A 144,179-nucleotide genomic window follows, 5' to 3' on the forward strand; every position below is an offset into this window, starting at 1 on the left:
ATAAGTAACTGTAGATGGAATGTCAGGCTTCTTGAAAAGTCATTATGGAAAAATAAACGCCTATGAAGCAACTGATAGCAGCTATTTGACTATAAATTACGGTAACTATCAACAGTGTCCATCATGTATTAGGACTGGAAAGGAATTACTTACTAATGTTGAAAGGTCCCTGTTCGGTTCCTTTCACGTTAATTTCTTAAATCTGTTGTCATTTACGGCATATATTCCACTTCTAAATTTACTGTGGTGTTTCTGACTCTATCTGGGAGGAGACTGAGCAGTGGAACGTGTTACTTTTACACATAATCAAGAACGATCTGTCACACTACTACACTTTAAAACACAGTTTATATGTAATTAATGTCACACAGTCTCATACGGAACCTACACCCACTTTCTTTTATATACTGTATATGATAAGATACTGTCATTCCCCTTCCCTTCTGTGTGAAAGGATGAATGAGCAAATGTATTTCTAGTTGCATGCTTGATGGCAGCAGACAAGCCTGTGTGCTAGACAACAGTAGGACCAACGTAGGAACAGGTAGCTACGCTTTCTAAAAGCAAAGAGGTTTCTATTCTTAGTATGGTCCTGTCTGTCCCTTGTCATGTTGGTATAGGAAGCTGCCTCTCTGGTCACTTCCGTTTGTATCTGTGAAGCACCCTCGGTAGGGGCCCAGGCCAGTCTGTCCGCAGCAAGCGTCTGAAGTGCTAAGATCTCCGGCTAAGTGCGTCTCTGCTAAGTCCGTAGGACAATGGATTTCTTAAGTTCAGCCTACCTGAAAATTTAATCACCATCATTTCAGGTTTAGATCTAAAATATCTTATGTTATCTTAAATTGCAGCGCAGTGTAATTCGAGTGTGAAGTTCAGAATATCTTCCAGTAGTTGCTTTGTCACTACTTTGTGGCCGGCCGCGGTGGCCGTGCGGTTCTACGCGCTTCAGTCCGGAACCGCGGGACCGCTACGGTCTCAGGTTCGAATCCTGCCTCAGGCATGGATGTGTGTTAGTATGGTTTAAGTTGTTCTAAGTTCTAGGGGACTAATGACCTAAGATGTTAAGTCTCATAGTGCTGAGAGCCATTTTGAACTACTTTGTGAGTAAAGTGGAACCACGTGTTGATGATCCGTAACTCTAAGATCATCAATCTTAAATGCGAACGTTCGTGAGATTATAACGTCTTGTCTTGACAATATTTTTCAATATAGCAACTTTTCTTTATGTTCAACCCACGTGAGGTGTACTTTGTGAGACCAGTACCACGTGCTTATACAATTGTTTGACCCATCAGGTTAATAGTAAGACTATAGTAACCAGTTCGAGGTTTTTCTTTTGTAAATTGCGTTTCGATGTAATTTATTTTAACTATCAAAATTATTGTGGAGTTACACTCTTTGTGTAAACCAAGTTGACCACGTGAAGCATGTGGTATAATCATAAAAGTAGCCCTCAGCTATTCTTTTCGGGAAGATTTCACGGAGAGTTAGTATGAATTTAGTATAGGAGTGTGTGGTAATTTCATGACGGACAGGATTCCGCTACGAACGTAACTTCTTTGGGTGAAAGTTGAATCGGTTGGTTGTGGTTAATTTCCTCTTGTATATATTTCAACGTTCTTCGTGTGTTATTTTATGAATGCAGTGTTGTATGCAATCTCCCAATCTTGGCTCCATATTTGATGTGTTCCATAAGATTACAAACTCACATTTTCACAATCCTAAATAAGGCACCACTTTAGTTATGAATCAAGTTTAATATGCTTAAATTTTATCGAAACAATGATCAATGTTAAAATATATGTCCAAATATAAACTGATTTATTTCTGAAACTTCCTGGCAGATTAAAACTGTGTGCCCAACCGAGACTCGAACTCTTCTTTTTTTTTTTTTTTGTTACCAAGGACCCCTCGTTCCGCAGCTGCTCACGCTAACCACGGGACCTTTTTTTATTATTTATTTTTTTTGTTTATTTTTTCATTTTTTGTTCTTTTTTAATTATACTGGTTTCTCCTTCCAGTAAACAAAAATGAGTCTCCTTCGCCTTGTTGGCGAAGAAGCAATCTTTTGGAACAAAAAAAAGTTTCTCAAAGCCAAACTCAAATTTCTTTTTCCTTTAAGAACAAATTGTGAGGAATAAATAAGGAAAAGTTTTTTTTTTTTTTTTTTTTTTTTTTGCCAAAGAAAACAAAGACGCCAATTAAACTGGTTTCTCCTTCCAGTAAACAAAAATGAGTCTCCTTCGTCTTGTTGGCGAAGAAGCAATCTTTTGGAACAAAAAAAAGTTTCTCAAAGCCAAAATCAAATTTCTTTTTCCTTTAAGAACAAACTATGAGGAATAAATAAGGAAAAGCTTTTTAAGTCATCGTGCGACTTGTAGCTAAAGTCCAGTTCTTACAGGAGCTCTTGAAGTGTATCCGCCTACAGCATGCCAGCTCGTCCAAACGTGTCTTCTCATGGCGTAGGCGTGGGTTCTGGGTAGCAGATCTATTCAGGTCGGTTCGTTTTATACAGTTTTCAGCTTCTCAGGGCTTGGACGTTCCAGCTACTAGGTGGGTCATCGAAAGTGCTCCGTAAGAAATTGGAAAAATATTGTTTATAGCGTGGGTTGCGTATCAGGACGCAGTGTCGTTCGTTGAGATAAGTCCAATATCCTAGCGTAGATTTGTCGCCAGAAGTAAAAAGATAGCGGATCGTGTGGCCACAGATCCAATTCACAGAGTTAGTTTTGGCGGAGGTGTAGAAAGTCTTATCGGGGTACAATAGCATGTGGACGTCGATCTGAGCCGGTGTCTGGCGAGTAAGAAACGCCAAAATTCGCCGCGCAAGTGTCCAGACGTCTAGCGCTGTGCCACAGTGAAACCGGTGGACATCCGTGTCATCCACTCCACAGTGGGTGCAGAGGGATGAATCGGCGAGATGGATGCGGTGCAGACGATCTCGGTTAACTTGTTTGCCATTCACGGTGATGTACCACGCTGATTGAATGTCTGATTCGAGAAAACGCGCATGGATCGCCTTCCATATGTGTCGCCACACGTACTGTGGATACTTACGTTCGATGGGGTTGGACGGGCGGCACTGTTGTAACAATTCGGAGACTGTTTTCGTGAGGTACAAACGTGGAAGTGGTAAGGACCGGTAGATATAACTGAACTCCAGGAAAAATCGTTGGATGTAATAAAAGGGGGTTGGAATGGTCGATACCAGTACTGGGGCGGACAAGGAGGCCGGTGCAAAGTTGTGAAGCAGGAGGCTAGTAAGGCTCTGCGGGCAACGATGCCAAAGTTTTAGTTGGGAGCTGACGTATAGTGCCTTGACACGAGTCGGCACGTGGATGAGTCCCACCCCGCCACGATCTCGTGGCAGTGCAAGGGATTCATACTGCACCTTGAATAACATCCCCGAGCTGACGAAGGAGCCGAAAGCCATCAACAGTCGTCGCGCCAGGAGATTTGGGACTGGTAGTGCTTGAGCCATTTGTGGTATACGGGAAGCATGATACATGTTCACGTATTGCGCGCGTTGGATAACGTCGAGAGCTCGTAGCCGGTGATCTGCGAGATTTGCTCTGATTGTCTGTAGCAAGCGTCTACCATTGATAGTCGCTGAGCGGCGCAGATCTGCTGTGAAATCAAGTCCAAGACACCGTATGGTGGCGGCGACACTAAGGGGGGCAGCGCATCTCTCCGGCAAGCCCTCACCAATGAGCAGGACCTTGGATTTTGACACGTTGAGGCAGCTCCCCGACGCTTCGCCGTAAGTCGCCACCCATGTCAGTGCTGCTCGTACTTCATCTTCACTGCGCAGATATAGTACTATGTCGTCTGCGTAGGCTGTACAACAAAAACGGTGGCCTTGCACAACCATGCCTTTCAAACGTTGGCGCATGCCCTGGAGCAAGGGTTCCAAGGCGAAAGCATACAAAATCGTGGAAAGAGGGCATCCTTGACGTACAGATCGTGCGATGACCAGGGACGGTGTAAGACGACCATTGTACATGATTTGAGAGGTTGCACTACTCAACAGGCGCATAATCACCGTTACAATATCGCCAGGAAAACCCATATGCTGAAGAACAGTCCGTAAATAGAAGTGGTCAACACGGTCGAAAGCCTGGCTAAAGTCCAGTGAAGCCAAGGCGCCAGGGAGACGCTGATGATGCGCTAATGCTATCATGTCTCTGTAACGGCAAAGGGCCGTACGGATGTTGTTGTCGCCTCCTAGGGAAGTCTGGTCGCAGGATGTGACGTAACAGGCGACCTTCTTGAGTCGCGATGCCAGTAGCCGTGTGAATATTTTCATGTCGCTGTTGAGCAAAGTAATTGGTCGATAGTCCTGGACCCTCGATAACCCGCGCGGTTTATGTACGGGGATAATAATTCCTTCTAGAAAGGCGCTCGGGACCACTGTCATCGGTGACATCAGCTCTTGTGCGATTGCCGTCCACGTGGAAGCCAACAAATAGCGAAAACTTTTATAAAATTCGATGGGGATACCGTCAGGTCCAGGAGATCTGTTATCGGAACCCGCCTTGATAGCGTCTAGCACTTCATCGGTGGTTACGTCGTCTTGGAGGTCATGCACTGCATCCTCTGGAAGAGTGTTCGTAGTAAGCTGAGCGACTTCTGTGATCAGTGCTGCAGAATGCGGTACGGCTGCGTATAGCCCGGCAAAATGAGCATGGAGAGCACGACCGATGCTTTGTTGGGTGTCGTGCCGGCGCCCTTCCACATCAGTGAGGACTTGGATCAGAGCTCGTCGTCGTCGTTGTCTTTCCTGAAGGAAGTGGTACATCGACGGACGTTCTTGAGGGATTCGATTAGAAGCTCGAGAACGGACTACAGTGCCTTCCAAGTTACGCCGCATGATCAAGGAGATCTGCGCCTTCGTGCGATGGACCATCGACTGCCGGGCTGGCGAGATAGGCATCGTCGTACAGTCTCGTAGAATGGTGTAGTAGAAGTGCAGGGTATTAGTTTGCCAAGCCTTTAAGTCCTTCCCATAACTCATCAGCGTCTTCCGGAGGGTCGGCTTTGCACAGGAGAGCCACCATGATAAGGTGGAGTCATAGGCTTCTCGTCGATGGTGGCAGCGTGCCCACGCTTCTTCGACCATACGGCGACAGTCTGAGGAGGTCAGGTGAGCGACATTGAGTTTCCACAGACCACGACTATGCCACACTTGCTGTCGGGCGAGAGTGATGTCACAGAGGTACGCATCATGGTCTGAAAAGGCCAAGGGCCAGACTTCCGCATGACGTGTGCCATCAGCAAGGGAGCGGGTAACGTAGATGCGATCTATGCGGCTTGACGAGTGAGAGGTGTAGAATGTATAGCCCGGTTGAATTCCGTGGAGCTTCTTCCATGTGTCAACAAGTCGGAGACGGTCGATGACCACTGAGAGAGATGCACAAGGGGAATGTCGCGGGAGTTGGTCCGCGGGCTCTTGTGTCGAGTTAAAATCCCCACCGAGTACCAAATCGTCCTGCGGACCGGTGAAGAGGGGTGTGACGCTTCCGGCAAAAAAAGTTTGTCGGTCATGTCGGCGGCCAGTGCCGGACGGAGCGTAGATATTAATAATACGCACGCCGAACAGTGTGAGGGCCATACCTCGCGCAGTGGGGAGGTAGATGACGTCCTCTGCAGGGAGTCCGTCGCGTAGCAGGATGGCGGCGCTGCTACCGGTATCGGATGCGGGGGAAACATGAGCGTTGTATCCGGTGGGAACTAGGAAGTCAGCCACAAACACCTCTTGTAAGAGGGCTATATCCACATCCGCAGAGTAAATAGTGTCTCTGAACATGGCCAGTTTATGGGGGGCACGAATGGTGGCAAGATTCATCGTGGCGATACGATATCGCTGTGTGCGGCCATCCTCAGTATTTGCAGAACGTGCGGTAGAAGTAGCCGGCAGGTGGAGACCCGCCGGTGGTCCCGCCGTGGTGATAATTACTGGCGGGGCGCCAGCCCCAGTGTCGCCGATGTGGACTCCTGTGCAGACACGCTGGCAGTCTGTTCCGCTTCTTCTTCAACGTCATCGGCCCAGGAAGCTGACGACGTGGACATGTGACGGTCATGTACTTCCGGAACGGGTGGTGTGGATTCCGCAACATGAGTGGCAGGGGGACCGCCGGCATCATTCGTGGACAACGGCGAGGACACGTCCCTGGCTGGGAGAGTAGGCGTGACTGGACGCAATGTGGGAGATCACCGTCAGACATCAGGTCTACATCTCGTGGGGCCGTCTGAGAAAGGGCGTCATCGGAAGGCGTTCGTCGTCGTTTCCTGTGTTTGCGAGGCGACCGATGTTTTCTGATGTGGCCTTCTGAATCAGAATGTGGTCGCCCGTCGTCTGATGCCGAACCCGTCTGGACAAAGGCAGACGTCGGCACGACACCGAGGTCGACGTCCATGGTTCCTACACGAACATCGGTTTCGGTCTGCAAACCGGACGGTCCTGAAGCGAGCACTGGAGGCGACGCCGTGCTTGTGTCCTCGGCGCTTTGTGCTGCGGCGGGTGGCGTTGACGAAGCTGCTGACGCAATCGAGATTGGTACGACGGGGTCCTGTGCAACCTTGGCGTAGGTGATGGGTAAGGACGTGACCGTCGAAGCCTGGGTCTCTTCACGTAACGGCGTCTGTATTAAACGGCGGTGTAAGCATTCGGAACGTACATGTCCCTCCTGGCCACATCCTGCGCACGTTCGTGGCTGTCCATCATACATGACGATGGCCCTCACACCGCCAATCAGCAGGTACGATGGGACATGTTTCGTCAGCTCAATTTTTATTTGCCGGACGCCATTTAATACGGGGTAGGTGGTAAATGTTTGCCACTTCTCCGCGACGTGACCCAAGACGGTGCCATATAGTTGGAAAGCGGCAATGACCACATCCTGAGGCACCTCGAACGGGAGCTCAAACACCCGCAATGTCCGGAGACCGAATCCAGCTCTGGCGACTGTCACAGCACCCATATGTCCATCAGAGTGTTTAAATTTGAGTCCAGTGGCATGACGGTGAATGATGTCATTGCAAAGTTCCTCCGTCGACATCTTGATGTAGACAACACTTCCAGTGATGGAAAAATGTATGCCTAGTACGTCCTGGGGGTTCAAACGTAGATCCTCACGTATAAACTGTTCGACTTCGAATGCTCTGGGTCTTGGATGTTCGGCCTGAAACGTTACTTTGATCGTTGCACGGCGGTACGAGTGCGCCATGGTGTACGTTAGTACTGGACTCGATAGACACAAACACCGCGACGCGGAAGTAAACACCGCCGAGAGCGGAACGTCGGAAGGCGCGCGGAGCAGCTCCGCACGCTAACACGGCTGCGAGCCGACTGAACTCGGGACCTTTGCCTTTCGCGGGCAAGTGCTCTCCCATCTGAGCAACCGAAGCACGACTCACGCCCTGTCCTCACAGCTTTACTTCTGCCAGTACCTCGTCTCCTACCTTCCAAACTCTACAGAAGTTCTCCTGCGAACCATGCAGAACTAGCACTCCTGAAAGAAAGGATATTGCGGAGACACGGCTTAGCCACAGCCTGGGGGAAAGGCAAAGGTCCCGAGTTCGAGTCTCGGTCGGGCACACAGTTTTAATCTGCCAGAAAGTTTCATATCAGCGCACACTCCGCTGCAGAGTGAAAATCTCATTCTGATTTATTTCTTTTTATTTAAATTCTTTTTATATCTATATCACCGATTGTTGTAAGATGACTATTAAAAGATTATAATTAATGTTAGTCTGGTTGGGAATTTGGTAAGCTAGACTGGATACCTGGTGAAACAGATGCTCAGTAATGCAAGGTTAACTTCCCCAGATAGCTCACAGCTTTTAACCCGCTTTTATTGTCTTGAGTATCAGCACCGCTTTCAGAACAACTTAATGCATCAACATTACAAAGTTAGTACGAGAAAGAACAACGAAACGAAATATGGCATATAGACGGTCCCACTAAACAAGCAATTAAGAGTAATTTTGCAATTTTAGGCTACAGACAGGTAATTGGAGAGTTTGAAATTCAGTATGTTAATGTCCTAAAAAGCTGTTAGATACCTTTTTCAAAATATTTGTTCAAGGTACTTCTGATGACTAATCGATTAGGCTTGGGTTGTTTCTGTAAACTAAGCCATCATTTCTCTGTTCATTTTAAAACGTTTGAAAGTCTCAGTCGATTGGACTAAATCAAATTTAGTAACCAAAACTTTCACTGGTATGCGCTCACGAGCTCCAAACGAGCGTCGTCGGAAATTTCCAAAAATGCGTCCTGAACCGAGTACCGGTTGCGCACCCGTGTTGTAGATTGTGTATTCAGACATCAAGCGGGTATCGCCTGTGTAGAAGTTGATGGAGGACGGATTGAGGCTGTTTGATGAGCTAATGGCACTAATGAGATAGCGTCGGCTAGTCGGCTAGAGAGAGAGAGAGAGAGAGAGAGAGAAGGGGATAGAGAGAGAGAGGAGGGGGCACCTCGCAGTACGCTGATGATGCTGCTCCACATGCGTGTTGCCCGCGCCGCCCCAGTTGACCTTTAGGCGCTGTGAGGCGTCCGCCGTGGCATTCGCTTTGCAAGCGGCGCGCTGGCGCACTTCCCGCCGGCAGCGGGGAAAGCAGTGCCACACACCGGCAGGTCACCAGTCGCTTCCTCCCACGTCACGTCGTGCCTACGGGCGCACCAGGAGGTGGATTACTCGCACTGACACTTCGAATATACCGGGTGATCAAAAAGTCAGTATTAATTCGAAAATTTAATAAACCACGGAATAATGTAGATAGAGAGGTAAAAATTGACACACATGCTTGGAATGACATGGGGTTTTATTAGAACCAAAAAAATATAAACTGTCCGACAGATGGCGCTGGACAGCAAAACGTCAGTGACTCCGCATGGCAATCGTGTATAAAAGGAGCTGTAATGAGAGAGAGAATCAGATGGGCCAGCAGGCGCAGCATGTTGACGTTATTTGAAACAGCGCTTTTAATGAAGCTGTATTATCAGAATGGGGAATGTGCAAGTTCAGCGTTACGATTCTAGCGCCATAGGAAGGCGATGCGAACGGGTAAAAGTCCGTTGACAAATGCAGCTGTGGCGAGAAAGATTTCGAACATCGAAGCCACGGGTTGTTTAGACGATAGACCACGTAGTGGCCGACCGAGCACAAGGCGTAATGCTGCTGAGACAGTTCAGGAAGAAATGGAGACTGTAGCGGGTTGGTCTGTGCACGGGGAAGTCAGCGCTCGTGTACTCGCATGCCGCACCGGCATTCCATACACTACTGTTTGGTTGGCACTGAGGCGTACCCTCCGATGCTATCCGTACAAAATCCATCGGCATCACGAACTGTTACCTAGCGATTTAGTGAAGCAGAGGGCATTTGCGGTGTGGGCGTTTCAAAAGATGGTGGAAGATGACGATTGGTTGAGTAACGTGTTGTGGACCGACGAAGCTCATTTCACGCTCCGAGGGTCTATCAACGCCCACAACTGCAGAATTTGGGCTACCGAAAATCCTAGAACTGTCGTGGAAACTCCATTGCACGACGAGAAAGTCACGGTATGGTTTGGATTTACCACATCTACCGTTATCGGGTCTTTTCTCTTCGAGGAAATGCGTGATTCTGGTTTTCTACCTGCTACCGTGATAGCTGAGAGGTACGCCGATATGTTGCAGAATCGCATCATCCCCAACCTGGCTGATAAACACCTGCTGGAACGTACGATGTTTAGGTAGGATGGCGCTCTACCTCATATTGCTAGACCCGTGAAAGATCTCTTGCGCGCATCCTTTGGTGATGATCGTGTGCTCAGCCGCCACTTTCGTCATGCTTGGCCTCCCAGGTCCGCAGACCTCAGTCCGTGCGATTATTGGCTTTGGGGTTACCTGAAGTCGCAAGTGTATCGTGATCGACCGACATCTCTAGGGATGTTGAAAGTCAACATCCGACGCCAATGCTTCACCACAACTCCGGACATGCTTTACAGTGCCGTTCACAACATTATTCCTCGACTACAGCTATTGTTGAGGAATGATGGTGGACATATTGAGCATTTCCTGTAAAGAACATCATCTTTTCTTTGTCTTACTTTGTTATGCTAATTATTGTTATTCTGATCAGATGAAGCGCCATCAATCGGACATTTTTTTGAACTTTTGGTTCTAATAATTCCAAGCATGTGTGTGAATTTGTATCTCTCTATCTACATTATTATGTGATTTATTCAGTTTCCCAAATTTATACTGACTTTTTGATCACCCGGTATTTTTCCCTCGAAAGCAGATCGTAGTATCGTGATATCTCAGTAGATGTTAACTTCTGGTAAGGATGGGCCTTATCTTTTTGTAAAACGCCGCAGTGATGTTGAATGGCATATTTGTCGCAACTTGATAAGTGAGTTTCTTTGACCCAAACTGGAGTAGATTTACTACGAATACAAGTGGTTCCAGCAGGATAGCGCCACCTGCTATACGGCGCCAAACCACGTGCATTGTTGCAGGAGAAACTTGCGAGTGCCACTTGATGCTCAGTCGGGTTACGGGCGTTGTTCCTGCCTGAGGTCGGAGCTCTTATGTACTGAACTCCGGACCCCATATTCCCCAAGCCACTTATAAATTTAATTTTATATCCTTCCCACTACCCGAGGAGCTATCAAAAAAATAGTGAATGAATATTTTTAGCAACAACAGCAGACGCTACGACCATTTGATGTAATTTGCCCGACAGCCTGATCTGTCAAGTTAGACAGTTTCTGACTTGTCAGAGTTCAGTGACGCTAGACTGAGGTTGTGTTCATCGTGTCTGCCCCGCATCTTGTATTTCGAATAACACGTGAGCATTTAGTTGAGTTTCAAGTTAAAAAGTGACAAAGAAATTCATGAAATGCTGATATTAGTGTATGACGATAATGATGTAATTCTTAAGAGTTTTTACGAATCGTATGACCAATTTAAAAGCGGAAATGAGCTAGTAGAAGCGGAGTAACGTTCGGGACATATCGTCACTTGAAAAACAGAAGGAAACGTGCAAAAAATAGCAAAAATTGTTTGTCCAAACAAGCGAAGAGCTATTCGAGAGCTTACCGAAGAACTTAACATCTCTTACGTGTCTGTGCAAAGCATTCTAAATGACAATTTGCAAATGAGTGAGGGATAAATTTGTTCCCAGATTTTTGAGTGATGAATAGAAGGAAAATCGTGCATCAGTTTTTAAGATGATGGATCGTCTTCATTTATATCCGGACTTCATATCCGGACTGCAGATGAAACTTGGGTCCTTGGGTACGACCTTGAGACGAGAATTGAGAGTTCTCAATCAAAAACCAAACAATCTCCTCACCCTAAAAAGTGACGTCATCAAAATCGAATATCAAAGTCATGTTCGTTGTTTTTCGACATTCGTTCCAAGGGGAGCAACTGTAACACCCGAATTTTACAAGGACCTACTGAAACAGTTTCGAAAGAATAAGGGGACCAGATAAATTACCAATAGCTTCCTTCTTCATCACGACAAGGCACCGTGCCACATGTCACTATTGATTCGCGAGTGTTTGGCCGGAAAGTGTGTTCCTGACTGTCCACATCCACCTTACTCATCAGATTTAGCACAATGCGACTTCTGGCTCTTGCCAGAAATTAAAACCGTGCCGAAAGTAAAACGTATTGATAGCATTTCCAATCCCGAATGGGCTACGAGATAGAGGCTGACCGCCCTTCCAAAAGAAGTCTTCACGCTGGGATAAGCGTATCGCCAATCAGCGACGCTATTCTGAAGGGGATTAAGTCAGACTCCACGTAAGCTTATTGCTTTCTTTCTAATAAATGTATTCACCCTGTTTTTTGATCATACTTTGTACATGAAAGACAACTACAGTTTAGTTTTTTGCTAACCTGCCTGATGTTGTAGTTTTAATGACTAGCAGTGTAAAAACTATCTGGTAGGTAACGCTGGAAGTTTCATTAGACTGAAGTTAGATAACAGTGTTGTTTGTACGACAGACGCAAAGCCAGAAATATGAGTGCAGAAGGACTTGGATAGGATAGATGCTCTGCAAAAGGTTTGATATTTGACTCTCAGCACTAACCGATCAGCTTTCGATTACAGCACTAGCTATGTGTGACTTAAATCAGTGATAAACGTAAAGTACCTTGATACCACGACCGGAACCTTCTGTGTCGGAACAATCACATAAAATTAATCGTAGGGTAGGCAATGCCAGAATGGTTCATTGGAAGAATCCCAAGGAAATGTAATTCATCCACGAATGAGGTGACCTGTCATTCAATATATTCTTGAGTATCTCTCCTACCAGATACGATTAACAGAGGAAAAGTAGGGAAGGAAGATTAGGCTTTAAAGTCCTGCCGACGTCGATGGCCTAAAAGACGAAGCAAAGACTCATAAATGTTTGAGCATGGGGAAGAGAATTGGCCGTGTCCTTTCGAAGGAACCATCCCGCAATTTGCCTGGAGCGATTTAGAGAAATCACGGGAAACGTGAATGTGGATGGCCGGACGCTGATTCGAGCTGTCGTCCAACCGACTGCGAGTCCTGTGCGCTAACCACTGCGCCACCGCGCGACCTGATTAACAAAGGAGGTGCATAAACGATTAGAAGAAGAGCTGAACGTTTCGTTTCAGCTTCAGTTAGCGCGAGGCGGTCATAGTGTTGACCTCTCATCGGACACCACTGACAGACGCTGCGAGAGAGGCGAGGCTTGGCTCGCTGTTGGCTTTCCCAGAACGCACCTTCTCTGGGAAGTGAAGCAATGTTTTACCTCTTTCCATATAACCCCGAAGATGACGATGACGGTAAAATAAGCTGAACTCAGACTTTTACCGGGGCAGACCAACAGCTGTTGCTGCGAACCATTTCACAAAAATGGAACGTAAGAAACAGAGGAATTTATAGTGTTACAAGAAATTCCGCTACGCACAGCAAGGTGGATTGCGGAAAAGTAAATGTAAAGGTTCAGCTTCACTCCAGTTCATTACGGGAAACGTACAGGTTTCTTCTGCTCTGTCAGGAAGGACAGAAGTCGGATCCTATTTTTCGTCTTGACAAATTAAGAGCACGGATTACCTTCATCTTCGTCTCACTTCGCGCTACGTAACGCCAGAATGAGCTTCCTATCTACGTTTCCCAAACCAACTTACTTGAAAAGAAAGAAAATATCCTGCGTAAAAAAGAGTTTAACTTTTATTTCTGTACCTTATATGGGTACTTTGTTATCAGAGCTTCCTTTGTGTTTATTTCGTGATATACTCTACGATAGAAAAAAAAGGCCCATCACCCAGCAATTACCCGAATTGGACGGAAATTCTGACCTCACAGATCAGCAAGTTAATGTTTGCCGCACACATGAACAGTTTCTACTTTTCATCTTCGTGCTTACCAAACCCTACCTTGGCCAGCAGGGTCACCGGATATCACCTCAATTGAGAACATTTGGGGCATTATTGGCAGAGCCTTCCAAGCATCTTGGAATTTTCACGAGGACATTCTGCAAGTTTATCAGTCAATGCCGTGCCAGAGGTGGGCCAAAAGGTTCTTGACTTGCTCAGTTTGTGAAGTTCTCTTGAATAAATCATTCAATTTTTCTGAAATTGTAATCATTTGTTTATCTGTACATGTATATCACATTTACCGTCCCATTCGGATAATTCCTTCGTGGTGCGTCGTACTTTTTTTCTGCCTCAGAGTGTTTTTGTGTGACTGGAGATAGGTCATTGGGCAGTAAGCGTATCGTGGTGAGGAGAAACGGAACTTTGTTTAGCAATTTACATTCGTCTGTCCCCATACGGGAATGACAGGCTTCAAATGATCCTCTTGACTGGCGACAATAAGCAGGCAGTCGCTGCATCAATGGACGAAGCAGCGAGTCACCCGCGACGCGCCGGCGCCCTCTGCTGTCTGCAGTCTGCTGTCGCCCGTGGCCTGGCCTGCTGTAGGCCGTTCAACGATTTAGTGCCCCGCCACAGCTGCTTATTGTCTACAGTCACTATGGTCCATCGTAACTTCGTTGGTGGACTCGTCTGTAAAGTGCACATAGTGTGAGACGATGCAAAGGTCTGCAAACACTAAGTTTGTACGTTTTTTGACAGTAAGCCAATGCTGCAACGTAAAATGTCGACGAATCTGCCAGTAGCTTTGGATGAGCAACGTAGCTGCTCAGGAAACGCTCGAACCAGGTTCCCATTTGTCTCTATGCTCCCCAAAAGCAATTCCGGTCACTTCCATAGACTGTGGTACAGTAATTTCTGTAGCCAATTACTGCTTTATCAATGCCGCTAGTAATAGTGTACTTTACAGATAAGAACTCAATTTTGATGTGTGTGTGCATTACGTCTGTCTGTTACATCTGCCTTCTAGAACAGGTCAGTGTTTTATACGCTCAGTCAGAATTACTCATTGGTTCTCAGTGTGAAGACTTCTCGGTATGTCGAATGACAGATTAAGTTCCTATCATCTAGTCATAATCACGAGATAAGATTTAATTTACGTGAGATCCTTCCTCGCCCATCCACAAAACGATATAGCAATTAGGCAGTGTCACTCTTATCCTCAAAAACTCCACTTCCTACACTCCACCCCCCTCCCCCTCTGACCTCCGCCCCGCCCACGGCCCCGAAGCAAAACCAAAAACATCTCAGTATACAACAAAATGGCATAGCGAACGTACTCTTCATTCGGAAAAGTATCACTCGTGTACTCTGCTTCCCATCGCTTCGTGACATATATAGCACAACTTCATTAAGTCCTTCTACCTCCACCCGTCCTATACATTCCTCGACGTCGATCGCTGGCACGGCCGACATGCTAAGCGTATCTTTCTGTAAATTATCTCTGCCATTCAACTCTTCACAGACAAATACAGTCAGTGGTCAGTGAAGTTTTCTGTTATAACTAATACCATTTAACTACTTCTGTTATTAGGCCTATTATTACTGATATTTACATACGAGGGGCGTTCAATGGGTAATGCGCTCATTTCTTTCCTGCCTTCAATGCTACGGACTTACACGCCTAACTGGGAGAGCCTGTATGTCCACATGGTACCACTCTACTGGTCGATGTGTGACCCAACGTCTTTCTGCGTCAATAGCCTCTCCATCATCAAAATACTGCTTCTAGCGAGTACATTCTTCATAGGGCGAAACACATGGATATCGAAAGGTGCGACATCCGGACTCTAGGAAGAATAACTAGTTATATCAATTCACTCTATACCGTCACATTCCAGCCTGAACTAACTGTATTAACACAGGCATCTCTGCAGCAGATGCAGCGGCATCTCTCTCAATAAGGAATTAGTTAAAATGATTAGATGGCAAGAGAAGAGTATGTGTGGGAATTTGATCGTTTTGGAAAAAAAAATAACGATAGTGATCGCAAAGGATTAAGAATAATAACCATAAAAACTGCGCTCACAGGCAAACCCGCTACAGGACGGTTAAAAGAGCAATGTGGCTTCCAGTCCTGATCTTTACGTAACTTTAACGCAACTTCTTCACGCAATTCTCGGATCATTTGAAAGTAAAGTTATTACTATCAACGCGAAAGCAAATATTTATCAGTTAAGTCCATTATACCAACGAGTTATCCACTCGCCACGTGGTCTCAGGATCATGCACAAAGCAGCGATATTCTGCCTCCAAAAAATTAAATAATTAGTCGCTCGGAAATATTCATGTAGCACACTAATTACAGAAAGGGGTGGAGGGGGGCGAATGGGGAGGGACAAAACTAGTCAACGTAAGTGAGAAAGGCGTTACTTAGCGTGTGTACCCAGTGGATCCACGTGTATGAGAACAGAATAACTGACAAGGCACAAACACAAAATCCAAAGGGGCTCAAAACTAAGTGAATTTCAAACACAATAAGTAGAAAAATACGCAAATAATCTACAGGGGAACGAGAAAGTGCTGATGCTTTCAAGTTTACTGCTTTCCTAACTCAAACACATCGCGACTCAATCTTATTCTGCGTCCACCAGGAACACACGTGCTTACCGACCAAAGGCTGGAACACCACTTCTCGAAAGAAAGTCACCCTCCTTCCGTTGTTCAGAGCTGAGGCCTAAGTTTTTAGGAGAGGGAGGTGGGGCCCGCTCCACTGGCCAATGAGGATGGGCAGAAAGGCCGCTAGAGCTAATTATTGTTTTCGCAGGAGACCCGAACGACGCAGGAAGTCCAGTGATTCGTTAAAGGCGGTTCAGGGAGACCTCATCACAAAACCATAAATATGTGAAAAGCGAAATTCTGATAGTTGGTACTGCTACTTAGGAGAAGGGTCTGTCGTGGCTTTAACAAAGCATACAAGCCAATCACCCATGCTGTCAAACTATACAGTCACGGCGGGAAAAACCATAATAGCTACTTGAGGGAGTCTGCGTTTTAGGAAAAATAAAGTAAAATGCCTTGCTCCAGCAAAATCATGCCATCGTAATATTACATATGACATAAATTATGAACTGAGTGCGAAACAAACGCACGTCTTTCAGTAGGACTCATTTTAATAAACTGGGGAGTAATTACCATGTACATCTACATCTTCATCTACATGGATACTCTGGAAATAGCGCGCGGAAAGAATGAATACCTATATTTTTCCTTACGAGTCTGATTCCCCTTATTTTATTGTGGTGATCGTTCCTCCCTATGTAGGTCGGTATCAACAAAATATTTTCGCATTCGGAGGAGAAAGTTGGTGATTGGAATTTCGTGAGAAGATTCCATCACAACGAAAAACGCCTTTCTTTTAATGATGTCCAGCCCAAATCCTGTATCATTTCTGTGTCTCCTTAGTACGTATGTTACGTTTTCTAAGTGTCCTGCCAATAAAACGCAGTCTTTGGTTAGCCTTCCCCACAACATTTTCTGTGAGTTCCTTCCAATTTAAATTGTTCGTAATTGTAATACGTAGGTATTTAGTTGAATTTACGGCTTTTAGATTAGACTGATTTATCGTGTAACCGAAGTTTAACAAGTTCTTTTTAGCACTCATGTGGATGACCTCACACTTTTCGTTATTTAGGGTCAACTTCCACTTTTCGCACCATTCAGATATCTTTTCAAAATCGTTTTGCACTTTGTTTTGATCTTCTAATGACTTTATTAGTCGATAAACGACAGCGTCATCTGCAAACAACCGAAGAAGGAACTATAGGGGCGAAAATTCTAGGTGAAGAGAGAGACTGCAATATATCCAACAAATGACCTACTACGTTATGTGTAAGCAGTGCCCTAATACGAAGAGATTGGCACAAGAAAGGAATTTGTGACAGGACACATCAAAACAGACACATGACTGATGATCAACAAAAAAATCTGTGCATAAATGTACGAAACTCGAGGTTGTATGCACAAGCCACCTGATGTCCACTGCTGAACAAAAGCCTTCCCTAGACTTTTTCATGCATTACAGTCATGAACTGTACGCAGCCATACTGAGCATGCATGCTACCCACTTACCTTCCATTAGGCTGTCAGCTCCGCCTAATTGTATCTCTTGGTATCCAGCAAATACCAAACATTCCCTTAGTCGCAAGTACCGCCCTGCTCCATTCCATCATCATGACGGTACTGGTTACATCTTTCAACCAAGTATGTTCCCTGATCATTCCCAACAAGCAACTTAAACAAGTTTCCGTGCAGTCCGGCCTGTTTCATAAATCCATATTGTGCCACACATTGAATATTTCGGCACAGTCATCTTCCCATCCGTGAAGCTCGCCACGACAGCGCCGCTGTGCCACTGGGAATCTAGCCAGAGGGCGTTCCTGGTGGCATGTGAACAGCAGCGGAACTGCTCCGAGCATTCCAGAGGCGGCCCGACATAGAAAGGTGAACTCTGCTGTACGGTCAAGAACCAACCATCATCAGATGGCTAACGCCGGCTTCAGTATGGAGGTGGCTGCAATCCAATGGCCCTGCTCTAGGGGCCAAGGTTGTCTTTATCGTCAAGCTGGCACGTGATGCGCTATAGTCAGAAGATGAGTCTGCTGTACGGAAAGCTACCAACTACTTCATCTGAGGCCAGCATTAGGGGCATTGTGGAAATTTCAAAGCTTGTGGCATATACAAGGCGGCTGAGTATTGGCATGACAGCCAACAGTGTCTGGGACATCAGTAGGCTGGCTAAGGAAGTGCCAGAACTGGAAAAGTGGTCTGCTGTATGGAGTGCTACCAGCTACGTCATCAGAGGACAGCACCAGGGCCAGTATGGGAGGAATAGAAGGTCCTGTGACTCCACGCCAGGGGCCCAGCGTACGTAAGGTGAACATAGTTCTCTGTATCAGCCTAGTCCAGGATATGCTGGAGTAAGAAGAGAGCTACGCACCAGGGCCACTGTGCAACTGGCTGACACTTCTGCAGTGCGTCACCAGGGGCCAGGTATTGACATAATGGCAGAGGCTACATGGGGCGTGTGGGCTAGGCCAGGATGTGCAGAGGACCACTGTGTATGCAACTGACGTCCTGAGTAGTGTCGCTGGGGGCCAGGCATTGATACGACATCGAGACCGTCTGGTGCATCAGTGGCTAGTCCAGGATATTGCGGAGGCTGAAGCCAGTTGAGCTATAAGGAGGGTTGGCGGCTACATCATCTGAGACCAGAACTAGGGTCACAGTCCATCTCTGAGGGACAGCTACAGGCATGTTGGCCGAGGTCGTCTCAGGCACTAGTGGGCTGGTCCTAGATGTGCTGTAGCCGAAAGGGTGTCTTCTGTATGGAGAGCTACCAGTTACATAGCCTGTAACCAGCACTGGGGCTACTGACGATCCTGCATCGCGTCACCAGGAACAGGACATGGCCACGTTGGTCGAGGATGTCTGTGGCACTGGTGGCTAGTCCAGGATGTGCAAGAATCGGAAGAGTAGTATGCTGTATGGAGAGCTACCATTTACATCGTCTGAAGCCAACACTGAAGCCCCTTTGAAGTGGCTGACAATTCTGTGGTGTGTCGTCAGATCCAGGCAATGGGACAGTGGCTGAGGATGGCTGGGGCATCGTAGTACTGGCCCAGGATGTGACGGAGTCTTCTGTACTAGGCCAAGCAGGCGAGATCGACTTGGTCAGTGCCACTGGTCGTTATGGTAATGACTCAGAACAAGTTACAAATACAAACAAGCCGTTATAGCCTTTAATGATGGCTGCAGCATTGGGAGGAGAAACGTAAGACGGAGAAATGGATCACGTTCTAATGCCCATAAAATAAACTCACTAAGGATCCAAATGCCTGCATGCATTATTTACAGAACTTTGCCACAAAAAAATTCTCAGTGATAAAAGTTGTCGTTAAAAATATTTCCACTTGTTGAATGAATTTAAAAATGCTGGAGGAATGAAGAATAGTTTATGACGTATGGTGTGCTGGATATGTTTTTCCACAAATCAGCGAGACGTCGGGAGAACCAGCCGAAATCGTCGCAGCATTCTTCATCATTTTTGAGGTCCCAACATCACTGGCTGAGAAGGAGCTGCATTATAAAGGATACTTTAGAAGAAATGCTGACTAGGAAGAGGAGTAAAGGATGATTAAATTACTAGGTAAGTAACGACTTCAAGATTAACGCCTTATCTATGAAAAGGATGGCGGAAACCTTGCACGACTGGAGCATGCTCAGTTTGCAGTGATGGGCATGTCTTATGGACGTAGTACATCATCAACACCATCGTTCTCAACATGAACATCAAAGTGGAAGAAGAATTTTTCCAGAACACATTTCACAAAGCGTGCAAAAGTGTATACATTTTAAAGTGATATTTTGAGAAACAATAAAAAGACATGTGCAGAAACAATATCTTTCTTTCATTGTTTCTGTAAAAACTTAAAACATGACTCTCAATTGCAGAGTTACCACAAAGCATTCGGCTTTGTAACTCTCTATTCATTCGTCACCTTTCCTGGATACTTATTTTGAATTTGAGGCTCCTGTTTTCTTCTTCAGCGTCCTTGAAAATCGGAATTTTTTTTTTCCGAGACTCCTTGTACGTGTAGTCCACCTTCAGGTTTCCACTGACAGGGTGGTTACTGTAGCCGCTAGACCAGTTCGATAACCCCAGCACAACTAATTTGATCGCGACGTTGTTCGATGAAACTTTCCACTACAGCCTAAGGCGCTTCAGAAAAACACTGCAAATACAGAACGTCCATAAATTATCTTTACAACTTAAGACTTTAATAACCTAACTGCATGTTTGGCCTGGTTCATACAGACAACGTCCGATACCCAAAGACAGCTACCGTCCCGACCAAATATTTGGGCTTGGCATTTATCATTTATGGAAACGGGTAGTGATGTCCATAAGAAGGTGGTGGGTCACCCATGTGTTGCAGACGCCAATGTGGACAATGTACGGAAGGCACTTGCAAGGAATCAGAATCTGTGCGTACATCGGACAGAGAGTTGGAAATGAGACGATCAACAGTGCACAATGTCTAACAAAGCCCACTGATAAAACATCAGCCAGAACGGTTTGCAGTGGATATGCTACACAAGACTGACACTTTTTGGAGAGAATTTGTTTCCCCGATGAGACGAGGTTTCATGTACCTTGCAAAGTGATTCGTCATGACGTATGTTTATGGGATTCACAGCTTTCTCTGCATCACTGGTCCACTCTTTTTCATCGAGTCTGTCGTCGGTAGCAGTGTTTACCTAGACATGTTACAATAGTCTGCTGTGCCACAATCTGAACGCCTGCAACCTGATGTCATACTGCAGCATGATGGGGCACCAACCCACTGGTCTCAATATGTCTGTCACTTTCTAGATGAAAAGTTTCGGGATGGGTGGACTGGACGAGATGGTCCAGTTTTATGGCCGCCACGATGCCCTTACCTCGCGCTACTACACTTCTTCCTGCTTTGGAAAGGATCTGGTGAACCAAACCAAGGTCAGTTAACTACACGATCTGAAGGCACGCATTCGCAATTCATTTGAACATGACACTGTGGAGATCTTGAATTGTACGCGGAGAGCAATGAAATTCCGACTAGATATTATGCATACCACTAAGGAGGCACACATTTATGTGTATCAATGGGGAAACAAAATTGTATGAGGTGAACTCATTTGAAGAAAAAAAGACCACCCTGAACGACTAGAGATAGGACGTTCATATTCACAGAACATTAGGATGTTATGCAAAAATGATTACCATTTCAGTCACCTCAGGTCAGGATGTATTGCCGGCCTCTGTGGTCGAGTGGTTCTAGGCGCTTCAGTCAGGAGGCGCACTGCTGCTATGGTCGCAGGTTCGAATCCTGCCTCGGGTATAGATGTCTGTGTTTTCCTTAGGTTAGTCAGGTTTAAGTAGTTCTAAGTCTAGGGGACTAATGACCTCAGATGTTAAAAGTCCCATAGTGCTTAGAGCCATTTGAACCATTTTTTATCAGCATGTGTCCTGTTACCTACTGGGAAAAAGAACCGTCTACATCTACATCTACATTTATACTCCGCAAGCCACCCAACGGTGTGTGGCGGAGGGCACTTTACGTGCCACTGTCATTACCTCCCTTTCCTGTTCCAGTCGCGTATGGTTCGCGGGAAGAACGACTGTCTGAAAGCCTCCGTGCGCGCTCTAATCTCTCTACTTTTACATTCGTGATCTCCTCGGGAGGTATAAGTAGGGGGAAGCAATATATTCGATACCTCATCCAGAAACGCACCCTCTCGAAACCTGGCGAGCAAGCTACACCGCGATGCAGAGCGCCTCTCTTGCAGAGACTGCCACTTGAGTTTATTAAACATCTCCGTAACGCTATCACGGTTACCAAATAACCCTGTGACGAAACGCGCCGCTCTTCTTTGGATCTTCTCTATCTCCTCCGTCAAACCGATCTGGTACGGATCCCACACTGATGAGCAATACTCAAGTATAGGTCGAACGAGTGTTTTGTAAGCCACCTCCTTTGTTGATGGACTTCATTTTCTAAGCACTCTCCCAATGAATCTCAACCTGGTACCCACCTTACCAACAATTAATTTTATATGATCATTCCACTTCAAATCGTTCCGCACGCATACTCCCAGATATTTTACAGAAGTAACTGCTACCAGTGTTTGTTCCGCTATCATATAATCATACAATAAAGGTATTCGCAATACATTACATTTGTCTATGTTAAGGGACAGTTGCCAATCTCTGCACCAAGTGCCTATCCGCTGCAGATCTTCCTGCATTTCGCTACAATTTTCTAATGCTGCAACTTCTCTGTATACTACAGCATCATCCGCGAAAAGCCGCATGGAACTTCCGACACTATCTACTAGGTCATTTATATATATTGTGAAAAGCAATGGTCCCACAACACTCCCCTGTGGCACGCCAGAGGTTACTTTAACGTCTGTAGACGTCTCTCCATTGATAACAACATGCTGTGTTCTGTTTGCTAAAAACTCTTCAATCCAGCCACACAGCTGGTCTGATATTCCGTAGGCTCTTACTTTGTTTATCAGGCGACAGTGCGGAACTGTATCGAACGCCTTCCGGAAGTCAAGAAAAACAGCATCTACCTGGGAGCCTCTATCTAATATTTTCTGGGTCTCATGAACAAATGAAGCGAGTTGGGTCTCACACGATCGCTGTTTCCGGAATCCATGTTGATTCCTACTGAGTAGATTCTGGGTTTCCAAAAACGACATGATACTCGAGCAAAAAACATGTTCTAAAATTCTACAACAGAACGACGTCAGAGATATAGGTCTATAGTTTTGCGCATCTGCTCGACGACCCTTCTTGAAGACTGGGACTACCTGTGCTCTTTTCCAATCATTTGGAACCCTCCGTTCGTCTAGAGACTTGCGGTACACGGCTGTTAGAAGGGGGGCAAGTTCTTTCGCGTACTCTGTGTAGAATCGAACTGGTATCCCGTCAGGTCCAGTGGACTTTCCTCTGTTGAGTGATTCCAGTTGCTTTTCTATTCCTTGGACACTTATTTCGATGTCAGCCATTTTTTCGTTTGTGCGAGGATTTAGAGAAGGAACTGCAGTGCGGTCTTCCTCTGTGAAACAGCTTTGTAAAAAAGGTGATTAGTATTTCAGCTTTACGCGTGTCATCCTCCGTTTCAATGCCATCATCATCCCGGAGTGTCTGGATATGCTGTTTCGAGCCACTTACTGATTTAACGTAAGACCAGAACTTCCTAGGATTTTCTGTCAAGTCGGTACATAGAATTTTACTTTCGAATTCACTGAACGCTTCACGCATAGTCTTCCTTACGCTAACTTTGACATCGTTTAGCTTCTGTTTGTCTGAGAGGTTTGGGCTGCGTTTAAACTTGGAGTGAAGCTCTCTTTGCTTTCCCAGTAGTTTCCTAACTTGTTGTTGTACCACGGTGGGTTTTTCCCGTCCCTCACAGTTTTACTCGGTACGTACCTGTCTAAAACGCATTTTACGATTGCCTTGAACTTTTTCCACAAACACTCAACATTGTCAGTGTCGGAACAGAAATTTTCGTTTTGATCTGTTAGGTAGTCTGAAATCGGCCTTCTATTACTCTTGCTAAACAGATAAACCTTCCTCCCTTTTCTTGTATTCCTATGAACTTCCATATTCAGGGATGCTGCGACGGCCTTATGATCACTGATTCCCTGTTCTGCACATACAGAGTCGAAAAGTTCGGGTCTGCTTGTTATCAGTAGGTCCAAGATGTTATCTCCACGAGTCGGTTCTCTGTTTAATTGCTCGAGGTAATTTTCGGATAGTGCACTCAGTATAATGTCACTCGATGCTCTGTCCCTACCACCCGTCCTAAACATGTGAGTGTCCCAGTCTATATCTGGTAAATTGAAATCTCCACCTAAGACTATAACATGCTGAGAAAATTTATGTGAAATGTATTCCAAATTTTCTCTCAGTTGTTCTGCCACTAATGCTGCTGAGTCGGGAGGTCGGTAAAAGGAGCCAATTATTAACCTAGCTTGGTTGTTGAGTGTAACCTCCACCCATAATAATTCACAGGAACTATCCACTTCTACTTCACTACAGGATAAACTACTACTAACAGCGACGAACACTCCACCACCGGTTGCATGCAATCTATCCTTTCTAAACACCGTCTGTACCTTTGTAAAAATTTCGGCAGAATTTATCTCTGGCTTCAGCCAGCTTTCTGTACCTATAACGATTTCAGCTTCGGTGCTTTCTATCAGCGCTTGAAGTTCCGGTAATTTACCAACGTAGCTTCGACAGTTGACAATTACAACACCGATTGCTGCTTGGTTCCCGCATGTCCTGACTTTGCCCCGCACCCGTTGAGGCTGTTGCCCTTTCTGTACTTGCCCAAGGCCATCTAACCTAAAAAAACGCCAAACAACCCCTGCTACCCGTGTAGCCGCTTGCTGCGTGTAGTGGACTCCTGACCTATCCAGTGGAACCCGAAACCCCACCACCCTATGGCGCAAGTCGTGGAATCTGCAGCCCACACGGTCGCAGAACCGTCTCAGCCTCTGATTCAGACCCTCCACTCGGCTCTGTACCAAAGGTCCGCAGTCAGTCCTGTCGACGATGCTGCAGATGGTGAGTTCTGATTTCATCCCGCTAGCGAGACTGGCAGTCTTCACCAAATCAGATAGCCGCCGGAAGCCAGAGAGGATTTCCTCCGATCCATAGCGACACACATCATTGGTGCCGACATGAGCGACCACCTGCAGATGGGTGCACCCTGTACCCTTCATGGCATCCAGAAGGACCCTTTCCACATCTGGAATGACTCCCCCGGTATGCACACGGAGTGCACATTGGTTTTCTTTCCCTCTCTTGCTGCCATTTCCCTAAGGGGCCCCATTACGCGCCTGACGTTGGAGCTCCCAACTACCAGTAAGCCCACCCTCTGCGACCGCCCGGATCTTGCAGACTGAGGGGCAACCTCTGGAACAGGACAAGCAGCCATGTCAGGCCGAAGATCAGTATCAGCCCGAGACAGAGCCTGAGACCGGTTCGTCAGACAAACTGGAGAGGTCTTCCGTTCAGCCCTCCGGAATGTTTTTCGCCCCCTGCCACACCTCGAGACGACCTCCCACTCTACCACAGGTGAGGGATCAGCCTCAATGCGGGCAGTATCCCGGGAAACCACAGTCGTAGTCCGATCGGGGGATGCGCGGGACGAGCTGGCCGTCCCCTACAAACCCCCATCCGGACCCCCACAGTGATGCCCATTGGCAACAGCCTCAAGCTGTGTGACGGAAGCCAACACTGCCTGAAGCTGGGAGCGAAGGGATGCCAACTCAGCCTGCATCCGAACACAGCAGTTGCAGTCCCTATCCATGCTAAAAACTGTTGTGCAAAGAACGTCTGAGCTAATCTACAGAGAGCACAAACAAATCGACACAAAATTTAAACGGTTATTAAAATACAAGATTGCCTAGTAAAGGCAGTAATGCTGCTACTTGCGCACTGCTGACACACTGCTCGGCGGCGGAAGGAGACTACGCGATTTTACACTATTCAGGTACTAAAACTCGATGCTACAACTCTCAAATACTATAATACGCCCGAAATTTATGAATTAAACAATGCAAGTACCAAAACCACGCAAAGAAATTAAGAATTAAACTATGTAACAAATGAGTGAGCTAGGAGTATACGACTTGCTGCTGCAGCTGCTTATCCAACGGCGGCAGGGAGCACACCGTCCCGTGGTATAGCCATCCATGCTGCATTCACCTGGTTCCAAAGTTCATCTTGGGTAGTCGGCATTGCCTCACAGCGCTGCACACGTCGTTTCTCCATATCCCACACATTTTCGATTGGCATCAAGTCCGGTGATCTGGCGGGCCTGGGCAAAAGGTTGTCATACTCTAACAACAAGGAGGCGAATGTTCGTGAAGTAACATGTCTTGCTGAAAAATAGCACCTGGAGAGTTGTGCGGAAAGTGTACGGCTACGGGTCACGGAGTGTCATTCACATAGGAACCAATGCTCACTGTGTCCTCGACACAATCCAACTGTGATTTGTGTTTGTAACCAATAGCACCCCGCACTATAAGACCTTAACATGGCATTATACACTACTGGCCATTAAAATTGCTACACCAAGAAGAAAAGCAGATGATAAATGGGTATTCACTGGACAAATATATTATACTAGAACTCACACGTGATTACATTTTCACGCAATTTGAGTGCATAGATCCTGAGAAATCAGTGCCCAGAACAACAACCTCTGGCCGTAATAACGGCCTTGATACGCCTGGGCATTGAGTCAGAGCTTGGATGGCGTGCACAGGTACAGCTGCCCATGCAGCTTCAGCACGATACCACAGTTCATCAAGAGTAGTGACTGACATATTCTGACGAGCCAGTTGCTCGGCCACCATTGACCAGACGTTTTCAATTGGTGAGAGATCTGGAGAATGTGCTGGCCAGGGCAGCAGTCGAACATTTTCTGTATCCAGAAAGACCCGTACAGGACCTGAAACATGCGGCCGTGCATTATCCTGCTGAAATGTAGGGTTTCACAGGGATCGAATGAAGGGTAGAGCCACGGGTCGTAACACATATGAAATGTAACGTTCACTGTTCAAAGTACCGTCATTGCGGGCAAGAGGTGACCGAGACGTGTAACCAATGGCACCCCATACCATCACGCCGGGTGATACGCCAGTATGGCGATGAATACACGCTTCCTGCGTTCACCGCGATGTCGTCAAACACGGATGCGACCATCATGATGCTGTAAACAGAATCTGGATTCATAAGAAAAAATGACGTTTTGCCATTCTTGCACCCAGGTTCGTCGTTGAGTACACCATCGCAGGCGCTCCTGTCTGTGATGTAGCGTCAAAGGTAACCGCAGCCATGGTCTCCGAGCTGATAGTCCATTCCGCTGCAAACGTCGTCGAACTGTTCGTGCAGATGGTTGTTGTCTTGCAAACGTCCCCATCAGTTGACTCAGGGATCGAGACGTGGCTGCACGATCCGCTACAGCCATACGGATAAGGTGCCTGTCATCTCGACCGCTAGTGATACGAGGCCGTTGAGATCCAGCACGGCGGTCCGTATTACCCTCCTGAACCCACCGATTCCATATTCTGCTAACAGTCATTGGATCTCGACCAACGCGAGCAGCAATGTCGCGATACGATAAACCGCAATCGCGATAGGCTGAATGCGACCTTCATCAAAGTCGGAAATGTGATGGTAGGCATTTCTCCTCCTTACACGAGGCATCACAACAACGTTTCATCAGGCAACGCCGGTCAACTGCTGTTTGTGTATGAGAAATCGGTTGAAAACTTTCCTCATGTCAGCACGTTGTAGGTGTCGCCACGGGCGCCAACCTTGTGTGAATGCTCTGAAAAGCTACTCATTTGCATGTCTCAGCATCTTCTTCCTGTCGGTTAAATTTCGCGTCTGTAGCATGTCATCTTCGTGGTGTAGCAATTTTAATGGCCAGTAGTGTATGTCTTGTGCGAATGCAGCCTCTGTGATGATGCTCCTCCTCTCTGCGGAGAACCAAAATGTGGCCATCATTTTCAAACAAACGTAACCTGGATTCGTCCGAAAACACTATCTGATGCCATTCCAGTCACCAGCGACTTCTTTCCATACACCATTTCCGTCTTGCATGTTACTAAACATCCGTCAATAGTAGGCGGAGAAGTGGACGACGCTTACGTAACCAATGCCGTAATAAACGGCGACGAAGTGTCACCCCTGACACTGTGCGATGTCTTCCACTGTTGCGTCAGAGCCAAGGAGGACGCTGATTTGTCCTCCAATGCCATTCAGATGAGGTGTCGATCTTCTTGGAGGGTGGTTTCGGTGGTGCGACCTGACCTATCTTGTCGAGTTCTACGACCTTTCGTGAATGAGTCTGCACAGACCAGTTGCACTGTCAAAACACTTCGACCCACACGAGCAACAATTTCCCGGATGGATGCATCACATTCTCTCATGCCAATAATTCGTCATGTTTCAAAGTCACTGATTTGACGGTAGGGTTTGCGCATGCGTCTGCGAGGCACCCTGCCAGTCTGAACAAGTCACACTGATCCGTCACCTTCAGTTTATGGCGACAACGAGAACCGCAGGCACATTTTACCGGTAGGTGGTTTTGCGCCGCGATATCGATGTTGACCCTGAACACGCGGGCCGCCATGGATCAAATGCTAATCGTTTCTGCAGTACGGTCTAATGTACAGGTCCTGTGAATATGAACCTCCTATCTCTAGTCGTTCGAGGTCTATTTTTTTTCTGAAAATAAGTGTATCTTGTCACATGTTGAAAACCATTGTTAAAATCGACCACAATTTTGAAGGTATTAAATTTATGCTCAGGCAGTAATGAGTATTACTTCAGCGGAACCGTCCGCACAGTTTCGCTGCCACGTGCGTGCGCTGTTCGGACCGCAGCAGCCAGCGTGCGACGTACTGCATTCCGTGGCCTGCAACCTCCGTCCAGACTATCTCGGCAGGTCGCCACGGTACGGTATGGTACGCTGCAATTTCGCGTCCCGTTCGCGTGTAGCTGACAGCAGGCCGTGCAATTAGCAGGGGGATTGGCCCGGCGTCTTACCTGCTCTTTTAATAGGCCCGCCGGAAAGCGGGCCACCGCTCCATTACGCTTTCTTCGCAATTTGTGGGAACGAGTTTGTTGTTTACTGCCGGAAAACATAGAGGCCGGCGTTTTTAAAGGCGAAATTAATGCTTGTACGCGCCGGCCGTCGGAACATTCTCCTGCATGCCATGCGAGAGCCTTATACGGTGTGGATCTAAATGTTCTTTCGGTGTTACATTCTGGAACGCTTTCCTGTCATTTATGGACGACAAGCGAAATACAGAGTTTAACTGCTGTACATTCTATGATAAGTTAGCTGACAGGCTAATTACAGCTCCTACACGAACTGTGGGAGTGAACTTTTCATTTTTTTACCACCTCTTATTTCTCTTTTCTTTTTTATCTGATAACAGCCTGTTTCTAAGATAATTAGTGAAAGGCTGCCACATTCTCTTACAAACTAAAATATTCTGGACTTTACAGAGTTTTCTAACGGTAATGAAGCAAACTAACAGTATAGTAGAAAATTACCACTAACATTTTCCCCCTCCCTCAACTCGATTCTTTGATGAAGCGAACTCTCACCTACAAAACCGTTTTATCTCCTGAACTACATGTCGAACAATGATACGACTTTGCTGATACATTCAGTGATATATGTGGAAGCTGCCTGCAAAATGTGTTGCAAATAGAGCTAGTAGTAAAGGAGCAATAAATATTAAAACGTCCTGCTTCTTACTGAAATTTTACTGCATAGGCAGCAAAAATGTAGCAAGCGTCAAGCTATCATCCTTTCACTATTTTGTAGGGGGGTGTAAGCGAAAAAAGTTCTGAAAAGGTTCGAAATTACATTATGTGATCAGTAATATCCGGTCACCCCCAAAAACATATGTTTTTCATATTAGCTGCAGTGTGCTGCCACCTACTGCCAGCGACCTCAGTATTCATCACACATCGTGAGAGAGCACAATAGGGCGCTCCGCGGAACTCACGGACTTCGAACGTGGTCACGTGACTAGGTGTCACTTGTGTCATACGTCTGTACGTGGGATTTCCACACTCCTACATACCCCTATGTCCACTGTTTCCGATGTGACAGTGAAGTGGAAACGTGAAGGGACACGTGCAGCACAAAAGCGTACAGGCGGACCTCGTCTGTTGACTGACAGAGACCGCCGACAGTTGAAGAGGGTCGTAATGTGTAATAGGCAGACATCTGTCCAGACCATCACACTGGAATTCCAAACTGCATCAGGATCTACTGCAAGTACTATGACAGTTAGGCGGGATGTGAGAAAACTTGGATTTCATGGTCGAGCGGCTGCTCATAAGCCACACATCACGCCGCTAAATGCCAAACGACGCCTCGCTTGGTGTGAGGAACGTAAGAATTGGGCGATTGAACAGTGGAAAAGCTTTGTGTGAAGTGAAGAATCGTGGTACACAATGTGGCGATCAGATGGCAGGGTGTGGGTATGGCGAATGCCCGGTGAACGTCATCTGCCAGCCTGTGCAGTGCCAACAGTAAAATTCGGAGGCGGTGGTGCTATGGCGTGATCGTGTTTTTCGTGGAGAGGGCTTGCACATCTTTTTGATTTGCGTAACGCTATCACAGCACAGGCCTACACTGGTGTTTTAAGCACCTTCTTTTCCCAACGGCGAAGAGCAGTTCACGGATGGCGACTGCGTCTTTCAATACGATCGAGTATCTGTTCATAACGCACGGCCTGTGGCGGAGTGGTTACACGACAATAACATCCCTGTAATGGACTGGCCTGCAGGGAGTCCTGAGCTAAATCCTATAGAACACCGTTGGGATGTTTTGAAACGCCGACTTCGTGCCAGGCCTCACCGACCGATACAGCACCCCGTGGAGAATGGGCTGCCATTCCTCAAGAAACCTTCCAGCACCTGACTGAACGTATGCCTGCGAGAGTGGAAGCTGTCATCAAGGATAAGGGTGGGCCAACACTATATTGAATTCCAGAATTTACAGATGGAGGGCGCCACTAACTTGTAAGTCATTTTCAGCCAGGTGTCCGGATACTTTTCATCACATAGTGTATTTGTAAACTTTGTTGGTTGTCGGTAATTGATCTTATTCTGATATAGTGAGTAATCTGTGCACAGAGAATTATGCTGCATCAAGACGTATACGCAGTTTCTAACTCTAATAAATGACTAATTATGTTAAATCCTTAACGTAAGATTATAGGTCATGACAAAAAGTATACGATAGACTTCTTTATTTTTATATTTCTTCAATAAGCATATAAAATACAGAAAACCAATTTCTTGTTGAGCCAGGAAGCCAGTACAAAGACAAACAGCAGCTAGGATTATGCACCGTGTTTGTCATTCATTAATATACAATAGACGTTCAACAAGTAACACAAGACTTTTTTCCTGAAGCCAGATTCGTTTTATTCAGGATTCCAATACACCATATTATTTCCCACTTTATTGGCTACAAATCCTCATTTTTCAGCATAATCTCCGTTCCATGCGACGGCCATACGGTATCTTACTGGTAGGACATGTATGCTTGCGTGGTACCACTTCGTTGGTCGACGTCGCAGCCAACGTCTCGCTGCATCAATTGTCTGCCGCCGGCCAGGGTGGCCGAGCGGTTCTAGGCGCTACAGTCTGGAACCGCGCCACCGCTACGGTCGCAGGTTCGAATCCTGCCTCAGGCATGTATGTGTGTGATGTCCTTAGGTTAGTTAGGTTTAAGTAGTTCTAAGTTCTAGGCGACTGATGACCTCAGAAGTTTAGTCCCATTGTGCTCAGAGCCATTTGAACCAATAGTCTGCCCATCGTCAATGTACTGCTTTCCCCGGAAGCATCCTTCATTGGACTATATATATGGAAGTTGGAAGGTGCATGATCCGGTTTGTAGGGTGGATGAGAAAGAACAGTCCAATGAAGTTTTGTGAGTTCCTCTAGGGTGGGAAGACTTGTGTGAGGCTTTGTTTTGTCATGTAGAATGAGATGTTCGTCTGCATTTTTGTAGCGACGGACACGCCGAAGTCCTTTCTTCAATTCGGTGAGGATGTATGTGGCCGGCCGGCACTCCGAAGATCGGACAAGATAGGTTGACCAGCACAACTACTCACCGTGCTTTTGTTTTTTGCTAGGTCTCCCTCTACGTCGCTGGGCGTGCCTACGAATATCTGCGATGATCTGGTTTCCCCCCAAAAGAAATTCAGTGACAGATCCCTGCTTGAAAAGCACCTTCGTTACAGTCGCCATTTTGAGGGCTACGCGCAACGCTGCCACCAACCGAAACTTCGTGAAACTATAGGGACTGAAGGGAGAATACTCCACGATGTTGCACAACAAATTCCTCATTTTTTTAACCGAAATTGGCCTAGAAAATAAAAACTGTTGCATAATTTCTTGAACGCCACTCGCAGATGTGACACAGGGATCACGCACATTTACCAAATACTCCAACTATTATTACATAATGAGGAGGGTACATTTTTGTAACTACAGTCACATACAGAATTTGACAATAAAGAAAAGACCCTGCACAAGTACTCAGAAAATGTGGCCAGGAATTTGCTGCAATGGTATGGCACTGAACTGCTGCTGGGAGTGTCACCGGTTCAAATTCCCGTCCGGCTATTCTAAATGAGGCTTCCCGCGATTTCCCGAAAGCGCTCAAGGTAAATACCTGGGTGATCCTTAGAAATGATAGGACAGATTTCGCCCCTCATCCTTCCTCACTCTGAGATTTTGCTTTGTTTCTAACAACTGTGTGATAGACAAAGAGTTAAACTGTAGTCTTCCTACCATCTTCTGAGAATGTAATGTATCATCACTGATATAACATTTTTTGCTTGAAAAAGAATTATGCTACTGTACACTAAACACAAAAAAATGGCTCTGAGCACTATGTGACTTAACTGCTGAGGTTATCAGTCGCCTAGAACTTAGAACTAATTAAACCTAACTAACCTAAGGATATCACATACATCCATGCCCGAGGCAGGATTCGAACCTGCGACCGTAGCGGTCACGCGGTTCCAGACTGAAGCGCCTAGAACCGCAAGGCCACACCGGCCGGCCACTAAACACAAGCAACTGACAGTGGTTCTAAGAAAATTAACCCTTTTCTGGACTGCTCAGCTCAAAGCTCCCGGTAGAATCGCAAAAACCGTGTTTTTGGATGAATTAAATGGTTGACGGTGTACCCCATCAATGGTTGAACATGATCGCCACAATTATTTTTCAGAGTTCCTGAAGAATATAAGTGAACTCCAGCTTCACTTTATGAATACTTTTTCGAAAGTCTTGCTCAAATACGAAATGCATTAATAGCATCATGCGTAAGTCCCACATGCAGTTACTTAGACGAATGCTTCGTTTGCTACAAATAGCAATGACTCAGTTGATCGCGTGTAGGGATCTCTGAAATCTGTGGTTTTTGCCAATTTCATAAATGACAATATACGCGAAATCTTGTCCCACGGTCTTTTGCTGTAGTTATTGTCGAATAGTGTTGAGCAAAAGAAGAGAATTTAATTAAAAGACTATGGAGTACTCTCAGTAATAGAATAAGGTCGACTGTATAGCTCTGGCTTAACACTCATTGTGCCGTAGGTAACAGACAATGACAAATCAGTAATCGTGTTGTGATACGACTATAGAAGAGGAGGACCAAAGAGAGTAAAGAATAAATCATTGCAAATTACGACGCCCAGGAAACCTGCAGTAACACGGGGTAGGAAACGTTTGTTGTTGGCCTACAGGTCAGCGATAGCACACGGTTTGTGAGCCCGAGCTATGACTAGGAGCCATAAAACAGTAATTTCCCACAGAAAATGGAGTTTGCAGATTCTTGGCTAACAGAATATTAAGCCTTATTTGGGAATGATTTCAGGGGAAACATTTTTTTCTGACAACTGTGTGTTTTTAACAAGGATAAGTTAGTCAAGACCAGCAACAGTTGATAAAGAGAAATTCTGTCTGTCAGACAAAGACGCTCTCAGAGCGAGTTTTTATGGAACACATGGGAAAACAGGAGAATTCAATATACCTCTCCTACCAAACATTTCGCTGCAACGCCCGACACCAGCAACTTCAACAGCTGCCGCATGGCTTTGTTTACGAGTTGCTGTTGGACGCCTGGTCTCACTCAGCCCAGTGAAACCCAAACACAACCAACGTCTACCATCCACAGACGCCGCTTTCAGCTAGTGAGAGGGTGGAAACACCATCCAAAGCTCCAGTCACTACGTGGTGATGATAAAAACTAAATCACCCTTGTAAAAATAACCTTCCCATTTTCCATTTGTACCCAGGGAATTAAAACCTAATGCCCAGAGCTGCTACCCAGAAATTGTAATTAGTAACACTGTCACCTTATTCTTTGTGAATCGTAGTTTGTGAGAGAAATATGCTTATTTTTGTGTGAACACCTCATACTAACTTCGCTACTTCGATGGGTTCTGCCTTGGCAAACACAAATACTTTCTTTAATCAGAAATGTTTCGCTGATGTTCGAACATGTTCAGTGGATTTTATTTATTTACTTTCTTTCAAATAATAGCGGTAGTAGCTTATTGCCATCTGCAAGTAGACAATTTCATTTTCTAACTCAATTAAGCACAAACTGAAACAGAAATGTTTTCAACCTTGTTAATACACTCTGGAAATGTTCTTTCTGTTCTTTGCAACATAACTGTTGATCTGTTGAAACGTCCCCTTAGAAAAATTATACAAGACTGTGTTTTAACTGACACACAATATTTTTAGCGCAACGCAATCTGACTTTCTAAAACCCCTACAAAAGAATGGCCCTGACTATAACATTAACCTATACCTTTCACAAATCACTTACCTCAGAAAAATCTTCGTTACTCGAACTACTGCAATACAATATCAAAACTCCGCCATTTCTCTCCCCACATCCACCTCTGCTGGCGGCTCACCTCCAACTGCGCAACGCTACGCGCTGTTCACATCCAGCTGCCGCTGCCCAACACTACAGTGGCAGACAACAACGCAAACTAGCCACAGACTGCACACAGCACAGCCAGTGATTTTCATACAGAGCGCTACGTAACGTTGCCAATAAGAAAACATAAACAGCCTACTTACATACCCCCCATGCTCCCCACAAAAAAATTTTACAAATTGTTTTGGGCACTGGTCAATAGAGATTTGAAAAAATTTTTCATAATTACAGTAAGAAAGATATCAAATGCACACACTTTTTGATACAATGTTGGTCAAAAGATAAAATTTTCTCACAGTCCATTAAGACAGTCCTGATCATTCATCACAGTAACATTGCAGTGTTTTTCTCAAAGTCTGAGCAGTAAAAGAAAATGCATACGGAAGTAGTCGATTTCCATGCAATCTTGAAGAAGTAGCGTTGTCCTTCCAACGGAAAGACAGTGCTGACTCTTGACATACATACAGGTATTGGTCCACAACAGAGCAAACCCACAGCAGAGTCAGTCGAAATTTTGAAGAGTATTGGTAGTTAGGTCATCACAGAGCAGACCCACTGTAGTTCTGGTAGAGATTACGGTATTAGTGGGCCACCAGAGGCGCAGACCCACTGCAGTCCTTGTAGAAATAATGGTACTGGTGAGTCAGCAAAGACGCAGACCCACTGTAGTCCTTGTAGAAATAATGGTATTGGTGGGTCATCAAAGGTGCAGACCCACTGTAGTCCTTGTAGAGACGGCCAACAGCCATCTGTTGCAAATGTGCTGGTGCACAATCACCATCGAAGAGTCTTGCGGACAATATAGCAAGTCCATAAACCACCACTTGTGCACTCACAAAGTTTTTTAATTGTCCTTATAACCAGCAATGCTGTTATCCAGTCCCTTGCTGAATTATTAACAAACGTACAAACACTAACAGTCCCTTCTTCTCACATATTGTCCATATACTATGACCAACAGAAACGTGTGCAGTGAAATGGAACTTACAAGTTACTTAATTTGATGACCTGGTGTCAATTACAGAGGTACGTTTACAAAGGTACAAAATACATCATTAAAGAACATAACAATACAGAGAACATTTGTAGTACAGGCTTTACAAAAGAATCGAAATAACATATACGTCAGTGTTACAGGAATTATGACATGAGTACATACATAAAAGATCAGAATAACTTTCGAAACATCAACTTCACACATGAGCATTAAAACAAAACAGAATAAATAATGTCTAAACATCTTTACAAAGAAAATAACATAGTATTTGAAAAATTCTACAACATATCTCTTATCAAATAAACACATAAAGACAGGAAAAACACAAATACACAAGAGTGCACAAACACATACCAGAATAACACAGGAGGAAAGGACAGGGTTTGTTTTCAGTGTAACATTTGGTACTGCAGTCCAACCCAAAACTTCATTCCATAGATCTTTCGTCTTATTTCAACATTTGTTTCCACCAAAAAAATCCTATCCAAGCATGCTTTCTGTATTTATATGTTCACATATTTCTTACCTCATTATTGCCAGCCGAAGTGGCCGTGCGGTTAAAGGTGCTGCAGTCTGGAACCGCAAGACCGCTACGGTCGCAGGTTCGAATCCTGCCTCGGGCATGGATGTTTGTGATGTCCTTAGGTTAGTTAGGTTTAAGTAGTTCTAAGTTCTAGGGGACTAATGACCTCAGCAGTTGAGTCCCATAGTGCTCAGAGCCATTTTACCTCATTATTTATTTCCAAGAAAATCCTACCTAAACCTGTTGTCCCTAAACCCTACTTTTTTGGTTCATATTCTCTTTCAAAATACTTTTTTTTGGCCAAACCATTTCCTTACAGCTTCTCAATGCATTTCTTCCAATTCATCACAACTCGTTCTCTCATATAGCCTACCCCATCTTAAGCTAACTTAAATCTACTGAGCTCAGATGCTAAACTGAGGGACGAGGCAATGCAGCAGTACAAAACAATTAACACAAACAGCAATCACAAAATATTCAAATTGGCCAAGCAAGCAGCAATATTACAACTAATATTACGCAATGAGCAGCAAACAAGAAAAATAAATCAATAGCAAAACTGGCTTAACAGAGTAATGTAAAGTGAAATTTAGTAGTACTATGCCTGGCAAACAGCAGAAGCAAATGCAATAAATTATAACTAAACATGACAGTAAAGACAACAATGCAGATAAGGGAAATGTCTATTCACATCTTAATATCTATGTCATTAAAGTGGTACACCACAACTTATTCTACAAAATAAATTACCAAGTACTTGAAAAGAAAATTATGAATGCAGTTCCTGTGAAGGTAAATGTCTTTTTTTGTGCTCCCTCATTTTTTTGAAAAAAATTATTATTTACTCGATGTGTAGACAGAAAATATTTATATTAGTACATCTATAAAATTTTATTTTAACCAATGCTGCAGTGCAGCTAGAAACTAGATATTAAACGAAATGAGCAAATATATACATAAAGCAAGCCATATGGCATTTCTCTCAACTAACAAGACAATAGATGTAAAAATGTTCCTCGTCATTTCATTAGGCAATTTAGTAAATATCATAAATTAAGAGCTCCACTCTGTAATCATATGTTTTCAAGTTCGACCGTGTCGTTTTTGCGATGCTTTCTAGAAAGGAACGTCAATAGCAAGGATAATGGCCTCCCTTTTTTTTCTCCACCTGTGCCTCTGAAAGGCACACGCTAATGGCTTTTTTCCAGGCGACTGTCGCCCAGCTGGGTGCCCACGACGCATTACGTGCAGGTGGTCACTTAACTTTCTTACCGAAATATTTACGACACCAGTTTCCGCTACAGTGACAGTCTCATATGAAAATTTCACAGGTCGAAAATTGACGTTACAAATGTGTAGAAACAAAATCCTATGAATATAACAGTGTGCAAAAAATTTTCGCCTGCATTGTGATACATTCACGCATTTACACACATTTCATAACTCTTAAAGTACGATTCTTAGTTTCCAACATCCTTTTCCACAAATCAGAGTCCCTAACCACTACTCATTATTCCTTACCTTATTATACATATACATATTCGTCGACACTTCTTCAATATTTCATCATAACAAATACGTAGCATAATCAAATTCCTCATATAGCATCAGCTTATTGATCATAAACATACCTCAGTTGGCATAACACACATCGTCGTTGTAAAAATAGCATCATAACACCTCAGTCAAATCTCAAAAACGTCGTAGCTTTCTGCAATAATTTCAAACCCTAAAAAATATTCTCTGCTCACTTCAAAAGTGTCATCTACCTCAAATGTACTTTAAAAATCATGATCCCATACCAAATACATCACTCAAAGCTCTCATAGTATCACAATGATTCCGAAAAAAAATATGAACAGTTCACAAAGTACAGACGAAATACAATTTCATAATTATGAAGTTATCCAACTGTGTAATTGCGTAAACATCTGTCACTGATGTAGTAAAAAAAAAAGTTTGTCTCTCTCAGTTAAATGATCAGATAGCTGTGTAGTTATGTGTTAGAGAAATATGGTACCAATGTGTAAAGTGGTATAAGCAAATACCATATTAGCTAGGGCTCCTAGTGCTTTCCAAACACATGGTACACAAAGTAAGTGTGTACCCCCCTGAGGATATAATTATACCCTCAGGTGTTACAGATTACAGCAATGGAATGAAATGTATCATGGAAAACCTTTGTATCATTGTACTTCAAATATCTTAAAAAATAAATGATTTGAGTGCAAAATTAATTACTCAAATACGTGTCATGTAGCGCTAAATGTGCGTCTTGTTGCAACATAATCTCTGTGGAAGTGTCGTAGTTATCGTCCTCCGAAAGCTAAGTTCTGCAGAAGTCAATGTACTTACCTCATGATAAACAAAAGTGAAATGCTTTGCGTATAGATATCTTAGTTATTACGCTTATTGCCGTGATGAAGAAAGTACTGTGCTGTAACGTATTGTTGTGCTACGGAAAAGGCTGTCTCATTGTAGCTATACCACAAAAGTTACTACTAAAACATGTTTTACTTTCCAGAATAATTCAGAAAAAACTGTGCAGATATAAAACAGATACACCGCAAAAGCAACATTGTAAATTGTCACTCATTAGCAGCGTCGCGATAAAATCGTGTAGCTGTCACAGAAACCAAATACTAAGTCATCTTTAATCTCACACAAACTACTTCAAATAAGGAATGTCTTTTCAAGTAAACCAAAATGTTGCATTAAAATCTCATTAGCAGTATATGTTCTAAGTATGTAAGCCTTATAGTCGTTACGTAATCGAGCAACTAACAAGCAAGAATGTACACACACAATAACACTGTGTCGTCTGTTCACAATAACAATGCATTCGTAATTTCTGTTTAAAAATGTTCCCTAGGTTCTAGACTGGATATTTAACTTCAAACATTGTTGCATCTTAACAGTTTCTTAAGTCTGACAAAGCATACTAGAAATGTGGAGTGAAAAGTTTTATGGCAAAGACAGTTAAAAAGCAGATTATCTTTGAATAAACGGTTTTACATATGAAATGTGGTGTAAACCTTTACTCTTCCTAGTACGCAGAGTTTCAACTTTAACGCAATTATCATGTGGTATATGTCGGTAAAGAATACTGGAATTTTTCTCAAGGTTAGCGTCTATGTTATTTTTCTCTGAGCCAGCCGGTGCACGCGGGTGCCTGCGGTGCGAGTCATTGTCTGTCTCTTTGTTGGCGCGCGCCGTTATTGGGATTAGGAGAACGAACTTCTACAAATTCACCTTGACGAGAAGGCCCTGCCCCGTTTGAAGCTCGCCAGTTCTGATGGAATTCAGGTCTGTCGTTTTGTCGGTAGTTTACATAGTTTCTTGTTTGTCGGTCATGTGGTGGAGAATTTCTCCCTGAATCGTAACTGCGCGCTGAACTGTTGCATCTGAAGTTATTCTGTCTCCCTCGATAATAATTGTTTTTGTTCCCATATTGTCTGTTTCTATTGTTGTCTCTGTGATAGTCACTACCGCGGAGAGGTGATCTTTCCCTGTAATTATTACTACTCTGCCAACGGTTGTCATACGGGTGGTGTCTGTTTTGGTCACGATATGTGTTGTGAGAATAGCCTTGTCGTGTCCAGTTATTATTTTTTTCATCGCGGAATTGTGATAGATGTGACCTGTAATTGTTGTGCTCCTGTTTTCGCGTTCCGCGATTGTCAGTGTCAATTTCCAGTACTTGTAATAGTCCCTGAAAAGCATCAATGTCGTCTTTGTAACGTCCTGCTAAAATAATATGTCGTAAATGTTCAGGCAATTTGAGTAAGCAAATGCGGATGAGTTCTGAGGGGCTGTATGGGTTTGAAAGATACTGATTCTTATGCAACATGTCTTCTAAATATTTGACAAGACTGGAAAATTCAGATTGTTCAAAGTGTTTCATCATCATGATGCTATGTTTTACTCGGTCTTGTGTAGCTTGAGACCAATATGCCGAGAGGAAGGCATGGTAAAATTCTCCTTCACTGTGACAATCGTGAATGACCGATCGCATTCTTACAGCTGGTTCATTCTCTAAATAGCCACACATAAATTCTAATCTGTGTTCTAACGACCAGTTGGGAGGAAAACAATGAGAGAATTGATGGAGCCATGCTTGTGGATGAATGTCGTTGCCAGAATTCTTAATTGTTTTGAATTTACGTGTAGTAATGAACAGCTTATAGTCAAAGTCATCATGTCGGCGAGTCGCATATCGGTCATTGTTACGTCGTTTCGGAGGTTCCATTTCAAAATTCGGTGCACCTTTCCAATTTCTTTCATAATTTCCGAAATGCGCTGTGTTATTATTTTGTGGCTGTTCCGTATTTCTATGTCCCTCTTCCCGTATTGGGGCGTGAGTGTCCTCTGAAATACGTAATTCTTGTATTACTTGTGCCAACTGATCTTGCACTTCCCGGATTTCTCTTTTGTACTGTGTATTGATTTGATTTTGATTTTGTTTGAATTTTCTAATTTCTTCATACTCTTCAGTGTCAGTGGAGGCTACTGGTGTTGTGTCATTCAAATCATAATCTACCTTTGTAGATAAGTTAGTGAACTGATCTGAAAGTTCGGCTACTTTATCCGATAGTGAAATTATTTCCTCTGTATGTTTTTCTGAACCAAGTTTCAGAGTGTCCATTTGTGTTGAAATCGTATCTACTGTGTCCTTTAAGTTTTCCTGAGTTTTTGCAAGTTGCGTAACCGTATCGGTAGATGCAACTGAGTCAATTTTAGCTTGCAAGGTGTCATGATTTTCATGAACAATAATTTGCAGTTCTTTTATGGCTGCTTCGTGATTCTGTAATGCATTTTCATGCCGCGAAAAAATAGGTTGAAAATGCTCACAAATTTGTGTTTTTACGTCATTACAGGCTTTTTGACATTTCAATTCAATGTTTGTAACTCAGTAGTTAAATCTTCACGTGTTTGTTCAAGAGTTTGTTCCAATGAGTCTAACTTTTGAAGCTGTTGCTGTGTTTGTCTCTGGTGTTGTTCCATTGTGTCTAACTTTTGAAGATTTTGTTCCATTGTGTCTAACTGTTGCTGTGTTTGTCTCTGATTTTGTTTCATTTGCTGCATTAATTGCAATAATAATGTATTAGTGTCTGGAATCTGTTCCTCTATGCTTTTCGGCAGTGCATTTGCACCGGCAACATTTACATTTTGACGAGCAGAAAATGTGTCTTGACTTATTTGAGAAAACGGTGGGGACCCAAAACCTGAGTCTACAGTATTTGCAATATTGTGTTCTGTCATTTCAAATTCCTGAGGCGAGCTGTTGCCGACCGATCGATCGATAATGATTCCCTGTTCACTAATTGTTCCACTGTCTACGCCATTATTTGCCGCACGCTCCATTTCCCTATGCACAATTACCAAATTACCACTTTGAATGTCTGTTAATTTATTACACAGTGGTGCTGATAAGCTACGCTCGTCGTCACTATTATTTCTCAGTTTACTTTGGAGCCTAGTTTTTCACACGCCATTATTGTCACAATATTTCACACGATAACACAGAAAAGCACAATTTGAAGAGCAAAAATAAGAGAACACATTAACATAGCACTGAAAATAATATCTAGGTAATTGCAGCTGCGAAATACTTGGTGCAAATCTACATGCATGCCACAACTGTTTTACTGTACAACAATGAAAAACTACAACTACAAAGGAGATTTTCTCTACAATTACGTGCTAGCAATAAACAATAGCTACACTAATTACACAAACTACAAGAAAAAATCAGAAGATTGCAGTGAGGTATCCTCGGCTAAGGATCGACATATGAAACGTCCCCTTAGAAAAATTATACAAGACTGTGCTTAAACTGACACACAATATTTTTAGCGCAACGCAATCTGACTTTCTAAAACCCCTACAAAAGAATGGCCCTGAATATAACATTAACCTATACCTTTCACAAATCACTTACCTCACAAAAATCTTCGTTACTCGAACTACTGCAATACAGCGAGCGCTACTACTGCCAGCTAAATAAAAGATGCAAACTACAGAAGGCACTAACTACTGATAGGCATAGTCAGCAAATGAAAGATTTTGATAGAGAACAAACAATGTATTTACCTTAATAGTCATCAAAAGTCATAATATATATAGGAGTTCATAACATCCATTCTTACAAATATCAAAACTCCGCCATTTCACTCCACACATCCACCTCTGCTGGCGGCTCACCTCCAACTGCGCAACGCTACGCGCTGTTCACATCCAGCTGCCGCTGCCCAACACTACAATGGCAGACATCAATGCAAACTAGCCACAGACTGCACACAGCACAGCCAGCGATTTTCATACAGAGCGCTACGTAACGTTGCCAATAAGAAAACATAAACAGCCTACTTACACTGTTACGGTTCGCCGTCTGGAACCAGAAATAACTTGATGTAATCTGTTCGTCTGTGGTCCATATCCATGAGGCGTTCTCCAAACGTAGAATGACAAGTCTTATTCTTTGGTGCTCTTCGGTTTTATGCATACGTAATATTAAAATTTTTGCTTCTCTGTGGAATATGAAGTGAATTGCACAGTTGACATGTGAGCAGATAAATACCAGATATGTTGTCTTCGTCTGTGTTGGACATACAGAATCAACGCGGGCAATCAAATTTTGTATTTGTCAACTCGCAGGTAAATAATGCATTTCAACTTACGTTTGACAGACAAGCATAAGTTTCAACATCAGGTCACAGAACACAGAAGCATACTAAAGACTAGCAGCTGTCGTACTACATTCGCTGTACACCTTGCGGATGAGAATCACAAACCGTCTGACATCAACACTGATCTGGAAAACAGCCTCCCACAGAGACTAGTGATTCCAGAAAACTAGCAATTGTAGAAAGCCGAAGGAATAGAGGTAATGAACGAGTACACAGCTCTGCGCAATGTAATTCTGTTCTGTGTAAGGCGACCCAGACACACAAACACACACACACACACACACTCTCACAAACAGAGGGAGAGAAAGAGACAAAAATCAAAACCACATTCAAAACTTCCACGGAGAACATTATTCCGCTGTTCGCCATTTTGTTTTCGTTTCTCGCAAACAGTGAGACAGTGCAAGTTGCAAGTGCAGTTTTCACAGTACAATGTGGAAAACAGTAAACATACTTCATACACACACAATAAACACATGGCAGATATACAATTTTCACATACGGTAAAATAATACAAACCAAGCTTAACAATCCATGTGTAATATCTGATGTAAAAAATGTTCTCTATGGTTGTAGAGGAGAAACAATAAAAGAACAACAGCTATACTGCTACCAGGAGATAGCTATACAAACCATAGCATGTGTTCTGAAGGTATACAATATTGCCGGCCGGAGTGCCGTGCGGTTCTAGGCGCTACAGTCTGGAACTGAGCGACCGCTACGGTCGCAGGTTCGAATCCTGCATCCGTTTAATTAGTTCTAAGTTCTAGGTGACTGATGACCTCAGAAGTTAAGATACATAGTGCTCAGAGCCATTTTTTTGTATACAATATTCTCTGTTTCAGTTTGTCAATACTTCAGTTAAAAACTGAAATTTTGTATATACATACAGGAAAAAGCTGTTTTCCCTTTTATTTGCTGGAAAGCAAATAACGATCCTGGAACTTCAGTGAAACGTGTCTAGATAAAAAAGAAGAAATCATTTGTGTTTGCTCAAGCCGAAATAAATCCGAACAATTTATTTGCATCGAACACGAACATAATAGTGATTGTCAACCTCAGGAAGAGTTTTTCAGAATATCTTGTTAAGAAATTTTGTAACCAATAAGTATCAAGATAGAAGTCATTGTCCAGAATGACTAAATTACGTGGAAATTAAAGTGTTGCGATGTACTTCCACTAGATTCCTGCAGGTGCAACAACTAATACTCTAAACACATGGCCACATGCAAATGCATTACTTTAGTTAGCCTGTATGTCTACGATTAGCCACACATTATTCCACATACCGAGTGAAGTAAGGTGGTGGCAAGGCACTGGACTCTTATTGGAGGTGACGATAATTAAAATCCCCATGCAGAAATCCACCTTTAAGTTTCTGTGATTTTTCTTATGGTGCATTTGAGGATGGCTCCTTTCGACGTGCACGTCAGTTTCAGCCCTATCCTCCTCTAATCCGTCCTTATGCTTCAATACTTTATAATATGAGTAGGCAATACTTTGTAAAACCTAAACTTTTTACCATATCATTCCTTGTTCTGTAATCCAGTGTTCTGAGTATTGCGACACATGTGATTTGAAAGTTATTTTATTTGTTAGTGACGTAATTTTCATATTCATAGCCAATGCCAGAACCTGCCAGCTCAAAATGTGACACCTGTTCCACTGATGTTCTATTGACTGTTTACTTAGTATTATTTTGAAGTGTACTGGAATTTTATCTTTCAAGGGTATTTCTATTTTTTTTCGTTTCATTTATTTATTTTTTGATACTTAAAAAGCATAGATGATAGTTCTCGCATATTCTTTTAGGCGAAGTATTGCAAACTCGAGGCCATTTTCTGTCTTCTGAATAATTATTTCGTCATCGACAAAGACTAGAGTAATTATGTAATCTTGTTATTAGTCTCACATCTTCTGTAACTTCCCGTTTACACTGTTTAATAAAGTCGTCTACGTATACGCGTATCTTGAGTCCAGCAGGTGAAAGGTCCCACCCTTGTCACACTTTTGTGTTGAACCTTGTTGGCCCTATATTTTCTTTCCTTCGATTTATTATTTCTGTGTGGTGATATAAATCCTTTATAACGTGTTTTTACTGTCTCTGATATCTTCGTTTTTTTCATAACGTTCCACAACTTGGTTCTGTTCATTCTATCGAAAACTGTTCGTAAACTATGAAGGCTTTGCGAGTATGTAAGCTGTTTTTAATTAAATGGTGTTGGAGGTAAAAAAATCAATTATTGTAAATTAGCTCTCCAAACTGGATAGTACAATAAATCTATCAGCACATAGAGAATTTGCATAAAACGATAAACTACATTACCCATACATAAATGTATGAGCAATATAAGTGGTGATTTTGCGCTTCTTTGAAAGTAATGTTTCACAGTCATGTTGAAACATTAAGCAGAATGGTGAGCTAATCCAAGCCTTTATAAAATTTAGTGAAAGCCTCAAAATTAAGAGGAACTGAATGGTCTGCCGCCCTAAAACACAAAGAAAAACTGCTCCTCATGGCCCTGAATTTGAAAATGTTAGGTGTGCAACGGAAAATCAGCTCTGCTCTGAAATATAATCCTCTGTATCTGCATTTGCATCTAATAGAAATCACTCTTCTGTACATCTGCATCCACAAGAATACTCTGCAAATTACCCTTAAGTGCCAGCAGAGGGTTCTTTGAACCACCTTCACAATAATTCTCTATTATTTCAATCTCGAACAGCGCGCGGAAAAACGAACACCTTTACCTTTCCGCGCGAGCTCTGATCTGCCTTATTTTATTATGATGATCTTCTTTCCCTATGTAGGTTGGCGTCAACATAATATTTTCACGTTCGTAAGAGAAAGTTGGGAACTGAAATTTCGTGGTAAGATACCGCCGCTATGAAAAGCGCCTGTCTTTTAATGATCTCCACTCGAAATCCTGTGTCACTTCAGTGACACTCCCTCACCTATTTCTCAATAATACAAAGCATGCTGCTCTTCTTTGAACTTTCTCCATATACTCCTTTAATCCTCTCTGGTAAGGATCCCACACCGCGCAGCAGTACTCCAAAAGAGGACGGACAAGCGTAGTCTCTTTAGTAGATTTGTTGCATCTTCTAAGTGTTCTCCCATTAAGACGCAGTCTCTGGTTCGCCTTCCCCACAATTACAATGTTATTCGTAATTGTAATTCACAGGTATTTCGTTGAATTTACGGCTTTTGGATTTGACTGATTTATCGTGTAACCGAAGTTTAACGTATTTCTTTTAGCACTCACACTTTTCATTATTTAGGGTCACTGACAATTTTTGCACCATACATATAGGTTTTCTAAAGCGTTTCCAGTTTGTTTTGATCTGATAACTTCACTATCCGGTAAACGACACCAACATCTGTACACAACCTAAGACGGCTGCTCAGATTGTCTTCTGAATAGTTTATACAGATAAGGAACAGCAGAGGGCGTATAACTGTACGTTGGGGAAATCACTTCTGTTTTATTCGATGACTTTCCGTCTATTACTTCTAACTGTGACCTCTCTGACAGGAAATCACGAATCCAGTCACATAACTGAGAAGATATTCCATAAACATGCAATTTGACTACAAGCTGCTTGTGATTTATAGTGTCAAAAGAAACCTGTAAATACGAAATCAATTTGAAATCTGTCAATAGCACTCAGCTCTTCGTGTGATTAAAGGCTGGTTGTGTTTCACAAGAACGATGTTTTCTAAATACATGTTGACTCTGCGTCAACAGACCATTCTCTTAGAGGTAATTCATTACGTTCGAACACAATATGTGTTCAAAAATTCTGCTACATATCGACGTAAATGATATGGGCATGTAATTTAGTGAATTACTCCAACTGCCTTTCTTGAATATTGGTGTGATTTGAACAACTTTCCAGTCTTTGGGTACCGATCTTTCGTCGAGCGAGCGGTTGTACGTGATTGTTAAGTATGGAGCTATGGTATCAGCATACTCTAAGAGGAACTTAATTGAGTACAGTCTGTACCGGAAGACTTGATTTTGTTAAGTGATTGGCTTCACCACTCCAAGGATGTTTACTTCTAAGTTACTCACGTTGGCAGTTGTTCTTGATTCGAATTCTGGAATATTTACTTCGTCTTCTTTGGTGAAGGAATTTCAGAAGGCTGTGTTTAGCAACTCTGCTTTAGCACCACTGTCGTCCATAGTATTTCCATTGGTATCTCGCAGAGAATCCGCTCATAGTGTTTTTCCACTAGCATACTTTACATACGATCCGAGTATCTTTGGATTTTCTTCCAGGTTTGGAGACAAAATTTCGTCGCATTGAAGTCCGCGATAAATTTCGAGCTTCTGCAAAATATCCAAAGTCTTGGAGATTTTGCGGTCTTTTAAATATGGCATGCTTTTTTCGTTGTTTCTGGAGCTGTGTTCTGGCCCGTTTAGTGTGCCAAGGGAGATCAGCTCCGTCGTTTGTACATTCATTTGATATAAATCTCTCAATTGCTGTCCATACTATGTCTTTGAATGTAAGCGTCATCTGGTCTACACTTACCGGTACTTTGGTAATTTGAGAAGATTGGAGATTGTCTCTCGGGATAGCGTCAAGTGAATTTTTCGTTTATTTTTGGATGATTTGGGAGTTACAATGTTCAGTCTCGCTACGGCAACCCTGTGTTACCTAATGCCTGTAATCGTTTTGATACTCGTTTTTAGCTCAGGATTATTTGTCGCTAGAGGGTCAAGCGTGTTTTCACAACCGTTTATCATTCGAGTGTCTTCATGAATTAATTACGCAAAATAATTTTCACAGAATGCGTTTCGGAAGTTTTTCGTCGCCTGCCACTCCCGTAGGCGACCTCCAACTCGACCACGGGTGAGGGGCTGCAGTGATCAATGCCATTCATGTAAAGGCATGTATCACATACGTCAAATACAGAGCTCAGACTTAAGATGAGCGTGATCGCAGTTCGTTGATAAGCGTCAAGCCGCATACCAAGTCTCCATTTGAGTTTAATTTTCTTTACTCTCCAAAACAAAACATGATTTACCATAACCCACTTTTGTGGTAATGGCCTAGAAAACACTCGCAAGAAGTACGTTGCATGTACTTCCCCACCTGGTTTAAACTTTGCAAAGTGCTTATAAAAGTTATTTCCACTTCCCAGCTGTAATTCCTCTAATAGTGTTTTTCATCGAAAGATTTACCTTTAATTTTACTTTCAGTTAATTCTCTTCTATTTTTACCAATTCGTCCCATAGTCTCTTAAACTTATTGGTGTTGTTAGTGACTTCCGCCCAGATAGCTGCCCATTCCCTAAAGTGCGTGAAGTATCCTGAAATTTCTTAGCCAACAATTCTTGTATTTTTTCCTCCAAACCTATATCTCGTGCGAATATACGGAATTTCCGCTGTCGCTTCTGCGGTCTAAAATTTCTATACGCGTTTGCGCATCTGATATTTGATCTTTTGCCAGCTTACAGTCTGTTTCTGCGAACTTACGTAAACTATCTATGTCCGTATGCAGTAGTTTAATATGTTCATATATCTCTTCCCGAACTAAGTCACATTGTTTCAAGGCTTCGGTGTGTATTTCTTCTCTTAACACGCTGAGTCTTTGATCTAGCTTATGTCCTAAACGTGACTAGCGCTTCATGGGCGTCTTTAATCGGTCTACTTCTTGTCGCAGTCTGTTTTCGTTTTATTTGACTGTCTCTGTATGTCTTCCAGTTTTTGCAGTAACATTTCCATATTGACTTCTGTCGACATTTTCCCTGTTGTCCCCGACAAACTCATCAATATTACCGAATTACCACACTACACCCACAATGACAATTTTGAGGTGAAATACTGCTGTGGCTCACTGTAGTCGTACTGCGTACTGGCAGTGGTCTGGTCGTCGACGATTGCGTGATGACGACGCAGTGGTTTCGTCTGCGTGTTGGCGTCGCGTTTATGTAGACTGCGCGCTGGCGATGGATCAGTTGTCGATGGCTGCGTGCTGGCTCTTGACGGGTCACCTACGGCTATGTCCTTCGTCGGTTTAGACGGACACTCTTGGCCCAGGCACGTCGACGTTGTTGTTTATGGTCTCTGATGTATTACAGAATTGTTTACTTTCAATGTGTTTTTTTAGCTGCCACTTTCCACTTATAATCTTGCAGTAGCCACATTGAGTGTTTATTAGTGGCTGATTAATGATGTATTTGCTAGTGTGGCGATATTTTGACTGCCTGAGCAACGTCTTCATCATTTATTTTTTATCAATAAGTTCTACTAGTAATGTAGTAAGAAACCTAGCCTTAAGAATAAAGAATAAAGACATGGTCATAAGTGGAAAACCTTAGAAAACCTTAGAAAAAGGAGAGACAGTTGATAACGGAACGGTAGGATGGGTTATGGTAAATCATGTTTTGTTTTGAAGAGCAAAAAGACTCAAGTGTGAATTGTGTATACCGAAAACTGTACAACTTGATATACAGTAATTCATTTAGTCATCAACGGTAATGACACTCTGGGGTAGGATAACCTGTTCAACACATGATTCAAATTTTATTACTTTAAGGACTTAAGTAAAAAGGTATTGTCTGTGCTATGTACATGTGAAACTCGCCAAATGATGAAAGACAACAATCAAGCGATAATCTATAAGTTATGGGGTAACGTGTACATTTGTGCGTGGTGTGTCGGTCTAAATATGTTTAAGTCTATCCTATCAAGCGTGCCAACACAGAGGCGATGAGCCGGCCGGGGTGGCCGAGCGGTTCTAGGCGTTTCAGTCTGAAACCGCGCAACCGCTACGGTCGCAGGTTCGAATCCTGCCTCGGGCGATGTGTGTCATGTCCTAAGGTTACTTAGATTTGAGTAGTTTTAAGTTCAACGGAACTGATGACCTCAGACGTTAAGTACCATAGTGCTCAGAGCCACAGAGGCGATGATTAGATGTCTAAAGGAATATTGGAGGTAGAAAAGCCATGTACATTGTTCACAGACAATGGCCCACAGTTTGTGAGTACAGACTTTATAGAGTTCTCATCATAGGAAAATGTTAGAAACATTGCTATCTCGAAGTAGCACCCGCAGAGTAATCCTTGTGAACGTATCATGAAAGAAATCGGTGGCTTATGTAGGACATACTGTTCAAACAGACATACAGCTTGGGCAAAGAAAATACCAGAACTCCAAGTCTTACATAATGAACCTCCACATTTATCTACTGGTTTATCTCTCATCGAAATAATGGAAGACGACCCGTTTGTTTGTGTGGCCATCTTCCGCAGCAAGCATATAAATACTTGTTTTGCAAATCAAACTGCCTTTCCCTTCTGCTATTTATTTTATGTAATCCATACGCGTTTCGCCTTCTACTGTTTTAAGACATCATCAGTGGGATCTATAATGATACAGTTTTGTTAGTTGTACTCGTAGATGCCACTGATGATGCCTTAAAACAGTAGAAAGCGAAACGCGTATGGATTAAATAAAGTAAATAGCAGCAGGAAAAGGCAATTTGATCTGCAAAACAAGTAAATGGAAGACGAATTCATAGGCGAGCCACTGTTGAAATTGTTTACGTGCTGATAATAACATACATGGGACGTGCACGACTTGGTATAAATTAAGGAAGCACACCATAGCTCAAATTTGAAGAAAGAAACACGCAAGTTTTCCCCTCGATATGACAGTCCTTACCTAGTTTTAAATGTACCGCATCCCAAAGCAGCTTTGTTGGTCGATCCAGAGACCGGTCAAGAAAAGGGATTATGTAATATTGATATCCTAAGGCAGTATAAGACACCATTGTATTAAAATTGGGAAAGAAATGCAGTAACAAAAAACATCATTATTAATGGTGAAACTGTGTAAACAAATACTGTCAATTGTTAGTTAATCAGCAGCTAAGTATTTTTTTAATGTCAGACCGCTGCCCAAAGAGGCAGGTTACCCACCATCAGCTAATAAAAACAATGGTTGGGTCTGTTTGTGATTATTTTTAGGGGAGATTAATCACAGGTAGTGATATCACTTCTATCGAGTATTTACCGTCAAATAGACCGGCTGCATATGCCAAGTTCCTGTCGCAGATCTCTTCTTTTTATAGGCTATGTAGCAGAACCTAGAACCTATAACAGTAGGATTGCACTGACTGTTATTTCACGTATGACGACGAAAATGGACTACTCTCATGATATGGAACAAGATGCGTTATGTTATGATTATCAAGTGTGTAAAAGATAACTTGATAACTTGTGCAATAATCTGATGTTTGTGGGTGGATTTTTCTTTAACTTTTATAGGAGAGGTGCGGGATTTGTGCGTACTATACGACACATGCACATGCACAAACACACACACCCACACGAATATACAAACCTACACACTATACAAAAACAAAGTGATTTAGGGCTATTCTTTTGCTAGGCTTGTCACTGTTTTAAAGGGATAGAAGAATAGGACTATCCAACTAATAAGCTTGATACAGAAATGACAAGCAACGCTAAGAAGGAGAAGGAAATTTAGAGGGAAGAAAATAGACAGGAGAACTCGTAGTGGAAATGCGGAAGTTCCATGGAGGGTGCAGCCATAAGATGATGTGAAGCGAAAGGGGAGCTATACTAAAGTACTCAATAAAGTACTAGAAAAGGAAGGTGAGGTACTTCAGCTTGGGAATTGTTGATAAATAATTCCCAAAGAAGGGATCTTATGCCAGGTTCAGGTGGATCCTTGGAAGTGACGAACCCAAACACTTCAGAAGAAGAAGGGAGAGCGACCCGGCCTACAAAATAAGAAGAAACGAGTACTGAATTCCGGGAAAGATAGCCTTCAAAAAGGGAGAAATGCTTAAGGGTAATATATGCGAAGAAAAGGAATAAGGACCCTGCTTAACGGACCATCTCCTCAAAACTGGATAGTAAATTTAAAAAATGAAAATTAGCTAACTCTATGATTTACAACGAGTTTTGACCCTCTGCGTAATCTGACGTTTGAGCTTAAAATTTTGTATAACAATTGCTACCTCCAAAGGCGATAATACAAATTAATAGAATTAATGACTTAAGAGCCGAACGTGCTCTGAAAGAAAGCAATGTAATTATGGTTCACTCTGTGTCACTTTGCTAGCCAAAGTAGAAGAGTTAGTAAATATAAATCTAAAGAGCTGCTAAAAACTGTAATTATGTGATATGTATCTTCGTAGTGATTGATTTTTAAGTGTATGATCACGACGTATTATCCTTTAGTGGAGAGATATACATATATAGAGCTCCGAGTAAAGATGTGCGTGATCGCAATTACTTTGTAAACATCGGGCCACATACCGTGGGAAAGCATTCCTCAACAGGTGCGGAATCTACCTGCTGGAGAGCATTTGTAATCTCCGTGGAGGAACCAAGGGGCTCTGGTACCATGGAAGATCTCCGGCACTATGAAGACGAATATGATGTATATAAGCAAGTGTTGTTATATATTATTCGCAGAATGTTAACGAGAAGTCTTTGAGACAGTAATACTGGTTGATTCCCATGTAACGTGCAACAGTACGTGGAGGTTTGACAGCATATATAGCTAACTGGAACGGATCTACATTTAAGTAGAGAAGCAGTGTCTTACTTTGTAGCCACTTCACTTACAGAAATCTGCATGGAAGAAAGACATTCGATGCCGAGGAGGAACAGGGTACGGCATAACTGTATCCTCAGGTAAACCACAAGAGTTGTGTGGTGTGCGTACTGTAAGACCTTCGGTACACACACCATCAGATTATTTGACAAGTCGCTCTAGCGAACTAGGCGAGTGTCAGCGACTTTAAACAGAACTTGATTAATTTTCACACACATTTATTAAAATAATAACAATCATAAACCTTACTTAACTTGATTCTGGATGCTATTCACAATTGACAATCTGAAGTTCCTTTGGTCTTGGTACGTTAGCAGCAATCTCATTGGCTGCGTGACATATTAATACGAAGATCGACGGAAGCAGAATTTGGTCTATCTCTAAGACCGCGTCATCTCGTAGTGCGGAGACGGACGAGCGCTGCGCCTGCGCTGTTGTGCTTAGCGTACGCGCTGACTACGCGGGACTATGTACACAACAAGTTGCATGGCTGAATATCTATACCAGTCTAACAAGGGATTTTTAAGGCCGTGGTGTTAGGTGTAGCTGCATGGAGTGATAGGTCTAGAACAAACGTTGCTCATGTAGTCAAAACATTTTCACACCAGTTAAATTCAACAGTCATGAGCCACTAATAAACACTCGAAAGTCAACCTCAGTGCGAGCAGTAATTGGGCTGCGGACCGATCGACGCACTCAGACGTGCTTGGTGTCCATTGTATCCCCACGGCCGGCCCACAACCGTGATGCTCATCCACTGCAGCCTCAAGCTGTTTAACCGAAGCCAGTACAGCATGGAGCTGAGAGCGAAGTGTCACCAACTCGACGCGCATCCACACACAGCCATCGCAGTCCCTATCCTTACTGAAGACCACGGAAAACTACACTACACAAGCAAACAAAGGAATGTCGACATACACTACAGAACTCTACTGTAGACACTGATGAAAACATAATAATTGTCTAATAAATTACATTAAAACTCAGAGATTCAAAAACTAAACTACCAAAGCACTCAGGTGAGACTAAATAATTTGCTCCTGGTTAGGAACTTGTAGTAAGTCACGAAATTGGTTTACTTTCCGACACAAACGCAAAAGTGGGAACTTTGTCTATTAAATATTAAATTAACAGTCAGAAATTCAAGAAACTAGACTACCAAAGCACACAGATGAAAATATATAATTTGCTCCTGGTTAAGAACTGGTAAAATATCACAATATCCTTTCCTTCCCTGTTGCTGCTTGTATCTCGGCCGGCTGCTGCTGACTGACTGTCTTACTTATGTGGGGTGGTTTTCCACTACTAAATGGGAAATGGGAAGTCATGAGATAATGTCAATCAAAAATTTTCTTCTACATCGCTTTTATATTGCAGCTAGAAAAAAGTAAAAGGTTAAAGGTCTCCATTCACTTTTTAAGTTACAAGTGCATACCTCTTTAGACAAGTTTGTCAATAACGACCACATGGAAGCACATATGCAACACATATGCAATAAAGAAGCTATGGGCAACTACTCACAGACGTCCAGCGTGTGCTGTAATTACCGTATGGGAGAGAAACTTGATAGATAGATGTGCTTATACGTTAATGCGGAACCTATTACAGCTCGAAAAAATTAGTTCCAGTGTTGACCACGAGGAGTAAATCCGGCGCTGCACAGGATCTCGTCGACGTCTTGAGTGCTAATACTGAACAAACGGTGTGAGCGGTGGTTAATAATAAAAATCAATATTATGCCTTTTCACTTGTTTGATCTTTTCTGTCCACGTCCAGTTACTGATACGTTACATGTGGAAACATTTCTATGCGTCTTTCCTGCATTCAGTGGGTCAGATTTGCACCTGACTGCCAAATTGGAACTAATTTTTTTTCCAGCGTAAGTCGGCTACGCATTAACGCATTAGAATATCTATCAAATTTCGGTGCCATACGTTAACTACAGCCCACACTGGGCTTACGTGAGTTTACGTGAGTAGTTGTACTTTATTTATAACCAACCGGTACATGACTCATATTCGTCGAAAGAATTCTACAGGAAATATGTTACACTATCTGAAGGACAGGGATGAGACAGTAACTTTCTGAGCACTTGCGTGGCGAGAACACACTTGGCTGTCCGTTAAATTATTTTACGTCAGCGGCACGCGATCACAGTTTGAAGCCATCAGTATCACATCAGTGGGTCCTTATAATAAAAATCCGTTTGCTCGAAATAATTACCATGATGAGCTCTCATTTGAGAGGAGAAGTCTCAAATAAGACATACACACCATAACGCTAAAGGACACATGGATACTGCGATATGCCGGCCAGTGTGGCCGAGAGGTTCTAGGCACTACAGTCTAGAACCGCGCGACTTCTACGGTCGCAGGTTCGAATCCTGCCTCGGGCATGGATGTGTGTGATGTCCTTAGGTTAGTTAGGTTTAAGTAGTTCTAAGTTCTAGGGGACTGATGACCTCAGAAGTTAAGTCCCATAGTGCTCAGAGCCATTTGAACCATTTGATACCGCGATATGGCTACCAAGCCAACGATTTTCTAATAATGAATCTGACATCAGACAAATAACTCAAGAATATTAGAGATGTCGGCGAGCGCAGAAGCGTCCGCGCACTTCACCACGTTCAGCCCGCAGAGGGCAGCCGGCACAACCGCGGCAGTCTAACTACTACAAGCGGTACCCCAGAAGCAAGTGTGTGCGCTCTTGCCAAATTTCACCTGCCCGTTAACTTGGCAGGATAACCTCTGAGGTCATCTTTTACTGACATCACCCAGCCTACGACATAGCTCTGCCCCACACTTGTGTTCAGATACGAGGGACGTTATGCAACCCATTTTTTCTGAAAGCAGGTTGGTTTTATTCGCGATTCTAATACACCATATTATTTACCACTCCATTTTTAACACAAACTCGTTTCAATAGGGCGGCCCCACACCAACTTAACGCAGGGATCAGTATGCCTGCGTAGGTTCCTTTCTGCTTGTCGACGTCTTGCTGCATCAGTAACCCCCTTATCATCCAAATGGTTCAAATGGCTCTGAGCACTATGGGACTTAACATCTATGGTCATCAGTCCCCTAGAACTTAGAACTACTTAAACCTAACCAACCTAAGGACATCACACAACACCCAGGCATCACGAGGCAGAGAAAATCCCTGACCCCGCCGGGAATCGAACCCGGGAACCCGGGCGTGGGAAGCGAGAACGCTACCGCGCGACCACGAGCTGCGTACCATATCATCCATATATTGCTTTCCGCGGAGTGCATTCTTCACTGGACCAAACAAATGGAAGTCGGAAGGTGTGAGATCCGGGCTGCAGCGTGGATAAGAAAGAGTAGTCCAATGATATTTTGTAGACTCCTTTCGGACTTCGTTTGCATTTCTGTGCCGATGAGCATGATGACGTGGTTTCTTCAGTTTCGTGAGGTTAACACAATATCCTTCCGAGTTGATCGCTGCACTCCTTCAGAGGCCCAGAAGACATCGCAATGACTTTACAGGTTGAAATTGCGGGTTTGGACGTTTTCTACGGAGGGGCGGTGGTGGATTTCCGTTTTGTTTCGGGTTTGAAGTGATGAACCCATATTTCATCGCCTGTGACGATGTTCAACCTCGTAATGCGCAAGGAATTCCACAGAGATTGTCCTTTGTTGCTCTTTATGGTCTCTTTTTAGGTGGCGAGAAACCCAACGGGCGCACATATTTGATTACACTATCCGGTGGACGACTGTGTGAACACTACCAACAGAGACGACCACTTAAATGGCGAAGTGTTTGATTGTGACCCGTCGATCACCTCGGATGGGAATGTACGGACGTTCCGGCACTGTAGTAGTCACTACGGCCAGCCGGTACGCGGGAAATCGGACAGGTTTGTGCGTTCCTGTTGCGATGATGACAGACGCCCAACGACTCACCGTGCTTTTCTTCACTGCCAGGTCTCCCTAGACGTTCTGCAAGCGCCTACGAATATCTGCGGTGCCCTCGTTTTCCGCCAAATGCAACTCAATGATTCCGTTTTAGACGCTTCATATAGAGCCGCCACCTATCGGAACTTCATGAAACTATAAGGGCTGAAGCGAGGATATTATACGATGTGCCACAGAAAATTCCGCATTTTTTTCAACCGAAATCGGCCGAGGAAAAAGATACATTGCATTAGTTATTGAACGCCCCTCGTTCGAAACTCTTTGGTTGAGTTAGCATACAATAACTCATGCCGTAGTGAATAAGATGTATTCAGAAATGAAACTACAACCACTTCTCAGTGTCACCCTCGGCACCTCCGCCTCTGCTTAGTCAGCACCTAGGAGTCGTGGGAACCCTCCCGGTCGGTCCCTTAGAAGAACCCACCCTCCGGAATCTACGTGATTCGTGTATTCAGTAGGCTCTTGGCGTGCAGTGAGTCAAGTTCCTTCCGGAGCCCGGCGGCGGCGCGGGGTGCGTGCCCTGCAGCTGCCCCCAGCGTGCAGGTGCGGCCGCGGAGCTCCGCTGTCCTCCACCCCCGGGCCGACAATGCCGCGGCGCGTGCCGGCAACTTCCGGCGCGTGCGCGGCGCCGGGCCACGTGGCCGAGATAGCGGCGTCCCGCCTGACTCAGCCGCCGCCGCCGCCTCCTCCACCCCCGCCGACACAATGCCGCCCTAATGCGGAGGCCGAGCGAAACTGTCTCGATAAGAGACTCGCACCCTTCGCAGAAAGGCTCCACCCTCGCTGGTCGTCTTGCTTAAAATGTTTCCATATCGCCGCTTCTGTAGCAGCGGGGCGTGTCGTCTGGAGTCAGGAAGGACATCACCATTTATCACTGTGACATGAGAAATACCCTCTCTTTCCTACCGTTCTCGCCTTAGAGAACCGCCATGTAATTGTCGCAGCTCTGCACCCTGTTCTATCCACGTCTCTTTATCTCCATATAACTGCTCCTTATATTGAGAAAGAAGTAAAGAAAACAAAAGGAAAATTTGGATTAGGAATTAAGATCAATGGAGAAGAAATAAAAACTTTGTCGACGACACTGTAATTCCGTCAGAGAGAGAAAAGAACCTGGAACAGCAGCTGAACCGAATAGACAGTGTCGTGAAAGGAGTATATAAGATGAACATCAACAAAAGCAGAACAAGGTTAATGGAATGTAGTCAAGTTAAACCATGTGATGCTGAGAGAATTGTATTAGGAAATAAGTTTTGCTATTTCGGAATCAAAATGACTGATGACTGTCGAAGCAGTGAGGATGTAAAATGTAGACTGGCTACGGCAAGAAAAGCGTTTCCGAAGAAGATAAATTTGTTAACATTGAGTATTTATTTGTCAGGGAGTCTTTTCTGGAAGTATTTGTATGGAGAGTAGCCACGTATGGCAGTGAAACATGGACAGTAACTAGCATAGACCATGAAATGTCTATTCTTATAGGACGACTATCCAATGAGTTCCACCCAATAATATCCAATCAGCAGACTCTGTACGCAATTCATTAAATTGCCAATACTAAACACTTTTAAATAACAACAAATTCATATAACTTACAAAACTTAACAAATGGTTAAAAGGTGAGCTTTAAAAACAATAACGGCGGCTTGCCACCATAAAATCAAGAACCTTTTACAATAGTGCTTTTAGAGTTTATCCAACAGACAAAATCCAATAATAACTTGGCATTACAATTTGAAATGATTTATATAAAAAGCTTTGAGAAAGATAATGGCGCTTGGCACCATAAAATGAAAGAAACGTAACACACAACCAATAAATATAATAACAAATAATAATTTGATACAACCAAAGGGCGAGGGCAACTCCCAACGCAATCACAGACGAGCGAGCTCTCCCCGAAATAAACCGCTGAAAGCTCCCCGACATGCCTCCCACAACTGCCCATCACCTTGGTTATGTTCCGTAACACACGACAGATAATATCAACACAAGATAAAATTCAAAAATACAGTATAACATCCCGACAGCACATGATAACCACAGCGCCGTTAACTGGGGCGCCTTAACATGTGCCGGTGCCAACACACACAAATCTCAAACAATTCTCGCTTCCTAAAACGAAACTATAAAAGCCAAGCGCACATGAATAGTCAAACCACAGCCTTAGAAGTGCCTTAACGACACCAAACGCGACTATTCCACCAAGTTAATAATAACAGAGTAAAAAAAAAAAAATACAGAACATACCACTAAATGCTGTTACACAACCAAATTGACTAGAACGTGTTGTTCAGGTCCGAGAAGACCACATATACCAAGCAGCAGTAATTCACTATGTACACTCCTGGAAATGGAAAAAAGAACACATTGACACCGGTGTGTCAGACCCACCATACTTGCTCCGGACACTGCGAGAGGGCTGTACAAGCAATGATCACACGCACGGCACAGCGGACACACCAGGAACCGCGGTGTTGGCTGTCGAATGGCGCTAGCTGCGCAGCATTTGTGCACCGCCGCCGTCAGTGTCAGCCAGTTTGCCGTGGCATACGGAGCTCCATCGCAGTCTTTAACACTGGTAGCATGCCGCGACAGCGTGGACGTGAACCGTATGTGCAGTTGACGGACTTTGAGCGAGGGCGTATAGTGGGCATGCGGGAGGCCGGGGGGACGTACCGCCGAATTGCTCAACACGTGGGGCGTGAGGTCTCCACAGTACATCGATGTTGTCGCCAGTGGTCGGCGGAAGGTGCACGTGCCCGTCGACCTGGGACCGGACCGCAGCGACGCACGGATGCACGCCAAGACCGTAGGATCCTACGCAGTGCCGTAGGGGACCGCACCGCCACTTCCCAGCAAATTAGGGACACTGTTGCTCCTGGGGTATCGGCGAGGACCATTCGCAACCGTCTCCATGAAGCTGGGCTACGGTCCCGCACACCGTTAGGCCGTCTTCCGCTCACGCCCCAACATCGTGCAGCCCGCCTCCAGTGGTGTCGCGACAGGCGTGAATGGAGGGACGAATGAAGACGTGTCGTCTTCAGCGATGAGAGTCGCTTCTGCCTTGGTGCCAATGATGGTCGTATGCGTGTTTGGCGCCGTGCAGGTGAGCGCCACAATCAGGACTGCATACGACCGAGGCACACAGGGCCAACACCCGGCATCATGCTGTGGGGAGCGATTTCCTACACTGGCCGTACACCACTGGTGATCGTCGAGAGGACACTGAATAGTGCACGGTACATCCAAACCGTCATCGAACCCATCGTTCTACCATTCCTAGACCGGCAAGGGAACTTGCTGTTCCAACAGGACAATGCACGTCCGCATGTATCCCGTGCCACCCAACGTGCTCTAGAAGTTGTAAGTCAACTACCCTGGCCAGCAAGATCTCCGGATCTGTCCCCCATTGAGCATGTTTGGGACTGGATGAAGCGTCGTCTCACGCGGTCTGCACGTCCAGCACGAACGCTGGTCCAACTGAGGCGCCAGGTGGAAATGGCATGGCAAGCCGTTCCACAGGACTACATCCAGCATCTCTACGATCGTCTCCATGGGAGAATAGCAGCCTGCATTGCTGCGAAAGGTGGATATACACTGTACTAGTGCCGACATTGTGCATGCTCTGTTGCCTGTGTCTATGTGCCTGTGGTTCTGTCAGTGTGATCATGTGATGTATCTGACCCCAGGAATGTGTCAATAAAGTTTCCCCTTCCTGGGTCAATGAATTCACGGTGTTCTTATTTCAATTTCCAGGAGTGTATATATTGTACAAAACCGCCCTTCTTAGGCAGACTTTACCTAACACATCGACTGCCAAATGTACCATAAATGAACGCAACTCCGGGCAGGACTCCAGTTGAGCAAATAAATTAGTACCAACAAATATCGTAACGAGCCACACACACAGCAAAACGTTCCAACAACACCGTCCCACATCAGAAAAGTTCATAACCCGCTGCTGGAGCTTCCAGGGGAAAATCTGAAGAGCCAACCGAGCCCACACCCTAACCAGGTAGACGACTCCACAATTCAGCAACTAGTTGTTTCCGGGCCAGAGTATCACAGGACCCTACCGGACCTCCACATCAGACAGGTAGGAAGAACAAGTACACCGACTCCAATTAATAACCACCGCATGGCCAGCACAGCGGCGAGTCGCCCCCGCCCCAGACCACTCTGCTCATATTGCGAGGCACAACAACCTTAGCGCTAGTCACTAGCCGGTCAGGCAGAGCGAACTTCACGTTCCGTGCAATACGCGGAAAACCAACTACCCTCTCGCTTTCCGCCGGCCACCGCAAACACACGCCAGCACGTCATAGCAAATCGCCACCGGAGCGCCACCCGCACCAGGACAGCGAACTATAGTCGATTACATTGCGCGCTCTGAACAAGATCACAGGTTAGCGGCGCGCGCCATATCAGACCAGAAGAGAATATAGGCTTTCGGAATGTGGTGCTATAGGAGAATGCTTAGCATTAGATGGGTAGATCACGTAACTAATGAGGAAGTACTGAACTGAACTCTGGAGAAGAGGAATCTGTGGCACAACTTGATTAGAAGAAGGGATTGCTTGGTAGGACATGTTCTGAGGCATCAAGGGATCACCAGTTTAGTATTGGAGGGAAGCGTGGAGGATAAAAATCGTACAGGAAGATCAAGAGACGAATACACTTAGCAGACACAGAAGGATTTAGGTTGCAGTCGTTATTCGGAGATGAAGAGGCTTGCACAGGATAGAATAGCACGGAGAGCTGCAACAAACCAATCTCCCGACTGAAGTCCACAACAACGTCAACATCTCTGTCAGTCAAGAGACGAGGTCGGCATGTACGCTTTTGTGCTGTACGTGTCCCTTCACGTTTCCACTTCACTATCACCGTGGACCTTGGGATGTTTAGGAGTGTGGAAATATCGCGTACAGACATACGACACAAGTGACACCCAGTCATGTGACCATGTTCGAAGTCCGTGAGTTCCGCGGAGCGCCCCATTCTGCTCTTTCACGATGTATAATGTCTACTGAGGTCACTGATATGGAGTACTTGGCAGTAGGTGGCAGCACAATGCACCTTATATGAAAATCGTATGTTTTTGGGGGTGTCCGGATACTGCTGATCAAATAGTGTATCAGCCAATTAATCAGTTTAAAATGTCTACCAGACCTTGCGATCACATTGACCCTCGAATACCGTGGACACACTGGCATCCATACCCAACAAAGGAAGACAAAGCAAAATGACGGTGAACACTGCCCTGACAGCTCGCCGCCCTTGTGATAAATCACAATGCCACCCTCGTTGGCACTAATCTCCGGCGGTAATTCGCTTGAATACCGCCCTTCGATTGTGCTATTCCGGTACCAATCGAAGCGATAGGTGTTGCAGGTTCCAGCCAGCCAGCCAGCCAGCCTCTCGGCGTGCAGCAGTCCAGCCAGCAGTGGTCCCCGCCGGCAGCCAGCAGCGGTCCCTGCCAGCAGCCAGCAGCGGTCCCTGCCAGCAGCAGGCAGCGGTCCCTGCCAGCAGCCAGCAGCGGTCCCTGCCAGCAGCCAGCAGCGGTCCCTGCCAGCAGCCAGCAGCGGTCCCTGCCAGCAGCCAGCAGCGGTCCCTGCCAGCAGCCAGCAGCGGTCCCTGCCAGCAGCCAGCAGCGGTCCCTGCCAGCAGCCAGCAGTGGTCCCCGCCAGCAGCCAGCAGCGGTCCCTGCCAGCAGCCAGCAGCGGTCCCTGCCAGCAGCCAGCAGCGGTCCCTGCCAGCAGCCAGCAGCGGTCCCTGCCAGCAGCCAGCAGCGGTCCCTGCCAGCAGCCAGCAGCGGTCCCTGCCAGCAGCCAGCAGTGGTCCCCGCCAGCAGCCAGCAGCGGTCCCCGCCAGCAGCCAGCAGCGGTCCCCGCCAGCAGCCAGCAGCGGTCCCCGCCAGCACCCAGCAGCGGTCCCCGCCAGCAGCCAGCGGCGGTCCCCGCCAGCAGCCAGCGGCGGTCCCCGCCAGCAGCCAGCGGCAGTGCCCGCCAGCAGCCAGCAGCGGTCCCCGCCAGCAGCCAGCAGTGGTCCCCGCCAGCACCCAGCAGCGGTCCCCGCCAGCAGCCAGCGGCGGTCCCCGCCAGCAGCCAGCAGCGGTCCCTGCCAGCAGCCAGCAGTGGTCCCCGCCAGCAGCCAGCAGCGGTCCCCGCCAGCAGCCAGCAGCGGTCCCCGCCAGCACCCAGCAGCGGTCCCCGCCAGCAGCCAGCGGCGGTCCCCGCCAGCAGCCAGCGGCGGTCCCCGCCAGCACCCAGCAGCGGTCCCCGCCAGCAGCCAGCGGCAGTGCCCGCCAGCAGTCAGCGGCAGTGCCCGCCAGCAGCCAGCGGCGGTCCCCGCCAGCAGCCAGCAGCGGTCCCTGCCAGCAGCCAGCAGTGGTCCCCGCCAGCAGCCAGCAGCGGTCCCCGCCAGCAGCCAGCAGCGGTCCCCGCCAGCACCCAGCAGCGGTCCCCGCCAGCAGCCAGCGGCGGTCCCCGCCAGCAGCCAGCGGCGGTCCCCGCCAGCACCCAGCAGCGGTCCCCGCCAGCAGCCAGCGGCAGTGCCCGCCAGCAGCCAGCAGCGGTCCCCGCCAGCAGCCAGCGGCAGTCCCCGCCAGCAGCCAGCGGCGGTCCCCGCCAGCAGCCAGCGGCAGTGCCCGCCAGCAGCCAGCGGCGGTCCCCGCCAGCAGCCAGCAGCGGTCCCTGCCAGCAGCCAGCAGTGGTCCCCGCCAGCAGCCAGCAGCGGTCCCCGCCAGCAGCCAGCAGCGGTCCCCGCCAGCACCCAGCAGCGGTCCCCGCCAGCAGCCAGCGGCGGTCCCCGCCAGCAGCTAGCGGCGGTCCCCGCCAGCAGCCAGCAGCGGTCCCCGCCAGCAGCCAGCGGCAGTGCCCCCCAGCAGCCAGCAGCGGTCCCCGCCAGCAGCCAGCAGTGGTCCCCGCCAGCACCCAGCAGCGGTCCCCGCCAGCAGCCAGCGGCGGTCCCCGCCAGCAGCCAGCGGCGGTCCCCGCCAGCAGCCAGCGGCAGTGCCCGCCAGCAGCCAGCAGCGGTCCCCGCCAGCAGCCAGCAGTGGTCCCCGCCAGCAGCCAGCAGTGGTCCCCGCTAGCACCCAGCAGCGGTCCCCGCCAGCAGCCAGCAGCGGTCCCTGCCAGCAGCCAGCAGTGGTCCCCGCCAGCAGCCAGCGGCGGTCCCCGCCAGCAGCCAGCAGCGGTCCCTGCCAGCACCCAGCAGCGGTCCCCGCCAGCAGCCAGCGGCGGTCCCCGCCAGCAGCCAGCGGCGGTCCCCGCCAGCACCCAGCAGCGGTCCCCGCCAGCAGCCAGCGGCAGTGCCCGCCAGCAGCCACCAGCGGTCCCCGCCAGCAGCCAGCGGCAGTCCCCGCCAGCAGCCAGCGGCGGTCCCCGCCAGCAGCCAGCGGCAGTGCCCGCCAGCAGCCAGCAGCGGTCCCCGCCAGCAGCCAGCAGTGGTCCCCGCCAGCACCCAGCAGCGGTCCCCGCCAGCAGTCAGCGGCAGTGCCCGCCAGCAGCCAGCGGCGGTCCCCGCCAGCAGCCAGCAGCGGTCCCTGCCAGCAGCCAGCAGTGGTCCCCGCCAGCAGCCAGCAGCGGTCCCCGCCAGCAGCCAGCAGCGGTCCCCGCCAGCACCCAGCAGCGGTCCCCGCCAGCAGCCAGCGGCGGTCCCCGCCAGCAGCCAGCGGCGGTCCCCGCCAGCACCCAGCAGCGGTCCCCGCCAGCAGCCAGCGGCAGTGCCCGCCAGCAGCCAGCAGCGGTCCCCGCCAGCAGCCAGCGGCAGTCCCCGCCAGCAGCCAGCGGCGGTCCCCGCCAGCAGCCAGCGGCAGTGCCCGCCAGCAGCCAGCAGCGGTCCCCGCCAGCAGCCAGCAGTGGTCCCCGCCAGCACCCAGCAGCGGTCCCCGCCAGCAGTCAGCGGCAGTGCCCGCCAGCAGCCAGCGGCGGTCCCCGCCAGCAGCCAGCAGCGGTCCCTGCCAGCAGCCAGCAGTGGTCCCCGCCAGCAGCCAGCAGCGGTCCCCGCCAGCAGCCAGCAGCGGTCCCCGCCAGCACCCAGCAGCGGTCCCCGCCAGCAGCCAGCGGCGGTCCCCGCCAGCAGCCAGCGGCGGTCCCCGCCAGCACCCAGCAGCGGTCCCCGCCAGCAGCCAGCGGCAGTGCCCGCCAGCAGCCAGCGGCGGTCCCCGCCAGCAGCCAGCGGCAGTCCCCGCCAGCAGCCAGCGGCGGTCCCCGCCAGCAGCCAGCGGCAGTGCCCGCCAGCAGCCAGCAGCGGTCCCCGCCAGCAGCCAGCAGTGGTCCCCGCCAGCACCCAGCAGCGGTCCCCGCCAGCAGTCAGCGGCAGTGCCCGCCAGCAGCCAGCGGCGGTCCCCGCCAGCAGCCAGCAGCGGTCCCTGCCAGCAGCCAGCAGTGGTCCCCGCCAGCAGCCAGCAGCGGTCCCCGCCAGCAGCCAGCAGCGGTCCCCGCCAGCACCCAGCAGCGGTCCCCGCCAGCAGCCAGCGGCGGTCCCCGCCAGCAGCCAGCGGCGGTCCCCGCCAGCACCCAGCAGCGGTCCCCGCCAGCAGCCAGCGGCAGTGCCCGCCAGCAGCCAGCGGCGGTCCCCGCCAGCAGCCAGCGGCGGTCCCCGCCAGCAGCCAGCGGCGGTCCCAGCCAGCAGCCTGTGGCGGTCCCCGCCAGCAGCTAGCGGCGGTCCCCGCCAGCAGCCAGCGGCGGTCCCCGCCAGCAGCCAGCGGCGGTTCCTGCCAGCAGCCAGCGGCGGTCCCCGCCAGCAGCCAGCCACAGTCCCTGTCAGCAGTGGTACCCGCCAGCAGCCCGCAGCGGTCCTCGCCAGCACCGTCCCCCACCAGCAGCCAGCAGCCAGCGGCCAGTGGCGGTCCCTGCCAGCAGCCAGCGGCGATCCCCGCCAGCAGCCAGCGGCGGTCCCCGCCAACAGCCCGCAGCGGTCCTCGCCAGCACCGGCCCCCGCCAGTAGCCAGCAGCCAGCGGTCAGCAGTGATCCCCGCCAGCAGCCACCAGCGGTCGCAGCTACCAGTGGTCACAGCCACCAGCGGTCGCAGCCACCAGCCAGCAGTGGTCCTAGCTGCCCCCACCACCGCCAGCGGCAGCACCACCAGCAGCAGCACTACCACCACCACCACCAGCAGCAGCAGCAGAGACGTCCCCACCGGCCAGCCAACCGGGTCGCCCCCCCCCCCTCGCCGGTGGCAGCAGAGTGGGGTTTCGGCCCCCGTCCTCTTCGTCATTTTCCGTCCCTTTCTACTCTGTGTCTCATCGCCCTGCCCATCTCTCGTTTGCTTGTTTGTCTTGTCCTGTGTTTTTCCCCATTCTCATAATGTCAACCTCCACCACCTCTTCTACAGCCACCACCACTGCCATCATATGCACCTCCCCCTCCGCCGCTGCCACCACTATCACGTGGTGTGCTGCATCACTCCCCCCTGTCCATCCCCCCCTCCTCACTCTCCCGTCTCCCTCCCTATTTGTCGCCCCATCCCCGGCTCCTCCCTACTGCACCTCCCCTGATCCCTTCCCTCCACTCCCTCCCTCTGCTCCTTCCGTTTCTGCTGCCCCCGCTAGGGTGGTCGCCCGGAGGGCTACGGCCCACGCTCCACTCTCCGCTTCGCCTTCATCGTCATTGTCTTCACCGTCGCCTTCGCCATCGCCCTCACCATCTCCGGCGCCGCCTCCAGCACCGAGACCTGCCACTCCCCGCCACATTCCAGACGCTCCCATCCCCCACACCTCCTCCGCCGCCGTCTAGCGCCCCAGTGGCTGCCTCCTCTACTCCCAAAAAGGCTTCGCCACGTCCCCCTTCCCCCACCCATGATGCCATGGATGTCTCCCCGCCTGTCTCTGCCCCCTCCTCCTCCTCCTCCTCTACCCCCTCGTCCTACCGCTACCTCCTCTCCCGTCCTGATCCCTCCCTTCTTGAAGCCCGGAACCTCACCCTCTTCCTCCGCCAGAATTTTCCTGGTGCCCCCATCTCCCTCCTCACTCCTCGCTGTGATTCGGTGCTCTCCTCCGCCAGCCCTACCCTCCACACAGACCTCCTTTCTCACATCCCTGTCACCCGTTTTGGCTCTAATGCCTCCCTCACCCCTGCTCCTTCCCCACCTCTCTCCCACCAACCCCAACCCCCGCGTCGCCCGCCGACCCTCACCGCCGTGATCACTCGGTCAGTCCAATGATCATGGAGGAGGAGGTGTTGGCGGAGCTTCAGGCACAATCCCATCTGGAGGTGCGTGCGGTTCGTCGCATCCACAACGCTACCGGCCCCACCCGCCTTATGCGGGTCTTTTCCAAGCCCGCCCCCTCCATAGACCGTCTCTTGAAGGAGGGTGCCCTCCTTTTTAACCAACGTTATAAAGTTGACCCCTCCCGTTCCCCTCCTCAATCCCTCCGCTGCCAAAGGTGCTTGCAGTAGCAAGACCGCTACGGTCGCAGGTTCGAATCCTGCCACGGGAATGGATGTTTGTGATGTCATTAGGTTAGTTAGGTTTAACTAGTTCTAAGTTCTAGGGGACTAATGACCTCAGCAGTTGAGTCCCATAGTGCTCAGAGCCATTTGAACCATTTGCTTGCAGTATAATGCACACCCGACATCTGAGTGCTGCGAGGTTCCCATCTGCCCGCACTGTAGGCAAGCCCACTTTTTACGGCAGTGCCCCAATCTCCAGTCCCCCCCGTCCTGTAATACCTGTAACCTCCCTCATCCTACATACTCCCAGAAATGTAAGGCCCGACCACCTCCTACCACTCCTGAACTCACCGTTCCTGTCCGCCCTCTGGACGCCCCCACCCCTCCCGGCAATTCCCTTCGCCCGCCCCCTACCGCTGAGGACATCATCAGATTCCTCACCATCATCCTTCAGAATGTTCATCCTTTTCAGCGCCCGCACACCCTCCAACAGATATCACTCGCTGCCCGTTTCGTTTTCCAACTAAAAATGTATGCCACCTACTCCAACAACCAGGCCCATTTCACCTTCTCCCGTCTTGACACCCTCGTTTAAATCCCTGTAATGGCGCGACAGCACCGTCTCCTTTTCAACAACATCCGCTGCCTTCCCGCCAACAAGAACCTCTTCCTGCACACCCTTGCCACCCACCGCATGGGTGCCTTCCTCCTCAATGAAACCTTCCTCCAACCCCACCACACCGTCCACACTTCGCCCTACCTCCTCCACCGCTCCGATAATCCCCTCCCGATTGCGCGTGGCGGAGTTGCCATTGGTCACCACCGCCAGATCCCCGTTCGGCTTCAACCTCTCCTTCCCGACCCCACCATCAACGGGTTCGCATTTCTTCACTCCATGAGAAAATGCGGAGAGGTTTGGAATTTAACCGGGGACACGTGTGATGTCTGGTGATCAGCACCAATACGCCACTACCTCTCGGCGCTTCTCGGACAAATAGCAGCGACGAAAATTTCGTCCTGCATCGGGATCCGAACTGGCTATCTCAGAGTCGGGTGCCGCCAGGTAGGAATACGTTTACGATATCAGATACGGAGGCGGTACCTTAAAGCGGTTGGACAAAATATGTGAATACCCCTGCAGTACTTACTTACTTACGCTGCCCGTCCTTGGTCTCACTCAGTAAAGCCTTCATACCTTCCTGTCAGCTGTATCTTCATCTCCCAGACCCATTTCCGCATGTCTCCCTTGATATTATCCCTCCATCTCGTTCTTGGCCGTCCTAGTGGTCTCCTTCCTTCGGCTCTTCCATCCATTACTGCCTTTATTACCGTTTTTTCCTCTCACCTCCTCACCTCTCCGTACCAACATGCAGATGTGGGGAAGAAGGTTCTCCAGAACAAATCGTCGTTTCTGCGGACGATATACCGACACCATACACACAAAAAATTTAAACGTCAACAGTATTCAAGAAACCATACACGCAATGCTCAGAGACGAAGACCAATGGACCACATTAAATACACTCACTATGATATGTCCAAAGAGACGTATAGAGAGTATGTCCGAGCCAGACAACGAGCCTCTGTGCAAAGACAGGAAGGAATCCACAGGATGAAAAACAGCACTGATTCCGACATGGAATCACTGATCCAAACACGAGCGTAAATGAAAATGAAGAAGTGCCCTAAATAAAGAACACAACAACCTTAAAAAATTAGAGGTTAAGGTTTAGTTATTAGGAAATCTATAGTAGACGTTAGACTGAGATGAAGAGCTGTGATTGGCGGTCGATGGCTCAATGGACAATTCGAAGACACTCAGCGTCATACATACATGGTGAATGGACATTCTTCCACTATCATCTATCCTGTCTTCTACTTTTATTCTTCCTAAAATCTGGTTATGGTTTATAATTGGATTATCAACATTTTATTAATTTCATAAATGTTTACTATCTTTTATCTTTCCATCTTAAATGAAAGATACTTGATTATTGTAGAAAAAAATTTCCGAATTTTTAATATGTCTTCCTAAAATCCTATCTTCCATTCATAAATCGCTAATTTTAAGATTTTGCTCTCATAATTACTTTTATGTTTGTAAGTGTTTAAGGTTGAAATGTTATTAATCCTTATCAAAAATAACAAATAACAAGTATCACATTCCGTACATAAAAAATTTCGTATTGTGAAAGTACGACCAGTCTTAGTAGCAAGGAGGGAGGCCATCTGTAAATAGTTGGAAATAAATAAATAATTAAATTAAAAAAAATAAAACACCGGAGTCTTTTAGTTTTCACACTTGCTACGATTTCAAATGTGTATAATTATCTGAGTTCTCTGTTTTTCCTTATTCTCCACTCTTCATTTTCTTTCACTGTTCCAAATACTTTTCTCGGTACTGTATTTTAAAAAGTATAATTTTTTTGTGTGTTCTATTTTTTTGTTTGATGACGACCTCATGTATTCTTGTTTTTGCCTGCCTGGATAATAAGTTAGATCTTATGATGTTATGTATAGCTCCTAGACATCTTCTCCCAGCTTTAATTCTCGTTACGATCTACTATGAAGCTTTGTTGGTTCATGTTGGCACCGAGGTACGTGAATGTGTCTGTCTTCTTTATTGTTAGGTTCCTGATTGTTACATGGTTTGATCCTAACTTAGCTCTTCTTCCTATTATCATGAACTTCGATTTACTTTCATTTATATTAGACCTCCTTTCGTAGCTTCTTTCATCATTAGAGTTCCTATTTTCTCCAGGTCTTGCATGCTCTTTCCTGTCACCACAATATCATCCGCGAAGACCATAGACGCGGAAACCTACTCTTGCGACTTTCTGCTAGAGTATTTGAAATGGTTCAAATAGCTCTGAGCGCTATGGGTCTTCACATCTGAGGTCATCAGTCCCCTAGAACTTAGAACTACTTAAACCACACATCCATGCCCGAGGCAGGATTCGAACCTACGACAGTAGCGGTCGCGCGGTTCCAGACTGAAGCGCCTAGAACCGCTCGGCCACCACGGCCGGCGCCAGAGTAGTGCATCATACTACACGCTTACTATGTTGTTTTTACGGCCTACTAAAAGTGTACAAAGTTTGAAGTAAATCCGTAAGCCAACGTCGTGGCCTCCCTTGTCAGGCAAGCGGGCTCCTCAAGGTAGCGTTGCGTAGCTCCTCGTCATTTCATGTGTGGCGCGGTGCGCCTGAGAAGTGGAATCTGCGGCGTGAATTGAACTTACATGGGCAGCAGCAGGACAATGAGCACAATCATGTGTTCATAATGCACATTGTCAAAACTTTCTTCCCCAAATGAAGGCCTATGTTTGATACTAGTATACGTCATTTTGCCAGGAATGCCTCTTTGACTGAGCTATTCTGCTGTTTAATGTCGTCCGGGCTTCGTCTGTCATGCGTTCTTTTGATTTGAAGGCAACAGAATTTCTTCATTTCGTCTACTCCGCACTCTCAAATTTTGAAGTTAAATTAGTCGCTAATCTCATTTGCGCTATTCCTCATTACTTCTTTCTTTGGTTTACGTTCAGTCCATGGTGCATGTTCGTTCCATTCAACAGGTCACGTAACACTTCCTCACATTCACTGAGGCTAGTACCACTAGCAATGTCAACATCGACTCTTATTCGTTGTACCTTTCTACTCTAATTTTTAATATCACTCCTGAACCTTTCCTTTACTTCCAATATTGCTTCTCCTGATGTACAGAACGAACAGTAGTCTTTATCTTACACCCGCTGTAATGCGACACTTTAGTCTGTGGTCTTCTATCACTTTTCTTTTCCCTTGGTCCTTGTACATATTGTTCCTTACCCGAGTTACCCTGTAGCCTACTCGTACTTTCCTGAGAATTTCGAACATCTTGCACCATTTTACATTGTCCAGTGGTTTTTATAGGTCCATGATCCTATGACTGTGTCTTTCTGATCAAAGGCAAATCCAAGATCTGCCTCTCTGTTGCCTTAATGTTACCTAAAGCAAAACTAATTGTCACCCTTAGTTATAGTTTCCGTTCTCGTCCATTCCGCTAGCTTCTAATAACCCCTCCCCTCCCCCCCTCCCCAGAAATATTTAAACATTGTAACCTTCCAAGGAAACAACCTTAGGATTAAGGGAACAAGCACTCTGAGAAGTGTTGCAGTTAAACAGTACTGCCAACACACGCTGGAAATCACATGCCGCTATGGGGAAGTCACTAGGCATTAGCCCAAGCGTTTCCTGAAACGTTTTTGTGGGCCATAAAAACTAGTGGAAACTAATTGTCACAAGTTAACAGGGCGATCGGCAGTCCAAATCCGACATGTATTTTAGTAGCAAAGAAAAATACAGTCTTTCAATGAAAAATTTTAGTAAGCTGATTAAATTTCTGCACTAACAGTTTCATGGGAGAACTTTGTCACTGAATCCGGTCTTCATCACTGTATTAACTTTTCTCTTTAATGTGGGATACTAACTAATAAGTAAATCGCATTCTCAAGGTAACAATTACGAAACTAACGTTGATCATTCTCAATGAATCACTGTCTGAAGCTACAGTGAAAGCTGCCCTACAGACTTACTTTCTTTACGCGGGTACTCTGTTAGTACAAATACACGTGTATCAATATACTCGTGTCACACACAAAAATGGAACGGACAACAAAACTCAAATTCTTAAATTTGTAGAATAGTGCTGTCAGATTCAAGTTATTTTCAGATTAAGAACTGTTTCTGATGAAAATATTCCACTTCAGTATTACAAAATAGTCTCCTGAAACATTTTTTTTTGTACTGCTAAATCTGTAAGGTTCGCTGCCGGAAAAAAATTAGTACCCCCCCCTTTTAGAGGTTTCCAGTTCACTCAAGATTTATTGTTGCTGAGCCATGCCGGCTTTATCGCGATTTATCGGTATCACTATTGCTATGATCTATGACTGACGTCGCCGCTGGAGCACAGCGCACTTTGGTGTGGCGTCTCTGGGGGTGGTGGCCGGTTTGGTGGGCAGTGTGAGCTGAGGAACGAAGCTGTAACGAGCATTCCGTGGAGCCTCTTTGCCGTGGTGTTAGCTATTGGCGAGCGACCAGTATTGGACTCATGTTGTCCTGTGTAAGTCATAGAGTGCCGACGATTTTTTTTCTTTATTGTGATTTTAAACACCTTATACAAAGGCGGGCTGTCAGCAGCATAGTATTACATAGAGGTGGCACAGAGAAAACAGTCAAAACGGCGGGCAAAAAATGTAGACACTAAAAAACAAAAAAACATGGAGCCGTTCACGCTGGACGAGAAACACCACTAACACTAGTCGACACGGCGCACATAACATGGATGATGGTGACGGCACACGTGAACGGTGGTGGCGTGATGGCGAACAAACACTAAACACGAACGGAGGCACACACACGAGACACTGATGGTGATAATCTTCGGCGCGCGAATATTCACTGAGCGTGTGCGAGTCCGGGGACCTGCCAAGAGAGGAGGAGGAGGAAGGGGAATGGGCGAGGGAGAGGGGAGAGCAGAGATGCCACGGGCGGGGGAGATAGGGGGAGGGAAGAAGGGGGAGGGGAAGCCCAGGGGAAGAGGGGGGGACGGGGGAAAAAGAAGGGAAGGGAAGAGAAGGGTGCCTAAAGGAAAGGACACAGGAAGTGGGGGGGGGAGGATCAAAGTTGATAGGATGGGTAGATGCAGGGGAGGAGGACATCATCAGGGAGGGGGAGCTGGCGGAAGCCACCTTGGGAGAGGGTAAGGAGGGTGGAGAGATGGAGACCGGGTGGGACATGGGAATACAGGGTGGGAGAGGATGGGTGAGACAAGCGGATGAGGAGGATCGAGTTTGCGGGAGGTGTACAGGATCCGTATCCTTTCAAGGAAAAAGAGGAGGTGGGGGAAGAGGATGAGATCATACAGGATCCGCGAGGGGAGACGGATGCGATAGGCGAGGCGGAGAGCATGGCGTTCAAGGATTTGTATGGATTTATAAAAGGTAGGGGGCGGAGATCCAGGCTGGATGGGCGTAACAAAGGATAGGGCGGATGACAGATTTATAGGTGTGGAGGATGGTGGAGGGTCCCATACCCCACGTACGGCCGGAAAGGAGCTTGAGGAGACGGAGTCGGGAGCGCGCCTTGGCTTGGATTGTCCGGAGATGGGGAGTCCAGGAGAGGCGACGGTCGAGGGTGACGCCAAGGTACTTAAGGGTGGGAGTGAGGGCGATAGGACGGCCATAGATGGTGAGATAGAAATCAAGGAGGCGGAAGGAAGGGGTGGTCTTGCCTACAATGATTGCCAGGGTTTTGTAGGGATTGACCTTGAGCAACCACTGGTTGCACAAGTGGTGAACCGGTCAAGATGGGATTGGAGAAGGCGTTGGGAGCACTGCAGGGTGGGGGCAAGGGCAAGGAAGGCAGTGTCATCGGCAAACTGGAGAAGGTGGACGGGGGGTGACGGCGGCGGAACGTCCGCCGTATACAAAAGGTACAGAAGGGGGGAGAGGACGGAGCCTTGGGGCACACCGGCAGAGGGGAAAAAGGTGTAGGAGTAGGTGTTATGGATGGTGACGTAGGAAGGACGGTGGGAGAGAAAGGAGTCGATCAAACGGACGTAGTTAATGGAAAGGGCGAAGGTTTGAGCTTGAAGAGGAGACCAGAATGCCATACGCGGTCATAAGCTCGTTCGAGGTCCAGGGAGAGGAAGATTGCGGAGCGACAGGAATTAAGCTGGTCGAAAAGGAGATGAGTGAGGTGAAGGAGAAGATCGTCGGAAGAGAAGGACGGCCGAAAGCCACACTGGGTAACGGGAAGGAGGCAGTGCTGGCGGAGATGCTGGTGGATGTGGCGGGTGAGGATAGATTCCAGGACCTTGCTGAAGAGCGAGGTAAGGCTGATGGGACGGTAGGAGGAGACGGCAGATGGCGGTTTGCCAGGTTTAAGGAAAAACAGGATACGGGAGGTTTTCCACAGGTCGGGGTAGTAACCAGTGGACAGGACTACATTGTAGAGCCTTGCCAGGGTGGAGAGGAAAGAGACAGGAGCTTCACGAAGGTGACGGTAGGTGACACGATCGTGACCAGGAGCGGTGTTGCGTTTTGTGCGGAGTGTAGCAATGAGATCCTGTGTAGTGATAGGGGCATTGAGTTCCGTGTATGCAATGTTGTCCAAGTACTGGAAACTAGGGACAGAGGTGTCAGTTCAATCGCGGACATCCGGGAAGAGGGAGTAATCGAACTGGGGATCATCGGGGATGGAGAAAACATCAGAGAGGTAGGAGGCAAAGTGATTGGCCTTACTAAGGGAGTCAGGGAAGGGGTGATCATCATGGAGAAGAGGATAGTGGGGGGAGGGTTTAGTTCCGGTAAGGCGATGGAAGGCGGACCAGAACTTGGACGAGTTGATAGGTAGGGTAGCATTTAAACGGGTGCATGTCTGTCGCCAGTACCGGCGTTTCTTAGCCGCGAGCAAATTACGAATGTGTCGCTGGAGTTGCCGGTGGCATCGTAGTGTGTCCGGGTCACGCGTGCGGAGGAAGGCACGGTAGAGACGGCGGGATTCACGGAGGAGGAGGACGGCCTGTGGGGGTAAGGTAGGACGGTGGGGGTGGACGGCGACAGTAGGGACGTGGGCCTTCACGGCCTCAGACAAGGTCTGTTGGAGAAAGGAGGCGGCATGGGTTACATCGTCAGGGTGGTGTTAGGTGAAGGGATGGCTATCGACCTGGGTGAAAAGGGTATCCCGGTAGGCATTCCAGTTGGCACGGGAATAGTCATGGACGTACTTAGGGGGAGGGTCATTGCGAGGATCGGGGCGGGGGCGACGACCGTCTGAAATGGTGAGGAGGACAGGGAGATGGTCGCTACCAATAGGCTCCAGGACATCCACCGTTATGAGGCCAAGGAGGTTGGGGGAGGAAAGGATAACATCGGGAGTGGAGTTGGATTCGGGACGGGTGTGCTGGGAGATGGGGATGAGGTCGCCTTGAAGGGAGGAGAGGAACCGATGCCACCGCCGTAACTGGATGTTGAGGTCGGCGGCGATCACGTAGGAGGAGAAGGTATGATCACTGTGAGAGAGGAAGTCGAAGGGAATAGGGGCGTTAGGGCGGACATAGATGGTGGCGCAGGTTCCCTGCGAGAGGACCAGGCTGTGTACCGGTGGCGGATTTAGTGCTCTCCCTTCGATTCCTCCCTGTCAACACAATGGCGACACTACACTGTAAAATCACGCATCAAATTCATCTGTACGACACACATACATATTTGATTCTTCAACACATGTCGAAGAAAGGCAGTGGGAAAACACCTCCAGTAGACCCCTGCACAGAACAACAATGAGCGCAGTTTCTGCACCTGGCTCAACACCAGTCCGCTGAGAATTCTGTTGACTTACAGTAAATGAAATGGCTCTGAGCACTGTGGGACTTACCGAGCGAGGTGCCGCAGTGGTTAGACACTGGACTCGCATTCGGGAGGACGACGGTTCAATCCCGCGTCCGGCCATCCTGATTTAGGTTTTCCGTGATTTCCCTAAATCGCTCCAGGCAAATACCGGGATGGTTCCTTTCAAAGGGCACGGCCGACTTCCTTCCCCGTCCTTCCCTAATCCGATGCGAACGATGACCTCGCTGTCTGGTCTCCTTCCCCGAAACAACCAACCACCCAACCACTATGGGACTTAACTTCTGAGGTCATCAGTCCCCTAGAACTTAGAACCACTTAAACCTAACTAACCTAAGGGCATCACCCACGTCCATGCCCGTGGCAGGATTCGAACCTGCGACTGTAGCGGTCGCATGGCTTCAGACTGTAGCGGCTAGAACCGCTCGGCCACTCCGGTCGACGACTTACAGTATCGCTCAGTAACTTCAGTAAACCATAAACATTATCTGTTAGTTCAAGTACGAACCAAACAAACTTTATTTGTCCAAAAATATAATTACGTACACTTAAACATCATATATAATACAAATAGAAAAATTATGTTTTACTTTCGTCAAACTGTCCTTCCTTGTATTTCATGATTGCCTCACGAACTCGAGGCGTGCGGTCAATGAGTTTTTGTAGCTGTTGAGGTTCAATATGATTCCACACGTCCTTAACGACATTCCAGGGATGTTCCTTGCTTGTTATGTAAACGTTCCGCATACGTCTGTCCACTTCATCAGAGACCATTTCAATAGGTTTACAATCAAGACTTTGGGACTGTCTCACTATATCTTTCAGTACCGTCTATTTTACTTTTGATCTAATGTACTTTACAGATCGCCGTACCGATGGTTCGTTACTTCCCTGTTACAATATGAGCCCGTTTTCTATTAAGCGCAGTCTGTGATACTGAAGTGTTTGTGCTTCTGGTCCAAACAATCTTCTATTTCCACAATGTCGCCAACTCTGTCTTCTGCAAAACGCCCCCAAATCATAATGGAACGCCCACCGTTTAACTGTTGGTAGAATGCAGTTCTGGGTGACCTTTTCTCCTCCGGATTGGCGAACAAGTCCTCCTTCTGGAACCATAAATTTCGTATTTCGATACATCTTTGAGTAACACTTTCTTCCATTATTCATCGCCCATTCGAGTTTATTCTTTCTATCTATGGGCTTCAGAAAGAATCTCCTCGGTGCCAAAAGTCCTTTCAAGACGGCATTGATCAGCCTCCTTCTTACTGTTGCAACATATATGCTTTTCTTTTTCGTTTCTCCTAATTCTGCGCGAATTTGTGCTGCTATTTTCAATCTATTTCTCTTAATAGTAATTCTGATGTCCGTCCCCAGTAGTTGAGTGGTCAGCGCAACGGAATGTCATGCCAACCGGCCCCGGTTCGATTCCCGGCTGGGCAGTAATGGAACGGGCATTAATTCGTCACACAGGTAAACAGACATACCAGTTCAGCTATTTGTATGTACACAACATCTTTCAGGATAATACTGCACGTAGATCATAACAGACACATAAATTTTACTTGTTTATCAATGTTGTACTATTCCTTTTCTTACTCAACCACAGACATGGTATTATGCGTTGTCCACAAAGAATTAAAAGTCAATTATAAGTTGTATTAAATTAATGAGCGGTAAGGTGGCTTAGCTTTACTTTAAGGGTTTCATCATGTTAGTTAGCCAGATTTTTTTTTTTTTGACAATTTAATTGTGCCAATGGATGAACATGGTGAACATACACATGACGACAGCCGACCGGTGTGGCCGAGCGGTTCTAGGCGCTTCAGTCTGGAACCACGCGACCGCTACGGTCACAGGTTCGAATCCTGCCTCGGGCATGGATGTGTATGATGTCCTTAGGTTAGTTAGGGGACTGATGACCTCAGACGTTAAGTCGCATAGTGCTCAGAGCCATTTGAAGCATTTCAGTGTCTTGGTCGTCTAACGATTATTTCACACATAGCTTTGGGACCATGATATCTTGTGTGTTATTTTCTCATTTCCGCTAAGAGTATTTCTTGACAGTTTTTACTTTTAATGATAAAGAAATCATCGAGATCAAGCAACAAGGACACTGTCATCGCACTTTTCGTTCTGGCCACCTACAGAAGCACTAAACGCAGAGCGACGCTTACTTCCTTCGCCTTGCGTTTCCCCTTCTCGTCTATTTCTTGGGAAAAAGCTGTCATAAGGTCGGCCAACAGCGGTATCAGCGCTATCCTTAGCGGCTATTGGCAGTTAACGACGCTCTGCACCCTTTGCTAAGCGAGGACGCGGCAGCTGTAGAGTACTTAACACGCCACCGCCTCACCGCGTTGCACTCTGTGTTATTTAATGCACCGCAGGAGGAGTCAACTCACGCTTATCTAGAATTGCTATACCTGTTGAAAGACGTGTAATTTTCCATCGGACTCGCGTCAGACTTTAACATATATGGAGAAACCCATTAAACGAGCGCTCCACCACAATTTTCTTACTGATGCGAGCTATCCTTCGCCGCTGTTGGCTCTAAGAAGAACTGAACGACCTGTTCAAAGCGAAGCTACCGATGTGCCTGTAATCACGAAGGAGGCAAGCCACTACATCCCTGGCAAGACGACTTTAGTACTCCGTTACGTCTGACTTCTTGTCCCCAACCCCTGGACCTTCACTGAATATGGCAGACAAAGAGAATTCTCCTTTACGATCTAATTCTTTTGTCGTAAGCAGACTAAACGACCCCTCACTGACGGAACGTACTTTCGAACCTTCCTTTCATAGACAAGTGGTATTACTAAAAGGTATCGACGTATATGCGAAACAAATGGTTACCTCCAACAGCATTCAATTACTTCTCTCGCCCATTTGTTATGGCCGCAGAAAACGGTTATTTGAAAGCTGTTTTGCAGCTGTTACACCACTCATGGTTTACTAGGTACTTGGATGAGGCGACAAATGCGCACATCTGGTGAGCTGGCAACTACCAGTTACGAACAGAAAACAGCTGGGACGGCGGGCTAGCGTAAAATGTTATGTTACGGATATGGTCTCCCTCGAAAGGTCTCGTTACTTCAGACAACCTTTTCTGTTCCTTAGAGAGTTGCCTTGTCAGTTACGTGTGGAATAGTTCAGCAAAGCACCACAACTTTATTTCGGAGGTCTGGAACTACCAGCCATCTGGCATCTGTTCACGGCGGTCAGCAACACAACCGAGACACCCTTTGTCACTGAGGTGAGACTACATGTGGCCCCATATCTTAATAAAACTGTAAGACCCTTCATCGTTACTGTATATTAATTTTATTGGACACTATATCAGCTGCACCATTTATTTATGCCATGCTCTTCACGTGCGATAGCCCAATTACAAGCAGGAAATCCAGTAATTTTAGTCAAGCCCCTCCGTAATTTCTAACGGTGTGATACGTTTCTTAGACGCATTTTCGTAACTGGGTATGAGTTGTCAATCCCACAACACACAACCGTAATTAAAAATATGGTTTACGTGGTTCACCATCATTAACCAAGAAAAAAATGAAATAGCTTTCTCTTCTCTGTTTCCTTACACTAAGTTTTCCCTCTCCTACGTTAACTGCATTCACTTTTCCAGTACAATCTGCCGGTTGGAAGCACTCATTCATTGACATATTCACAAACAAATTCATACGACTCTCATTACAAACAATGTTCTTGTTCCTTTAAAAAAAAAAAGAAAAGAAAAGAAAGATTACTAGTGTGCCTATTCTATGGACTTTTCGCATTTCTGTTTCATTTGCTTTTTGCATATATAGGATGTTTTACAGTTCATGTTACACACTTCTAGAGGTTGCAGAGAGGACTTAATAGATCAAGTTTTACGTAGGAACTCATGTCCGGAAACGTCATCCAACGATCCAACAGAGCATCAAAGTTATCGGCGCCGGCAACTCTAAATGTAGGTCTGTGTGCGAGCAGGGTGATTCCACGATGATGTTACAAACTTTAAAGGATTATACAGAAGGATAAATGTATCGATTAGACTTAAGGGTCGCTGCATAGGAAACAAATGGGTCGAAAGTTATGAGCGAAAAATGTAGGGTCTTGTACTACAAGGAAGCAAGGGAGAGGATGTTATAATGGGTGGTATTCTCTTTGTACAACACAAATGCACAGGTGGATTAATACGATTCTATACTCGCACGAAGCTGCTACTTAACTTGAATACAGTCCATGTTTCTGGTACAAGCTCATCAGTAGTAGTCCTCTTGCAGACAATATCGGTTAACTTGTTATTACGCTGATCTGGTCGCTATGTACTGTCACACCCTGGTACTAAGCAAGGCCGCTCTGCGAATGTACTGACAGACGCCAAACCTGATGAGTCAGTGACCGAGGCCCTCCCGTCAGCGGCGGCGACCTACATACACGCCGTCGAGACGGCGTTGGCGGCACGTTGCTTGTCTGTGTGTCTCTGGGCTCTCTGAAGATAGGCACACTTGATCCAGCGCCTGCTGTCGATCTCCGCGCTACATCTTTGCCGACTGCTGTGCTGGCGATAGGTCTGAACAAAAACCTTTCTGATACTTCCGACAGTCATGATGATGATGATGTGTGGTTTGTGGGGCGCTGAACTGCACGTTTATCAGCGCCCGTACAAATTCCCAACCTTTGCTCAGTCCAAACTCGCCACTTTCATGAATGATGATGAAATGTGAGGACAACACAAACACCCTGTCATCTCGAAGCAGGTGAAAGTCCCTGACCCCACGGACCTCTGACAGTGGAATATGTGTACTGATATTGTTCTTGCTAAGATTGTAGGGAGGCAACTTTCGGAGGTGATAATATAGACCAAACAAAGAAAAAAAAGTCTAGAAAGCATGAGCACTTATTCAATTGAGATGCGTTTCACACCAGTCAAGATGAACAATTACTCATATCTCCTCAGGTATCCCATTTAGAGACCATGTCTTCAAAATGGTTCAATTGGCTCTGAGCTCTATGGGAGTTAACATCTGAGGTCATAAGTCCCCTAGAACTTAGAACTACTTAAATCTAACTAACCTAAGGACATCACACACATCCATGCCCGAGGCACGATTCTAACCTGCGACCGTAGCAGTCGCACGGTTCCAGACTGAAGCGTCTAGAACCGGTCGGCCACAACGGCCGGCAGGTGAACAAGGCAGACATAAGTGAATTTCACATAAAATAAATTCCTAGAGCGATTACATATAAATTACTTTAATGTCCTCTGCAAATAAGTCTCTGGACGTAGAACAAGACTTAATTATTACTTTTACTGTTGATTTTATGTTACACCTAACGGCCACGTAAATCGCACTTATTACTATGTAGAAGTTAAATCTAAACTTTACACAGACAGTTCCCTATGTAATGTTAATAACTTCTGGTTAATTGTGAAGAGAGTATAAGTCAGTTAAGATTAATCATATTCACAGTGAATTATAGTGTCTAGATACAGTCGTATGTCCTGAAGCCCAATAAAGTCGTTGCATCGTTACATATCGTTACTACCAATCTAGCATGTGACGTATTGTACAGTGCACCTATCTGAGCTGAGTATAACGATAGTTGCAGACGTTAAAGACATACGTTTACATGTAATCGTCCTACAGACGAAACGAAAAAGTTACGCAGAGGTCGTAGTACTGTAGCAAGTGACGTAATTCCCATGCGTTCGTTTCTGAATTGCTAAACGCATATAAATACCTAAATATTTTCTCTGTCTCGTGAAGACTGGGTGTTGTGTGATGTCCTTAGGTTAGTTAGGTTTAAGTAGTTCTAAGTTCTATGGCCCTGATGACCTCAGATGTTAAGTCCCATAGTGCTCAGAGCCATTTGAACCATTTGAACCATTTGAACCTAAATATAAGTGCACAAAAATTATTTACGTTTCTTGCAAGATAGGAGGAGCAGCTTATGGGCAATTTCTAGCGAGATAAAAGTAGCTTGAATAATAAGCAGTAATTATATATATGTGAAGGTATATTTACATATTTGAGTTGCTCATTTAAAGTAGTTCAGTCATTGTTACGGAATTGAGAGAGCCAAATGAAACATCTTTTGCAGTGTTCCAGGAAGTGGAGGTAAGAACTATCCTTTTTTTTTGCTGCGTTTTGGTCTAGGCGACTTCGAGATTACAAAACCTCTTCTCCTCCTACCGGCAAACGGTGGGAATGCCTTAAAATTGTGGTTGGACTAGTAACGTCCTGGTATTTGCCCAAGTCCCACAGGAAACCAACCAAAACCTGGGAAAGGACGTTGCCATCCGCGTACAACCATTATAGTGCTTATATAATGTCGTTGGTCCGGAGATATAGCAGCTGTTGTCACTGACAGAGTAGCAGGAGTGACGTCAGCTAGGTGAAGGCGACTGAGTGGCCCAGGTGCAGCCATTTGTCAGGCATGCTGCAGACATGAACGATAAGAACAGTCATGCGACACAGATTACACGTATCAAATCGTTACTCCTGTAAGAATTCATCTGGTTAGAACATAGTCTCCTATAATCAGAGGTGCTCGAAGAATAATGAAAAAATACATTACACACATATATTACTCCTGTCCTTATTGTTGATGTACTGACTTCAGTATATTCAGTAAACAATGATGTTATTGGCTACTAGCATGTGTGTTTAGTTTTACCGACACTCAGGACGCTGATTAACGTTCCAGGAGTGGCTCTAGCTTTTACGCACGCAATCATACCACTTAGCACTGTGACAGCGAAGGCAGTACGTATTTTTTCAATCCACCCACACGGCGCCTAATTGTGTAGGACTGACTTGACGCCAGTTGTTTATATTCTCTCGATACACTCAGTATGCAGGATTCATCACCAAACCATGTTGCGTTGGCGTCTTTTTTGGATCAAGATTTGAATCCCACAATAATGGTCAAGCAGTGTAACAGTTAGTTTGATTATCGCTTACGGGCATCCAGTGCTTATATTGGTATGATTCCGTGTAACTTCCAAATTTGGAAAGTGTTTCATAGGGAATCATCGAGTGCACATTGGATTAGACATCACACAGGCTTCTCACCACCACTGATAGTGTTTGAGTGGTGAGTCCCTTCATTGTTTCACTTGCAATTGCACAAAAAGTGCATCTAACACCTCATTAAAGCAAAGTCTACTCCTCATCCAGTATTGTTCATATTAATTTAGACAAAGGCATTACGATACACTGCCTAGAGTATCACAGTTTCTTCAGTTCCATGCCATGTTCGTCTGTATCCACAAATTACCACTAGACATAGCGAGACAATTCATTGCACCAAATGCAAGTCTTGAATGTCATTTACATGAAGAGACTGGATAGTAACATTTCTGAGCGAACAATAATAGTTCTGATTGCACTCAAGTCAGATAGCAACGGTTAACTATGCATCCCTGTACTTACTTACATGCTAGTTGCCTTTATCAACACGTCAAATATTTGCACAGAGCTAATGGTATCTGTCAGAAGAAAATCATATCAAAGTGACGAAAAAATTCTTGTTACTTGAAAATACGGAAGTGTTCATGGATGTGTATCTCATCGGAGCACTATTTTATTCCCGGTGATGCTAACTGAAATCCTCCACTATAGACACGATTATGTCTGAAACGTGTGATTAGTACGTACATAATGAATATTTCAAACAGTCAGAATTAACTGTTACTGAACTATGATGCAAGACTAGTGTGTCACAAATAAAATAGATTACATGTGCAGGGCGATTATAATTAAAGTTAAACTTTCAGACGACTGTAGAAATAATACTACTGGTCAGAATGACGTCAAATGGCAACGGAGTATTAGCGGAGAAGGGGGAAACCGTATGGCAGAAGAAAAATAAATAGTTACAAAATGTAGCAATCGATAGCGCTGTAAGCATCATAATTTAATAATGGTCGATTACAAATGACAAATGAATCTTACAACAATTCCTAAGGTGTACGTTTGACGTTAAACAAACTGTACTACTCAGTGTGCGTGGGTTTACGGGTTTACAGGTGTGATACTGTTAGTTACGTAAGCCCATCCACCACGGCAAGGTCATATCACATCGGATGGGAAAAAAACGGTTTTTAATTGTCCTGAGGCCAAAAACCACATCAAAAGCATCACTCACACCGGTTTTTAATGGTACTGAGGCCAAAACCCGCATTGGACGTATGAATCACATCGGTTTTTAATTCTCCTGAGGCCAAAAACCACATAAAAGGTATCAATCACATCGGTTTCTAATTTTTCTGAGCCCAAAAACCGCGTGAAAGGCATCAATCCAAATGAAATCGGATTATTAATTTTCGCGTGACTGGCGCAAAACTTGTTCAGTACTCTGTGCACCGTTTTCTGAAAAAAGTTGAAATCAAGACGCAACTGATCTAAGTGTTTTCGGGGTCACGTTCACAATGTGCGTGCAATGCGTGCCTTCAACGCAGCTAAGTTGCATCGGAACACTGAACACAACATCTTTCAGACAGCCCCACAGTCAGAAACACGGGTTAAGATCAGGTGATCGGGACGGCCAGGCTGTAGGGAAATGGCGGCTGATAATTCTAGCATTTCCGAAATGGCGCTTCAGCAGCTGCTTAACTAGATTTGCAATGTGCGGAGGTGCGCCATCTTGCATAAAAATGATCCCATCCACACATCAACGCTGTTGGAGGGCTGGAATGTCGTGGTTGCGCAAAATATACTCATAGCGCTTACCAGTGACGGTTCAGGTAACAGCACAGGAAGCACCTGTCTCTTCGGGAAAATATGGCCCTATGATAAATGATGCCGTAAATCCTCACCACACAGCGACATTTTCAGGATGAACTGGTACCGGTTGATTTGCTTGTGGATTTTCCGTTGCCCATATCGGACAATTGTGTGTATTGACATATCCTGTCAGATGGAAGTCGGCTTCGTTTGTCCACAAAATCTTCCACGGCCGATCATTGTCCACTTCCATGCGAGCAAGGAATTCTAAAGCAAACGTCTCCTTTGCTGGCAGGCCAACGGGAAGCAACTCGTGCACATGGTTAATTTTGAATGGATAGCAAAGAAGGATGTTGCGTAGGATTTTACTGACCGTGCTCACGGGTATGTCCAATGTTCTGGCAATTCTCCGTGCACTACACGTTCGCACACCAGCACTCGTCTCTCCTCCACAGCTGTGGCCACTGCTTCCACTGTCATCGAATCAGTTCAATCATCAGATTGCATATGCAACCAGCTATATGCAGCTGCATATAGCTGACTGGAACATTCTGTGAGGATGATAAAGTAAAATCGATTGTGTGTCTGCGCTACGCTGATGCCTCTCTATTGCAAGCCATGAAGATCCGCCCGAGCGCCGGTTTTATGCAGTCAATTCATCATTCTACGGATGAGGGGTAAAGACTGCAACGGCGGACATACTTTTTCCGTGTGTTTTCTATGGCTACTGGACAGACAGGGGAGGTCAAGTGGGTCGTGTTCAGCTTCCATGGGTTTCTGCTTCACCATATCCTTGGCGTTTGGGGGCAGTGGCGCAGATGTAGGCCGAGTTATCACGAAAAGCTGTTGGCTTATATCACCGTCTGGAGTGACCAAGTGACATGAATCCACTCGTCGGCTGGACGAGTGGCTGGAGAGGTGAGTATAATCATGTCTATCACCATGGATGTGGCGCCCTGTGTCCATCAGCTGAAGACTGCGGATGAATACGTCAAGTTCAGCACAGGGGGATTTGCGAGAGAGCTGGTCTGAAGGCAAGTGTCAACAGCATAGTGTGTCAGTCAATGACATGATTTATTAGAAAGATGCACGAGAAAAGCTGCTTATAATTACTAATCCTGATTCACGACAGACTGTTTCAGCATCTGTAGCCATTATGAAGTACCTGCGAATACAACAATTTTTGTCAGAACGTGTATAAATGTGAATGTCATTTATATCAAAGTGAATATCTTGTACTCACATCTAGACTGATATGATGTCCATTTTACATCGCTAGTGAACTTCCTTATAACTGTCAGTTTTGATGGCATGGTAAATGACATAAATATATTGAAATAAGGCATTAAATATGGTTTGACAGTAGTTTGATAGTTTAGCTCTTACGCCGCTACGTATTTACAAAGATTACCCAGATGAACAGTGTAATGGTACTTGAATCACGTAACCATTACGGCACCTCACCTCAACCTCTCGACTCCAGCAATATTCTACTGTGTTTCTGTAAAGTAGTTAACATATTTCTGAGACAACATTCAGATTTGATTTCATTAATGTAGAGGTACTTTGATACATCGATATGTTTATATTGCAATGATATTATTCTTATGTGAATCCTTTTTTTGTCACTATGATCTTTGACGTACTTGTAACTCTGATTTTTGGGCGCGTAAGCGGTTATTAGAGAGTCAAGTCTTGGTCGTCATGTTGAAAAGACGCAAATTGTAGTCAGTTTATGTAACGTGAACTTTAACAGTGAGGAAGATATATTCAAGCATGTTTTATAATGTGAAGTGATGTTTTGTGAGTTACGTGATATACCAGCAAAAGTAATAAAAAAGAAGTGTAACTTAAATTCGGAGTGATGATTACTTTTTTACAACACCATTGTGCTAACTTGCAAAAGTTTAATCTTCAAGAATGGGTTACCAAAAACATCTATAAAACTTTTGAATATCGCAGAATAACACCTAGGCCTCTTTGCATCCGAGCTTGGAATCATCACTACCTAGATTTTCGACGTTTGAGCCATGAGTTCACAACGAGACCAGCGTGGGAAACACGAAAAGATGAGTGCCTAGTTTATCCATTATTTCAAGAAATGACTTTATTAACTGTACTCTAATGACACCTGCCGCATAATCTAACTTTGTTGTTGCCCGGAAATGCAATATTTAGTAGCGTGAGCAACACTACAATCATAATTAATTTTTGGCCTTTGTTGTGGTAGGGTTGTTAGAACAGTGATATTATATTATTAACTAAAACTTGTCACTACTGTCTTTGGTTGTTGTATATGTTACTTCCGATGTCTCGGCATTCGTGTTCTAAAAGGTCAACAAAGTTTTTGAGGAAGCACTTGTGCCTAAATTCTGTATGCTCGTGTAATATTTTTTGTGAGTATTTTCTCGTATGTATATATATATATATATATCCAATTCTTCAAGAATGTTCGTTACGAGACCTTTTCATATTCTGTGCAGAATCTGTAGTGTCGTTTCGATTGTATCAGCAGTGTGGTTTTGATTTGTCAAATGCAGAAAAAAGCTCTAGTGATTATTTTCGCTGTCTCTGTGTTCCCTGTAACTGACGTTAAAATTTCTATTTGGCCAGTGTAAAAGCTATTACAGCTGCCACATGGAATTTTATACATGCCTGGATTATTGTATTTGGATATAGTGGCGGGGAAAGTAATTTTATTGATAGGTTGTTATTGGTTCGAAAGGCTAATCGAATATTCGTGGCTATAAAAAAAGTGCATTAATTTTGTTAGAGATCCTACCAAGGTAGACTGTTGGTATTTATCTCGTTTTTAGTGTGGGCGATGTCTCTAGAGTTAGGCATACCTCGCTATGTATTCTGTTCTGTCTTGGTGGTTCACATTTTTAATACAGTTTTATGGTTCTATAGACTCTATAATGTATGGTGGGTTATCCAACACCTCCCATCGAAAACGCTGCAGGAGCATCCTAAGTTCTATTTCAATTCCTGCTTTTTGTAATGGTACGTCATCTAATCTATTAATCATCGGCTGGAAAATGCTAGTTTATGAGCCGTTGGATGACGGGAATTGGCAGTTATTTTCTTGTCAGAAGTGGTATTTCTATAGATATAAATGTGTGGTGATTATTATTTTTTCCAATTGTGAGGTATAGATTGTTAATGGTATTGTCTTTCTCAATTTTTGTAGTGCAATTAATTTCAAGGTGTAGTTGGTTGAGTTTTTGGTGGATAGATGGCAGCCATGCAGATGTCGGAAACATCGGACAGTTAGCGGAATGGAAACAGCTTCTCTGTATAGTTACCGCTCCGACTGCGACTTTAGTCGTACCATTGTACCAGCTTTCTAATATCTTCGTGGTAGAAGGCCACACTCTGTGCTTTCTGCCAATTCTCTGCAGCTTGTTGTCGGTGCCAAAATGTTGTCTTCATAGCCCGCGGTTCATGGAGCGGAGATGAAAATCAGAGGGAACCAAGTCTGGGCCGTACGGCGGGTGATCAAACACCTTCCATCGAAAACGCTGCAGGAGCGTCCTCATTGCTGCGGCTGAGTACTGTCATTAAGAACAGCGGGCTGCGTGAAGTCAGGCGAAAGCCCACACTGGCATTGACACCTGGTGGGAGACACTATTTTCTAAGCATCTCTACGTGCTCACTGTGCGCTCAGAATTGAACAGAGCGACAGGACGCGATCGACGGGCATGCTAGAGACGCTATCGTACGTTACTTTCCGAATAGCCCTCATGTATTTTTAACGCTCCAGAATGAGATTTTCACTCTGCAGCGGAGTGTGCGCTGATATGAAACTCTCCTGGCAGATTAAAACGGTGTGCCATGCCGAGACTCGAAATAGGGACCTTTGCCTTTCGCGGGCAAGTGCTCTACCAACTTTTTATAATTTTTTTATTTTTTTTTATTTTCATTTTTGTTCGCTTTAGTTCGTTGCATCTGCTCGGGGTGGACGTCGTAAGACATCCATTTAAGTTCGTTGTTGATCTGTTAATTCAGTTTTTTTATTACAGAGGGCACATTACCCTTTGACCGAACAACAACTGAGCTACCCAAGCACGACTCACGACCCGTCCTCACAGCTCTACTTCTGCCAGTAGGAGACGAGGTACTGGCAGAAGTAAAGCTGTGGGGACGGGTCGTGAATCGTGCTTGGGTAGCTCAGTTGGTAGAGCATTTGCCCGCGAAAGGCAAAGGTCCCGAATTCGAGATTCGGCCTGGCACACCGTTTTAATCTGCCAGGAAAGTTTTATTTTTAACACTGTTGTGCAGGAGCGCTGTAAAATGTCGTGACATGAGACACGCCATAAATGGGCAGAAATATGGATTTTGCATGAGAGTCACACAGACTTAAATAGACGCACTAAACCAAAAGTTTTCGATATGCTGAGCCATACGTGTAAGACGACTTATGCAGGGTTATTTACGAGTACCTACGGACTTTCAGAAGAACAGCGCGTCAGAAACTACGAGACGTATGGAAAATCACACATTTCAATGTACAGCGCTTGTCACAAATTTTCGATCCGCAATACGCTCAGTGGGGTAGTTGCAGAACGCCCCGCTATGGGCAAGCGTGTCACAACGTGGAGGAAAAGCATCTGATACGTACTGTCATATCGAATCAGTTCGCACCTCCAGGTAGGCAACCCGCTGGACAGAATTCCAAAGCGGGCTGCTGCATTTGCGCCTTTCCAAGCAGCAGCAGCAGGAGCAGCGACTTCTGTGGACTGTGTACACATACTGACATTTTGCTGCGTCATAAACGATGTCCCTATAGAGCACCTAGAATGTGTGAGATGCTCTGTTCGCTATCTGTGTCTATTTTCTCTATGTCCTACGGTTCTCCCACAGTCGTCCTCTGAATAAACCTGCTAAATACCCACAACCACATGGAGTGTGAAAGACTGTACTTTCAAGTGGTAAAGAGTGCCTGAGCAATTTGACTGTTGCAGTGAGGCAAACCTTATCATCCAATACATCATCCAGGAGTGGCCATGAACATCCTATCCAGGGAACGCAAATCTTTATGACACTGACTACTGTGTGTGTGAATTCGTAAGGGACCAGACAGGGAGGACTCGAACCTCCGTCGGGAAGGGCAGCGCAATCCGTGACATGGCGCCTCAAATCACTCGGCCACTCCACGCGGCATGACCCTGACACTGGATGATGTTGACTATATGTAGAAATTAATTTAACGTCGTAAGTCTTCCTTCATTGAGTGATTGCACTAAACCTATAAGATATTTTCACTCTCCGTTTTATCTTTGTTTCGTCAGTATCATAATTAACAGCATGTGTTGCACCGCACGTTAATTAAGTCATGTTCTTCAATCTGAGCATCATTTAAGACCATAAAGTTTCTTAACGCTAACACTCTCGATGGTCTTTTTGCAGGTCAATAAAGGTTTTATAAGAATCCATGTTTAGTTATAACCTTCTTTAAGTGTTACCATCTCCTCTGTTATCTCCATTTTTGGTCTGGAGTCATCGTCAGTTCTATTCTTAATTGTACATTTTATACGTAGTTTCAGAACCTACCTACAAAATTTCATCGATAGCAAGCGCAGACACTACCTCAACCACACGTAGCAAACGTTGTGAGGTAATGTAGAGTAAAACAGCTATAGATCCTGTAATTTATAATTTTTTCTTTTTGATTTTCGCTTTCCCTCTGCCACAGAGAGCAACTCACCAGAGATGCGCCGAGGTAATCCTGCGCCCTGACAGAACTGTGATGTCTACAGATCTGCTCCTCCCTCCCACCCCATAAATCGCCCTGTAACTTTATCCACGTTCAGTTACTCGCATACGAATGCCACGCTCATATGGACACTACTGGTAGGCACAGTGAAAGACACTACTCATTGAGATTTGATGCGAAATTTACATGGCTTAAACGTTTAATACAGTGATTACTGAAGAAAGTCAAGACTTTCGGTGCTTCAGCGTATGTCAGAGTTTCAGTCGTGCTGGAACAGCACAAAACGCAGAGTACGTTTGTTTACACGAGGTCGAAAAGAGGTCATTGTTAATCAGCCAAAGAAAGCTTATTTTTCAATTCTTTTTTATTTGTACCGCAGGTCGTACCACCCGAAATTTGGTAGCAGCAAGCAAGGGCACAAGCATACTCCTGTCCAAAAGTTAAGCGTAATGACGAAAAGAGGACATACTGCCCTACAAGATGTTGGAAGGATTTCTGAATAAGCTAGCTTAACCACATGACATTTGGTACACAACAGTGCCCCAAAAATAATATTAGAAAAGTTCAGATAGCTAAGATACACACCTGCAAGAAAATAACACAGCCACGAAATCTCTTCCACATTAAATGCAGCTGTTAATACGGGATATGGTTACCCCTAACAACCACACTTTCTGCACAGCACATGGCATGCTCTCTACGAAGTGGTTCAAGATCTCTCTCCGCAGTCAGTCCCGTTCCTCAGCAAGAGCGGTGCGCAGGTATGGAAGCGAACTCGGTGGAGGCTGGCGGGATGCAGTTCGCCTCCCAATGCATCCCACACATGTTATAGCATTCAGATCTGGGGACCTCGATAGCCTGTCACAATCAGGAAATTTACCCTCTAGAGCAGCTCGATTCGGAAGGGAGTTATCGTCCACAAAGAGGAAGTGTGGCCAACTGCCCCTCTGAAAAGGAGAACATGTTGTAGCAGTGCCTCATCTCTGTACTTCTGAGCGTTTACAGCATTACTCTGAGCACGAGCTAAGACGTGCAGCTGCGTACGGTCATTCAACATGACGCCTCCACACACCACGATGCCATCACCACCAAAGCGGTTTCTTGGCCGGTACTCTTGGCTCTGAGCACTATGGGACTTAACTTCTAAGGTCATCAGTCCCCTAGAACTTAGAACTACTTAAACCTAACTAACCTAAGGACATCACACACATCCATGCCCGAGGCAGGATTCGAACCTGCGACCGTAGCGGTCGCGCGGTTCCAGACTGTAGCGCCTTTAACCGCTTGGCCACCACGGCCGGCTGCCGGTACTCTCCAGAGTAATGTTCGACGAGAATGATTTGCAAACTGAAGCGGAATCACCTATGAGAGCCCGTTCCTCCAGTCATTCATAGTCCAATTTTGATGTTGCCGATTCCACAATTCACTGATCCGTCTCTGTGCTGGAGTGAGCTGAATGCACAGTGTCGGGCGTCTGGCAAACTGCCCTGCTGTTTTGAGCCTCCGATGTTGGATGATTGCTTACATTTTCTCTTTTCAGTATGGTGATTGTACTTAAGTTTTGGACGCTAACGTACGAGCTGTGATCAAAATGTAACGAGATTTTTTTTTTACTTCACAACATCCGATTTTCATTTTTTTTATCTCTTTGGTACACATGTTCCTGATGTATATTTGCGTTTTCATCTGTGTTGGTTACTGCTTTATTGTTGACAGTCGAAAAGATTATACGTGTTTTCGAGTGCTCGGCGAATATATGCTTCCGAAAAAGATGGATCAAAGTATCTGCATTAAATTTTGCTTGAAAAGTGAAATTAGATCCCGCATTGCATTCGAAATGTTGATTTTGGCTTTTGGTGAACCTACTAGGAGTAAGACAACAGTTCACTAGTGATATAAACCTTTCTGAAAAGTTCAAGAAGACGTTGAAAACGACGAACAGCCTGGACGCCCTAGCACACCAATTATAATTGGTGTGCTAGGGCGTCCAGGCTGTTCGTCGTTTTCATCGTCTTCTTGAACTTTTCAGAAAGGTTTATTCAGTAATTACTGACAACGATGTGGAAGAAGTACAGAAAACAGCTCTGGAAAATCGGTGAATCAACATCAGAGAGGTTGCTGATGGCGTCGGAATACCCTTCGACTCAAGCCAGGCATTTTTTCGGATTTTTTGGGCACGAAACACGTAGCGGCAAAGTTTGTTCCGAAACTGTTGAATTTCGACCAAAAACGACACCGCGTCGACATCGCTGAGGAATATCTGACTGAAGTCGACAACTATCAAGAATTTATAAAAACAAAGGTTATGACAGGTAAGGAAATATGGGTATACGGGTATGACGCCGAAACCAAGGGTCAGTCGTCAGAATACTAGCTGTTTGAAGAGTGAAGACCGAAAACACTTCGACAAGTTCGACGACATGTGAAGGTTCTTATCACTGTTTTCTTCCATGTGAAGGTTCTTCTCACTGTTTCCTTCTGTCAAAACGGGATAATGCCCTATGGTCTTCCTGCCAATAAGGAGTATTATCTGAATTATGCGCCGTTTACGCGAAGCACTCGGAAGAAAACGAAGAGAATTGTGGCAAAATGTTTCGTGAAATTTGCTACACGATAATGCTCCCGCTCACGCCTCAATACTTGTTCGCGCTTTTTTGGCAAAAAACAAAATCTATGTACATGGCCCTCTGCCTTACTATTCCCGAGGCTGAAGAAAACCATCAAAGGACGTCGTTTTGCCACCACTGATGACGTAAAAACAGAATCGCTGAATGAGCTGAACGCCATAACGAAAAATGAGTTCCAGAAGTGTTTCCAAGATTGGAAAACGACCTGGCACAAGTGTATTATATCTAAGGATGATTACTTTGAAGGGAGCAAAGAAGAAGCTGATGAATAAATAAACATTGTTTAAGGAAAAGAAAAATTCCGCTTACTTTTTGATCACAACTCGTAAATTACAAATCCACTCCGTCTTTTTCTTGTATGCTCGACCGTTACGTCGCCCTTTCATCTTCGCCTAGGCAGAAGCTGTCCATCTCGCGAAGCCCATGGTGCCGTTCTGCAGCTCGCACCATTTAGTATCTGACGCTGGTGCTGAAGGTACCTCTGACATCTGGACGTGTTGCGTTCAATGCTGTCGTTTGCAGAGCGAAACTATTAATAAAAAAAAAGCAAATAATACGCGAATGTGACACTTTTGTTTACGTTAAGAGCTCATTCTGATCAGAAACATCCTTCACTACACTTCGCCTTACTCCTGCATTTCCAGGGAAGCCCTGACGGAAAACGTGACTCAGTGTTTCCGCGTGCGAGCTGAAACCCCACACGTGTCGCCGCTGACTAAAGCAGAGCCCGCGTAACGGACGGCCGCTTTTCCGTCCTTCCGTGCGACAGCCTCCAGCCTGTAGTCGTGTTGCCGCTGAATGCGTCGCGTCCACCCGGCGCGGGGTCTTTCGTTGGCGGGCAATTCGAGCCGGCGCGGCTCTTTGGCCGCCTTCATTAGGGCTGGCTGCGCGCTCGCAAATCCCAGGCCGGCCAGAGTAATGACTTCCTGGGGCGGTGGGGGTGGCGGGGGCGGCGGGGGTGGCGTGTAATCCTGCGTGCCGGGGGCGGCGGCGCGTGCGGTATTAGCCGGCGCTGGCTCGCACGTGTCTGGCGCGTGCCGGCCACGTGGCCTCCCCGGTATATACTGCGTATTATGTGCGCTGCTGCTGCGGCCTCGCGCAGCTGTAATGCCCGTCCGTCGCTGGCGACGAGTAATACGCGTCAGACGTGGCCAGCCCGATGTCGCGTCGACCCCCCGTAGCGGAGGTCGCTTTAATTCAGAGGTTATTCGATTTAGGCGCCGCCGCGCGGCAGGGAGGCGCGTCGCCAGGGATGCCGGCCCTTTGTCTGTACCAGGCTTACGGCATACTCGTAAATCCTTTAATACCTGCACCGAGCAATATTGTCTGCACGCTGTTCACCAAGGCACGAGGCAGTTACTTCGCTTTATGCTTCTTTCTCTGATACCCACATACCGCAGAAGCCACAAGAAGATTCACTTGCCTGTGGACTGCCTGGAACGCGAGCAATGGAATCCTTGCTATACTCTTCGTGAGTACTGAGGCACTTACTTACTGGGAACGTATGCAGAAATCGTTACAAACTCAGGACTCACTTGACTTATATAAGACGACTTTTCGAGGCGTACAGAAACTACGTCTTCTTGAAGTACATATGAATAATCTTTAGTTTCAGTTGTTTAGCCTTGAGGTGCGGCAGCCTGTGTACGAGAATTCTATCGCTACGATCCGTAAATCTCTTTACACACAGAGGCGCATGGAACCGAACACAACCGAATGCGAAATTGCGGTCAATTCGCAAGTGTTCACCACCATTCGCTTGTATCCGTGAACATGCGTTTACAATAAACAGGACGGGAAAGAACGCCCTAATCTCTCGCATCTTACGTGAGGTATACGTTGGTGGCAGCAGAATCGTTCTGCAGTCGGCTTCAGATACCAATTCCCTAAATTTTCGCAGTGGTGCCTTTCGGAAAGAATGTCGCCTTTCCTCCAGCGATCCCCATTTGAATTCATCATGCATATATGTAATAATTACGTACTGAACGGATCTATAGGTAAGAAATCAGGCAACCCGCCTCTCAGTTGCTTCGATGTCTTCCGTTAATCCGACCAGCTGGGGATCCAAAACAATGGAACAGTACTCAAGAACGAATCACACTAGCGTTCTATGCGCAGCTCCTTTATGAATGAGCTACTCTTTCCCAAATTTCTTCCAATGAAACGAAGCCCAGCTTTCGTCTTCCCTGCTAGCATCCTGATGTGATCATTCCATTTCAAATCGCTTTGCAACGTTATCCCTAGATATCTGATCGAAGTGACTATGTCAAGATACAACCTGCTAATGCTATTTTCGAGTATTACGGGGCTGTTTGTCCTACTCATCCGCATTAACTTAAATTTTTCTATATTCAGAGCTAGCTGCCATTCACCACACCAACTAGAAGCTTTGTCTAAGTCAGCCCCCTGCAGTCTCTCAACGACGACTTCTTCCCGTACATCGCAACGTCATCTGCAAACAGACATAAAATGCTGGTCACCCTGTCCTTCAGACCATTTATGTACACAGAGAATAAATATGGTCCCGTCACACTTTCCTGGCGACCTCTGACGATACCCATGTCTGCGATGCATACTCGCCGACGGGGACCACGTGCTGGGTTTCCTTACTTAAAAATCCTTCTAGCCACTTACGTATCTCTGAAAGTAGACTGTATGCTCGGATCTTAGTAACAGTCTGCAGTGAGGCACCGTGCTTTTCGGACATCTAGGAATATGGAATCTACCTGATAACGAACATAAGCCTACATGAACGCTACGTTACTGCTTTTCGGCGGTAATAATCGACACACGGGATACAATGCCATATAGTCGAGGTCAAGATGCGAAACTTTGATATTCAGGGACGATTATTTTGCATTTCGAGCCTTCTGTTTTTCACGAAGTAGCTAAAATGGCGAAGGAAAGTAAGAAGTTAGATATCTCAATTTGTGCGTAAATATGAAATGTCTGGATGTAGTGCATTTAATAGTTTCAGCTGCAGTGTTCCTGAACATTAATCACATACATCAGCTGGCGTTTTTAGTTGATTTCTCATTACAACTGAGGAGGAAATTTAAAAGCAGAACACTAATTACCGACAGCCAAAATAACTTGAGAAAAAGCTAGCCTTTATAGTATGGTTATTAGAAACTGGAGACTTTAACGTTAGTGATTGTTTAGTATTTTGGTAGCAGCTGTGTATCAGATAGCCCTCATATCTGCAGTGTCATATAAAAAGCACTTTAAGGATCTTGTTAAAGAACATGGAGGGAACATAATGTCAATGAAATTCGATTAATGAAATGTGACATATACGTAAGATCTGTCAGTTTGGCTACCTGATAAAATCTGCTATATCATTTGTTAGAGACCAGTTAGCTTGACCTCGGGTAAACTATTCTTATTTATCATCGAAAATCTCTAACATAACAGTGATACATGAAACGTGTTCAAAAATGGTTCAAATGGTTCTGAGCACTATAAGACTTAACAGCTCAGGTCATCAGTCCCCTAGAACTTAGAACTACTTAAACCTAACTAACCTAGGGACATTACACACATCCATGCCCGAGGCAGGATTCGAACCTGCGACCGTAGCAGTCGCGCGATTCCGGACTGAAGCGCCTAGAAACGCTCGGCCACCGCGGCCGGCACGTGAAACATGTAATTACATTTACCACGTACGTAATCAGCTAGAATGCATTCTCATTTTAATCAGCATAATACATACATATTCGCACTTCCTTGAATTCAAGGTAATTTATTGCGCTTTTCCATTTTACTAAATCGTATTACAAAGCTTGTGCTTATTCACTACTGTTACGTCTGACGCTAGCATCTAACGAATTTCTCATTTTTCTCTCTTCTGCAGTGGACTTTTGAGTGCTTCGGCAATTTTCTTTTCCTTTGGCTCTTGTGCTGTAGATATCTAGGATCGCTGAGCGACGCATGCCATGTATATTCTTCTATCAGCAACATTATTCTTTTTTTCCGACGACTCCATCGCTCACGCTACTCATGTTGACAAAAACAAAAGTGGATGAGGTAGCAGAGGAAATTTTTCTCTACTGGTAGCGCCGAAGCGGAGTAGTAGACGCTTACGTCCTTTGATAGTTCGCTAAAAGGCCGATCAGTAACATTACACGAACGAACACAAGTGAATGCGAACCGAACACTACCGAACGCCGTTTGTGACACGCTCCCACCGTTCGCACGAGAGATAATTCTCCGTCGCTTCGCTTCGTTATAGTGGGCACTTAACAATAACATGATCTGTGGTATACACCGCAGCAAAATGATGCACAAAGACATCGTAACGTTCGATTTAACACTGCAGATGAAACTTCCTCTTCCGTTCTTTGTGTTTGGCTGCCGTATCAGTCAATATTTAACAGCAGTAATTTGTTTGCTGAAACGAAAGAACATCACAATTGGACTGCGATCGAAACAGACAGCCGCGCGCTGTTGTCGGAATAAAAGGATGTCCGAGGGATTTCCTGGTTCGTTTTGGCATCGCGCCGCGATGACGTACGCACTCGACCGTTGGTGTTTGCGAAATGTCTCTGCCGGCTCTTATTTGCTTCTTACTTACACTTTTCGTTTATTTTGCAGACAATGTGCTTCGTTTTGACGAGACAGCGGTTATTTATATATTTGTTTACTTATTCATCTACCTATCATCTCATAATGATACGAGATTTCTCGTCATAATACAACGAAAATAAATAGCTCAAATGTATACATACATATACAGTATAATGTATGTTTTACAGCCGTAGAACAGGAAGCAGGACGTTGCGTTGAGGGAGGGATCGTCCCGTCATTGGCCTGTAGTGAAACGTTGAATCAGGATGGCCGGACAGAGCGACGTCCATTTCCAACAAATATGAGGTCAGTGTCGTAACAACTGCGCCGCTTCATTCGCTTCTACATCTACATTTACATCCATACTCCGCAAGCCACCTGACGGTGTGTGGCGGAGGGGACTTTGAGTACCTCTATCTGTTCTCCCTTCTATTCTAGTCTCGTATTGTTCGAGGAAAGAAAGATCGTCGGTATGCCTCTGTGTGGGTTCTAATCTCTCTGATTTTATCCTCATGGTCTCTTCGCAAGATATACGTAGGAGGGAGAAATATACTGCTTGACTCCTCAGTGAAGGTATGTTCTCGAAACTTCAACAGAAGTCGGTATCGAGCTACTGAGCGTCTATCTTGTAGTCTTCCACTGGAGTTTATCTATCATCTCGGTAACGCTTTCGCGATTACTAAATGATCCTTGTTGTACTATACCCTTTCATTCACACAAAATCTGCAAAGGATGACTTATGACATAAAACATAGTTTTGCACCGCGTCACTGCGTGTTTAATGGACACCCGCTGGCGGACTCCAGGACCCAGAATGTGCTACTGTAACACTTCCGCTTCCTTTACTCCATGCAGAAGAGCGACTCCTGAGTCGTTTTCATGCTGCTAGGCCCCATGCATGTCCTCATGTTCCCCCTCCACTCTGGAAAACGAAGACCGCATCCCCCATGATATGATGCTGAGTTCACGAGACTGACGAGACGTTAATATGACGACCATAAAATATACAGCTTGGCACACGAGTTTTTCCTTAAAGCTTTACGCTGTGATCATGTACTGTAATGCGACGGAGAATTGCAGTTGTCCCTTACGTTATTAACCACTATTGTGGATTTATAGCTTCGTACAGCGTGCATTATTCATGAAAAATTTTTATCTGGTTTTTTAAAAATATATTTTAGTACTCTTCTTCACCTCCTCTGGCAATTTATTAAAAAATGGTTTTTCTGAAATAAAATGCTGTTTTCGGCCTTTTCCTCGTTTTACCTTGGTCAAAGCAAGTCCAGACTGCCTCGTGTTGCATGGTTATGTATAGAACTATTACGGAAGCACTTACTAATGTTTTCTCAGCCCACAAAAGAATGGTCAGACGGACCTGTGGTGTCAGTTCGCGAACTTCGTGAAGGTCGATGATGAGCTGTCTCGAAATTTTGTACCTCCTGCGCAGTTCATGTATTCCACCACGGGCTTTGTTGACAACACAGCTGACTCATTCAGAAGAAACTGCAACATGCCTTCAGTGAAAACTAGACCGGAGAACGATACGCATTTGTATAACACTTCCTTAAGGACTAAGAAAGTTGTGCGCTATTCGGCAGGTTTCATTTTCAACAGGCTTTCAGGAGCACTGAAACAATTAATGACAAATCGTAAGTGTTAAAATATGAGTTGCTAGGTTTCCTTGTAGCACACTTCTTCTATTCTGTAAGGGAGTTCATCACAGACTGTTCCTTTGTATTTTGTTATTTATTCGCATACCCCCTCCCAGTTTTTCGTGTTTTATTAATTCTTTCGTTTATAAATTTTCTAGTTACCAACTATGTACTAACTCGTCCCATGATCATGATCACACGACCATAATATGTTATTAACAATCATTTTTCTCACTATCTATGTACGTTCATTCCATGTTAATTGATAGTCTGCGTACAGTACTATAAACTTCGTGACTTATACACAATATATTCGTTTATCGTCTACGCTTTATGCCAAAGAATTGTTTTCTCCCTATATATTGAAGTGGATGTTGCTTTTCTTTGAGTTCGATGTTAACTCATTACATACCTAGAAATTGTGAATGTGATGTGATCGTTTTACGCACAAATTAGTTACATTTATGTTCTTCCGATTTGCCATTTATGAAGCACAGAAAAGTAGCAAGGGCTCCGTAAATATAAGTTTGCTTGAAAAATGGTGAGTGGCGTTTCGATCTCTTTCAGTATTATCTCCGCATCGTTTGCATTCGTGAGTACAACAGTAGGTATGCCCAAATGAAAAGTAAACAGAAAGTCACAATGATATATATATATATATATATATATATATATATATATATATATATATATATATATATATATATATATATATATACTGCAACTGCAGCCACTTCACTGCCAAAACTTTGTCGTCTACAAAATCTCGGATTCACTCCAGGAATTTTCCGCTGATGGCATTCTGTGATCAAGTACCACACGGTGTGTTCACGTGTTACTGGTGGGAAAGTATTGTAACAAAGTTACAACAAATATGATGAAGTTCCTTTCCGATCTATACATAGCAGTTTAGTTGCTTCTTGGGACTACTTACCCTTCGGTATAATCTTCAGCTAATGAAAGCTGGATTCGATAACTTAAGTTTCTGTTGGTTGTAAACGATACGTATACCTGAGAGATAATCAACAAAATAACAGGCATAACGTCTACGATTATTTTTTGTTGCTGCATCGGAATACAAAGTGCTTTGAGAGGGAACTTCTTGCATTCCATGGAAGGACAGATTTTATTGAGGGTGAAGTTTATTCCAAACAGGTGGTATTCTTTTGCAGCGTGATGTAGGCATACAGATAATGACCACAATTTTACACTCAGGTTACTACCAACTTATATTTAATTTATACGCGTCCGCACCCAACCGATATACGTCCGTCGAGAGTATTTCAATTCAAAATAGCGCAGCTGGTAGGGGATTAGGAACTGAACTGCTGTTAGAAATCGCAGTTTTTTTTTCACGTAAACAGCTCACACTTTATAGTAACAACTTACCTCTCAGCGCTGTTCAAACTGACGACGATCAGTCTCTATGCGTGGATTACAACGAAGCGTAAAAGCCCTAACTCTTTCAAACATTCGTGCTGTTTGTTGCACAATACGTCAAGCAGCTAAGTGCCTACCTAGCAGTTGCTCTTTACTTTCTATTTCAAACGCCACCGATGTCATATACGGGATTTTCTACATATGATAGAGAGTGATTCGCATTTGCAAAAAATCGTAAGGTTAGAGCTGTGAACTAATGCTTAAATTTATTGGACGAGAAGTCTGTTATTGACACTTTACACACTAGTTGTCTCAAGAAATTTAAGATTTCCATTCCTTTGGAATTAAAGAAAATTTATAGTTTTGTTAATTACACTTACACTTACAATTACACTTACTAACGCAGTGATCAGAGAGAAAAAAGAAACTGGAACACATAGCATAGTGGTACATAGAGACATAAAGTATCTTTCACGAAATGTAGTATATACCTGTATCGACACACAGTTAGTACTATATTCTGAAAATAGTAAGTAGCAAGTGGGATTTAAATTTGAATTTTCAGATACCCCTTACTACTTTACATTCATGTTAGTTGAGAAACTACAACAATAATTATTTGTTAAGACGTGATATCTAACATTTTGAGACGTTATTCAAGAGAGCTATACTTTGATATAAACATCAACACACATAAATTATAATCATCGTGTTTACTTTTTTAGACCTTCTCTAGTTTTTCTTTGCACTCCTGTACACTCTGTTTAGACAGGAAAGGTCTTTACTTGTGAGTGAATGAAATCACATACAATAAATTCTCCCATTAGGTAGTCTTGTACTACTAAAATGCTGTGGTGGGAATAACTAGAATTAAAAAGTGTTAGTAAAAATGTTTCTATAGACTCCGAGGAGGCTACCCAGCTAATTTTTGCATTTCTCCGAATAACTGTTGAATGACAGACTGTAACTAAACGGTATTTCAGCGTAAGACGATCAATGAACTCGGAAGTTGTAATAGTGGACCAAACGAAATATTTAGAGCTTCAACATTTGAACTAGGTGATGTTGACTGCAACATAGATGTAGGTGCAGAATAAGTGCCTTGCGTGGGCAGTATGCCCTTAAATAGTTTGCATTTATGGGCCACACCTTTTGTGGGCGCTCTAGATTTCATGTTTGAAGTATTGTGTTTGAAGTTTTAAAAATTTTACCTTGTGTGGCAAACTCAGCGTCAGTTCTACCGATGTTTTAGTGTTTACGTACATGACAAAATCATGTATCACTTTTAGGATCCACTCATCAATACATTAGCTTAGTAACTTACACCATACTCAGAAAAAACTTCAACGATTCATGCAATACATCATTTTGTCAATTGCAAGCCAACACTTCATACATACACACGCCACACCACATGCACCTGATTGAACATTCGAAGTGCTCAAATGAAGATATATGACACTTTTGACAAAGGGTAGAGTTAGCCACTTGATAGGTTCACATACACACGGGATTCACTAACCGGGTAGTTTCAGATACATCGGATTCAATCTGTTTTATTAGCGTTTGTGAGTGCCGTTTATGAAATGACTGATATGTGTGAAAATTTGTATCGTGAAGATGTTAATACAAGAACCTTTATTGTTTTAAAATTATTTGACAGGATATGTGGAAAAGCGGTATTACTTGCCTGCGTTACCCTGCAACCTACAGGAAAGTGCAAATGGAAATTAACATTAGCAAATAGAACCCGTACGATCATAGAATTACAAATGCCCTATATGTCCGATAAATTTATCGATTTTGTCATATATGAACAATACAATGTGGACGTATTAACATAGACTTTATTTCTAAAAAAATGTCGATGTTTCGAACATATCATTATATCAATGCCATCTCACTTTTCGACGTAACCCAAAGCAACAGATGTAGTATCAGTTCCGTCTTCGGGGGATTTTTAATTTTTTTAAACTCCTGAACAGTGCAAATGATCAGTGACTGCCCCGTCAGCTGTAGAAACAGCTATGTGATCTGCAGCGAATCACGGAGACTGGTAGGTCAGTGATTAAAAATCCACTGGCCTAGCTGTTCAGTGGCTTCCCAAGCGCCTACATTTCGGCAACCCGCTACGCGCAGCCGATTTCCGCACGGATTTGGTTGCACCTCCTATCACAAAGTAGCTCAAATCACAGTCATTCTGCAATAAAATCGTACATGATTTCGGCTTTTTTCATCTCTGCTTGCAAATGAGCCACCTAAAGACACGTGAGAAAAGTGCAAACAGTATCAGCATTAGCTCATGAAAATTGTACTAACATCTGCAACGACAGACGTGATACAACCTGGTCCCTTTGATCTAAATGTCTCTAGAAGGAAACAGTGGAAACAACGATTAACGTACAGCAGAATATTATATTATACTGATCATAGGATACCAGCATTCGTCTTCGTTGCTCTGAAGATAAAGTAATTCTGTCGTTGTGATAATTTCGAACTACATTTAGGCTCAAAAGTAATCAAACAAAACTACGCATTCTGAAATCTGTGCATGTAAAAACTTTATATTATGCTTGTGAACTAGGATTTATGTATAAATACCGTTGGCAAAAGAATTAAAAACCCCAAGAAGTAGGAGAAAAAACGAAAAAGTACAGTAATTGAAAATGTGTGTGTAAACGTTTTCTTTGTCAACATCTTCAGATACATATAACTATTAGAAAACATTACATTGAAAAAGAATTACGAATTCTTAAGGCTTCTGATTTCATTTTAATACTCTTTAATCTAATATTCCTGGAGATTAGTGCACTGAACTATTCATGTTGTACACATATTTACAAAAACCAAGTAAGGTTTTGTTTATACATAGTAACAGCTATAAATTAATAAATTTTTGTGCATATTCGTCCATTATAAGAACCCAAATTTCGTACAAAATTACTGACTTGCATGGTAGGAGAAACATTTTTTTCTTGCATTTACAGATACATAAGGGAAGTATTGGATTTGTGTCTGTTGACTAAAACAGACGCTAAAAATGTGCTGTCTTAAGTTTCTTGGCCTTCCAGTCAATTTCATTATCATATACGCACACTAGCGTATTTCTAATCATAATTCTTTGTTTTGAAACTGAGAGTATTCTATTAAGCATAGTAATGCAACTGGGTGCGAAAAACACTTTAGATGAAATCTTATTAAACAGATATCTGTAGCCAAACTGATTTTGCTTTACCTTCGACAGTCAAATGACTCATTGCTTATTGATAAGAAACATTTTGCCACACGCTCATACATGGCATATGGGCTCTATCTATAAATTTAAGGAAATCGTACTGTGGTGTGAAGAACAGTCAGGTACACCATGTTTGTCTTAAAACAGATATGAAAAATATTAATTACTTCTAAACAATTTAAAAGCGTTGCTAAAGTACAAGTTTTACTTTTACTTTTTTTATTTGGCTCCGATGTGTTTTTGATGCAGTTGTAACTTATACAGTACAATCAATAACATGTTCTTTTTTGAAGGTGGCAGCTGTCAGCTTCTAAACGGCTAAAATCATTTAATGGCTGAGGGGTCTTCGCTTGTAATGCCGTGAGTGTCGAAATCAATAAACGCAGCCATGGAGCTGTCGCAATGGAATGCCTCTATGCTTCAATCTTACTCTTTTTGATGACATGTGCTAACATCTGAGTTATTGATTTCATGCCAAAGGAAGAAAATTTGTAATTTAATGTCTCGTCGACGTCTTCGTCACTGGATGCGGAGAGCATGCTTTGTTGCAGAAGGAAACGGATGAAGGCTATTTGAGTGATGCCGCAGTTAAGGCTGGGTTTTAAATAGTAACACTGATTTCCCTGAGATGCTATTGGGCCTCAGCCAGCTATTGCACTTGCTTTTTCCGGTCCCGTTTAAGATGCAGAAAAAGTTCTTCGTTAACCGTGAGTCGTCCGTTAAGTGCCATATCCCTGCAAAATTTGAGACGTCTTTTCTATGCCATTAAATTATATCGTTCCGCAGGAATACAGATTTCTGGATTTCAGCGGAACCACATGTTGTCTTGGATCTTGAGTTGAGATATTTTCCACAGTACCTGTCGTTCTACATCCTTGGCGTCATTGGCATTCATGGCTAATGACGTCGTACTAGCTGCGTAGAATGCTTCTGGAACAACGTCTATTTGAAAGTATCATAGCTTGACTTCTGTGGAAAGGGAATTCTTGTTGTTAACTTTCAGATGACTGACTTGGCTTTACGCAATTTTTCTTCCTGCTTTGTATTGGCCACCTCGTCGTTGCCAGTGTACCAGATAATTCCAGCAAAGTAGATGATTTCTTGTGATATATTTCAACCTCAGATCAAAAAAATTATTTCATTTAAAGTTTTCAGTTTTTAGCAAGTCATCATCAGAGGATCTGCCTAAACATAAATGAAAATGGAGATAGTAAAATGCTAGGAAATTAAATTGAAAATCTACACGCAATTGAATGGGCTAAACAGTAGCTTGTGAAAGTACGAGGGCTATTCCGAAAGTAAGGTCCGATCGGTCACGAAATGGAAACGACTATGAAAATCCGATAAAGCTTTGCACAGATGTGTTGGGTAGTGTCTCTAGTATAACCCCAGTTAGCATCACGTCGCTCTTCTCATTTCTGAGCTCGCAGTGAGTGCGTAAAGATGTCTAGAAAATAGTGTCTGCCGCCAAGTACGGGGGCCTGGTGAGAAATTTCCCCTGAAGCTATGCAGCTAACATTACATAACTGTCGTGCTGTTTCGTCTTCAAGACAATTCTCAGCCGCATTCTGCAGGGGCAATGAAGATGCTCCTGCATCGTTTTCAAATGGAAATGTGAGATTACCCACAATACAGCCCGTAATTGTCTCCCTCTGAGTTTCAGCTCAGGTCACATGAACCGCTGGTTATGAAGACAACATTTCGGCACAAGACAACGAGCCGTAGGCCAGCGTAGAGAATTGGCGGAGAGCACTGGCGGCTGCCTTCTATAGCGAGGGTATGGGAAAGTTGGTACAACGCTACGATACACGTCTAAGTCGGGTCGGCGACTATGGAGATAAGTAGCTGCAAGGTGTATCTAACTGTTGCAAATAAAACATTTTTGATTTTTACCGTGGTTTCCATTTCGCGACCTATCGGACCTTACTTTCGGAATAGCCCTCGTATAACAAACAAGGCAGGAATGGCATCCACATTGGAAACACGTCTGCGCTCTTGCTGGAGCTTCTGAAGGCTACAGCTAAGTACGCAACAGTGTAAAGTTGGTAAGTGTAAATCAGAAGCGTAGGACTGAAATACTCATAATATAAAACTGATTGTGAGATGTTTCCTTCTCAAAGTGAAAACTAGTGAAATTGCGTAACTGCTAGTGCAGGTAAGGGCAAATTGGTTCTTCTGATGCCGCAAGTGTATCGAGCCGATAGGAAAAGGAACCTCAACAAAAATAAATAAATAAATAAAAAACACGGGAAGAAGAGACAGCGCAGCAGGTCGGAGAATATTTCGGAAAGGCCTTTGGTAAGCAAATCTCTTTGTTTTAAATTCGTGTAAGTTGCCAAAGGATGACTTTCGAATTATTTTTAACGTGTAACTGGTCTTCGATAATATTTTTTATTAATTTGATTTCGCTTACTGATTATTGGTATGTGATAGAGTAATAACGTAAAACATTGATTATTAATTATTTTTAAATCTGAACAGAATATTTGTTCCTACGTACATGACCATTGTCAACGTTGGAACAGTTTGTCACATTTGCAGAAGCCTTGCTTTTCCGGATGTAGTTTTTGTAATTTCGGAAAAAAGATTGCAATAGACAAAAACTGAATTCTGTCATTTTAAATTAGGTAAGAAAGTATGTTAAACATCTACACAGGAATGGCTAGATGCGAAAGTTTAGTACGTGTTCCACTGTACAAGACTCACTCCTACTAAATTTTGTACTTCTCGCCATTAGCTCCATATTGCATTCATCGTGTAGTTTCCACATTTGTGCAGCATACTATTAGCGAAAAGTCAGTGTCCTCAAGAACCCTGATATTATCCACACAGTAAGTGCTTCGTTTTCCAGAAAATGATCTCTGCTACTTGCGCATTTGTTAGAGAACATATTTTGCTCAGTAACTCTGAAATCAAAGCTAGGCCTAAGGATATGAGATTCTCCTTTTTGAACTGTGCACGGCTTTCACCCTCATTGACCATTTAATTGTCTTAGTTTTTTTTTAAGGGCAGCCGCATCTGATGTAATCCGCGTTTCGGGAATACGCCGCTTTCAGCTGTATATGAACTTTTATTTACAAGAGCACACACAGTTTCGTGATGTCAAATCACATCTTCAGTTGTACATCTACAAGACAGAAAGATACAATCGACATTATGATAATAAAACGTGATACCTATCCTAATAATCAAAGCTCTATGACCACCAATATGAAATACTTACACCACAGGAACACATCAAACCCATGATGCGGGTATGAGAGGGACTCAGCCTTCTGAAACCGAAGTTCTGTTACCTGTAACAAGCAGGGCGTCACCGATCAAATTGGCCAGTTGAAAAACTGACACGCTGAAAACGCGTAAAACTACAATTAAAAGATCAAAAAAAGGCTGGTTTACGCACTTTTAACATGTCAGTTTGGAGTGGTCAATCTGATCTATGACTCCTTGTTTGTTATATTGAGAAGGTTGCGTTCCCCTCCTACCCGTAACATGGGTCTCACGTTTTACTAACGTGTGAGTATTTCATATTGGGTGTCATAGAGCGTAGACTTTTAGGGTGGGTGTCCAAATTTTCTAATAACAGTTTCGGTTGTTTGTTTTCTGTCTTGTATATGTGCACATTAAGACGTAACTTGATATCACGAAACCGATCGTGCTCCTATAAATAAAAGTTCATATTCGGCTGAAAGTAGTTTATTTCTGAAACGTCATTTAAATGTCAACTAGAATCGCGTCTAGTTTATAATTCACTTCACAACAAGCTTATAAAGTCGAGGGACCCTTGTTTCCCAAACTGTGGGCCTCTTCTGGATACGTCACAGACGATGCAGAAGAGTAATTTCAGGCACATTGAGCGCACCGCTGTGCTGCTTCCTCCCCAGAGACGACGTCATTGATTGCACCGCATGCAAAGCGCGCCACAGCCATACACATGCCCAGTGCCAAGATGGCCGCCGCGGCCACCCACCCCCGCGCGGGCGGCTGACTTATTGATCTGCCGTGGCAGCGGCGCGCCCCTCCCCTGTAGCGCCGCTACCCGCAGCGCGCCGCCATCTTGGCTTCGCGGCTCGTTTCGCCAATAGCCGGGCCCCACCCACAGGCGGCCTTAAAGAGGAACCAGCATACCCGGCCTGTCCTTTTCCTACCAGGACTCACTACTGCATGGAAACTGAAAGAACCTGCTCATTTCTGTAGCAAAATTTAAGTGCTTACACGAACAGTTTGCTCATTAAATTCTTCATTTATGTCACCATGGTGTCCAAAATTGTCTAATAATTATTGCATGTGTTTGAATCCCATATGTGGAACTACTATAAAAATTGGCGTTTATATCACCATACATGGTTCAAGTCGAAATAAATTAGGAGATGCTGAGGGAATTAGGTTAGGAAATGAGACATTTAAAGTAGTAGATAGGTTTTGCTATTTGGGGAGCAAAATAACTGATCATGGTCGAAGTAGAGAGGATATAAAATGTAGACTGGCAATGGCAAGGAAAGCGTTTCTGAATATTTAAGTGTTAGGAACTCCTTTCTGAAAGTATTTGTATGGGTTGTAGCCATGTATGGAAGCGAAACATGGACGATAAATAGATGATACAACAAGAGAACAGAAGTTTTCGATGTATGGTGCTACAAAAGAATGCTGAAGATTAGATGAATATATCTCGTAGCTAATGAGGGGGTACTGAATAGAATTGGGAATTTGTGGCACAACTTGACTCTAAGAAGGGATCGTTTGGTAGGACATGTTCTGAGGCTTCAAGGGATCACCAATTTAGTACTGGAGGATAGCGTGGAGGGTAAAAATCGTACAGGGAAACCAAGAGATGAATGCACTAAGTAGATTCAGAAGGATGTAGGTTGCAGTAGGTACTTGGAGATGAAAAAGCTTCCACAGGATACAGTAACATGGAGAGCTGCATCAAACCACTCTCTGGACTGAAGATCACAACAACAACAACGCGATTCCTTTTATTGATACAAAGCATTCTCAGTGGTGGCATTTTATGTTTTATTTTCGTTTACATCAGGTAGTGTTAGCTGCTTGTACGTTTTTCAGGTATTCCTTCGGTTAACAATGAAGTTTTTAACCAGCTCTCATGTTGTTTTGCAGGTCTATAAAGCTTTTGATGTGAAATACGACACAAAACTATGTTTATCCGTAAGAATACAAGAAACGCTGGTGGGGCTATATTCTGTCATGAATACGTGTTATAAATATTGATGTATGTATGTATGTGTGTATGTTCTACGTTTCCACCTAAGCCACTGCATCTATTTCAACCAAACTCGGTACACATATCCCTTCATTCGCTATGGGGATAAGAATCACCTACTTATCATAGCTCAAGAGATGTGATGTCATAAACAATGAGGATCATGAAAAACTACAGCATCATGCAACATCGCAAACACTGAGATGCGTAAAAAAAATGCTGCATCATGAATGAAGTTTTGATACATTTGTTCTTTACTATTAAAACTCTCCTACAATCGAGTCAACTTGAGGAAATCCCTGGCACTTGGCAACGTTTTTAACAGCTTTCAACTGCGAGTATCAAATGGTTTTAGGCGTAACAATAACCGCCTGTAGAGCTTTGAAGACGCGTTGCCATAGACTCATTTACAAAAAAATTGGATACTGCGCTTATACATTTGTAAATTATGCGTATTTCTTTGTACGACTGTATCATAATTTCAAAAGATTTTTCACGAATACACGGAAATGAAATTTTGTCGCTATTACACTACAAAAACAATTCAGTTTTTGTTTTAGTTTCCAATAGAAAATTGATAGAATGAATACTTGGGTAATGCCGAGTTTGCAGCTAGTATTTCAAATAAACAAATGTATCGCTTTTCTCCATTATCGTTCGAAGTGTCTTCACCGAATGTCCCTATCACTTCTTTAACCGGTATTTTGCCCACTGGGGCATTCAAATCTCCCGATAATACAACGTAAACTCATTTTACGTATTCACTTATGTCTTTACTTTGCTAACTTCTTCATAGAATCACTATCTCCTTTTTTACCTTCTTCAGGGGGATATACCCATTTTACAGTCGTCAGCACTAGTTATTTTTAATGTAATGGTTAGTATTCTGTCTTTGAATCTGAGAAACTTTTCAACATTTAACAAGTTAAGGGTAAGAAATAGTTTCTTTAGAAGGAAAGGCATCCGTAAGTTTACTTGGAGGGCAAGGGGACGTAGATCGCTAATTTACTATGTCATTGTTGTTGTTGTGGTCTTCAGTCCTGAGACTGGTTTGATGCAGCTCTCCATGCTACTCTATCCTGTGCAAGCTTAATCTCCCAGTACCTACTGCAACCTACATCCTTCTGAATCTGCTTAGTGTATTGATCTCTTGGTCTCCCTCTACGATTTTTACCCTCCACGCTGCCCTCCAATGCTAAATTTGTGATCCCTTGATGCCGCAAAACATGTCCTACCAACCGATCCCTTCTTCTAGTCAAGTTGTGCCACAAACTTCTCTTCTCCCCAATCCTATTCAATACCTCCTCATTAGTTACGTGATCTACCCACCTTATCTTCAGCATTCTTCTGTAGCACCACATTTCGAAAGCTTCTATTCTCTTCTTGTCCACACTAGTTATCGTCCATGTTTCACTTCCATACATGGCTACACTCCATACAAATACTTTCAGAAACGACTTCCTGACACTTAAATCTATACTCGATGTTAACAAATTTCTCTTCTTCAGAAACGATTTCCTTGCCATTGCCAGTCTACATTTTATATCCCCTCTACTTCGACCATCATCTGTTATTTTACTCCCTAAATAGCAAAACTCCTTTACTACTTTAAGTGTCTCATTTCCTAATCTAATCCCCTCAGCATCACCCGATTTAATTTGACTACATTCCATTATCCTCGTTTTGCTTTTGTTGATGTTCATCTTATATCCTCCTTTCAAGACACTGTCCATTCCGTTTAACTGCTCTTGCAAGTCTTTTGCTGTCTCTGACAGAATTACAATGTCATCGACTATGTCATTAGGAATAAGAAATTGTCATCATAAGTTAAAGATGTAATTGCGTATCGGGTAAGTGATATATCAATGCATCACTATCTGCTAATGTCAAAAATACTACTTCTAACAAGGTTGGAAGAAAATGGAAAGCCATTAAAGAGCGCATGTAGACCCGTTTAATATATACATACTACAAGAAGGAAGTATAAAAAGTTCACATTGAAGAACATTTTCTGCTTACCTACATATATAAGAAATTAGGCAATATATTAATGAGAAAAGGAAGTATATTGTACTAGTTGTAAGAACTATAATTAACGAAGTGTTAGATAAAAAGAGAAGTGTTCCAAGAAAAAAGGATTAAGGGTATGGAATCAAGAAATTGCAAACACAAGAAGGGGCAAGATATTAGCTCATCTACAAGCGTTACAACTACAAACGTAAGTAGCAAGAGACATACAAATGGAGAAACGAAATGAAGCGAAATGTATTGTAACGAAACCTCACCTAGAGTCCAGCGGCAAACTCATAAGCACTGTTGAATACGATATACGTGGGAGACAAATGATGGCCTATGAAATACCCAAAATGTACCAGGTATATATGTAATCGAAGAAGAATAATGGATACAACTCCCTGGAAAAAGAAAAAGAAAACGAAGAGGTTCTTTATGGAAATGTAGTTCCCATTATCTTACAGAAATTAGAAATAGCATTAAAAGAAGTGAAGAGTAGGACGGCTAAAGGAGAAGGTGGAATAAACGCAGAATTATTAAGACGTTGCGGACCAGTACTAAATCAGAGATTAATAGATACTGGAATGGAGATCAGATTACAGGATCCCAGTCAAAGACCCGTTATATCCATATATAGAAAATGTGCTAGAACCTGGTGTAAATATTGTAGGGAAATAAGTGTTTCGGACAGAGGATATAAAACATATGCAAGAATATTAAATAAAAGTTTACGAGCCATCATATGCGTTTTATTACTAGAAGAACAGAACTACTTTAGAACGCTACGACCTTGTACACATCCCTCTTCCACTCTTAAGCAGATAACAAAAAAGAAAACGGAATACAACCTTGAAACCTCTATCGCTTTCACTGGTTACGAAAACCCATTCGAACGAGCATGTAGGGAAAAAATATGGGAAATAATGTCTCAAAGAGGAATCACCTAACTAAATTAGTAAAATGTATACATAGAGGTACAATAATCACCATACATGTCGAACTGGAAGATACAGTAACAAAATACGCATAAACAAGATGTAAGGCATGATTGTAGCTGGTTTCAGATTGTGTTTACTATTTATATAGATTATTTGATTAGAGAAAGGCTCAATAAATTTGGAGATATTTGTATTGCACCAATTTTACGCGTAAGACGATGCTGTTTGCTGACGACCAGATTATTACAAACAAAACTGAAGCCAGGCTGCAAAGAGCAGTATATTAGTTACAGATGTTGTTTGAGAATTATAATTTTCAAGTTCCAATAAACAAAACAAAAATAACGGCCGTCAAAGGTAAATATACCGTTAGAACCAAAATTTTAATAGGTGATGCTATATTATAATAAGTCACAGGTTTTAAGTACACAAGAACATGTTATTTATGAATATGAAAAGAACTTAGAAACAATTTACCTATGTTCCAGCAAACATGTGGTCTATAAATACACGCTTGAAAACTAAAACCTCAAAAGAATCACGAACGAAGTTATACAAAGTAATGATTGTGCGTGATTTTCTGTATGGATCTGAAACATGGACGCTGACAAAAACTGAATAAAAACAATGCACAGGCTGCCGAAGTTGTATTCTTAAGAGCAGTAAAAGGATGTAACCTTTCCGACAAAACTGCAAACTAAAAAATAAGGGTAGAACTGGAGGTAAAAATTCTTTGTAAAGAAAAACTCGTTGGAGACAGCATGTTGATAGAATGGCTAAGGAGACGACCCAAAAACAGTGTGTTGAACAATAGGTCTCCAATTTAAGAGTTTTTTTTAGAAACAAACACACATAAGTTACTCAGTATTACCAAAAAACAGTTACATGTTAAAAATATTTCGGAATATAATCCATTAGCAACTAACACAAATTTTCATTTACAAGATGGGGTAAGTTATGGATGACGTTGAAGAAATTCAGATCATTTGCAAATATCGTGTGTTGCATGGTAGGAGACCTTCAGTTTCAAGGTACGAGATTGTGTATGATTGGCGAAGTATGGCTTAACCGTCCACACGTTGTACAACTTGCTTTAAAGATAGACAGAATTTTACTCACAATAAAACTCTGCAACTGAAGGCTAAGACTATGATCTATATGCACAACCGGTCAAAACTTTTCGGTCATCCGTGATAAAAAATGCATTCATTATTTTAGTGTACAAAAACATCGTACAAACTAAATAGACCAACAAAATAAACATTATCTCTTTCCGTCATTTTAAGTTCCGTACATTGGACTGCGCCAGCTTTTGTTGCTGTTATCTTACTAGAATAACGTTCCTGATGGAGAGCTACAATTACAGCACGTTTTCCAGTTGCAGTCTCCTACTTTCTTCCCATTAGGAGGTAATACGTTATGAACCTGGTCAGTTACATGAAAACACTGCTATATTCACATAATGTATTGTAAACAAACGCGAACTGATTGCTACACAGGCAGCCTAAAGAATTAGGCCTATTCGAATTGAAGTGTGTGAGGTAAAGGCACGCCTGTGTTATTTTGGATAATCATCAGCGTCCCTCGGCCAAGAGCTAGTCAAATATCCAATAGAGGTACTAAGTCTTCACATGTTTATACTTGTTTTATTTTCAGAAGAGGGACATGATAGAATATTCAGAACGAAAATCTTGTTTTAACCACAAATCAACAGTTGTGATATCTGATCAAAACTTTTGACCGATAGCGTAGCTTTAATATATTATACAGCACTTAAAGAGGTAGAACTCGTAATATCTACAAACGCTGCACTACGCCCAACCTGATATGCCTTTTTTGATCTACTACTTCCAGCGAACGAAAATGAATGTTTTTAGCGAAAATATGTAAGTAAACAAACACGTAATGAGAAAAACGTCATTAAAAGCGATATAGTACTACAATTTCTTTCCAGGCACAAATGTGACAGCAATCCAAAGTAAATTCAAATGGAGGCAGTGTAATATGGTAACATAAACTCTTGATTTCAGAGAATTTGAGAAGTATTCGTTTAAAGCAACCAGTATTTGCAGTAGTAATTACTAACTATAAATTGCACTGTGAAAGTCATGTTTCATGTAGAGAGGGAAAACACCTGCAGTAAAACGGAATTATACAAGGTGTGCAGCGTACATGCAACGTAGCGCGACTCCGATGCGGGTATATAAGCACCGACATGTGGGTAGGTAATCAGTGAAGGACTCGTGTCTTTCCAATGTGCGTACGGTAAATGGCGACGCTATTAGCAAATGCGTCCAGATAGGGCCGTAGTACTATTCTTCTTGTCTTGGCTGCTGAAGGACTAAACCAACAGACATTCACCGCAGAGTGAAGAATGTGTACGGGGCAGCAGGTCTGCCGAAAACCACCGTTGTAGAATGATGCACCGAGTTTCGAGTTCCATGATAACGCAAGTCCACATATCGCAATTGTGGTAACTCAGAAGCTACCCCAAATTAAGTGCGATATACTAGAGCACCCGACCTATAGTCCTGATCTCTCTATGTGATTATCACGCCTTCGGGCCCTTAAGAAACACCTCGAGTGTCGACGATTCCTGTGGGACAGGGACGTGCAGCAGAAAGTTACGGTCTTCTTCACGCAGCAGGGAACGGCGTTTCACCAAACCGGTATCTTCATCCCGGCGCATCGGTGGGGTGATATCTCAATGCTCACAGTGATGTTGCCTGATTGACATACCGATTCTGGGCTGTGCGGCCTTCGAAAGGAAACTTTTTGGTCACCCCTTACAGTGAGAAGAATTTGGCACTATACGGAAGCCAACAAGTCATTCATAACAGGCTTGTTCACAGATGATTTTGTGGTCACTGCTACAAGACGAGCGTATTTCTTGTGCATCAAAAAATGGGTGTTACAGAAATGGGAAAACAGCGTTTCGTGAGTAAGCAGATGAAACAGAAATTGGTAGACTATTTGTTCTGAAATGATCAGGCGCAGAAAGCTGTTTCGAAATGTCAGGGGAAGGACTTTATTATTGACCTGTGAATAGGAATAGCGCCATTGAATACCGTACAATGTAACGTTGAATTCATATAAGCTGCGTAGAAGAAGAGTAACACGAAAAAGGGAGACGTAAAACGTCAGTGTGGTTCTGGGAATGGAACTTATGGAAGGACCAGCCAACCTGGAAATCTGAATTTAATAAACAGATCTACACTCCTACCAGTATTAACGACGTTCCGTCCTGTACTCTTTGTGTTTCGAGCGAAGGAAAACGTTTATTACTTCATCAAGCTCTAAAATGTATATTATTCACATGTTTTCTACCAGAGATACATCACGGCGGCAACAGAATTATTTCACATCTTTCATTTCTGTAAATAAATTAAGCAATATCCAGTTTATTACAAAATTTATGATTTCTGTTCCCTTTGCATGTCTGTAACATGTTCGTAAGAACTTTGCTTTTATCCATAAGAGACTTTCAAAATTTTGAAAAGTCAGTCACAGTCATGCACATTCATAAAACTGGCCACTCTTTTGTTGCGAAGACTTCTTTATATTACTCACACAGGCTAAGGTTAATAAATTCGATCTACTAGCACAATTTGATATTATGACACATAGCATAAAAAATGTATATGCATTAAACGAACAGCTTACAAGAGGCAGAAACAGCGTTTTAAAAACTCCATACAGCTGTTTTAGTATCTGTCTTTCCTAAGCTATTTTAACTACATTTTTACCACTGACATTCTATTCTCGATCCGATTTGAACTTCTGAGCTTCCCAGTAGGGTTGAGCATAGCCCCTGTTCATTGGTATCTCTTTGCTTTCTTGTGTACAGGCATAAAATACTCACTCACTCTATTTATGCGTTTGCATGCCGTTTGTGTACTTCTTGGAGGAATACAGATGGTGCGCACTGTGGTATCACGTATCGAGACCACCTCATGGCGTATCAGCGTTGATAACAGGACGGCAAGTTTCTGTCTGACGCAGATAGTGGTCGCGCGGGATCTGGCGAACCCAATGGTGCGCGTCCGCTGAGCCACAGCTACAGCAGCTATGTATTGTGAGAGCCCTCAGCTGTTCAGTGTAGGACGATCTGTGGCAACCGCCACCACACTTGCGCCACACTTGCGCCACACTTGCGCCACACTTGCGCCACCACACTTGCGCCACTAGACATTCGCTCGCACTTCATTCTTGACAATGTGATAGCTGGACTCTGTATCTTATATTATTTGTACTGAGTCTTGGTTTGCTTGGAGAAATGTAAGTTACATAGCCTTTCTGTTTACTATGTTTATCTGATCCCCAATCACTTCTGCCTCTGTCCAGCTTTCCTACAATGACAGTTGCCACACCACTCTGTAGCCCATCTATCTTTACCATGGCGTACAAAGTCGTACACAAAACACGTAAATGGCTGTTACTGTGGGACCACCATTAGTCAGTACTGCATACCCCATTTCATTGTAGTTTACTGCATCAACTGGTTAGATGATGTGGAAGCATTATTTAAGAAGACACGTTTACGAGGTTTAGGCGACGTTTTAAAACTGACATTCTTATGAACTGTACTAACTTATCAAATACTGAGCACGGCATCACTAAACTCGTGCAATGTCGGTTGTCGCATCTGCTTCGTAGGGACGCTACATGCTGTGGCAGCTCTATAAAACTGGACGCGCCATCATACTGAATGAGGTACAGCTACACTGCCCTTTCCCAAGAACCTCCCAACGTTCGTTGCATGTCGTATTACTTCGAAGAACTGCTGTTGTTGTTGTGGTCTTCAGTCCCGAGACTGGTTTGATGCAGCTCTCCATGCTACTCTATCCTGTGCAAGCTTCTTCATCTCCCAGTACCTACTGCAACCTACATCGTTCTGAATCTGCTTAGTGTATTGATCTCTTGGTCTCCCTCTACGATTTTCACCCTCCACGCTGCCCTCCAATGCTAAATTTGTGATCCCTTGATGCCTCAGAACATGTCCTACCAACCGGTCCCTTCTTCTAGTCAAGTTGTGCCACAAACTTCTCTTCTCCCCAATCCTATTCAATACCTCCTCATTAGTTACGTGAACTACCCACCTTATCTTCAGCATTCTTCTGTAACACCACATTTCGAAAGCTTCTATTCTCTTCTTGTCCAAACTGGTTATCGTCCATGTTTCACTTCCATACATGGCCACACTCCATACAAATACTTTCAGAAACGACTTCCTGACACTTAAATCTATACTAGATATTAACAAATTTCTCTTCTTCAGAAACGATTTCCTTGCCATTGCCAGTCTACATTTTATATCCTCTCTACTTCGACCATCATCAGTTATTTTACTCCCTAAATAGCAAAACTCCTTTACTACTTTAAGTGTCTCATTTCCTAATCTAATCCCCTCAGCATCACCCGATTTAATTTGACTACATTCCATTATCCTCGTTTTGATTCTGTTGATGTTCATCTTATATCCTCCTTTCAAGACACTGTCCATTCCGTTCAACTGCTCTTCCAAGTCCTTTGCTGTCTCTGACCGAATTACAATGTCATCGGCGAACCTCAAAGTTTTTACTCCTTCTCCATTAATTTTAATACCTACTCCGAATTTTTCTTTTGTTTTCTTTACTGCTTGCTCAATATACAGATTGAATAACATCGGGGAGAGGCCAGAACCCTGTCTCACTCCATCCCAACCACTGCTTCCCTTTCATGCCCCTCGACTCTTATAACTGCCATCTGGTTTCTGTACAATTTGTAAATAGCCTTTCGCTCCCTGTATTTTACCCCTGCCACCTTCAGAATTTGAAAGAGAGTACTCCAGTTAACGTTGTCAAAAGCTTTCTCTAAGTCTACAAATGCTAGAATCGTAGGTTTGCCTTTTCTTAATCATTCTTCTAAGATAAGTCGTAAGGTTAGTATTGCCTCACGTGTTCCAACATTTCTACGGAATCCAAACTGATCTTCCCCGAGGTCCGCTTCTACCAGTTTTTCCATTCGTCTGTAAAGAATTCGCGTTTGTATTTTGCAGCTGTGACTTATTAAACTGATAGTTCGGTAATTTTCACATCTGTCAACACCTGCTTTCTTTGGGATTGGAATTATTATATTCTTCTTGAAGTCTGTGGGTATGTCGCCTGTCTCATACATCTTGTTCACCAGATGGTAGAGTTTTGTTATGACTGGCTGTCCAAAGGCCATCAGTAGTTCTAATGGAATGTTGTCTACTCCCGGGGCCTTGTTTCGACTCAGGTCTTTCAGTGCTCTGTCAAACTCTTCACGCAGTATCTTATCTCCCATTTCATCTTCATCTACATCCTCTTCCATTTCCATAATATTGTCCTCAAGTACATCGCCCTTTTATAGACCCTCTATATACTCCTTCCACCTTTCTGCCTTCCCTTCTTTGCTTAGAACTGGGTTGCCATGTGAGCTCCTGATATTCATGCAAGTGGTTCTCTTCTCTCCAAAGGTCTCTTTAATTTTCCTGTAAACAGTATCCATCTTACCCCTAGTGAGACAAGCCTCTACATCCTTACATTTGTCCTCTAGCCATCCCTGCTTAGCCCTTTTGCACTTCCTGTCGATCTCATTTTTGAGACGTTTGTATTCCTTTTTGCCTGCTTCATTTACTGCATTTTTATATTTTCTCCTTTCATCAACTGCCTATAAATTATCAAACGATGTGACAAGCAGAAACGGAAAGGATGCACCGTAAAAGAAATTGAATATTTATATTACTGGAACCAAATAATGGACAAAAACATGTGGAAAGACACCATAAAAGAGTTCTACGAAACAGTGGCAATGCCATCTGTACCTGGCAACGAGACTTGTACAATATCAGCTGAAAATGAACGAAGGTTGCGGAAATGAGGTATTTAAAATAAAGCAGCTGGCTATAAACTGTCTGATATGATAAGGAATAGAAAAAACACACGAACTACGACCTAAAAGCATAAATGAAGAGATCATGGAGTATAAAAGTAAATCGAGAGCTCATGTCACAAGAATCAATGAAAACAGTATCGCCAAAATAGTAATTTATGTTCGATGAACAGGGAGTATATCTGTAGGTAGGCCAACAACAGATGGGCAGATCAGACAGCCACTAACCACAGAAAACAGAGACACTGAAGAAGAGGACATTACAAGAAAATGGCTAACACTTGGAGGAAGAAGAAGCGATACACTAGAGAAGTACACCGATGACCTTGCCTGAGATCACCACCAACTAAGAAGAAGGCTGCAGTGCGCTTGTGTGACGTCCCAGACAGACCAGTGTTAGCTATTCACTGGGCTGACAGAGTCAAAGCACACACCCTGCAATCTTTCTCATCCGAATTCACAGAATCTATTCGATAAAAAAAATTGACCTCTGCGTTACTTGTAGCTTCATGGTGGAGTGCCCATCATCTCGGTAATGTTCACGCATATTGTGAGACACGCTTTTAAGTAAGATACCGCGAAAAATTAGAAAAGTTTGCAATGAAAAATAGGGGTCGCTATGATCCTGCATTTGTTGCATATTACACCACAGACTGCTGTGTATGAAATGTAGCTAACATATTGAATTTTTCTTTAAACTTGTAGGAGTTCCCTGTCTCCAATCCACAGAAAATGCGTTTTATGTAGCATACACATTTCCAATTTCATGCACTTGAGAATGATGTATTCATATCATCCCTCACATCTTATAAACTTGAGATATGGAAAGAGATTTTTGGCGAATTATAGATCCAAAAGAGGGAAGTATTTCACCAGGTGATTAACATATAGAACTTCCGTATTTGCGGCAATATAGCAGAAGCTATAGTATTTATTTTATTTCTTTTCAAACCAGTGTTGTAATTTTTTAAGTATCATCGACTGCTACTGAACATAGAACTTGACAGCATGGAAAACATAAAATTTCTTCTGTTACGTTACTGTAAACCGACACAATAAGGTTTTCTGTAAGTTATTGAAGTCTCTGGTCGCCAATTGCTTGTTTAATAAGATATTCTATTCCAGGATATTGACGCAATAGCTACTGCAGGGCTAGTTTATGCAAATTATAATCTGTTTTAGCAAAGTGAGCAAAATTAAACATGACGGCAAGAGAAATGTAGCTGTTACTCACAACTGTTGATGCTTCTTCAAATGAGGAAATGTTAACATTTTGGATAAAAATAAATCTCTAACTCTACTGCAGTTTTCGCAGAATCTAATATGTAGTAGTTTAGTCCTGTAACTTTTAGTAGTGAACAGCTGGGACTGAAACATGCCAAACTCCGAAGCTGTGAATACGCTAGCGACTTGCAGAAACTTGTTAATTGTTTGTTTGATGTCACTGATGAATTATAGACATTTGTAGTAAGAAGATTCACTTTCTCGCTATGTGTAGGGATAGGAATGTGAAAATGGTATGCTATCTGCTGTAATTTCTCATAAGTCACAGATAAGTGAAGCGCGGATAGAAAATCCTTTGGTAAGTCTCAGTTGTTCACTATCTAATAAAATTCAGTATATCAGCTAAATTTCATATGCAGCATCTTATGGTGTAATATGCACTAAAACAAAATCACAATGACCCGTATTTTCATAGCAAACGTTTTGAATTTCGAGCAGTATCTTACACAAATGGGAATACAATAAGAATATGCATTAGCGAGATGATGACCACTTCATCATGAAGCTGATGTAAAACTACACATCATCATCATCTTCAGGAATGCCCTGCCTCTGGTTTTCCCACCATCTTTCTTCATTCACTCCGATCCAGCCTCATCTCTCTTTTCAGCAAACTCCTCCACAGCTTTCAGCCACCTATCCTTTCGTCTTCCTCTTCGCTATTTCCTTTGCATCTCCATTTCGTGTATCTTCTTGGGAATCCTCTTATTTTCCATTCTCTTTAAGTGCCCATACCATCTATGGTTTGATGTTTCTATCTTACTCTGTAATGGTTTGCCTTTCACTATTTACCTTACCATTTCAATCCATATCCTATCTCCCCCTGTTACTCCTATCCTAATTCTGAGGAAGTTCATTCCACATGCCTGTAATTTGTTTAAATCTCTTTTCCTCATTACTCACGTTTCAGATGCATAGATCAATACCTCTGTGTATCACTTCTTTGCTTTGTCTTGGGAAGTCTTCGTTCCAAATCTGGCTCCTAACATTTCGCAGGAATGCTTCTGCATACCCACTATGACCACCGATTTCTTTTCTCATTTGTTCCATTTCCGTTTATCACGTTTCCTCCTTCTTTAATTTTCCACCTCGAATTTTTATTCCGCTAGTTGGTCTATCTTTGTTTGTAGTTATAACCAAGATCTCACATTTTTGTACATCGAACTTCATCCCATATTGTCTCACAGTTTCTTCCCGAGATACAGCTGTTCCTGAATCTCTTCCTCCCTGTTTTTCCGGGTTATCAAGTCATCCGTAAACATCAATCCTTTCGTCTCGTCTTCTCTATTTTTTCTGCCACCCTAGTCGTTATCTCATCCAAGACCATAATGAAGAGCAGAGGTGATAATGCGCTGCCCTATTTCACACCACTCGTTTGTTGTAAACAATCCGTCCTTTCATTTCCCACTTTCATACCACACGGACTCCTGCAGTACATCACCTCCACTCTGCTTGTTGCCTCATTTTCCACTCCCTTCTTTTCTATTGTTTCCTAGACTTTTCTTCTGCAGATCCTGTCAAACCCCCTATTCTGTGTCGAGAAAGGCCCTCAAACTCACACAGGTGGTCCTGGAGCTGCCTCACTGCAAATGTGAGGTCACCAGTATCATATTTTTACCGAACAGATTGTGTAAACTCGTTTGAGGATGACTGTTGGGTATGAGTCTCAACTCAGCCCAGCATCTCGCGAACCCTGTAGCCCTATTCCTTATCGTCCATACCATTCGGTTCCGCAGGTTAGCCTCGGTAGTGATGTCATTTCCGGTTCAGCCGCTGTAGTTGCTATTTTGTACGCTACTGAGGCTTGTTAACAATTGGCCCGCCTGTCGATTTATCATCTACTGAACTGAGAGGTGGTGAGGTGTCGATAAGGCCGTTCGTTCAGTTTTGTATGCCTTGACTGCAGAGATAATTTGTTAGTTTACAAGTATTGAGTGATACATAGTTCTGGATTTAATGATTAGGTTTCATTGAAGAATCACCAGGACGCATCAGATTGGAAAGTGAATTCATAAATGTTATTATGCTGGCATAGAAACATGCACTCCCAATGGTCAGTAAATGTCGAACATTTAAATGCATTTCAGCTGAGAATCATGGGAGTGGACGATACTGTTAAGAAGAAGATAAGAGCGATGAAGGTGGACAAGGTGACTCCAGCAAATGCGACGCCTAGCGATATGGCAACGTTATCTGTGGGACGTGAAATGCTCAAGAGCAGACAGCCCGTAATTTGGTTGAGGAATTGCAGGCATAAATGAGAGCCCATAAAAGAGCTACAGTCGTCCCTTTGCACCTTAGGGTATATTTGTTTAACAAGTTCTGAAATGATTAAATCATTTGAGCGGTTCTTACCAGATATGAAATGCAATGATTATTTTTTCTTCCGAGTTTTGACAACTCTTAACTTCTTGGAACATGGGTCTAATCAGGAAGGGGTTGGAGATGATAATTCAGCTGGTGTTAGTTAGCGAAGCACCACAGGGTGCACTGACGAAATTGAGAGGGCTCTCAATATGAATGTAGTTATGTGGGCTGGTGTCCCCTTTCTTGAGACACGAGGGTATAGGATTCTTATTATCCAAAGGTACTATATATGTTGTTCAAACTTCACGGTGAACAGTCCTTCCTTACATTAAAAACTACTGTTTTACAGGAACTTTATAAGAACTTTAAACGCTCATCCATACATGATGTCATTTGTTGTGTGGACAGAGCCCGAATAATTACTTTAGCTCCTAACATCCACAGAGAGCAATATGGGAATGTGCTTGTGTTCTTCTTCCATTTCCACTTACGTCTTACATGACCAACACTGTTCACTGTATACATACTTTGGCCGGCCGGTGTGGCCGTGCGGTTGTAGGCGCTTCAGTCTGGAACCGCGCGACCGCTACGGTCTTAGGTTCGAATCCTGCCTCGGGCATGGATGTGTGTGATGTCCTTAGGTTAGTTAGGTTTAAGTAGTTCTAAGTTCTAGGGGACTGATGACCACAGATGTTAAGTCCCATAGTGCTCAGAGCCATTTGAACCATTTTTTTTTTTTTGTATACAAACTTTTTGAAATCAGTAATAGGAATAGTGTGACTAGTAGTTGTGTCAGCTACTTGCTTTGGATGAGGGTTGCCATGCACACTGGGATGTGCCGTACTGGGTGTACAGTCGTTGGGTGAGCGTGTCTGCAACTGTGATCACTCGTCTTTGATTGGCTGGAGTCAGGATATGTGGCAACAGAGCACAGGTCCACCTCGGTTCCTCAGGAGCCTGACTGACTCACTGTCGAATTGCATGGAGGCCCTCAGTGCGATCACCTACCCAACCGATCGGCAGAGTGACCGAACGATACAGAATAGGTCGGTAGGACAACCTGGCCTGCTCTGCGTGATGCCACACGAGCGCGCTGCGGCCTTCTCCTTAAGTGGTGGTACTTAGGCAGCGCATCTCAACTGCTGAAACTCACCATATGGTCACCTGCTACTCAGTACATGCCCAGACATAAGGTTAAGTGCAACCTGAGATGCGTATAGTACACGTGACGTGACTCGATTTTACCGTACGACATGCACGTTCCACATGTGTTATGCAGTCCTGTGCATATCGAGATGCGTATGATGCTAGGTGCACATGCCAGTCGCCAGTTAGTGACCTACTGCTTGCCAAACTGACACTGTGTGATTAACGAATAAAAGAGTTATTATTGCTAGACTTGATTTCTGAATCAGATTCGAATACGAATGCTGAGGATGAAGTGTTGCTTTATTCGTTAATGAATAAAAAATTTAAGTCATCAAATTAATATATTTTGTCTGGTACGAAAAGATGTGAACAATTTAAAATTTCTACCAAGATAAGTGATGCTGATTTTGCAAATTAGATCAGGATAACTAGAAGGCAGTTTTCTTAAGAACATGGAATCAAACAGCACGCCATTGACTCAAATGGTTGCAATGTACAGAAGTCAATTGCAAATGAACAAAAACTGGCAGTATTTCTGAGGTAAGTGATGAACACTTATTTATTTAATGAACTATAAAATGTTGCACCCAAGTATCTAGGTATCTTAATATTTTCAAAGCCTCGTCGCAAAAAGCGTCATAAAGCTCACTGTGTTCCATCTCTGCCTCTATCAGCTTTCTTTTCTTTACCAATGTTAAAAATAAACTATTCATCCATCGCATAAGACGATGGTCTGTGTACTGTCAGTAAATGAGAATAATCACACGACAGGAATGCGAAAGTTAGCCGCGTGTGCTATGTGAGGGGAAGAGTTAATGCTGTTCGAAAAACATTGTCACGAATGTAGGTCTGTCTTTGTCAGCAGTACATTTCAACAAATTACATATATCAGATCACCACCCTCTTTCAGGATGCTCATACTTTCAGAATAATACCGACCACTTCTTCATTTGTGTAGCCTGGTGCATAATTACTTTATTAATGCTGAAACTGTGTATTTTACCACTGAAATGCTTTTTCCTCGTCAAGAGTTATTGTCATTGTCATCCGTAGGTTTTTTTCGACTGTTTCTAACTTGCAGTAGAAATCTGATATCCCAATACACCTAGTATAATGTCTCTTACTACATTCATACCAAGTAATCACAGTGAAGCTTATATACGTACTTCAGATCTTGAGTGCTTTTTACCAGGAGCACAAAGGGGTCACACCTTTGGAAATTATTCGTTTTCGAATTTCTGTAAGAGATCGTACAGATACGCCAGAATTGTAGGCAGCAGATATGAAGGGCTTATTTCAATAGTGGTACAAGTCGATTACCTCCACGATTCTGATTATAATGCTTCTGAAATTAATGATGCAAACAAACAGAAAGAAAGGTTCATCTCTAGCAAGAAGCCATATGCTTGAATATTTCTGGTATCTCAACTGCAGATTTTTCAGCGCTCATTTCACTTTAGGACTCTGTATGAACAAAACTGGACCCATGTACCACTATTGAAATAAGCCCTTCATATTTAGCCTTGTTTTACGTTACTGTCTTGCTTCTGGGTCGCATGATTTTATAAATTTCCTCACTTTCTTATTCACTACGCTCCCGATGGATTGTGTGTCCCTTCTTGCAATCTGAAAATATTGTGCAGGCAGAGGATGTCATACCAGTGGCGAATAGCTCACCAGTCACTGAACTGCGCATTAACCTTAACAAAAACGATGTATTCTAGCAAGGATATAGATCGAGCACTTCGCTCTAGGCAGAGAATCAGGAGTAACGACGAACAACAGTCGCCCCAGTGCAAAGTTTTCTTCCGTTCGTTAGTAAGGTCACAGATCGCATTGGGAAAGTTTTAAGCAAGTATGGGGTGGAAACTATTTTCAGACCCACCTGGAAAATAAAAGAATTTTTAAGATCGGCAAAAGATGCCCGACACCCTTTGGCTACACCGGGGGTATATAAAACTCCTTGTAGTTGTGGACAGGTTTATATCGGTACCATAAAGAGAAGTGTGAACACCCATCTTGTTGAACATAACAGGAATTGCCGCCTGCGTCACACGGATAAATCGGCCGAAGCGGAACATGTTTACCAGGAAGGCGATCATGAAATAAAATTCAGCGAGACGAGCGTCATATCAAAATCCTCGCATTATTATGCACGCTTCTATAGAGAGGCTATCGAGATTGACAAACACCGTAATAATTTTAACAGGAAAGACGAAGGTGTTAAACTGGATAAAATTTGGATGTCAGCGTTGCACCGCAAGCGTGACGATCTCATAGCCGACGCCACGCAATCGACAGTGGCGCCCTCTGTACTGCCTATCTAATCAGCGCATCCTCGAGTTCTCTTCGGAGTTCGCCGCTGTACCTCCCCCGCAGTCGGAGACGAAACGTCAGGGGAGAGTTTTATACTTCGACCACGGCCTATCAGCCCGGAAGTTTTAAGTGAAGACAATACCGGCAGTGAAAGCTTACATTGTATGATATGTGTATATAAGTAACTGAAAAATACAGGGTGATTCAAAAAGAATACCACAACTTTAGGAATTTAAAACTCTTTAACGACAAAAGGCAGAGCTAAGCACTATCTGTAGGCGAATTAAGGGAGCTATAAAGTTTCATTTAGTTGTACATTCGTTCGCTTTCTGTGATTTTATCCTTGCTCAAATGTAAACAGATGAATCTTTCGTTTCAAAGATTGTGTTTAGTGAAGAAGCAACTTTCCACACTAACGGGAAAGTCAACCGTCACAATGTCTGTATATGGGGCACTGAGAATCCGCGGGAAACAACTCAGTATGAACGTGACTCGCCTAAGGTGAACGTTTTCTGTGACATTTCAGCCAATAAAGTTTTTGGTCCCTTTTTCTTCGAAGGTGCTACTGTAACTGGACTACAGTATCTGGAGATGTTAGAGAATTGGCTGTTCCCTCAGATCGAACAAGAAGCACAACAATTCATATTTCAGCAGGATGGAGCGCCACCACATTGACACTTATCTGTCCGTAACTACCTGAACGTCAACTACCCGAGGCGATGGATCGGCCGCCAGGCAGCCCGTGACAGAGCACTTCATCACTGGCCTCCAAGAAGCCCTGATCTTACCCACTGCGATTTTTTTTTATGGGGGTATGTTAAGGATATGGTGTTTCGGCCACCTCTCCCAGCCACCATTGATGATTTGAAAAGAGAAATAACAGCAGCTATCCAAACTGTTACGCCTGATACGCTACAGAGAGTGTGGAACGAGTTGGAGTATAGGGTTGATATTGCTCGAGTGTCTGGAGGGGGCCATATTGAACATCTCTGAACTTGTTTTTGAGTGAAAAAAAAAACCTTTTTAAATACTCTTTGTAATGATGTATAACAGAAGGTTATATTATGTTTCTTTCATTAAATACACATTTTTAAAGTTGTGGTATTCTTTTTGAATCACCCTGTATAATTCACAAATGGAAAAAGATGTAGTGCTTAAATGTAGAAAAACGAAATACTACTAAATGACAAGGTATTTGAGTTCACGGTGCTGTAGTGTTAGCGTGGCGCGCGCCACGAGGAACTGTGCCACAACCACAAACGCCGGGCAGCCTGGGGCAGACGCGTGTCGCGTCCCCGTCGCATCCCAATCTGCGGTGTCCCATGTGAACCTGTGTGACGCTACGCGCGTCTCCATTTGCGCCTGGCGTGAGAAGCCCATCCGCATGGGGCGGCGATCACCGGGCGGTGACGTAAGCAGCGGTGCGCTAATGAGCGCTGCCGCAAAGCAGGGCCGCGTCTGCTCGGCCGGCTGGTCTTTTAATTCGTGCGCCGCGCTGCCGGCGTTATTAATTACGGCATTGTGGAGCGGCGGCGAGCGCTGAGTGACGGCGGGCGCGATCGGATCGGTCGGCCCGTCACCACAGCCGCAGCCAGAGCTGGCCTGCGCGGCGCGGCGCCGCGTTATTAATGCCCGCCGCCACCGCCCGCAGCAGCCGGCCTGCCTCCTCTGGGCCGCGCCCAGCGGTCGCCGCTGCCCTAATACGTCGCAGGCTCCTTGTACGGCGGCGTAATGACGGCTCCGCGTCAATGCCCCGCCTGCCAGCGCCCGATGCCTTCATCGCCTCTCTCTGCACATCTGGCAAAACGTGATTAGTCACGCGGGCGTCGCCGGCTTGCTTCGGCATTACAATCGAATGAAGCAATGGAACCACTGTGAACGCTCCTACTCGTCTGTCCTCTCGCAGCTCCTCTGGCGACCGCGTGCAGAGTCAAAGCACTATTACGGTACGTTTATGCGACCCCATCGAATTGCAAATTGCTGACATACAGATCGACAACGTTGTGCGGCAAACTTGCCAGCCACGCGAATGTTGCCACATCTTCGGCAACTTTATCAGCCACTGTTTCCCGGTATTACGATAGGACAGTGTTTCTGCGCTAGAGGTGTCCACATCATGGGTATCAGTTTTTTTTATTTTTTATTTTTTTCAGTCATTAGTCTACTGTTTTGATGCGGCCCGCCACGAATCCCGCTCCAACGCCAAAATTTTCATCTCAGAGCAGCACTCGCAACCTTTGTCCTGAAACATTTGCTGGCTGCATTTCAGTCTCTGTGCCGGCCGTCGTGGCCGTGCGGTTCTAGGCGCTTCAGTCTGGAACCGCGTGACCGCTACGGTCGCAGGTTCGAATCCTGCCTCGGGCACGGATGTGTGTGCTGTCCTTAGCTTAGTTGGGTTTAAGTAGTTCTAAGTTCTAGGGGGACTGATGACTTCAGAAGTTAAGTCCCATAGTGCTCAGAGCCATTTTAACCATTCAGTCTCTGTTTTCCTCTACATTTTTCGCCCTCAAAAATCCCGTCTAACACCATGGCAGTTATTACATGATATCTTAACACGTATCCTATCATCGTGTCCCTGATTCCTGTCACTGTTCTCAATATATTCCTTTCCTCGCCAATTCTGAGGAGAACATCGCCATTCCTTACCATATCACTCCACCCACTCTGCAAAGTTGTTCTGTCGCACCACATCTCATATCCTACGATTCTCTTCTTCTCCGGTTTCCCTACAGTCCACATCTCACTACCAGATAATTCTCTGCTCCATATGTATCTCCTCAAAATATCTTCCTCAACTTAAAATCTTTGTGTGCTTCGTCCGTCATCGGCTTTCTCTTATTTTAAAAAAAAATTGACTTTCAGGACCCGCACATGCAGCTAATCTCATCTGGAAAGACGATACGACAGTATGTTACTTCAATTCAGAAAATTCATTACGGTTAAGCCTATAGGATCAACATCAACAAAAGAAAAACGAAGATAATATAATGTAGTCGAATTAAATCGGTTGATGCTGCGGCAATTACATTAGGAAATAAAACGCTTAAAGTAGTAAACGAGTATTGCTATTAGGGGAGCAAAGTAACTGATGATGGTCGAAGTAGAGAGGATATAAAATGTAGACTGGCAACGGTAAGGAAACCGTTTGTGAAGAAGAGAAATTTGTTAACATCGTGTATGGATTTAAATGTCAGGAAGTCGTTTCTGAAAGTATTTGTATGGAGTGTAGCCATGTATGGAAGTGAAATATGGACGATAAATAGTTTGGACAAGGAGAGAATAGAAGCTTTCGAAATGTGGTGCTACAGAAGAATGCTGAAGATTAGATGGGTAGATCACATAACTAATGAGGAGGTATTAAATGGAATTGGAGAGAAGAGAAAGTTGCAGCACAACTTGACTAGAAGAAGGGATCGGTTGGTAGGGTATCAAGGGATCACCAATTTAGTTTTGGAGGGCAGCGTGGAGGGTAAAATCGTAGAGGGAGACCAAGATATGAATACACTAAACAGATTCAGAAGAATGCAAGTTCCAGTAAGTACTGGGAGATGAAGAACCTTGCACAGGATAGGAGTATCATGGAGAGCTGCATCAAACCAGTCTCAGGACTGAAGACCACAACAACACAGGCCTTACCCTGAGACGAATATTTGGCGCCATGCAGGCGATTTTCGTGTCAGTTATGATGGTACGACGGTAAGGACAACACAACACCCAGCCCCGAGCTGAGTAAACCTCCGACCCGGCCGCGAATTGAACCCGCGCATCGGTAATTTTGCTTCCAGGTAGCTGAATACCTTAACTCCGTCTACTTCGTGATCATTACATTCGTCCTTTTCCGACTTTTTCTAAGTCCATTTCTGTACTTGTCAAACTGTTCAATCCATTTAACAGATCCTGTAATTCTTCACTTTCACTAAGGATAGCTACGTCACCAGCGAATCTTGTCACTGATATTCTTTCACTTTGAATTTTAATCCCACTCTTGAACCATTTTTTTTGTATTTCTGTCACTGCCTCTTCGATGTACAGATTGAACAGTTGGGGCGAAAGACTATATTCCTGTCTTACACCTTGTTAATGCAAGTACTTCCCACTGGTTTTCCACTCTTATTTTCCCCTCTTGTGTTTTGTATGTTTTGCATCCTAAAGCTTCTCTTAGGAAGTCGAAAATCTTACGCCATTGTACATTTTCGAACGCTTTTTCCAGGTCGATAAATTCTATGAAGTTGGCTGCACTGGTTTTCACTATTCCTTCCATTACCAACCGCAACGTCAGAACAGCCTCTCTTGTGCTTTTATCTTTTCTAAAGCCAAACTGATCGTCATCTAACATTTTCTCATTCTTCTTCTCCATTCTTCTGTACATCATTCTTGTCAGCAACTTGGGTGCATCAGCTGTTAATCCGATTGTGCAATAGTTGTCGCACTTATCTGTCGTTGCTATCTTCAGAATTGAGTGGATGATATTTTCCCCAAAGTCTAATGGCCCGTCGCCAGTCTCAAACATTCTGCGCATCAACGTGTGGCCGCGAAATGACGAAATATAATAGTGAAATTGAGTGCAGCTCTCCTGCATTTTCATTCCACAAAGGAAAAAGTTAGCATCAAAAAGATTGTTCCGGCTTTGTGTTTGCGTTCTTTTTCAAGTAAGCGAATTGCTTCCTGCAATATATATGTCGTTAACAGATACTGGACACATAGCACTCCCAGAACAGTAGGACGTTATTTTGAATACATGGCTTAAAAGCAGTCCTTCCGTAAACTGATAAGACCAACACGGTTATGAATCAGTGTAGTACACTGCAGAACACAAAGGATCATTTTTTCGGAACAATGAAATTGTCTCCGGTTGCGACGAATAAGTTTGAAATTTGAATCGCAGATACCTACAGCCCCCCTCTTTAGCTATGCAACGTCACCCTTGGGCTCGGCTACGTCACCCTCGGACTCCGCGACAGGAAAGATTCGACATATCCGGAAATTATGGCAGAGCTCATAAGCTCGTGTGACGTGTAAGGTAGGTTAATATCTGACATTGGCATTTCTGCCCACCGCCGATGTGGAAGCACGCCGCCGTGGACATGTCACACGATGGAAAGACTGCCACACACCTCCCACTCCACATTTGGGCCCCGTTTTGGACGGCTTTGCGATGGTAGTCGGAACTGCGAAACTCAGGGTTCAAATTATTATTAGTGGTAGACTATAGCATTTCAGACATAACGCCGCTCAGAATCGACATGAAAAGGTATCAAGGCGTGGCATAAAGGACGTCAATGAAAACACATTTCGCGGTCGAAAACGACAGTCCACAGTGCGCTAAGCGACAGTACGACGTTCTTGACAACCAGTGATTCTACTGACACCCTCCGGTTGATTCAACCCATCCCTAACGACATCATGGGGCTGAAGCCCCACTGAACCAGGCGCCTTGATAGTGCAGTGAGATCGCTATTTTTCTAGTACTGTACAGGGTATACCGATCAAAACTGTTTAACGAAATTTGAATGTGATATAACGAGGACAGGAGATGAGGGAGGGAGGTGGTGCGCAACATCGATATATCCGTCAACAAAACAACAACGGACTCTCCGTGATCACCCACTTCGGCAATTTCCTTAGTGTTACCCGCCCATGTTTGAGCACCTACAAAATATTCCTGTACAGAGACAGCCCATAACGGCAGTCCTAGGCGCCTGCAGGCAGGCAATCCCTTGACGCCCTTCCCATTCTGCATGTCTGTTAGTAGACGCAAGAACAGCGGCGTCGATCGTACGCAGGTACCTAGCACTGTCATCATGTATTGTGCCTGTACAGGTACTTTAAGGCGCTCAACAAACGTGAGCTGCAACGCGGAGTGGCCGTGCGGTTTGAGGCACCATGTCACGGACTGCGCGGCTCCTCCCGCCGGAGGTTCGAGTCCTCCCATGGGCATGGGTGGGTGTGTTGTTCTCAGCACAAGTAGCAACTGATGACCTCAGCAGTTGGTCCCTTAGGAATTCACACACATTTGAACAAAGGTGACGGTGGCACTGAGACCATTGTCGAACTGGTTGGTCACAGAGGGGCCCTTCGTCGTTTCATTCACACTCTGTGTCAATGTCGCACCGCCACTTCCATCCTTAATCTCCGCCGCCACGAGAGGACGCGAAACAGAAGGTCTGAAAAAGCAAAGCAGACTGTTGCTTTGTATTACGTTCATATTTCGTCAGTTGGTATTGATCAAAAATGGTTCAAATGGCTCTGAGCACTATGGGACTTAACATCTGAGGTCATCAGTCCCCTAGAACTTAGAACTACTTAAACCTAACTAACCTACGGTCATCGCACACATCCATGTCCGAGGCAGGATTCGAACCTGCGACCGTGGGGGTCGCGCGGTTCCAGACTGAAGCGCCTAGAACCGCTCGGCCCCAGCGCCCGGCCTGGTATTGATCGGTCCGTAGTGGTTCCACCTTATTCGCCACAGCAAAAATTGCGGTCGCGCTGCTTAAGATGGCTTTAGAGGAGGGCTGAATCATCTGGGCCGTGTCAGCACTGTCGAACCTGCTCACGAACTCTCAGAGCACTACGAATTGTCGTTTTCGACAGTGAATCAACGTCCCAATGGAAATGGTGGTTTCATTGATGCTCACTATGCCACTTCCTTTCTGAGACCTTTTCGGGTCAATTCTGAACAACAATGTGTGTGAAAGGTTGTACCCGCACACTCGCTACAAATTCATGTGATTCCAACGCTGGGCTTCGCGGTTCTGACCGGCATCGCAAAGGCGTCCATAGAGGTGGCGAAATATGGGTTAGACAGGGATATGACGACCTCCTCATCCGTTGACACGTCTGCAGTGCTGTCCGTCCACGGTGGCGTTGGGGAGAATTATGGTGTGCAAATACCGTAGCAATAAAAAAAATAGACATTGGCGAGTTGCTGCCCATGATCATCGAAATAAACGTGATGAAGCTTAAGAAAAGTGTAGGAATCTTAAGAACGTAGGCAGAATACAATTACGGCTCAGTACTCCAGATATTCTACAACATTTATACCAATGACAGTGATCTTTTCCAGATTTCGATCTTCCTGTGTTCTGTACCTCTGGTCGCTGATGTTTGCATCACGTTTATAGAATTCATGGTTTTCTCCTTTCTGTAAAAAGCAGTCAAAGGAAAACGAGGCAGATGGAAGACGTAAGAAAAATGTTCATTATTTCTAAAGCTATAGCCATAATTGTTGATGCATTTATCGCACTGTGAGATAAGATGGTCAATGTCTTTATGGAAAAATGTGGTTGCTGGCAGAACCATACTTGTGCCCAGGCATGCTTCATCAGAACCAAATCGACGGCCATGGTTGTCTTTCTTCGGGGCTCCAAAATTATGGAAATCGCATAGGGAGAGATTCGGACTATATGGAGGATGTGTAAAGGCTTCGCATCGAAGTTTCCACAGTGAAGTTGAAACAGCCTTGGAACAAGGGTATTTTTTTATTTTCCATTTCCTCTGTAATACATTACAAAGACCGACATAAAAATTTAGCGATAATTTTAAAACATGAAATATACTGATGACAAAATCATAAAGTACTTTAGTAAAAACATTAGTCCATTGATAAAGACAGAGACGAGATTTACTGATGAGTTAGACGTGTGATAAATTTCACTGGTAAGAGAGCAAATTAAGTATGGAAACGGAGTGAACGTTATGCAATGTGAGATGAAATTTATAGTACAATATTAAATTTTTTAGTTTACCACTTTCTACCATCTTTAATGTTTAAATTTACCAGCATATTTAATTTTTAAATTACCCACAAATCCAGTATCTTGATGACGTCTATGAAAAAGAGGCATAGCTTTGAGGTCACAATAATGAAGTCATTCTTAAGAGGGCGTGCCTTAGGCACAGACAAGTGATTGACCTCAGTCACGCGACATCACACATATAAGCAAAGTTGGTCACAACATACATAGCCATACTACTCCTGACCTCTCTGTTTCTTCACTGTTGCAGTTACTGTTACGTTCTTCTAGTCCTTTTTCCATCCATCTTTCTGTAGTAAGCAAATGCATTTATCCACAGCTCCAGTAGGGAGATGAGGGTTTCTGCGCAATTTTGATATCAAATTGATATGCAAAACAACTGAATTAATCAATTAATCACCCCCACCCCCGCCCATCCAAGCCCCCTACCACAACCACCCCCATACCCAGACGACGTCACGTGTTTTTCCCAGCTGCATGTGTGGCCCACCCCTCGTCCCCCTCCCCCATCCCCCATCGCCCAACCCCACCCTTCCCACCAACCTACTCGATTGGCGAGAATTTCGATTTTGGGGAGAATTTCAAATTTGGGCAGGAATTTAAAGTTTTCGTGGGAATTTCTTTGTCCCAGCGCTGTGCTGATGTACACATCCCACCCTCCACCCAGGAATTGGCAGGAAATTAAAAATGATAGTGCCATTTCCGGGACTCGAACCCTGGTCCTCTTGGGTGAGAAGCATAACTGCACCCCCCCCCCCCCCGAAAAACAATTAAATCACCAAGACGTTTGGAATAAACAGGAAATTAAAAATGGTAGGAAAAGGACTCAGCCTGTTCTGGGCTGCTGGAGAGAGGAAGGAGTGTATTTTATTTATTTTTGGAACAACTTATTTAGGAATGGATTTCATGTAGTTTATTTATCACACTGATACAAAACACTCGCCCTGACGTGCTTGGGGTCACAATATACATTGATAAAAAAAATGGTTCAAATGGCTCTGAGCACTATGGGACTTAGCATCTATGGTCATCAGTCCCCTAGAACTTAGAACTACTTAAACCTAACTAACCTAAGGACAGCACACAACACCCAGCCATCACGAGGCAGAGAAAATCCCTGACCCCGCCGGGAATCGAACCTGGGAACCCGGGCGTGGGAAGCGAGAACGCTACCGCACGACCACGAGATGCGGGCACAGTACATTGATAAACAGACACAAAATAACACTCGTAAATTACCAAAATAATGCATTGCACAGCATACAGATGTGCAAAACTACTCGTAACGCTATGTAAACACGCTCACAGCGCCAAACACTCGAAAATAATGCAGGGGAAAAACACTCAGTGTGCGTAAGAAAAGCAATGTATCAGCGACTCGAACCCTGATTCTATTGGATGGGAAGACCAAGTGCACCCCCTAACACATGATAACTGTCCCGATGCGGGAGAGGAAGGTTAGGTTAGTGTACTTTCTTTATTTTGGCCAGGAAACTGACGCAAATATCGATCCAATTACGTAATTAATCACAAACATCGGTCCTAATTACACAACTATACGCATAGTGATGCACAAGGACGGCATGAAATCGCAATACAGCGCAAAAGCTGATGATACCATAGAACTGGTGTTATCCTGCTGGGAAAAAATTTCGCTATACTGCTCGAAACCTGCGACAGAAACCTTCAAACTCTACCCTACACCTACAAGCTGGTGGGAAAAAGGCTGAGGTGTAAGGTACTATAGTCTTTTTGGTGGGACATACACTCCTGGAAATGGAAAAAAGAACACATTGACACCGGTGTGTCAGACCCACCATACTTGCTCCGGACACTGCGAGAGGGCTGTACATGCAATGATCACACGCACGGCACAGCGGACACACCAGGAACCGCGGTGTTGGCCGTCGAATGGCGCTAGCTGCGCAGCATTTGTGCACCGCCGCCGTCAGTGTCAGCCAGTTTGCCGTGGCATACGGAGCTCCATCGCAGTCTTTAACACTGGTAGCATGCCGCGACAGCGTGGACGTGAACCGTATGTGCAGTTGACGGACTTTGAGCGAGAGCGTATAGTGGGCATGCGGGAGGCCGGGTGGACGTACCGCCGAATTGCTCGTGGGGCCTGAGGTCTCCACAGTACATCGATGTTGACGCCTGTGGTCGGCGGAAGGTGCACGTGCCCGTCGACCTGGGACCGGACCGCAGCGACGCACGGATGCACGCCAAGACCGTAGGATCCTACGCAGTGCCGTAGGGGACCGCACCGCCACTTCCCAGCAAATTAGGGACACTGTTGCTCCTGGGGTATCGGCGAGGACCATTCGCAACCGTCTCCATGAAGCTGGGCTACGGTCCCGCACACCGTTAGGCCGTCTTCCGCTCACGCCCCAACATCGTGCAGCCCGCCTCCAGTGGTGTCGCGACAGGCGTGAATGGAGGGACGAATGGAGACGTGTCGTCTTCAGCGATGAGAGTCGCTTCTGCCTTGGTGCCAATGATGGTCGTATGCGTGTTTGGCGCCGTGCAGGTGAGCGCCACAATCAGGACTGCATACGACCGAGGCACACAGGGCCAACACCCGGCATCATGGTGTGGGGAGCGATCTCCTACACTGGCCGTACACCACTGGTGATCGTCGAGGGGACACTGAATAGTGCACGGTACATCCAAACCGTCATCGAACCCATCGTTCTACCATTCCTAGACCCGCAAGGGAACTTGCTGTTCCAACAGGACAATGCACGTCCGCATGTATCCCGTGCCACCCAACGCGCTCTAGAAGGTGTAAGTCAAGTACCCTGGCCAGCAAGATCTCCGGATCTGTCCCCCATTGAGCGTGTTTGGGACTGGATGAAGCGTCGTCTCACGCGGTCTGCACGTCCAGCACGAACGCTGGTCCAACTGAGGCGCCAGGTGGAAATGGCATGGCAAGCCGTTCCACAGGACTACATCCAGCATCTCTACGATCGTCTCCATGGGAGAATAGCAGCCTGCATTGCTGCGAAAGGTGGATATACACTGTCTAGTGCCGACATTGTGCATGCTCTGTTGCCTGTGTCTATGTGCCTGTGGTTCTGTCAGTGTGATCATGTGATGTATCTGACCCCAGGAATGTATCAATAAAGTTTCCCCTTCCTGGGACAATGAATTCACGGTGTTCTTATTTCAATTTCCAGGAGTGTATGTTCAACTGAGTAGATGCTGGTGTTGGACAGAGAGGAGTTTAAAAAGTGTATTACCTGCAAGCATACAGTATCTGTTACTGTTTGACGTCAGAGTTCGCTGCAGACACCTACTAAAAATCACCCTACAGCCCACCTAACAGAGCTGATGGGAAAAATGCGTCACAGTTGTAATTACACTACGAAATTGTTGTGAAAAAACCAGCACTCATATTGAACACGTCATAATGCAGCACATGTACGGGGGTAAATAGTCGTCCTAAAAGACTCCAAAGGAGGCGGTAGTTGAACGTGCACTCTCCACGATGTACAAACTGCCGAAACCCGAGGCCCGCTCCCCTCCCTCCCTCCAACCACCTACAAGGCCGATGGACAGTGGGAGGGAGATACTCTGCTAACAACCTCGCAATATGAGCTGGCCACTGTCTGCCTTGAGGGGATGGTCCTTCACCAACACAAAACAATAGGAGACAAAATACATCTTGGTCATCTAAAGTACAGGACACAACCACCGCTAATGGTTAGGGGGCGCACCTGCAGCGACGAGCTGTCACAAACTAGACAGGTTCTCAACGCCTTAGTGATGGAAACACTTTTGTTTAACGTCACGTAGGACGCTCCAGCTGGGACCTGCGGGGAGGCATGTCTCGTAGGAAAGTCGCCCGCCATTCTGTGATGGTCTGTTTAACATCAACTTGACTCCTATATTAAAGCAACTATTAAAAAAGAAAATGAAAACGTTTGCGATGAAAATAATAGACAAAGTCCATTTAGTTTTATGAGCAAAATCGATGTAGTTTTTTACGTTCGACTGCACTCGCATCTGAGTATTATGTGACGTCCAGCAAAGTCTACCACCACCGATCACAATCATCAGCAGAGACATACCCACCATAGATAAAATCAGGAAAAAAAGGCTTTGATTATTTCGATGCGAAAACTTCCGGTCACCGCAGGTGTCCTTGTTATTTTGAAATTAAATTGATCATGAGAGTCACTTTGCATGGTTAGTAACTTTTTTTTCTGTAGTCGGATTACACTCAACAGGTGGGTCAAATGGGAATATGTGGAGTGGACACGATGTTCTTTCGAGGAACACTATTAAGAAATGACATCTAAAGCTGACCACAGAGCGATTCTACAGCCCACACGATACATTTCACGTAAGGACCGTGCTATTGAAAACATGATCGTCTTGACCACGTTACCGTCACCCTGCATAAAAAGCGGTCTTGAGTCTACAGGTACACACACGAGCCGCTGATAGTGTTACGCTCTCTAAAATAAATTTTGTCACCGATTTTGAATCAAGTCTATGCATTCAATCACTTACTTGCGTTGGATCCTGTAGAGACATCTTTTAATGATTACAGCCACTGGTGAATCATATTCGTGTCACTCTCATATCTCGAAATGAGTCACCTTTCTCACCTTTCTCAAACCTATCTGCTAAGGATCCCATACGACAGAAACTCCAGCGCTGTTTTTGAGACAGTCCCTCTGCAGCTTGTAACTGCACCTAAGTCCATCCCACCACTATCCATGCAGCTTAGTCTATGTGATCACTAAAATTTTTCTGACCTGTATGGAATTCAGGGAGCGCTATATCTAAGACCTTCTGCATCCTGTAGGGACAGTTAATGCAATAGGAGCACGTGTTGACCACTCGGTAGAAATGGGACCACGATGTCATATCTCCGCCAGCCGTGTACAGAGTGTAAGACCAGCGCCAAAAGAAGCTTTCCCCTGCAACACGAGGAAGTAGGAGAGACAGTACAAGCAGTTACAGTGGTGTTTCTTGCTGGGAAAATTAGGAAGACTGTACATCATACAAGGCTACATACAGCTAGTCCGAACGAGATCTGTGTCTCTCAGGGTGCCTTCTTGCCTGTCACCCAAACATATGAGGCAATCCTATTAAATACACAGGTATTGGTTCATTGGAGCAGGTGGTTCATGATCAAAGACGCTTCCACAGACCGGTGTAAAGTTTCATCACCTGTAGTGTCGGATGACCATAACAGACTATCAATCACATGAGAGGGTTCCTGTATTGCTCCTTCATAAGCAGTTTAATATTTTTTTCGGTTGTAACACATCCAATCAATGTACACCGACATACACTTTGTTTTTCTCTACCATGACTTAGAGACCCTTGTCAGCTGCTGATAACCTGACATTAACATGTTTCGATCCCCTGGCTCTCACTGAAAACTGAAAATCGCATGCCATAAACTGTACAGCTAAAACACCACTGTACAACTACCACACCACAGGCTGGTAGAAATAAAATACAGATGCAATGTTTCTCATTGACAAAAATGTGGAAGACATCACAACGTATGGAAACGGGAAGAGTCTGCGGTATTGTAGAGCGCTTCCAACAATTATTCAAATGTTACAGTACAGTTAATCTCATCTTCCCATCGAAAGGGTAGCGGATGTCTCGGTGATCCGTTTCGAAAATCATTGTTCCTTCATTTTGTAGTCGTGTACATGATTTACTGTTCTGGTGTTGACCATTGCTGGAAGGTGCTGTTCACCACACGCATCAGGTACCACAAATAGAAAGAGGTGCTGTTACCTTATTTGTGAAAAAAAACGTATAACATGTGCAGTATATCGCAGGATATGCAAATAGGACGAGTCTGTAGCAATGAGGAACACTTCCAAACAACTATATTAAGGTGATGACCTCTACATTTAATCGTATGTTCCACAGTGACAAGTAGCAGGTATCTAGTGGTACATCAAGGTTCCCTCCATCTCAGTGGAGTGGTGTCAGTCAATCATTATGCGCTAATCAACAGCATACCCAGTGGAAAGTGGGGATTGGAAAGACGCCATTGATATGACGTGACGTACTGTAATACACACCACAGTTGATAGCAAGATCAATTTTAGCAATTTTAACCAGAAGTCGGAGAGAGCAATATCAGCCACATTCAGCAACCTGTTTAGAAACAGAGTGAGCCGAGATAATTCTATAGGTGTGTGTTTTGACCACTCAGTGTAGGTGGGAACATGTTCTCGTAGCTCCACCACCTGTGTACGATGTCTAAGGTCAGAGCCAAATGAAGCCTACTCCTGCAACGACAGTACAAATAGTTACAGTGGTGTTTCTTGATGGGAAAATTAGGAAGTCTCAACATCGAAGCAGGTCTACGTAGGATCCATTCACGTCTATCACCCAAACATTCTTTCATCGTTATTCTGTACCATCCAGCAGAGAAAAATTATGAACTGTCCGCATGCTAGCATCGAACACATGTAACGATCCTATTAAATATACAGGTATTGATCAACTGCACAGACCAGTGTAAAGTTGCTTCACCTGTACTGTAGGAGGATGACCACATCCCAGAACTATGCAATAAGTCGCAAGAGACGCTCCCTGTGACCCTGTGACCCTGTGTCGTTGATTGCAACATTGCTTTTTCTGCAGTAACAGGCTTTGTACACTGGCATACATTTTGCTTTTTCCGCCATGACTTAGAGGTCTGTGTCATGGTCTAAAGTGACATTAACACATTCTAATACACGGCTTCTTGCAGAAAACTAGACCTTATGGTATAAATCATGTTGCAACTGCTGCTACCATAACACACCACACACACAGACAAGTATAACATAATGAAACTGGAAGAGTTTGGAGGCATTGTGGAGAGTTCCCAAACTGCTGTCTGAAGGCGACTGACGACCTCTACATTTAAACTCATCTGCCACAGTGACGGAATAGCTGATGGCTCTGCGTTCAGTTTCGACTGATTCCTCATACTGCAATCATCTACACAATCACTGTTTCGGTGCTATCCATCCCCAGAAGATGTTGCTCCTCCACCAAAACTCTTTCTCCATCTCAAACAAGCGATGTCGATCAATCATTATGTGGTAACCAACAGCGTACCAGTGGATGGATGGGGTGGAAAAGACACTGTCGACGTGCTGCAATAATAAGCATCACAGTTGATAGTGCAAACAGTTTTAGCAATTTTACAATAATTTCAACACTGACCAGTGATACAACAGCATGTTTCCCAATTTCCGTGTAATTGCTAATTCGTCCATTTTCTACTTTGCGAGTATTATTGCGAATGTAAAGTAGCTTTTTTTCCTGATTTTGCGCAGGGTGGGTATGTCTCTGCTGATCATTTGTGATCGGTGGCGGTACACTTTGCTGAACTCGCAGTTGGAGAGACCTACATAACGTTAAACAGAAGTGTTTTCCATCCCAGAACGAGAGGCCTATTGGAGGCGTTGAGGATCAGTCTAGACTGTGACAGCTCGTCGCCACAGATGCGCCCCCTAATCATTAGGGATGGCTGTGCCAGTATAGATGACCAAGATGCATTCAGGACAGCCATTCTTTTATCTACTATTGTTTAGTTAACTATACCTGCTTTTGTGTTGGCAAAGGATCATCATCTCGAGGCAGACAGCTACCAGAATGTGTCACGAGGTTGCTGGTGGAGTAGCTTCCTCCCTCCGTCCATTCACCCTGCAGGTGGTTGGAGGGAAGGAGGGAGGGGAGAGGGCCTCGATTTTCAGCAGTTTGTGATTGTGCATTGAGGAGAATGTACGTTCAACTACCACCTCCTCTGCAGTCTATCAGGACGACTGTTTTCCTCAGTGCATGTGTTGCATTATGACCTGTTCAATACAAGTGCTGGTTTTTTCACGACAATTTCGAAGTGTAATTACAACTGTGACGCAATTTTTCCATCAGCTGTGATAGCGTGTATTGGCTGCGGTTAACTGGGCTGTAGGGTGATTTTTAGTAGGCATCTGTACCGAACTCTGAGGTCAAACAACGATAGATACTGTATGCTTGCAAATATTAGACTTTTTAAGCTCCTCTCTGTCGAACAACAGCATCTAGTCAGTTGAACGTATTTCAAACCAAACAGAATAAAGGTAGTACCTTACACCCCAGCCTTTTTCTCGCCAGCTTGTAGGTGTAGGGTAGAGTCAGTGATTCTGTCGCTGGTTTCGGGTGGTATTGCAAAAATTTTTCCCAATAGGATAACACTACTTCTATGGCATCATCAGTTTTTGCGCTGTATTGAGATTTTATGCCGTCCTTGTGCATCACTATGCGTATAGTTGTGTAATTAGGACCGATGTTTGTGATTAATTACATAATTAGGATTTGCATCAGTTTTCTTGCTAAAATAAATAAAGTACAGTAACCTAACCTTCCTGTCCCTCATCTGGACAGTTCCCATGTGTTAGGGGGTGGGTGAACGTGGTCTTTCTATCCAGTAGAATCAGGGTTCGAGTCGCTGATACATTACGTTTTTTATGTGCACTGAGTGTTTGTGCACTGCATTATTTTCAGGTGTTCAAGCGTTGTGAACGTGTTTGCATAGAGTTACGCATGTTTTATTTCGGTGATCTACGAGTAGTTTGCACATTTGTACGCTGTGCAATGCATTATTTCCGTAATTTACGAGTTTTTTTTGTGTCTGTACATCAGTGTACTGCATTATTTATGAGTAGTCTGCACGTCTGTAAACTGTATGTGACCCGAAGCACGTTAGGGCAAGTGTTTTGTATCAGTGTAATAAAGAAAGTACATGAAATCTGTCCCTAAGTAAATCATTCCAAATTTAAATAAAGCACACTCCTTCCTCTCTCCAGCAGCCCAGAACAGGCTCAGTCCTTTTCCCGCCATTTTTAATTTCCCGTCTATTCCAAGTGCATCTGGTGATTTAATTGTGTTAGTGGGGTGCACTTGGGCTTTCCACCCAGGAGGGCCAGTGTTCAAGTCCTGGGAATGGCACAATGATTTTTAATTTCCTGCCAATTCCCTGGTGGGGGTTGGAGTAGGCACATGAGCACAGCGCTGGGGCAAAGAAACTCCTGCTAAAATTCGAAATTCACACCAAAATTCGAAATTCCCGCCAAAATTCGAAATTCTCACCAGTAGGGTAGATTGGTGGGAGGGGTGGGGCTTAGGGTAGGGGGGATGGGGGATGGGGAGGAGGGGCTGTGGCACATGTGCAGCTGGGAAAAACAAGTGACATTATCTGGGGGTGGGGGTGGTCAGGGGCGGGGGTGGGTGGGTGTGGGGCTTGTTAATTTATCAATTTAATTAATTTGCATATCAATTTGATATCACAATTGCACTGATAGCCCCATGTCCCTACTACTCAAAGCTACATGGTATCCCACAAATTCTTGCTTTTCCAATAATTTCTGATCATCGTTAACCATACGGGTTTCTGTATCATTTAGGTGGGTTTGCAGACTATGGTGATATTCAGTTTCTACAATTTCTTTTCCATGCCGCCAGAAACACTTTTTACGCACGTAGGAAAACCTTATAAAGATGACTTTACATCACTATGTTCTTTCATTGGCGGTCTTAGCGTTTGTTATTTCAGCAGCCGAATACCCATTCTTCAGCCACGTATCGGTGAAATATGCCACATGTGAGATTATTATTGAAAGTCCGAACATAGGGAATAGGTTCCCAGATGTGTGAGTGCTTGCAAGAGTTTTTTGGTCAAAGAACCCTGTACAATGTCCTGGACGACAAGCGTCTATCACGGTCATGTGTTTCCCAGGTAAGTGCCACATGGCAGCTCTTACTGTATATATGAAAACGATGTGTTGGATATGGTGAGCAGTAATACACGACTGATGCAGCCCATCTCTCCTATGCATCTCAGGGAAGGGCTCAAAGTCTTGTTTCGGAACTTCCAGGTAGATTAAGGCTGAGTGTCGGAATAGAACTCGAACCTGAGATCTTGACTTTCTCGAAATGTGTGCTTATTGTCTGAGCTGTTCTGACAGTTATTTCTTTTTATGTATTCCAGTCGGTATCTTCACCTACACCTTTCGCTTTCTCATCTCTCTAGTATTCGTAGTAATTCCCCGTTGTCTCAACACATGTCCTAACTTTGTCTCTTCTTCCAATTACAATTTTCCGTTAATTTCTTTAACCGCCAATTTCTGCGACAGACGTACTCTCCTATACAGTCCACTTCATTTTCTGCTCTCTCTGTAACACCACACCTGAAACGCCTCGATTCTCTGCTATATCTACATATACATGGATACTCCACAAATGATACTTAAGTGCCTTTCGAATTTTCAGCTATCCATGATTTATTTCCACAGAATTCTCAAAACTTTCCACCTAAAATTAACGTCTATGTTTGATAAGGGCAGCTTTGATTTTAGCGAGGAGTGCCGTCTTTGTCTGTACTGGTCTCCTCTTTATATCCTCCTCGTATCACCGACACTTTGCTTCCAAGGCAAGACAATTGCTTCACTTCATCTACAAAGTGGTGCCACTTTTTTAAGTTAAATTTACCGCTAATATCATTTCTTCTACTCCTCAGTAGTTTCGTCTTTCTTTGGTTTACCCTCAGTAGGTATTTTGAGCTCGCTAGACTCTTCATTTCATTCAACCGATCCATTTTCTTAGCTTTCTGTTGGATAGGAATGCCATTAATGAATCTTATGATTGATATAATTTCATTCTAAATTTTAGTTATACTTCTGAAACTTTATTTTATTTCCATTGTAGCTTCTTGGATGTACAGGCTGAACAGCTGGGAAGAAAGGATGCATCCCGTCTTACGCCCATTTTACTCGAAGATTTATCTCTTAACCTTCCACTCTCATCGCCCCTTTTGATTCTTGTATGTACTGTATATTACGTGTGTTACAGGTTCCAGATATTTATAATTACGAGGTGTGATCGTAAAATAACAGTACTGGTGCTATCACAAAGTAATTACGCATGCACCGAAGACTAACGACCAACAACTGTGAAGCGTGAAGCATTCTCAGTCGAATGCGGAACCACTGTTGTCTGGAGACATGTCGGTGTGGTCATGGCCTTCGTTTGTGTAAGAGCCATTATTGTATTTTGTTGGACGAACGGTAAGTGTAATAATAGATCAAAGAGTTGTCGTGACGTTTCACGTAAGTAACTTGGAAAAACAACTGCTGAAACTTACGTTTTACTAAAATAAGTGTATGGCGAAGACTGATTACCACGCACGGCAGTTTTAGGGCGGTTCGAGCGTTTCAAAAATGGCCGAGAAGTAGTTAAAGGTGACTCAGGTCCAGGAACATAGAAAACGGATGAAAATATCGCAAAAATTAGTAATTTGATTGAATCTGACCGCCGTTGAGCATTCGATCGATTGCTTAAACTTTAGAATTGACAAGGAATGCTCAAGGAAAATTTGACATAAGCAATTTACTCACTC

General features: G+C 44.5%; 1 protein-coding gene across 1 annotated transcript; it reads left to right on the forward strand.

The window, feature by feature from the left end:
* The first annotated feature begins 17,976 nt into the window (after window positions 1-17,976).
* LOC126252122 (uncharacterized) lies at window positions 17,977-89,453 on the forward strand. The gene is made up of 4 exons (XM_049952987.1): window positions 17,977-18,268; window positions 18,971-19,074; window positions 62,850-63,699; window positions 89,410-89,453. The coding sequence occupies exons 1-4, from the start codon at window positions 17,977-17,979 to the stop codon at window positions 89,451-89,453; spliced, it is 1,290 nt and encodes a 429-aa protein (XP_049808944.1).
* The last annotated feature ends 54,726 nt before the right edge of the window (window positions 89,454-144,179 follow it).

This window comes from Schistocerca nitens, chromosome 4 (genome assembly GCF_023898315.1).
Source record: "Schistocerca nitens isolate TAMUIC-IGC-003100 chromosome 4, iqSchNite1.1, whole genome shotgun sequence".
Classification (NCBI taxonomy): domain Eukaryota; kingdom Metazoa; phylum Arthropoda; class Insecta; order Orthoptera; family Acrididae; genus Schistocerca; species Schistocerca nitens.

Coding starts and splice junctions, on each gene's coding strand:
- LOC126252122 (XM_049952987.1), top strand. CDS start 17,977: ATGCGCTATAGTCAGAAGATGAGTCTGCTGTACGGAAAGCTACCAACT. Junction 18,269..18,970: donor CTCCACGCCAGGGGCCCAGC/GTACGTAAGGTG, acceptor GTGTGTCGTCAG/ATCCAGGCAATGGGACAGTG. Junction 19,075..62,849: donor AAGCAGGCGAGATCGACTTG/GTCAGTGCCACT, acceptor CCCCGCCAGCAG/CCAGCGGCAGTGCCCGCCAG.